Source organism: Haemorhous mexicanus, chromosome 3 (assembly GCF_027477595.1).
Source record: "Haemorhous mexicanus isolate bHaeMex1 chromosome 3, bHaeMex1.pri, whole genome shotgun sequence".
Taxonomy (NCBI): domain Eukaryota; kingdom Metazoa; phylum Chordata; class Aves; order Passeriformes; family Fringillidae; genus Haemorhous; species Haemorhous mexicanus.
In genome coordinates this window covers 20059283-20181178 of record NC_082343.1, presented here as the reverse complement: position 1 = coordinate 20181178, position 121896 = coordinate 20059283, and the positions used below count along the sequence as shown (strand labels likewise).

Sequence of the window (121896 nt, the reverse complement as noted above, 5' to 3'; positions counted from 1 at the left end):
AACAATAACATCTCCATTTTATTCACAATAGATTCTAAGACAGCTATCCACACACTGTTGGCCATTAGGAGCATGAGATTCTGAATATCCTTTCCTACATGTACAAGATCAGAGACAGCAACTTCCAACTAAACAACAGTCTTGTAGGTTTTTAGCAGCTGGATGTTTCTCTTTAGTCTTTCTCTGTATTTTATTAAAACCACTGTGGTAAAAGAGCTCAGTGAAACTTATATTCTGTACTATACAGCTTGACAAAATATTTTGCAAGCAGGAAAATACAAGTGAGATTTTAATGGAAGCAAAAAGCTGTATCCTGGATACAGTATGGTCCATTTACCTGTATCAAGGAGAAATGTCACACTGCAATGTGTGTGTGTGTTACCATGAGATAACACATGCCTTCTGGGAATTAGGAAACATTTTGCCTTGCTTGAGCCTTCAGCAGAATGGCAGGAATTATTTCATGGTAATAAGTAACCCAAAATGTCTAATTCTTGCTAGAAAATGGTAAGGAGAAAACAAACAATTACTTCATTGTTATGAAAGATCATGTTCCTTCCCTCTGACAAAAAAGTTAGTGATTGAAGATGCCTTGGGAATGTCTCTGAACCATCTATATGCATCTACCTAATGAATCTATGGGTCTGAAGTTTATTATGCATACAGGTATAATATATGTAGGGATAGACACCATTTTCAGATGTACATAGACATTTGAAAAAGACCTTTATGCCTATACTTAATAAATTGTTCACATACGTTTAACTTCATACCTGTTTAACATGATGATACTCTTTAATTGGAATTTGGACTTGCTTTGAACATGTGGAACTATTACACCTTTCTAAATGCTCTAAATGCTAATGCTACGGGATGAAAATGGAGCTTTTAATACAAGGATTTATGTAAAGGTTCATAAGTCAGTTTTAGAAACACCTAACATTCAATTTTGAAAATAACTAAGTGTGCATATCTAAAAGTATTATTTTTATAGCAATTAGTTTTCAATAGACTTTTAGAAAGAAGCAGCTGCAATCCAGAGAATACCTTTTGTCCCCAAAATTTATTGTTTTATAGGTATTGAAGCTTCACTTAATTAGAGTTAACTGCAAGATTATGACACATTATAAAGCACTTCTCCGCATACTTAACTTTTGAGATTACTGCAGATTTACATGCCTGAAATCTGCCAAAGACAATCAGGCACACAGCTCTTTCTTTATTTTCATCATCTCAGGGCAAAATTATACCACTCTCAGACTTGGGTTCTTTAGGAATTTGCCAGAAGCCCCCAAAAAAGAAAAAAAAGAAAAAGAAAAAGAAAATAATAAGAAGAAAAGAAAAAGGTAAGGGAGGATGTTAATATTTGACTTTAGGTTTAGAAGGGGTTTATGTTAATTATTGATATGTCTCCTTTAATGTATATGACATGTCCCTTGAGACAGATGAGATAGCTACAGAATATTAGCAAACTTTCCCTAGACTAACGTTAAGCAAAATATTAACAACAAAGATTGCATTTCTTTAGCCTTATTATTGGGAAGAGATCAAAGAACAAAATTTGTAGCTCCATAAACACGGGCCTCAAGACACATTCCTCATACCAAGGTGAGGTAGTCAGCCCCATTCATTCATTAGCAGAATCTACTGTTCAGTGCTCATTATTATTTGATACATGACCAACACCAACATATTGCAGCCAATGCCTCATTCATGAACTATGCATTAGGACAACTGCTTAGACCAGCTGCCTGCAGCTCGGCCTGGTTTGCTAGATGGCACCGCTTCTGACCCCTGTCTGTGCAGCTCTCCAACCCATAGGAGGATTTCAGCATGGTTCATTCATGTAGTTTATGAACTAGGTGAACAATTCCACAAACATTTGCAAAACTTTCTTGCTACCTGGATATGATTGCAAGGGAAATTCTGTTTCTCAGCATTGTCAGAAGAAGCAAAAGTGCATTTTTATTTAACTTGGAGGACCCAAAAATGTGAGAAAAAGGAAAGAAGCCTGAGTTAACTCGTAAAAAATATGGCTCCACATAAAGAAATTAGCCAGGGTAACAGACTTCATGTGAGATTAATTTTTGGGGATCTCTCCCTACTGCAGACTTTCTGGATAGACTAATTTATTCTTTCCATGCTTCTGTTGCCATTAGTATGAAGGGCATAAGATTACCCAAGAATCCCAAGATAGATGGGTAAAAATGAATTTTGTAGTTACACTGAACAAGACTGAAGGGAGGAAGACTGGTAAGATCCGTGAAATACAAATGAAGATAGGAAGAGTAATAATTTACTTTTTTCCCCTCTCCCAAAAGCAACGGCTCTCTCCTTTCCTCTGAGAAGCAGCAGTCCCAACCTTCTCTCCCATGTCTCACAGGCTGCTGGGAATAGAGGGGAAGAAGATTGACATAGTGGTACAATCATGCTGCATGAAAACTAAGAGCAAGGGTGAAGAGAAGGATGGGATGGGATGGGATGGGATGGGATGGGATGGGATGGGATGGGATGGGATGGGATGGGATGGGATGGGATGGGATGGGATGGGATGGGATGGGATGGGATGGGATGGGATGGGATGGGATAGGGAAGGCTTGGAGAGCTACTGCTAGGTGGTGGTGCCAGCAGCTGTGCCATCAGGGCTCAGGTACTCAGGCAGGACAGCCCATGCTGGCTGTGCCATCCCCAAAGACTGCCACCCTCCCAGGGATGCCAGCTGCTGAGCACCTGCTCCAAAGCTTCCAAATTGCAGGGAATATGAGGACTGTAATGAGAAAGATGCTCAGGTGCCATGATAAAACAAGTTTTATAAGTAACAGAGATAGAAAAATCACAGAATCATAGAATTCTGCGGTTGGGTTGGAAGGGACCGCAAAGATCGTGTCATTCCAACCCCCCTATGGTGGGCAGGGACATTTTCCACTAGACCAGGTTGCTCAGAGCCCCATCCAACCTGACCTTGCCAGTACCCCATGACCCTCAGAGTCAAGAATTTCTTCCTAATATCTCATCTAAACCTACTCTCTGTCAGTTTGAAGCCATTCCCCCTTTTCCTATCACTACACACCCTTGTGAAAAGTCCCTCTTCAACTTTCTTGTAGGTCCCCGTTAGGTACTGGAAGGTGCTCTAAGATGTCTTTCTCTTCTCCAGCCTCAATTCCCAGCCTTTTTTTCTTGTCAAGGAATTCCCATTTCCACTGGTGGCATTGATTTAGATCTGTCTTAAGTGTCCCAATCTGTATATTTCTGTAGCCATTCATTAGTGGTTTTCTTATTGCTGCCACAATAAATTACTCTACAGTGAGTATGTGATTGTTAAATATTAGTTAATTTTGTTGGATCATCTTCCCTAAATGGAACAATATTTTATTGGCTCTGTCCCTTGATTGGATTGATTCCATTCTCATCCTGCTATTTACTATGCTCGTTTATTGCTAAATTTGAATTTTAGTCTGCTCTGTCATTTGTCCTCCACATCTCAGCATGCTATGTACTGGTAATAATAATAACCAAGATGCATATTTTGAACTTATTAATGGAAGAATAAATTTGAAACTTCTGTGTAGGCTTTAGCAGAGGTCTAGAGAACTTACAAGCATCATGATCTTTACACTGAAATTGCACATACATTCATTGTTTTTGGAGCAGATCAAGTTGTAACATCAAGGCTTTTGTATGAAGCCTTAAATTCATTAACCTGGTGACTTCTCTCAGAGTACTAAAACAAATGAGTCTTACAAAAAGTGAGTAGCACTTGTAATTAGTAACACAATTACAACGAGAGTGGAATCTATCACCATGCACTATTTTAATATAATTACTAAGCATTAGCATTTGCTTTGGCCCACAAGATGAGTCACTGTCTGCATGAATGATGATGGGGACCAGCTAGTCTGCTGGTATATACTGGGATAGTCCCACCAAGGTCACCAGAGAGGAGCTGTCTTACAGCCCTGGGGATTATGGCCCTGGCAGCTCTGCCACGAGCCTCACTGGGAGTCAGATTCAGTCTCTAGCGCATTTTCTCTAGGAGGTAAATAAAATTAATAACTAACTAGGAATGAAAATGAGGGGAAGAAAAAATACTTGCGCAAATGTATGGTTCCCTTTCAGTGATTCAAGTTTACTGCACATGCTACATCGAAACAAATCTTTGTAATTACATTTTTCTTGGGGGAAGGGAGGTGGTTTTTTTTTCTGAACTCCTACACCCTGGTTAAAAGCTTAAAGCAGGCTGAGTTGTGCAAGGCTGTGTTGAGACTGATTAGACAGGAAAGCGCACTGTGACACTCCCATCCGTGTGAAAGAAGAACGATGCAGCTTCTGAAGTCCGTCCTTGCCTTCCTTGATCTTCGTCCCACTTGTTCATGTCAGCAGTCCTGACGCAGGAGCAAGAGGTGCATCCAGTTCTTACCCAGCAACAACTGCTATGGAAATCAGAGGGAAGGGTGTGGGCCAAGCTGATTTTTATCCATCAGGATTTGAACTACTGTGAGCTCTTTTCTAATAAAAGCTCAGTAAAAAGCTGACCAGAAGAGCTTAAGATTTGTTCCAGTGGGTTTTTATACACTTCTTCAGGGTAAATATTGGGAATACAGGAACAGTGCCAAAAGTAAGGCTTGAGACACAAATCTAAACTTATATACATACATATATATATTTTTTTTAGCTTTGCAATAGAAATAAACTTTGTCATTGTCAAAGACAGACTTGCAAACCATTTTGGAATGTGTTCTTTGATCCCATTGAGATCTTCTGTCTAATGCTTCATTGCAAACACATCAGACCTGCATAAAAAATGAAACTGTTCTAAGCAAACCATTAGCTTACTGAACATGTTGCCAGATATTTTACTTAGATTTTTAGTACTCCTAAAAGATGCTGGACTTCAATGTTTCATCTAAATGTCCTTAATTCATTTTACATCACTATCAATAACACTGAGTTATGAATATCCCAGAATAAAGTCTGGCATTTTCTTCCATCCCTGTAAGCACTGGCACCATCACTGAGCATTTTTGCTAACTTTAAACTAAGCTGATGAGTTACAGAGGGGAACAACTTTCCCTGTAGCAGCAGAGGGCCAGATAGGAACGACTGGCCGTGGTTAACCCCTGACAGATTTGAACAGTGACCTAGATACCAGAAGCACCTAACAACATGGAATAGAAACAAAATCCATAACCTTTATTAAATATAGTGTTGCATTTCATCCCACTGCAGAGACGTCATTATCATGCTGTGGGCAAAGATGAAAATAGCACGCCTGATACCATGCATTTATATAAAGCATAATAATTCTTAGCAGACATAGAGCACTGTTCATTCTCAAAACACAATCACTTAAACCTCAATAAAACTGTGAGGTAGAGCAGTGTGTTGCTTCTTTTTACTTTTATCATCATTATTTTCCCCCTAAAACTTATTGAATAAGTGCATCATATCAAGGAACATCATATCTATGGCTAAATTCTGATCAAATTACTTTGGTGAAACTACTAATTATCTTTGAAGCCAATGGAAAACTTCCAGCAATATAACCAAAATCAGAATCTGGATCCTATTTGTACATGCCATAAAGCTGAATTGTTATTGGATAGCTTGGTACATCTAAGAATAACTCCGGTTTATTTTTATCTCATTTTGGAAATCAGGTTCATATTGTTTCTTACTTCTCTGACTAACCTAATAAGTAGAATGTGACAATATGCTTATTTTCTTGTTTGCTGTGTTCTCCTATCTGTTTCCAGACACCCTCCTTTCCCAGCTGGGAAAGCAAGATGATGTGGTTTTGCAAGGGAATGCTTCTGGTGGCAGACTAAGGCCCTGTATAGCCAGTTATCCCACCTCAAGAGTGGCCAGGTAATTCAGAGTAAGGTTCCCTTCTCTTTCCCTGCACCTGACTTTGGGGTGCTGCTTTTGTGCAGAGATTGAGTCAATTAAAAGTGAACCCTGCTGCCTATCATTTTCATCTATTTGTCTTACACCCTTCATGTGATCTTTAAGAAGAATTCTAGAATCCATCCTCATTTAAATCCATGGCTGAAGCTATTGCAGTCAAGGTTACTGCCAGCTCTGTCTCAGCAGCTGTTACAGGAGGCCCAGATGCCCTTCCTTTGCTCCTGATAACCTTGGAGAAGGTGGGATGGATCTCAGCTTAGCCTTCAGTCCAATGTAAGATGAGGTCAGGACGACTCATGGCAGTCAGCAGCTGTTGGCCATTTTGTTCCATATGCAGATTCTGGGAGGGATAAAATTTACTTTCTCTTGTGGAAGTAAAGAATTCATTTGAACAGGCCATTGTGGTTGAACTGTTAAAAAGTTCAGGAATGCCTGTGTCAGTTCTTTCCTTCCAACATTTTATTCTATCCTGTTATTTTGTCAATTAAGGCTATTCTGTCAGTTCAGTGCAGTCAGCAGAAAACAAAAGAAGGCGACTGCTTTTTTTTGGGGGGGGTGGAGGAGGGGCTAGGGGAAAAAAGTACCACATGACCAAGTCATTTTAAGCCTATAAAGTGGTAGAGTGACTCAATAAAAAATGAAACCTAGTACACTCAACAAGGTATTTTAACCAAATAAGGTATTACAAAAATAAGTAAAAAAAAATACTCACACAGAGAAACATACGCAGACAAGCTAAATGCTGTAGTCAGGGGTTTAGCTCAAATATTTCTCTTCTTGGTCACCTTAAAATGGGCAGAGGAAAAACTTCAGACTGACCCCATGCTCCCTGAGAATTACATAGAGTCTTTGCCACAGAGACCTTCCTTTTTACAGAATCATTGGATCAACTCAAAACAAATCCTGCAGTTGTCCCTGGATCAAAAGCTGTTCTTCCTTGGATCATAATATGCAATACTGCTGCAGGATAGCTCTGCACCTTTCTGCATCAAGGAGTTCTTGCTGTGCTACTGTAGAATACATCTTTAGAAAAATTAGATGCTGACAGGGATAGCAGCTCCATTTAGCACAGAGTTTCTGTTTCCACAGAAACCACACCACAGAAGTCTGCAGAGGGCAGATGTGGAGTGACAACATCTGTGACCACTTAGGTTAATTGCCTTTCCCAACTCTTCCCCCACTTCTGGTCTCTGGTGGCCCTCTGAAGATCAATGGCAGATTACCAGGCATCTTGTTGCAGGCTTTCTGCCATCCTGCCCCATCTCCTGGGCTTATCTAAAGCTGGTTTTAAAACTGTATCCAGAGGCTCCCCAAGGACTGCTTCTAGAGAGTCTGCTGTCTCCTTTTTCCCTGTTTTTCTCTCTGCTCCTGCACAGACCATTTAGACCTTCTTCTCCTCAGATCTACAGCTTACCAACAGTTCAGGAAGCTTCCCAGCTCAAATGTAGAGGTGCATTGTTTTATTCGATAGCTCAGATACAACTATGAAAGGAATAATAAAGATTTAAATTGTTATTTTACTCTTTAACATGCTTTCATAACAAATAAATATTTTCAGATAAAAGGAATGCCAAGATATTGCATATTCATTACAGATACTTCCAACACACTACATGGTTTTCATTATTACTCTCTGATAGTCTTTTCTAAGGATGTTAATGTTTCCCAAAAATGAATAGCAAAAAAGATGTTGTCAGTGCTGATGCATGAAAATTATTCAAGCCTTACCTCCTCTGCCAAGACACTAACCTAAATTCAAGCTATAAAAAAAAAAAAAAGGAAAGAAAAAAAAAAGAAACTTTTTTAAAAAGTAAGTTTGAACTACTAAAAGTCAAAAAATGCTGCAGCAAAAGAAAACAAGGGGTGAAATTCACAGAGATGCCATTGCCCCAGGTTTCATTGTGGTTCTACCTCAGTGCTATGGTGGCTTGCTGGTTTCCTTCTGAAACTCTTCAGATGTGGGAAGAAGTTGGCTGTATGACTGAAGAGGCTGGGGGCATCAAAAGAAAGATGAGATATCAATGCTGAAGGAAACAATCAGAACTAGCTATTTTTAGCTGTGGTTATCAAGAGACAGTACAGAGATCTTTAACATAGTGGGACCAGTTTACAAGACCCTTCTGGTTTTTAAGCCATCAGAGACATACCCAGGGACAGAGCCACTGCCCTTACAAGCCTCTTCAGACCATCAGCAGCCCACATGTCTAAGAGGCAATTCTCTCTTCTCTGGAGTAGATTTTCTGATACCATTTTAGAGGCCTTGGGTATGTGCAAGAAATTTCTGCAACAACAAAGCTGTACTGTGATTTTATTATGCTTCTCCGAGACGTCCAGGCTAATCAGTGACAAATGCTGCTTTTATTTAGCGCTTTCATATAGAAAAGTTCTTACATGGATATTCTTAGGGCAGTTCTTTGTAATGGCATTGAAACAATAAAAAACTTCAGTCACCAAGAAAAAGTGAAGATACGAACTTAACTACAAAATTTCAGTACAACTGACCTTGAGACAAATTCTGGCCTGTTAAATGTATTTAAACATTTTGGGGAGGTTTTTTTGCACATACATGATAAGAGTATTCCCAAAAGGTATGGCTTACTATTAACAAAAACCCACCTCATTCGTGTTCAGGTTTAAAGTATTAGGACAAATTATAAGTTACTTAACTTTCCACTAAGATTGTACTTCCTAATGATTCTTATAGCAAAATCTGAATCTTCAATGTAACTATTAACATATTTACAAAGTCTACATATATTCAGCGTACATGTCATTTTTTTCCAGTGTCCCTCATGAAAGTACACAATCTATGGAGCCCTGTACCTGTAGTTTGTAATAACCTCAGGATTCCTTAATGCTATTGCATCCTTACTGCATGCAGCTGGAGATACTTTACTCTTTCACATTTACCAGGTCTTTAATTTAGTTTTTCACACTACAGTAGATGTCCTGGTGTAATGAAAAGCAATAAAGAACATGATTTTGCTCTGTTTTATTCACATCTCAGTGGTCACCTGTTACCATGTTATTTCTGAACCTCCCACCCTTTTGCTGTTGAGAACTGAATTTGAAAATTGTAGGAAAAGGTTTCATTCAAGCCAATGTCTGAAATCACTACTACAGTAGTGGATGGGATTTGGGTCCTAGTAAGATGGTGGAATATCCATGTTTTCAGTGCTGAAATTGAAGTCACTCACTAAATATACATCATTCCTGCTGGGCACTAAGCAGGACTTCATGCCACTTGAAGCAGCAATAAGTTTTGGCATATTTTAGTTGCAGGTCTCAGACAGTTTGAAGTTTTCTCCTTTCAGGCTATTTTTGTGCTCAGCCCAGTGCCTTTCTTCTGCTTTGTCTCTTTAGAGAGTGACTGAGTTATGACAGGACTATCTCTGTCGTCACCTTCTCTTCCATGCAGCTCTTCAGTCATTGTCCCATCTGGGGGAAACATGAAGCCTGCAGTAGTAACACAACAAAATTAAATAGGGCTATTAAATGAATGACTGACCTTGGTAACATGAAAGAAGATGACAACAGTAACAACCATGGCCAAAACAACTGCAAAGCAGATCTTCAGATAACAAGAATTACTACATTATTACACTTTTAATTTCTGATTAAATTTTCCTATGAAATACTGACCAAAGCTTATTCAAATTGTAAGGCAGGAGGTCTCTCTAAGCTTTGCCTTAGTTAGTGGTGCCATTAAACACATTTAGAAGACATTGGAGCTTACACTTCTTTCTTCCCTGACCACAGGGGCATACACAAATCCATACCAGGATGGGTTTGCATCCGTGGGAGTTTTGACCAAGTAAGGATTGCAGAGTCAGGCCCCACACAGAGCCCTAGACATAGTCTTGTTCTTACTTGGAATAAAAGTGAGTGCATTTTGATGAACTAAGCAACTAAACTGGGTTAATATCCAGTTTGTCAACAAACTTGTTTTGGCATGCCAGCTAGACCATGGCTGCTTACCTTGAATAAACCCAATTGTGGATTATTTCGTTCCCAGTAAAATGAAGGACCCTAAAATTTCCTTTGCAGTTGGTAGCTCCAGCTATGTGAGGAGACAGCTAGGAATTCACAGAAGCCCTTGCCAGGGTTTGGGAGGCTTTGGTCGGAGGATGAGTTGGAAACCTCTATCATTTCCAGACTGACAAATCATGCATGCTCAGAGCAACACAATGCTGAACGTGCAAAAGGCAAGTCCAGTTACACTGCTCCTACAACATGGGGATGTTCTCTGCCTGTGCCTGCATCAGCTGTTTTCCCAAATACGTGGAAAACTCCACTGTGGACTGACCAGTGCTGAGGAGCTGGGGGTACCTCTTGAATGACACCATAATTAATATAGCCAGAATTAAACATACACAACTAGTGTGTTGACCTATACACACAGATGCATATATATGTGTTATTTTTAAGTAATGTATAACAGTCAGTGCTCTTTCATGAGCACATAAGAGCTTCCTGAAGAACACAACTCATGAAGTGCCTTCCCAAATGTTTTCCTAAGAAAGGTTTTCCAGAACAAGGATTGTGTTTACAGAATTTACAAAATGTTTACAGCCTCAGCTACACAAATTTGTCAAAATATTGCAAGGGAACTTCAGACCCACTATTTTGCTTCTGGTGTAGGGGAAGTTGGAGGGTTTCTTGCAATTTTTTTGCAGATTGTTTTTAGAATTTGATGAAGGGTTTGGCTGGTTTTCCAGCAAAAGCTGCTGTTGTGTAAACATTAGTAACTTCTCAAAGACAAAAATGAGTGCATGGTTCTAGTTTTAAGCACATGAGGTCACTGGTTAAGCATTCGAGGACTGTTAGCTGGTCGGGTATGAGTGGAGGGATGTGCTGCATGGTCTTGTTGATCTCATTTCAGCTTCAAGTGGATAAAGGAGGCTGGTGGGCTGGCTGAGGCGCACAAATAAAAGGCTTGATTTACACAGATGCTCTGACGCTGACACAGGGTTTTACAAGCCTCCAGAGAATGCATGAATTGCAGACTTGAAGCTGTGCTAGAGGCAGAAGGGCTGCCCCACTGCCCTTCCTCATACTCCTGGTTACCAGAGACAAAGGAGAATCAAGGAGGGACAGCTGCTGGCAATCCACTAGCGGCCCCAGCACCCCAAGGTCTCCGTCCCACAGTCCACACAAAGGGGGCTGGGGCTCCCCACGCCAGGGACTCGGCGAGCCGCACTGGCTCGCTCTCTCTTGGAGGCCTCTCCATCCTGCCAGGCTGACGGACACGCCCGGTCCCCTGGCAGGCCCTGACTCCTGAGCACTGCCGACACGCCCTCCCCCCGGCGGAGCATCACACCTGTCCCACAGAAGCACAGGCCTTACCGAGTTGGAAGGGACCGACAAGGACCACCGAGTCCCATTCCTGGCTCTGCACACGACAGTCCTAAGAACCACACAATGTGCCTGAAAGTGCTGTCCTAAAGCTTTTTAACTCTCTCAGGCTGGTGCTGTGACCACTTCCCTGGGGAGCCCGTTCCAGCGCCCAACCACCTCCGGGCGATGAACCGTTTCCTGATATCCAACATAAACCTCCCCTGACTGAGCTCCAGGCCATTCTCTCGGATCCTGTCACTGGTCACCACAAAGAGATCGGTCCTGCCTCTTCTTAACTATGAGATCCCACTTCACTTCAGCCCCGAGCCCAGGGCGCGCTCCCGCCCGGCCCCCACCCAGGCTGGGCCGGTGACGGAGCCGCGGCCACCCCGGCGCTGCCGCCACAGCAGCGCCCGCCCTCGCTTTCCGCGCCCGCCCGTACCGCCCGGCGCTTCCTGCGGCGGGGCCGGCAGGGCGGGGGCGGGCAGGGGGAGGAGGCGGAGAGGGAGGAGGGGGAGGAGGGGAGAAGCGGAGAAGTGGGGAGGGTAGCGAGGCGGAGTTGCTACCGCCGCCGGATGCTGCGAGGAGGCGCCGCGGCTCCCCTGCGCTGCCGGTCGCTCACCTGAGCGGGCAGGAGGGCGGGGGAGGAGGAGGAGGAGCTGGCGGCCGAGCTGTGCGGAGCCCAGCGGCGGCGAGGCGGGCGGAGGGGCAGCCAAGCGGTCGGGCGAGGCGATGGCACGGGGTGCGTAGCGGGCAGAAGGCCCCGCGTCCCGCCGTTTGCGCCCGGCTGCCGGCGAGGGTGGCCGGCGGGCTCTGCCGAGGCCTAGGAGCGGCCTTTCCCCTCGGAGCGCCGGGCGCGGTTCCACCGCGGCCCGCACGATGTCCACCCGCACGCCGCTGCCCACCGTCAATGAGCGGGACACGGAGAACGTGAGTGTCGCTCCGGGATCCACCTCCCTCCCTGTCGCCCTCCGCCTCTCTCCGGTACCCGGTGGTGGCCCGGGCCTTCGTGCCGCCCAGGCCGAGTGCCCCAGGGGCGGGCGGGCCGCGGCCGTGCCGAGCGCCGGGCCGGCACCGCCGCCTGCCCGCGCCCCAGGTTTCTCCATGCGGCGCTGCCGGGGCGGGTCCGGCCCGCTGCGCTCCACATCGAACTAGCCCGCCCGCGGCGCCGGGCCTCCCGCGGGGAGCCCTCCAACAACCCCTTCCAGCACTGTTGGGCCGGGCCGGGCCGGGCCGGGCCGGGCTGGGCTGCGCTGCCCTTATATGTCCTCGGCTGTCGGCGCACACGGGTTGCTGGCTGCGGGCCCTCGCCGGCGAGAGGCCTGTAGCCCCTGCGGGCGGCAGCCGTGGTGCCCCGCCTTAGGGCGGCCCCCACACACGGCACCTCCGCGTCTGCCTTGGGATATCCACTTGTGGGCTGTCTGACAGCCTGGTATTTGGCCTTGTCCTTACCTTTTGGGGTTCAGCGGCACTTGCTCTTTGTTCGATTTGCATCTCCAAGACGGTCTCTGGTGTTGTTGTATCCCTTCCTCTGCTTTGCTTTGTGTTGCCTCTAAGAGAGGCTGTAGTCCTCTCCTTGGTTCTTCTCGAGTTCGTTGTAGCTTCCTTTGTGCTCAGTTTAAGTATTTTTGCGGTCCTCTCTGCTCTGCCCGGACTCGATGGAGTGGTGTTCTCTTATGTAGCGGTCTTTCATAGAAAATAATCAGTCTTGGCTATGATGGACGGTGTACCTGAGGAATGCTGGACCATGTCTGGTCCTGTCCATTGGTGGTGATTATTTACATAGGTGGTAGTGTGGGAGTTGGGAAATTTTCCTCTTGGGTGAGGGGACCAATGTTAAAAGCACTGTTGTTTGCAATATGTGTACTTAGTTGCCTTTGGGGGGGTGGCAGAAAGGAGGGGGAAAAGGAGTCATAAGAAATATAACACATGCAGTCATACCCACCTTCTATTTGTGTGGAAAGTGATTTGTAAGAAACGAAGGAGATGGCCTAGTGGGCTGAAATGGGTTGAAGAAGATGCTTGTTTTTAGTGCATCAGTCTATTCTGTAGATATTCTGGCTAGTAGCAGGAGCTCCTGAGGTTTGTTTCTGTACAAGCCTAAGCAGTAGTGCCTCCTGAATAGGTTACTGACTGATATGAAATGAAAAGTGAATGTAAGAAGATGATTTGGAAGACAAAGGTAATAGAAAGAGATAATATAGCTAGAGAAGTGAAACCCCAGTGTGGTGAATTATTATAATGAGATTTTAGTATCAGTCACTCTGTGGAAGTTTAATTGATACAGCAATATCAGACTTATTACTAGTTAAAGCAAATAGATGTGTTTGGTCTGTCCTTACTCTTCATGGACTCGTGAGTTCTGCATTACTGTAAGAACAAAAGCAAGTGCTTGGGATGAAAATTTTGATTTAATTACATTAATAAGTCCAGGTTTGTGTGATTCATGTTATTCACGAGTCTCTATTTCAAATGTATATAGGAATATAGATGGGAGACAGATGACAGGAAAGGATAAGAAGTATTTATGTATATATCTGGTAATACAGTCCATAAGATTTACACAAGGCAAATGGAAATATTTTCAAATATCATCATCTTTTATGGAATGAAAACTTCAAAGTGTCGGTCGTTAATTTAGAAAATATTATGCTACTCATGAACACTCAGTTTTGAAACCTAAGAAATATTAAGTGTTAGGTTTTTATTTTTGTAATTTCAGAGAGTGCATTGGGTATCTGAAACACCTAGGTTTGTACAGGGTATCAGAATACTTAAAATTGCACATTTGCTTCGAAAACCTTGGTATAAGTCTGAAACTTTATACTAATGAGTACAATCTTCTAGCCAGATAAGTGCCAAAGATCTGTGCAGTTGTAAGTTCCCAAATCTGCACAGTTACTCCAATGCTGTCATTAGTGAGCGTCCACAGGATTTTGGAGCAGAGACCTTGAGCTCTGCCTGTTGGGCAGCCCTGGGAGCTGTCCTGGCCACCCGTGGTGTCTGTTACGTCAGACCTTTGGCTAAAGTGACAAATGTAGGATGGCGGAGGAGTAGGTGGTCCATTGCTGACTTCCTGATCAGCAGCATTCCTTGATTTAAAATGGATTCTGTGAATGTGAGGCTCTTAAATTACTTTTAATGTGCTTCCTTCTGCTAATAAACTCTAGTGGACTGGGGAACTGTTTATGCTGGGGGCTCGTCATGGACAAAGTCGAAGTAGTAAGCTCTCCGTAACTGAGGTGGTGAGAAGTTGTAAGTAAAAGGAGAAGTAATTGCGAAGAGTGAGGAATTAAGGAGCTGGTAAAGAAGTCCATCTTTGTAGTGCATATTTCCAGTTCTCTGGTATGTATATTAGCAAAGTTCTCCTGAGCAGCTCATGGTGATTTTCAGGTGAGGCTCTTTTCTTTCGCCTGATGCTCATGGCCATCTCGCAGTTTTGCTCCATTGTATGACTCCCAAGGGGCAGACTGGAGCTCTGTGTTGGGAGAGAGCTGATTGATGCTTCTGAGTACAACCCTGTATATGTGTACAGCTGTGATCTGCGCATGGGGTGAGGTTGTTGCATGAAATCATGGGGAGCTACCCTGCCACCACCACCCCCTGTCTCTTGGCAGCTGCTTTCAGTACTTTGAAAGAGAAAATAAATAAAATTTTAATGTGTGCTTTTCTCAGTGAGTGTGCAAGCATTTGTGTTATCATTTGAAAAAAGAAATTATAATATTTGGAATAGCACCTATCATAAGAATATAAATTCTTTGAGGAATTACAGGAGTTCCTGGAAGGATGGGTGAAAAACTTGCTTGTTTCCATAATGCCTTTTGGCTCTTGTCCCACAATGCCCTTTGAAAATATTTCAGAAGAGATAAGATCAGGCAGCATATTACTTTATCAAGTCTTAATCAGAAAGCTGGAGTGAAAGGACAGACAACAGGTAGAGGGAGCCAGGGCCTGGGAAGCATCAGTGTGTATGTAACTGATAGGTCTGCCCTGTGGAGCTTTTCTTTGCCTTTTTTGCTATTCCTGACATCTCCTAGTGCTATGCTTAGTTTCCCTAGCATATGTCTGAAAATATTTTTCACTGGACATGTTATTTCTTGTTCATGAAAGCTGTGTTTAAGGAAGCAAATTAGATTATGATTATCAAACACTTATTCTTACTAAATTTATTTGGAATCTTGGGGAAATTAATGGGTGAAGGGCAGTACTGTATTTTCATGTCTATTACTGGATTAATTTTTTCAAGTGAGGGGTAAGAGCAGTATTCAAAATAATAATTTTCCCTGTGTTTTGATTTTGTACACATAACTATTTACAGCCTCTTCTTGATACACTACCTGTCACAGTCTACAAAAAAATGTATCACTGCGTTCAAACAATTGCACTTGGAGTTAGTTTGGGTGAACTGAGATTCCCGTCTCTGCTGTTGATGGATAAAGAGGACAGGAATCAAAAGTTTTGAGCTAGAGTATTTCTTCTGTTTTCAATTAGTTGGTATTGAGGAAAGAGGGGCTTTTATGTTTTTACCTTCATAATATGTTGCCTTATATTGTGTCATGTAATTGAGGAACAGTTTTCCTGAATCAAGGCAATAGAGAAGAAAGACATAGGTAATGTATTCTCTTAGATGTTTTTGGGGAGCTCTGTGTAAGAAAAGACTCAGAGATTCAACAGTTGGCTCTATACTACTTGCTGTACAGTACTTTCAGTTAATAAGAATGAGCATGCTGAAAGTAGTTTGCTTTTTCTGACATAAGGACCTCTCAGTCTGGCATAAGAATACTTTTTTTTTCTCCTATAGTAGATGTAATTCAATCTTTTGAAGGCATTACTATTATGTGTGAAGGTATTGCTGTTTACTTGTGCAGTGGTTTCACCTATCTAGCTAAGTTTTAAGGTATTTTTTTGTTTTGTACTTTTCAATTTCCTCGAAGTTGTTTAATTCTTCTGGCGCAATCTGGCATGTTTACAGTGGAAGAAGAAATGAACAAGGCAGGAGTGCTGGATGATAACTCTGGCCAGAGTCAGGAGGAATGTGGGAATTGTGGTTTGTCTTACCTAGCCAGTGCTGTGTGAGAACGATTGACATGTCATGGCAGGGGAAGTTTTAAGAAGGATAAACCAGTGACATATGACCATGTGATTTTCTTCATTATCATACAAATAATTATAACTTTGACACATTCACACCCATTTGTGGGTTAGCTACCGGACTGCGACAACTCAGATGCCAGCTCAGGTGGGTGTGGTTAAGATGCCCTTCTGACCGGGGAGCCTACGAGACAGCTGCAATTTAAAGAGGGAAGAAGTTGAATAGAGCAGGAGATAAAAGGATAGAACGAAATGGTCACGTTGGGATGATAATGATTATACCATGTTTAATTTCTTTCTGGGTTTTTTTTTTCCTTTCTGGATTTGCTTTTGCACAATAAGAACACATGGTTTTGATTTGGACAGAGGGGGTGTGGGAGAAAGTATCTGACAAGAATTCTTTCCTTCAGTGCCTTAAGCAGAAGAATGGCCTAATTTCCAAGCCTTGTGGGTTCAAGAGTACAGCTGTATCTTTCTTATCCACTGGAGATGGACTTGAGCAAAGTGAAGAATGCCTGAGTTTTTTCCATGCTCGTTTGTTTTCCTTGATCATAAATACACCATTAGGTTCTATGTTTGTTGAAACAGTAAGAAGAGAGTATGTGCTTCTAATCTTGTTTTGAAGGTTCGTATTTTCTCTATGCAGATTTTCTCTTGTTGTTGTTACTTTGCTTCACATATGGATTGAGCTCCTATATTGTGGGGGGAAAACATATGCTGAGCTAGAGCGCTATGCATGGAGAGAGCAAGGTTCATTTTGAAGTTAACCTTCTGTGTGGATCAGAGAGTATAATGGGACAGGCAATACACATGGTTCTTTCATTTTCTTTATGTAAAGAGGAATATTTTGGTACAAAGCACTGGAAATGTTCATGATTCAGTGTTCTTTTTAAGCATGGTGAATGAGTGTACAGTGTTAAGGTTCAGAAAGAGTTAATGCAGTTTGCTTGTAGTACTTGTTTCATTTCATACTTCATGGGGTTTTGAGGTTCATAGGTAAACATAAAGTTTGATTGTTTGTGGTTGATGTTCTGAAAACTGTACTTACATGGTCAGTGGACTTAAAACACTGAACTAGAACAAGGAGAATATGTTCTAGGAAAACTGACCAGTGGGGTCTTTTCCATTGTATATTTCTGATCCTATAGACTTACTGTTCATATTAGGAGAGATTTAAATGGTTTTTTTATCTCAGCATTTTAAATATTTCAATCATCAGTAAAGGCAGAATTTTTTTCCCCATGATACCTAATTACATTTGCAAACTAATGTTTTTGCTATAAATGTCTTAAGTTTCTACCATGACAATTGCTGTTGCTCACCAGAGGAATCTCCTGCCAGCTTTCAATTGTTATCAGTAGTTTAAACACAGAAAAAAATAGTCACTAAATTTTTAAGTGCAGATACTGTGATTTCTCTAAAATTATATTCTCAATCAGTGATTTGTAGTTGTACTCATGGAGTTTTTCTTGTTCTCAGAATTTAGATAGTACAGTCAGGTCTGTCTTATTGATGCTTGAGAGAACTTTAAACAGTGTTCCAGTAGAGCAGATTCATTAACAAACTATCCTGTAAGGACATGATTTTACAATTAATGTGGAGCTAGAAAACTATAGTTCAACTGAAGCCCTAAGACAGGTTTCTTACAGATTGGCTTACTCACAGTTTGAGAGTTTGAGCAAACATTTCATATGTTGCAATATCGGAGAGAAAGCGTTTTATTATTTCTTTTCAGATTTTATCTTTTAGTAACTTCAGCCTGTTCTTTATTTTAAAATACATGTTTACAATCTGTGCTGCCCTCCAGGTTAAACATACTACTTATAAGCCACTGCAGACAGTGACAAGTTTCAAGTTCAGCTTATTTATGTTGTGGTCATGACGCCATCTATTTTTTTTGTTGTTGTTGTTGGAAACACAATGCTTGCTTTTTGTGGTTGGGTTTGTTGTTGTGTTTTTTTAATCTTTCTGGAATTTCAGAATAGGCAAAAAATTTTTGTTAGTATTTCACAATTTTTTCTGGGTCTTGGTTCTTGAATGTTTACTCTTCTCTAGACAGTGCTAATTTAGGAAGAAATGTTTTCCACATTTGACTGTTTGTGAAAACAGCCATGAAAACAGGAAAGTTTCATCAAAACATTCACATTGTTCAGTGTAATGAATATAATGCAACTCCATCTGAGTTTTAATAAGAAGCTCCTTCTCCACATCCGCTACCAGGCCTGGTTAATTATTAACATTTCTCTATTTCTTTCACCTTGTCAATTAGCTTTTCTTCAGTGTGTTCTCCATGCTCAGTGCTAAACCGAGCTTTAAATTGGGCCAGTTTTATTTCACATAAGAATGAATCATCTTTGTTTTTCTGTGAATAACTTAGTAAAGTAGCAAAATCAAAGGCTTGTTGAGGTCTCAAGGTCAGTTTGAGACTTCATAGCTGTATGTGATGATTCAGCTTAGATTGTTTTGGTGAGCATCCTAGTGAATGTAAGGTTAAAAATTCCAAGATGATAAGATGGTCCTTGTTTTTTAAAGTACATTTCCCTGTGTCTGTTTCAACTTTTATTTCCTAAGTACTGACCAGTCATGCTGTAGCTATTGTAGGAAAACACTTGAAGGCAAGAACATTGGAAACCACACTCTGTGCTTGTCATAATCCTGCTTCTTTTTGATCTAAGATGACAGTTGAAAAAAAAAGTTTATTTGGTTGGTTTTGGTGGTGGGGTTTGGTTTGTTGGGGGGGTTTTGTTTTGGGTTTTTTTTAACATAAGCATATTTTTCAGGGATTTCTTTTTGTATGCTTTCAAAGAAACAGCAACTTCTGCTGGGAGACATATATTCACAGCTGTAGGAGGGTGCTTGCACAGTTAAATTCAGCCGGGCTGCAGTTAACCTTAAAAGCAGTGAACCAGACATGCTCATGGAACGCTTCCACAGCTTAGTGTCTAATGATTGGTCAATAGTTGTATTTATGTGAAACCCAAAAGCATGCGTTTATTTGGCATCTTTGTAGAGTGAAAGATCATTATGTTATTCTACAATTCTCCATCATATCAGGACAGCTGATGAACAGTCACTTCACATTGCTTAAATCCTTGTGGAAAGTAGGCTGTCTTGCTGGAGTGAATGTGTTTGTGGGTTTTCAAGTCTCCTGTTTCGCTGTTGCATATGGTTTCAGGAAAAAGTAAATTTCCTTTTTTTGTCATACTGTTCCTATGCTTGTGGGACACCTTAGGTATAGGCTGTGATGTCAAAATGAAAAGTGGTCTGTGCTCCTCTTGTTTGGTTGGCATGAATGTACCTTACAATTAAGATGACTTTTGTAGAGAACTCTTCATGGCTGTTAAAGATTTAAGTGCTCGGTACCAATGGCTTCTGTCCATTTGTGTGTTAACTATTTCAGTTAGCAATGTTTTATGAAAGTCTATGATTGTTACAGAGACCTAAATATAAAATACAGCAACACAATCTGTTGTGAAGATAAGGGTTCTTTTTCTTCACATTTGCCTTCTTCAGAAAGAGGACTCTTACAGTAAGCTTTAGCCAGAGTAATTGTTTATATTTCCAAGTTGTATACCCAACCTAAAAGAGCATTGAATGGCCACACACTGATATGTGTATCACAGCCATAATGATTTCTGAGGTAAGGGTTGTTGCACATAATGGAGTTTTACTGAGGTCACAATGAATCAGGTTTGTGACTTTGGGGCAGCCTCTGCCTTGTTCACTGTGACACTACTGATGTGCTGGGAAGAGGCAGAATAATTATCCCGGTTTTTGTTTAAACACCTCTAGAATTCACAAAAGTAGCAGAATTTTAATGAAAGCAGAGAATGATGTCCAAACTTAATATGTATTTCAAGTGATCAAACATAAGCAATTTTGTCCAGCTGAGTTGCAGAATGGTATTTTAAACATACACGGTTGTGATATATTGAATAATAAGACAGAACTTTACTTCACCTCTGATGAAAGCACTTGTGTAGAACATCAGTGTTCATGTAGCTGAACATACAGAGTTATTGGATAGCCCATGGCAGTCTTGCAAAAGCAGATAATGATAATATTACTGGTGACAAAGTCTAATTGCTTTTGTATTATAAAGTAAAGTAGTGCATGATAACTTTTAAAATTTTAAGCAGACACAGAATTAGGCAAGGTTGTTAGAGAGAAGTGATATCTTTATTTCGACAGATGTGGTTGAAGAAAGTAGATAAGATTTGGATAGTAGCAGGGCTTGCTGGAAAGGCTCTTGCCTAAGGTGAGACTTGTGGTAAAACCTGTAGTGCCTCTACTGTGCTTCTGTAGGAGGCCCACACCTTACTCATGGTGCAGTAAAACACACATGTCCTTGTAAGCAGAAACTCAGCCTCAGTCACTGGGGTAGAGTACTATTTTAGACTCTCCTGGAAAGTTTCCTCCTGGAATCCTCCCTTCCCCACTGTTGGTTCTTATCTTTTTCATCCTAACTCAATGCTTAAGAAGAAAGTAATAAAAAAATAAAGTAAAACATCTTTTGCTTGTCTTCAAGCAGTCCTTTTTTTTTTAGAAAGGAAAAGGCTGTTTATTTTTAATCTTAAGGTTGTCACATAGATAATTTCTCTTATTTAGTCTCTAAAAAATGTAACCAATTTAATTTTAAACCTGGTGCTAGTCTGTAACTTGCCATCACATCAGCTTTATCCTTACATATCTGAAATCTGTCTCTCCAAGATTCTGACTGACTCGGTTGATTAATATGCTGGCCAATAAATCCCTGCAATTTGCTATAATCTCACATTCTGGCTCCCCCTCACCCCCCTTGTTTTCTCCCCAATTTTGTTTACTAACGTGCTTTTGTGCTGGAGCTTGGCATACTCATTGCCAGCTTCCTTATGCTTTTCACTCTTTCTGGGACCTTTTCCAGTTTTGCTCATTTAATGACATAAGCAAACCCAATACAAAGCTTTATAAAAGCCATATAGTTGTAGTGCCAGTTTATCCTTCAAGTAATACCCTTCTGTAGGAATCCCAAGGAGCATAAGGAGCATTTTAATGTGGGAATAATCTGAATTGTAAAGCTAAAGGGAGAGAGAAAATTTTTTGCTGTTGGTGGACTGGGAAGACCTGTTTCTGTGTTGGGGCCTCTTTCAAATATTAGCAAAAATGATTATTACAACATGAAATATTCATCAGTTAGGCTATATTTTCCTCATTCCACCTTTCCTTCCCTCCACCCTGGTCAGGTAACTGGGCTGGGCTTGCTTCTCTCAGGTAACAGCAGAGAGTAACCAAAGCTTCATAGTGATTACTTAGACAGGACATAGAATTTTATCATGTTCTCCTAGAGATTATCTCCCTGCACTCAGATATGTGAGGAATTTTTAATGGGTGAGAGTTGCAGAGCTGGAGAAGGGGAGGGTAGGGTATACTGCAGGCCTGTAGCAGCAGTGTAAATTACTCGTGCTTAAACGGTAAATATCTGAAATTCCTTTTGAGAGTGCATGCTTGGCTTCAGTCATATGTAAGTATCTTTCTACTTCTTAGATGTTTGTCTTCACTTAAGTAGAGGCATAGCTCAGAAATTCAGAGAATCTTTTGTGTTAAGAGGAGTCTTGTTTTTGCCATGGAAATTACCTTAGTCTGTGAAATGCTACATTGAGCTCTTAGAGAGGATATGGTTGTTTTCCACATATGGATTACATGTGTAATGTATTTACTCATATCTTGTTCCAGATAAAATTATTGATTCAAGGTAATATAATTCTTTAAAGCATTTGAGGGTTTATTTTATAATTTTTTCCAACAGTAATCTGATTTTCTTCCCTCTGCCATTATAGTAGGGATAGTCTACAGGTGGGTAAAAAAAAATAAATCAAAGAATGCCTTTACTTGTTGGAGGACTAAAATAGTATTTTTTCCTCAAGATCAGACTCCCGAAGGAATAGCATTTTTAATAATTCAATGCAATGAAATGAATAAAGAAAATATTAATAATACTGTTCTGAGTAGTCTTTAGCAGACATACCTATGTGTAATAGCTTTTCAAACTTGTTTTTCTTAATTTGACAAAGACTGGCTGCTTTTTAGACTTCTTTCTTCCACTGATAGTCGTAAGATGCACATGAGCAAAGAAAATTTATGAAAGCCTTTCATGGTGTAACTCTTGCTCCATCTGCTGCAAAGTCCAGTGAAATCTTATCCTCAAACCTGGTGTGAGCAATGAGGGTTGAGCTAATATAGATGCTGGAATTAGTCAGTGGAAGACATTATTATTATCAGAGAATGTGTGCCTCCAGCAGTGTTTGTAGTTAGGCTAAGGGAAATCTAATCCCACAGCCTATGCAAAGTAGACTGATAAAATTGCATTTAAAGGTCCTTTTTAGGAAAGATATTCTTGTTCATCCAGTGATTGAAGTATGCCCAAGTATAGTGTTCATATAAAAGTCAAGTTTGATATTTCTGAAATACTACAAGATAACATTATTATTGCTGCTGCTATTACCACTGTCGTTATTGTTAGTTTTTTATGTGACCTTTTGTAAAACTTTGTATTTTGGTATTGTGTACAAGCCTTTTCTCTGTTACTCATTCAATTAATTTCCTAGTGGTGTGTAGCATTAAGTTTCAATAGAATTGTTTTCAAGTGAGAGGCGTCAAGCCTTCTGGAGTGGTGTAGAACAGACAAAGTGGACTCCTCTAGCCATCTGTTTGTTTTCATCATATTCAGGAAATAATTTCTAACCTGAAGAAGCTGAATTAAATACAGCACTTGAGTATTCGATTGGAGTTAGGATCAAGTGAAGTGTTAATGGTGTATCAGCCATTTTCCTAATATTGACTTGATTTAATAGAAGATTAAACTCAGCAAGTGACAGACAGAGGAAAAGAAGAAAGCAGACTGAGGACTGTCAAGTTTATTGCCTGTGGTTATACACAGACATATATCTATATATTGGAGTTAGGGTAGGAAGACATCTGGAGGTATACTTTTCTCCAAAACTATGCCTGATTTCAGGTCATTGTTGGGTCGTAGGATGGCAGTAGAAAATGAGTAGATTCTTTAACTCTTTGTTAAAGAAATATTTAAAATAAATATTTAAAATAAAAAAAATTTAACACAATAGTTGTCATCCCCAGAGGTTGGGAGTATTCTAGTTAGTTTGGTAAATAGAGTTCCCAGCGAGCCTGTGATAATTCAGGGATTGCAATGCTGCATAAAGGGATATGTGATCATCTCTTCTACCGTGCTGTGGCTTTTCTCATCTTTTAAGAGGCAAGGATTCTAGCACAGTGGGTGGGAAAAGGACCTTTGGCGCATTGGTGGTGGAAGAGAGAGCAAAACGTTGCTGGTGGCTCATCCTAAGACCTTAAAAAATTCAGTTGTGTCCATTTGAAATCTGCTTAGAGATTATTTTCCTTTAAGGTTTGGGGACAAATTCCCGGTTCCAGTAGGGAGGTTGATATAATCCCTGTCACCTGTGACATTGCCCTCAGGTCCCCATGATTTCTCTGCTTTTATGACTTTGGTACTGAATCAAATTAGTTCCTCTTTTAATATGAGACAGCATCTGATTTGGTAAGGCACTTAAGCTGGGGATTTCTAGGCATGCTCCTCTAATATTATTCAAACTGTTTTGATGTCCAGCTAGGGACAGAATTGAGAGCTGGCCCTGCTAATGGTGGGCTTGGTGGCTGCTGTTGCTGCTACTGGTAATTTGATGTCTCACCATTTAGATGAAGGAGTCTGAAAGGCCCTGCAGGCTGGGCTTCTGTGTAAAGCCCATAGCTGGGGGTCTGGGGTTCCTCACCCACAGATTGTCAAGGACTCTAGAGGAGGTCATACATCTTTTTTCTTACTGTTGGATTGGCTGCTTATTTTAATGACTGTATTCATTATGAATACATACTAGATTTGTTCAAACCTCTAATCACAGATTATTTGGCTTGTTTTATTAAGATTTACCTATGTATATGTGTGTACATTATTTCTTCATCATTTTCCCAACTTGTTATTTTATTGGTCTGGGTAAATGCAGCATCTACTGGTTTTAATATTTTCTTTGCATCCTGTGTTGTTTTTTTTTTTTTTCTTTTACTTCCTTAGCCAAATTATGTTACATGGTCTGTTAAATTTGTTTTGATCATTTTTTTCCTTGTGCTTGGTTTTTACATCTCAGTTACACTCATGTGTGATTTCTGTCCATGGTTTGAATTCAGCACATCTATGTGCTGTATGTGTGTGGTTATCAGTATTCATTATCTACTGTATCACCGCGTCTTTCAGTGTAAAACAGCTAAAGAAATGTGTTCTTTTTTTCCTAGCTCTATTACATACTTTGCAAAATCTTAGAGAAATGTTGCTGCTGTTTCCTCTTTTCCGTATATCAATTTAGCTTCTTAGTTGCATGTATTTCTGGGATGCTACATTGCAGTAGTTTGTGATCATGAATAATTGAAGCCCAAAGGTTAAAACAGGGTGGTTGCATGAGTTTAGGAGCAAGGGGCTCTGTGGATATGTAGTCTGAGCTCTGTGAGAAACACACTCTTTGATCATAAGATAGGTCCAAGGGCCAGATGCTGTTTGGACAGCTTAAAGTTAAGCATAAATCTGTGCAAGGCTGGAAATATATTTGCTAAATTGAAATGTGGTATAGCATTATCCATATGAAGGTAAATAATTACTACTGCTCAACTGAGGACATTTTATTTGATCTGTTAATTAACACTTAAGTGAAAAACAAGGTAGAGAGCACTCAGCGAAAGAGACTTCATTTTGCTGTTTGTTTTGAGTTCACCATGTCCCAGCCAGTTGACTTGGATACATTGTCATAATCTTGCTCTGCTGTAAAACACAGTTGGTCTTCTGAACTTAGCATAAACTAAGTTTAGTGGCGTCCTTATAACTTTATCTGCATCTCCCGCCATCAGGTCATGCTCTGCTAGCCTCTTCTCAGGAGACAAAACCCTTTTAACTGAATGCTGCTTGAGTGCACACTTGCTGTCTATGCCGGTTAAGGTGCTTCCTCCTCTTAGGAAGGTGTTCTGATTTTCCTGTGTGAAAGTAACTGTTACTCCTCAGAGTCAACCTTGTGTTTATGAAAAAAAAAAAAGTCTGCAGAATGCTGGGTCTGATGAGATTCTGGCTTAAATATGAAAACTGTATGTCCTTGACAGATGAGGTCCATTAGACCCTCTGCAGGTCAGTCTTCTGAGCCAAGACTTCTTACTGACACCAGAAGTCCTTGGCTGCAGGGTGGTGGACCAGCACATATTATCAAGCCTTGGAGACGGAGAAACTAAACTGGTCTGCTCTAGTGCAAGAAGCCATTAAAGTGCGCTTCAGGTCAGGAAGGATTCCCTGCCCTCCTTTGAAGGGTCTGTGGAAGGGCTTGAGATAGGCCTTGTTAATCTGCTGTAGATCCATGTTTTCTATTCCCCTCTTCTGTCTAGGCAACAAGTTAATTTTGAGAATTACTTCTAGTTACATTTATTTTGCGCATACTGTATTGTATGATGGGAATTGTTAAGATGAGTCTCTGTACTCTTTAGATTAGGCTTCCAAGATCCCTAAAAGAACAACGTCAAGAGAAAATGGGAAAATCATGCTAAGCATTGGGTAACAGCATTTGAAACAAGGCTTGATGTGGTCCTCAGACATTACAGAGTCCTGCATTGCCTGAGACAGTTTCTTTTCTAGGACATGTGTTCATCAATTAGTATGTACTGTTATCAGGTTAGATATTTTAATTGGTCATCTCTTCACTTTTATGAAGCTGGCTTTACTTCAGAAAGTTAATAAGGCCTTGAGGTAAGATAGTCTTCAAAATGAGATGATGATCTGTCTTGATGAATTAGTCATTGGATCTACTGGATGAATCCAGTAATAGGTATATGAAGACTTCAGAAATACTGTCCAGCTTGCTGGAGGAGGAACTTTCTCTTTTGTGTAGCAAAATGTTGGGGTGCTGCTTTGCCACTCATGTCATCCCTAAAGGGGAGCTTCTTGAGCTCACTTTGTGTGTTCTTCTGAGGGTAAACAACAGGAGTAAGCAAGCCTTGTTTATAGGATTGTTTTTGTTGGTTTGGGGCTCTTTGTGTTTTGGGGGATTTTTGTTGTTGTGTTGGTTTTGGTTCTTTTCTGAGTCCTTGTGTGTTTTACTTTGTTGTAGAATTAGAATAAGTATCTCCTAGCTTAAGTTTCACTACTGGTGTCAATTTGCCTTTGGATTATCAAGAAAAGTAGTGTGATCAATTTTCTTTTCCATGTTCCTGTCCTGATAGTGCAGTTCCATGAGAGTTTAACATAGAGCAGATGTGATGCTGTCCTCCCAGTGCTGGGTGTTGCCCTTTGTCCTTGTGCCTGTGCTGCTGCTGGGAAGGTGTCAGGGGGTGCCTGTGGTCTGGGAGCCGGAGGTGACCCTGGCAATAGAGTTGCAACGGTTTCTCTGGCACGGCTGCCTGTTCTGTCCATGTGTCCTGCTGCCCCAGCAGTAGTGAGGTTGTGGGTGTGTGTGTGGGCATGGGAGCGGTGTTGGATCAGCTTCAGTAGCCATCGTGACACATGGGGACTCATCCAGAATTGTTGTAGGTATACTGTGGATAAGGAAAAAATGTCCATTTCATAAACTTTGAGAGGAAGAATGAGTTGCAATTCAGAGCCTGGTCACAATCAGCTGCTGTATCTTTTCCTTCTGTAGGAAAACCTCAGCTGACCCAGAAGGGCACTTGTTTGATCCTGAGTGTCAGACATGCTTCACACTCTAATCTGGTGGCTCTTTTGTGAGTAAACCTTGCCTCCTGCTGCTGTTTCCCTCGCCTGGAGGCAAGCCTCAGGTTTCAGGATTGCAGTCTCTAGATTGTAGAAACAGCCCTTTCCTCTCAGTTTTGAAATTGGATATTAAAGCATTTTCTACTTCTTGAGTCCTGCAAATGCTTGAGGAGCTCCATGTGTTTGACATGATCCTGAATTGTAGGTTGTTTCATATCTTCCTTCTTTTGCCTTTCATCTGGCTGATTGAAAAATGACCTGGCTGCATCATTTATAAGTGCAATAAAAACTCCTGCCAGTTTCCTTTGCCGGAAGTTTTGCTTTCTGGGTATGTTCCTGTTCTTGTTTGGTTGGTTCAGTTAACAACCAACATTTGCATTTAGTTTTCTTTTTGTTTCACAGGGGATTTTTGAGCAAACTGTGAGTGCTGTGGCATTCAGAATCAGTAGTGCCCTGTAGCTGCCTGTGCCTCCAAGTGCTGGCAGGATGTCCTGGGAGAGATGTGAATGCTCACTGGGAGCTCTGTGCTGACAGGTTTGAAGATCTCATGAAATAAGTCAAAAAAGACTGGCATGTTAAACTGTTCACCTCCTGAGGAAAGAGCAGTGGCTGGCAAGAAAGTTGAGAGAACTCTTGTCTGTGAAGGGCTGTGTTTAGATGTGTCCAGGAGGCTGCAGGAATAGTTTTGCTCTTCCTTCCTGTAAGTGCTTTCCTTCAAAAAACAGTTTTGTTTTAGGTTTCATGGATGAGGGACATTTGGCATTTTATTTTGACAAGATAGGAAGTGTTTTACTCTTTTGCTTGATAGGGCAGGTGGTAGTTTTTAGTACTGAACTAAATAACAAAAATGAGTAAACAAGAGGATTTTATAAAAACTTTTATCTTTTTTTTTTCCCCCTCATGATGGTTCCACTTGTGGTTTACTGCAGCAGCTTTTAGCTGGCTTGTCTCAGTTTTCATGGGGCTACAGGGAGGGTTTCATTTTATCCTAGCAATTAATGGAGATGATATGGCCTGGCTGTCCTGAATTAGCCCTGGAAAATCTTGTTTGTGTGTTTGGGATGAGTCAGGAAGGAAAGTGCCAGGTTGAAATAACTGTGCCAATTCTGAGTGAAATGGAACAAAGACAGGAAGGTCCTGTTCTGCTGCACCTGCACGCCTGGCCAGGCTGAGGGCTTCAGGCCCAGGGAGAGGAGGAAACATGTAAGCTGAGTTCAGGTTACAAGACCTGATTTCATGCTGTGGAGTTGTTTGTTTTTCTGAAATGCTTTGACTGTCATCTTGGGGATGGACCAGCACATTTCTAAGGTTTTTTATCTATCAAATAAAAAGGATCTGTAAATCCATGTGATAATGATCTCCACCCTTCCATATGATGTTACTACAGTGTTTAAAAAAAATGGGAATCAGCATACTGTATCATGCACTGGATTAATACAGGTTGGTGTAACCACATGAAAATGAGAATTAGTATGAACTTCTGAAACTCCTATTAGCTGTGTCTGTTTCTGCACTGGTAGATCATGGGATGTTTTCTTTCCTGGATTGCTTCAGGTATGGAGCTGTAAACATTGCATCCTGTGTAGCTTGAGATGAGGAAAACAATTCTGTCTCAAAGTTGTCAAACTTATTTCTGTGTGTTTCACATATGTTGAGCACTTAAAAGACAAACAGACAAACAAAAAAAAACCCAAACAAACAAAAAAAAAAAAACTTCCATGGCACTTAGATACTATAGTAACAAGCACAGATTAAGATTTACTCAATGCTCAGCATAAATTTACCTGTCACTCGTGTACATGTCTGCTTTTGGGAAGGGAACAGTATTTGTCTATTGGCATTGGGGTATTTTATTTCACCTTGTAGTAGAAATGTTTTCCTGTTACCATTGAAATTGTTTTTGTGAGGTACACAATAGTACAACTGGGAAGAAAAAGAAAGTATAGTTTGGAGTTATTAAAGTTTTATAAAATGCTTTTCAGAGTTGCAGCATCAATTAATGAAATGTTTGTGTATGCTTGACTCAGGCCAGCTTCAAATTTTTTTATCTTATAGCTGATAGACTCAAGCTATTCTAGAAAATCATGTCTGGCATTTTTACATATTATGTAAGTGATCAAAAGAGAAGGATGCACATGCTGGATTGTTTTCTCGCACTTTTGGAAAGCGTGCATAAGCAGGCACAGGAGATGGGTACATTCTACATTTTATCACAGTTTTGTCTGATTCTCTTCTTTGTCTGCCGTGCACTGATCTTGGTATCTGATATGAAAACTCTAAGTACTTCTTTCCTCACTGCCATTGTTGCTTTGGTTTTTCTGAGCTTAGTCCTGCATGTTCCCCTCTTTCAGTGGGGAACGTTGGTTGCTTTGCATTTTGGTGGGTTTTTTTTAATAGGAAAGTTTTTATCATTTGTTCACAATCTAGTATGCATTTAATTGCACTTAAGAAATTAAAAAAATCATGTGTACGTACATTCAGTCTTTTAAACTGGCCCTTCCAAAGCACTTCTTCACATGTCTGAGAAGAAATATTAGATAGTGCTCTATTAGAGCAGAGGTGCTTTAGGAATTGTAGTATGATGTGATAGATATATGTGGCAGGAGTAAGGTGTGGTTTTGTGCAGATGTGAGGCTTACCTGGAAGAGGGGGAATCCCCTTTTTCTTCTGCCCCTAACTGGGGGATCAGGTACTATAATCGTGTGCAGTTTGCATCATACCTGTACCACCTGCATGCTCTTGACACATGATGCAGAACAAGCTCATCTGAGCATCTCTGATGGTTTCTACTTTGAGGTTCACCAAGAGCTTCCAAGAAATTGGACTCTTTCAGTTCAGTTTGATGCTTCAGCAAAAATCTTTGTTGAGGTGGCTTGCTATAAGCTTCTAGGTCCTAAGGACTAGTGACAGAGGGCAACATGACAGCAGCTGGACATCCAGGACAGTATTTCACACCTCTGTCCTCTTTCCATTCCTGGCTTTGTATTTTAAGAAACATTTAATTTTAATGTGTTTATTTCTGGAGACTTTATTTTATACTGACATAAACTGAATATATCAGGATTCATGTTTATATTGTACTAGAAAAGGAATGTTTCCCCCTACAATATACATATATTAAGAGCAAAACTGTTGCAGATCAGAGCTTATTTAGAAGACTCTTCTCAACCCTTCAGATACCCTCTGTCTGGGCTAGCTATTTTGAAAAATATTTGCATATTTGAAAAATATGACAGCTGTTATAAATGCTCATGTGTATGGCACATGCTTGGAAATGGTAGGAGTTATGAATATAAAAATTGGCTGCAAGATACTCATGTCCAGGACAGGATAGAAAATACTGAGTGAGAAAAGTGTGATAATTTGCATTTTGTAGAACTGCATGTGCTGACTTTACTTGCATGGGCTGGCTCTACCAAGGAATTTACCTTGTGATAAATCAAGATGGGGAAAATTCAGGACTAAGAGGCTTGTTTAATCAAGTGAGGTGTGTTTGTAGGCAGATTGATGTGTGGAAATTATCCTCTTACTATGAAGGACGATAGAGGCCTTCAGTGTTGTTAGATTGAGAAAGATTTTGTGGATTGGTGACTGGAATGGTTTGGGGGAATTTATAAGACCAAGCTGTAGCCGCACTTAATAGGTGATGTTGTAAGTTTGATTACCGTGTACAATCCCTGAGAGTACTATTTCAGTGGCTGGTAAGTGGCTAAAGGATACTGAATATGTAAAGTAGTGAATCCCCTACATTGTACCTACTTGGTGGGGTTAGTTCTTCTGCACTTTCTTAAAGATGATGTGGCCATCAGGTCATCTTGCTTTGGTAAAGTTACCTTGGGTAAAGAAAGAAAATTACAGCTTTGAGAAACAATGGGTCAGATTAACTCTCTTGTGGTCTTACTGCCCTTGGCTTTCTGTAACAACCCTGGTGGAATATGTCAGAAGCAGACCTAGTATGAAGCAGTAAGTGTTAATCGAGCTCTCTTCTGTTGCAGTTTAAAATTGAATGTTAGGAATACTTTTTTGAGATTCCTGAAAAGGTGGATTTTGTTTTGCACACATTCTCTTCTTTTAAAGTACCTAATGTGCAAAATACCTAAATATTCTAATAAACTGTTTCAGCTCTAAGCTTGTTACTGCTTCACCCTATTTTTGTTTAAAATTGCATTGTATTTTAAGAAACACCTAATTTTGTGTCTATTTCTAGGGATTTGATTTTACCCTGCCATAAATTGAATATATTGAGTCATGTTTATGGTGTACTAGTAAGGTAGTGTTTCCCACTACATTTTATATATATGTGTGTATATATTTATAAAAAAAATAAAATCAGGGTATCTAGTGAAATAACAGAACCTCTAATTAAAATCTTGTGTGGGAAATGCAGCTGGTTGACTGGAACTGGTTTTTGATGACAGTGAACTTCAAGGCGAGTGTTGGTTTCTACAGCCCCCTTGTTTCCAGCACCCTGAAAAGCTTCTCAGAATTTAGAGATTATTCTACTGAAATGACATTTTAAATAGCCACATAGTACTGATGCATAATGAATGAATGTATTGTAATGGACCAGAAGGATCTGAAAACTATGTAGCCTGCCCTTCTGGACAATGTGGATGTTGCATACTTCTGTGAAATTCAGCTGTAGTATTCTTTAGAAATAATCTCTGAGATAAATGTTACTTGACCTTGATTATAATTTTTCAACTTCTTAATCTTTTGTTTCAGTTTCACTGAATGTTGATTTCTAGAAGTTGATAAGTTTCTACTTTAAATTCCTCTTTACCTTCCAACAATAGCAAGCTGTTTCTGTGCAGAAAAGAGGCCTGTTACAAGAAGAATTTGAATTTCATTCAGTGCTGTTCAAATTCAGAAATTGTATATATTTAGTTATGTGTGGCTCACAAAACCAGGAAATTTGACCTTCTTTATGCATCATTTCTGTCATCCTTGGGCATAGCTGGAGAGAATGGTTGGTTGACTCTGAAGAGAATGTGTTTGAGAAGGAATAATTAGGAACCATCCAGAGAGGCTTCGTTTTTCTCTCACAAAAAGACCAAAATCCAGAGTCATCATTACCATGAACCTTATTACTCTTTTTCCCTCTTCAAGTCTGGTACTCTTATACTGTCATTTTGACTATATAATGCTTTCCCTGTTCAGTCTGCATTGAAATGATCTATTCTGTGGAGGCATCTTCCTCTTTGCCCATGGCATTGGTTAAGTCTATCCAACTGTTTCTCGAAGAGATCCCTTCAGATATCTGCTGGGCGTAGTCTAATCCTTTGAAGCATATGAATGGCAATTGATATTAGGATTGTCAATGCTTCTGGTAGGCATTGTATTTCCTGTAGTAGAGATCTAATTCAGTGAGTTAAGAGGCTCAAAGACTTCTAAAACTTGTTTGCTTAGCACAGTGCTGTAGCCCTGGGTGGGGTTCTAAGTACAGCTGAAGTATTCATTGTTAGCACCACACAGGTACTGATTTTGCTGGGTGTATTTTTAGGGGAGACTTTTCTTTGGGCTGTAGTTCATCATATGTGGGCCTGGTGTCCAGTGCTGAAGGAATGTTTCAGAGCCTTTTTTGCCTGGAGCTGCCTTTCTGATCTTCTTTTTCAAAGTCCACAAAAAGTATTTTAATGATGTGCTTCTAAACAATAAATACTATTACTAGCATGTTCTTTCACAGCTGAATAAATTTGTCTGATATACAGAATCTAAACATGCCTGGCTAGCTTGGTTCTCCAGCAATTTGGAAAACAGTTTAGTGGGAGTACAGTAGTATTTTGCAGAAGGACTCATGCGAAGAAAAGACAAACAAAATTATATTTAGGGCTGTTCTCTTGGCTATAGTGAATAATTAATAATGCTGGAGGTGATGTAAGCCGGGTTGTGCTACATTTGGGAAGAACATTCTGGTTGTGGTATACTCCTTGTTTTTTCCGGTTGTGTTGCAGCTGTTTGCTACTTTTTCCATATCCACTGCTGCTTATGTCCTGAAATAATCTTGCCTGGTTCAGTGGGACTGCCTGTAAACCTGAGTATTTACAGGCGGGGATTGACTTCAGTCTCCAGCAAATGCAGGCTGAAGCTGGAAGTACTTCTTTAAATTCTGGTTGTATATGAAAATAATTCCTTAAGGAATGATGGATGAGATCAGCACAGCCCAGCATTAGGTTGGGTATTGGGAAAAGCAGTAAAACTCCAGTTACCCTCAGACTGCTTTCAGCTTAAGGTCAAGGATCCTAGGAACAGGCTTGTTAGTGCTGTGTAAAAAGATACCCACTTTTTAATTGAGGCAATCAGTAATGGGAAAATATTCAGGTAATATTCAAGTGTCTGTTGATGCTTTATGCTTAGCTGGGAGTAAGCATGCCTTTCTGCTACAAATCTAAAAACTGCTCTGGGAAGACATTCTTTCTACCTCCAGTATCTGCCAGTTTTCAAAGTCTGTAATTTAAAAGATTAGAAGCTAAATTTTACCTGTTAAACACTTGCACCCATCTGCCACTCTTAGAAAGTATTTGAAATACTGAAACACTTAGCACTCCTTTGGCATTTTTCATTACTTTGGTTTCTCCTTGGAACAATTCCAAGCCCCATCTGTAACTTGTCCCTTATATACTTGGAAGTTAGAGTACAGAAGCAGATTTCAGTGACTAACATTTAATGTGGGATGATGTGTTGGCATACATTAAAAATAACTTCCTTTTACTTCTTCAGACTTTTGAGATTTGAAATACTTTATGCAGTCTCACAGAGTTTTTAAAAATAGTTATTTTTAAATAAAGATGTAGATAGTTTGCTACTTGAACAAAAACTTAAAAAGATGCAAACATGTTTGGGGAAAAAAGTTTACTTGAAAAAAAAAGTAATTTCATTTGACTGAAGAAAGTTAACAAAAAAAGAGTGAAACCTTGTTTCCAAATATGCCCAAGTACAAATATATTTTGCATAATGTATTTTTAAAAGACTAAATTTGATTAAAATTAGACAAATTTATTTGCAACATAGAGCTATACTGTGTGGTTTGGCATGTTTAAAAGAGTCTGTAATGGATTGTAGATTACTACCTAGGTATCTAGTTTTGCTTTTGGAGCTGGTAAAATCTTTCTGCAGACTTTTTCATGAGACATGTATCGAACTCTGCCCAAAGGCAGAGCCCATTGGGCTACCATCCAGAGTTATCAGTTATATTGTAAAAGTTAAATTACTCCCCTTTACATCTTTTTATACTTGTGGTCTATTCTATTTCAATTGTCTAAAATCCAAGTAGCTAAATTCCCAACTATTTTGTCTGCCTTGCAGCACACCTCTGTGGATGGATATACGGAACCCCACATTCAGCCTATCAAGTCAAGTAGCAGACAAAACATCCCCCGATGTAGGAACTCCATAACATCCACAAATGAAGAGCATCCTCACATTGGAAATTATCGCTTACTGAAAACAATAGGAAAAGGAAATTTTGCCAAAGTGAAGCTGGCAAGGCATGTGCTTACTGGAAGAGAGGTAAGCCTTGAAAAGAAGACTGACAGTCTGATTTGTTTTCTTTGGCTATCTTTATAATAAGTATTTCTTCTAGAGGATGTTTCAGCATATAGAAGAAGTTACCTGACATGCCTGAGTTTCCGCCTAACCACCTACCCACCCTAGCCCCTCTTTAAAATGTAGCTTCTTGGTGAAAGGATCAAAATGTTTGTTCTGCATCAAATGGTATTTTGGGCCTGGGAAGGTGTCCGTTCATCCCCAAGCATTTCTAAAACTGAAGAGAAACATATTGATAGGCAGATTTCATTGATATTGGTGATCTGTTAATAGATAAATCTCATGTTTAGAGGGCCTGGACAGGATAATGTTCAGTCCAAATGCAGACAGATGTATAAAACTGATTCTTTGGTGGCAAAGTTCCAAGCTCCTGCTGTTAAATCTTAATAGGTTTGAGAATTTTTCTTGATGAAATGTGTAGAAGTAGACACGCATGTTTTACAGGTGCATCTATGCTCTTGTTCACAGAGGTGCAGTATGGTTTTGTTCAAAACTTCTTCTGTTTAGTAATTCATAGCTGTTTGTTTTTTTTTCCCAAGGTTGCTGTGAAAATAATAGATAAAACCCAGCTAAATCCTACTAGCCTGCAAAAGGTAAGAGTAGACCGTAACATCTGAGATTCTGTAAACAGTTGAACCATGATCCTTTATTTACTTGACAGAAATATTTGATCCCCTTATCTTGCTAAACAACATTTTTGTGTGTGACCTTGGGAGAGCGTAGTCTCCCTGCTATAATGTGAGCATTCATTTGTCTGAGGGCAGTGGCTCCATGTGGTTCCTCTCTGAGCTTTGTTGTTTTGCTCTTCCTTCCTCCTCTAGCTTTCCTCTTTTCCAACAGTAACATTTCTTTCCAGTTAGGTATGCAAACAGCTTGTCTACATGCTAAACCAAGATTTAATGCTGTAAAGGATGGTATTCTTGGATATTTTTCTTTAATGTACTAATTGGTTTTTTTGTGGACTTAGAGTACCAACATCTGTTGTTTTAATGGGCTTTTCTACATTTGTTTTCATAGTCTTTCAGCTTTAATAAAATATTTCCTGAACTCGGGGGACCTGTGGCAATTACTTTTTGTGCACAGAATTGACAAAATGAGTGAATATAATCAAAACAGCATTGCTTATGACTGTAGATAGAAATTCAGAAGTCTTTCAAAGTCATTGTGATCAAGGTTTTATCAAAACCTTGGGGATTTTTGTTTGCTTTGGATTTTTACTATTTAATTCTGGGTATGTTTTGTTGTGGCTAAAGCACAGAAATGTGTTGTCCTACTGGAGGATGCCCATTATAAAAATTTGGGGTATTTTTTGTTTACAAATACTAGACTGCTGTTGTCTGTAGCTGTAGAAATGAGAGAGGCCAGGGCTTATTGCTGTTCTTTTATCTCTGGCTGCTACTACAATTTATTTTATTTTGTAATTTTGGTTATGGGGAGTTATAAACAGCTTTGCTTTAATTTCTTTTTTTCTTTTATACATTATTTGCTTTAATGTTCTCTTTTGTAGTACTTGAGTGTGAGTTCTTCTGGATATATTTTTTTAATTCAGCCTGCTGTGCAGTCCATGCAGAGGCTTTGCTGTTAAGTACTGTATCCTGTATTAAGCAAATCTCTTTGCTAATATTTGAGCTAGAGAAGAGAGACCCGCAGAGGCAGTGTGTGACAGAGCATATTGTGGAAATCCTGTGCTGCTCACGTAGCTTATTTCCTAGCTAGCTTGGTGTTCACACTTGAAGAGCTGGGTTTGTCTCATTGTTGAGCAATGAGAAGCTAAAATATGTTAAAACTTTCCAGAAAACAAAGCGAGAAAAACTCAGCTTTGGGACAATAGTTTTAATGTTAAGTTGTATTTCATACAAAAATACTCAATAATAATTCAATAAACCATTCCAAGTATAAATAAGACTTCCATAGCATACAAAAGATGTTGTCACACTGCACAAATAGTACATAAAATACTCATTCAATAGGACATTGGTGCTGTTATTTGGTTTTTTTGAGTGGGAGCTGGCAACAAGACAAACAGTGTTAGGTACTGTTAGAAGCCACTTGTAGTAGAACTAAGGATAGACATTTAAATTTATGATATAACTGGAATTTCATTCTTCAGTAACTTCTTAATATATTGATCCCATGCATCTTCTGCTCACACTGAAAAATTGGGTAATTTGTTGGTCTCATGTTTTAATTTGTAAAATACTGATTATGGTTTTCAGAAAAAATAATCTTTATTTTGAAGCTTTGTAGGTCTTTAGCCGTGACTGAGTGAATGAATACTGGTTGCCCGAAAAAGCAAACTTAAACACAATTTTTCAGTCACTGAAACAATTGTAAATACAAGGCAAATAAGAGTGAGAGGGTGGTTCATTAGCATGCTTAAGATAATTTCTGTTAGTGTTTTAGTGGGTCATTTGTGGATTGTTAGTCAAATAATTCTTGTTCTTTGCTATGAAATCAGTCACTTTATTTTCTTTCTGCACTGAACTATTACATTTTGTTTGTGATTCTCTTTGTACTATTTAGTATCACTGCATTGTGAAGTTTTATGATTTTGTCATCAGGCTTATACTGTAAAAAGGGCTGTTAAGTGGTTGGGTTTTTTCTTCAAGAGGCAGTGTTGGGAATGGGAAGCAGTGATAGAAGTATTGTGTTGATAGGAACAGACACCTGTCTAATGAAGGTTTATAGAGGACGCTGGAATATGTTACTGGCACAAAAATACCACTCCTGAGTTGGAACCCATCTAAATTCTCCTGGTTGAGAGGATGGCGTCTAGAACTTCAAAGCTGATAAGTTTTGCAGTTCAGCAAAACTTTTAGATCTTCAATCACTACTGATTATTATTAATCAAACAAGACAAATTTTTGGTTATCTTGAGTGTAGGGTCATTTACAAAACCATCCCCTTTCCATTCACCAGAGTATGAAGGATACTGAGTGCAAGTCAGTTTTGCTACAGTACTTGCTATTGACCCAAGTGAAATGAGTCATGTCTTCACATGCACCATTCTATTTTGTAAACAGAAATATTTGAGCACATACTTCCAGCAAGTGAAGTGTTATACAAGCTGGGTCTGTAGTTAGTCACAGGTATAAAAGCAAAGAGTGTTTCGTTTCTTCCTAGCTGCCCACCAGTGATTTTCATGCTCTGTGGAATGCACAGGATACTTCAGACAGAGTTACTTTAGTTTGTCATGGCCTAACATTTGATGGCTTAAGTTAGCTGACCTTGTGAATTTTTAATTTTGCTTTCTTGTCTATGCAATGTGATAGCTTATGTTAATGTCTTAACTTACATTGTAGTTCTCACTCCAGGACCTCTACCTCTTTAAATAGAAAACCTATGTTGAATTAAGGGTCCTGCCCTTTCTACTTTTTTTCAGTTTGTTCACTATACAGTTACCATTGTACTCAGTGAGCATCTGCTTAGAGCAGAGCTGGCTTTATTGTTGATTTGCAATCTTGATAGTAACTTACTGTACTGACTTAGATTTTTCCACTGTCACTATTGTAATTTGTTTCCAAATGTAAGTATTTGGGTTTTATCGTAAGACAAATTTGTATCAAAATAGCTGGTCTATTTTTCATGTCTGCTACATTGAAAATTTTGTCTTCTACTGGCTTCACCAGGGATGTTTCTGAAACAGCATTCTATTGCTCTTCTGCAAACTGCTAGCAGAGCAGAAGATGCCTTTTTTTTTTTTTTAATTTATTAATAGGTTTAATTAGGAGATGGTTATTTCAGATATGCCCCTTCTAGGGGTCAGCAAGAGCAAGCTTTTTATTCTTTGAACGTGTTTGGAGCCTGTAACTTAAGTTCCTTCTGTCACTGAGAAAAGCAGAACAGAAGTAAAGCAGTGTGGAAGATTTGGAACAATCTCAATGTGTTACCTATTGAGAGCTGTGCTCCTTTTGCCACATCCCTTCTCAGTAACAGTTTAGAAAGTAGAGCAGCTTTCAAGCACGTTTTTCAAAGAAGACAAAGCCTTGGTTAACTGAATATTTTCAGTTTGTAGTAACTTAAAGTAAATCTTAAACCTAGGTATCAATCTGGCAGCAAGTAGAAATGTTATTAATGGTGTGGCAGATCTTTGCTTTGTGCAGTTTGTGCCTTGAAAAATTAAGCTGGAAGCACAGGAAACAATTTTTCAAGTCTTGTTACTTTTTCCTACTACAAATTTTAGAAAATGAGTACAGCGCTGCCTGTCTCTTTCTATAAGTGACGCTTTTGAGGCTGCAGCACCTTTCCAAAAAGGTGATGCTTGTTCAAAAGTTTTTTTTTTGAATGGTAGCCTTTTATAAGAATGAAGAGATAAGTCAGGGAGATAAGTCACACCTTCTGAGAGAGGACGCTGCTGCACAGGAAAATACAGATGTGTCTGAATTCTGAAAATGTTATTTTTTTGTCAGTAAAATAGATCATAATCCTACAGCAGGTTGTCCTCAGAAAACAAACATCGCTGTTCTGTCCAGATTTTGTAAGTTTAACCAACTCGGCTTTCTAGGAAATAAATGTGGTCTTTTTGCTTACATCTCTTTGCATATAGAGGTATTTATCCTGAGTGTTATTGAGGGATGTAGTTGCTATTGTTTAAAGCTGCATTTATTTGTAAATACATGGTTATTGGCATTGCAGATGTGTATGACCAGTGTGCTTCTACATGGGCAAATTGTGGGGGAGGAGATTAATGTCAAAGTAGCGCTTCATGGAAATGCGGAGTTGCAATATAAAGTCATGTCCTCAAATACTGTTAAGGCTTTTATTCAGAACCACTTGTGCAACAAAATTTCTTTTCGCTGTAAAATCAATTTGAATCTTGAACCAATTCGAGTCTTAAACCAATTAGTAAACTTCTAAATCTTGTGACAATATTGAATAGAATAATGCGCATCTTTTTTTTCCAATTTCCATGTACTTTACATTCAATATAAAAATGTGAGTGTTGAAATTATTTTCTGTAGAAGTCTCATTTTAATCCAGTTTATGAAGGCTCACTGCTGTGCCTCTTATACCAGCATTAAATTATGATATATACCTCATAGACTAGTCTTAAGTTATGAAATATCTTTCCAGTCTTTAGGGGAGGAACTGATTTTCTACCTACCCGCTTAGGAGCTTTTCTGATGCTGTACCATCCACTGGATTAGATTTGTTAGCTTCTGATTATTTATATTGATTTAGCTGAGAAATTTATTCTTGTGCAACAAATTCCAGTACTTAAAAAAACAGCAAATTCACAATGAACATCCTGGTGTGTGGTGTTTTTCCTTAACAATGGCTGATTTAATGAGGAAGAGAAATTTGCTGAAGTTAACTCTGGTGCATAATATTACATACCCTTGTTTTGTGTTCTGGACGTAAGCAAACTGCATCTGTTCATAATTGCTCAGAGAAATGCTTTTGTAGTCTTTGCTTCCCTCTGAAATTGTTTTAGTGGCATCTATAAGCCAAATGCATAGTAACTGGCATGAAATACTTAAATAATGCAAGTATTCATCTGTAATATTATTACTTGAGCTGTAATAATCTTACTTTATCAAAAACTGAGTGTCAATAAGATGTTGTTCTGTAGTCTTAACTTGTGGAATAAATGCAGAATTTTAGAAATATAAAATACCCTAAAGTGCTACTCTTTGGGGAGCTGTTCAGTCTCTGCCTTGCATCACTGTGCCCTTTTGCAATGCTTGCATCTGATCAAATGGGACTAATCTTGAATATGGAGGGTGAGATGTCTCTGCAACATGAGAGAAACAAAACAGCAACAACACACTTGATATGTTGAGCCCTGTTTCTTTATAAGGAGGACTGTAAGATGTTTTTAAAGATGTTTCCAAAATGTCTAAGCATTACGCTGAAGAGTGAGAGTTTCTTCATTTATTTCAGCATCCTACGTTAGCCCAGTAAGGGACCAAAGAGTGTGCAGCACATCAAATAGGGGCTATGGTGTTCAGTTAAACAGTGCAAGCCTATCAGTATTGCCAACCTCAAGTACACAGCACGAAACTACATAGGCATTTTTGATTTCTTTCCTTTGAGCCCCTAGGTTAATCTTGATGCACCTCTAATTAATAAAGCCATGAATGGTAGAAATTTAAGACCAGTAACCTCTTGTTTCTGTTAAAATAAAAAATTTGTGTGAAGTGTATATACTAAGGGCTTAAGTTTGTCCAGTTATTTATAATTATGTGATTCAGTGTCATACAGCAGACTTTCAGCAATGATAAATCTTCAGGACTTGCAGGGGGAAAGAGGGGGCATCACTGCTGCTTGTGATCAGTGTAAAATTTGGTGGTTGTGGGGAAAGCAAACTTGCCTGCTTCTCTGTGGAGCAGCAGGACTTGGAGGATGTCAGAATTCCTGGTAGCTTATTCCATTTGAACATCTGTGCGTGACTTCTATCTAGAGCTGCGCCTTGTACTTTCACCTACAGTTTTGATGTGTTTGGGGTAGTTGGCTGGGCTTGCCAATCACCAAAGAAATCAGAGAAAGAGAGTGAATACTTGTGTGAATAATCTGTGGGGTTTGGTCAATGTGGAACTCCAGGTTAATGCTACTTTCTGTTGCCATTTCTGTCTTCTTGCCATTTAAAATTGCGTATCTTGTGTAATTTTTCCCTAATAAACCCCTTCTAAGGAAATTGTCCTGCTTCCTTGACAGTTGTTTCGAGAAGTACGAATAATGAAGATTCTGAATCATCCCAATATTGGTAGGAGCCCTGCATTTCTGCTGACTTTTTTTCTATTATACTGTTTACATTATACTCTATTTGGCTGTATTTGAATGTACTGCTGTTAAACTTTTTTTGGAGGTAATAGGGACAGTAAGCATCCAGTAAATGCTTCATTCTCTCCCCTCTTTTATTGACTCTACTTGCCTCAAAAATTTTGCTCAGAGGAAGTAAACTGCTCAGTCCAGAAAAGCCTTACAGAGTAGATGTGAGCTCTCCAGTCTATCAAGTACCCCAATTCCCCTCTTCTATTGAAATTATTCTTGAGACCCAAAAGCATGAGTTTCTTAGGTGAGAGTAGCAGAACTCCATTAGTTCAGTCTAGGAAAGACTCCTGCTGACTGATATTTCCAGAAAATTAGAATTACCAAGTATGTAATTTTCCCTTTCTGCTTTAGTTCTTTCACCTACCCCACAGCTTCAGGGCCCTACTTTGTGATGACAATTCTTCTGGCTGAGGAGGGCTGGACAGTCTTGTTCCAGAGACAGTTAATGGTCCTGAATTGGCCAGAGGGCTTGTTGAATACAAGGTATGGACGAGGTGTACAAGTTATTACATGCTAGGCGCTCCCTTCTCATCCCTTAAATTGTTTGTTGTTTTTTCAGCATTCATAGCTTCTGCTGTTTTTTGTTTTCTTGGGGATGGTGGTGGGGTGTGTTTGTTTTAAATGAGTGGTTATATTGCAATCTGAGGAAAGTCAGACTTAACACTTCTGGTATCCACTTGGTTTTTAGTTGGTCAGAAATTTGGATTTCTGACTGTGAGCAGCTTGCTAGCAAAGCAGGGGAGGTTTGTATGATCTTAATTTGTCTGTGTCAAATTAAACACTAATTTCAGCATGAAGTCGTTTGTACAGTGCGCATAAACTTCTGAGAAAATTGTGAATTAATATGCTTCATTATCAGATGTGATTTAGAAATTAATTTTTGGTCTTTTTCCCTCTCAAAAGAATGCTAACCTGAAGGATATAAAGTTTCTGTATGATTTAGTGTTAATCACTGGCCATAAATTATACTCATTCCATGAGTATAATTGTTTGTTTGTGCTGTGCTTTTTTTCCTGGCTGCAATCTCTCTCATTCATTTTTCTTGCAGTAAAATTATTTGAAGTTATTGAGACTGAAAAGACGTTGTATTTGGTAATGGAATATGCCAGTGGGGGTAAGTGGATTCTGAAATGTGCGTTAGGGATAAACTGAAATGCCAGTTACATGCCTAGAAACGCTTTAAGGATTTAAGGGGTAATTTCAATCTGGCCTTCAGAGCAGTCTCAGCAGACCTCTTAGGGTAGGATTTCTTGATTCTGTTAAGCAACCTCTAAGGTTTTTGCTCAAGGGTAGTTCCCATTCTGAGGTTCCTGCTGCAGTATCAAGAGATAATCTGGCACAGATTCTGGCAAAAACTCTCCACTCATACTTATCAGCTATATTTAGGCAAGCACTGGGGCCTCATTTTATCTTGCAAATGTGTGCCAAAGCACTTGAAGAGGCAGATCCGGGGATGGGAATCAGTAACACAGGAAGGGGAACCAACAGGCTCATAGTGAGAGGGATAGTGAGTGCCTGCTTGAGAAGCTGCTTAGCATCTGAATGGGAAATGTTTGAATGTGGGAAGAGAATCCAGCACGGCGCCAGTGACCAGCTAGGAAAGGCTGCTGTGAGACGGTGCAAAGATGACGATCTGAAAGGCATTTGAGCAGCTTTATTAGGAAAATAATAAGAGGGAATAAACAGAAAGCATATAAATAGCATTAAGTGAAGCCACTAGAGATGTGCAAAACAAATCTGGTGTATAAGTTGCCCGATTCCCAGTGTGTCTTATGATATGACTATTTTTCATGATTGATTGTGTTTGTTTCACAGTGGCTAAGTAAATTTATTTTAAAAATTGAAGTCCTAGTATGAAGGGTTCCATTTTTACTTCTTAGTTTTTATTTGTCCAAATGAAATCCAGTGTGAAAAGTCAAAAGGAATTTTTCTTGGTTGCTTCTATCTTTTTTCCCTTCAAGAAGGGGAGCACTATGGGGTGTGTGTTATTTTCAAGCATAAATGTTTTGATTGTGTGTGATAGTAAAAAAAATAATACTGATGTTTTGTCCCTGTCATGCTCAGGAGAAGTGTTTGACTACCTAGTTGCACATGGAAGAATGAAAGAGAAAGAGGCTCGTTCAAAATTCAGACAGGTATGAAATTAGTGTGTCCATTCTTTTTTTTTTGTTTTTATTTATGTTGCTTTCAGATAGACGTGAGTGTGAGCAAACTTCTTTTACTTAACAAAAAATTGTTTTGATAATGTTTATTAAAGCTGCAGTGGAAAAAAATCCCAGAAGAGAAAAATATCTGCTTCCTATATACTTTCTAAAAATAGTAAAATTGTTTTACATTTTCTTTTAGTCACTGTTCCTAAGAGTCACTTTTTTATTGTGACTCACTTGAGATTTAAATCCTTATCTGAATATTTTGGAATTTTACAGCTGTTCTATCTAGAGATGTTGATATGAAAAACAGGTACTGCTGTGTCATGTCACTGTTTTGTATGAAGGCTATTCTGTAATAGGCTTTTATATTCTTATTACAGACTTTCTCATCTTAATCCTTTTCTTACTCTGGTTTTAGTGATTGTTTTGGAAAAGCTTTAATCAGATAAATATATCAAGTTAGGTGTTTTTCAGAATTAAGTTATATAATTAACATTTAAAGAAACTGCTCTTAACTTGCTGTTCCAGACTTGTTTTTTGTTGTATATGTGAAAGATGTGAAAATATTGAATGAGTTGTTCTACTAGGGATGAATTGCAAAGATAGGCAGTTGAAATTTTAGAAGATAAAATCTGAGCTGATGTATCTGGCTACTGTCTTGAAGGGTGGATTAATTTCCTTTCAATAGTTATTGCTGTTGGGTGATTTGCATTTTAAAAATATGGTTCTCCAGTTATCTTGGATGGTATGTATAAAACTTCTTTTTAGCAGGAAAATGAGCTGCTTATAGGGACTTTCTAGTTTTACTATTTAAGCTTTAATGAAAAACTTAGATGAATATTTTTTAAGATAAATATTCATTTCTTGCGTTCTAGTGAATAATATCAGGAAACAAAATTACTAAATTATATGCAAAAACTTATAGTGAAGTTGAAATAAAATATTTCACTGATCATCTTTTGTTTCAGATTGTATCTGCTGTACAGTATTGTCATCAAAAATGCATAGTTCATCGTGATCTTAAGGTAGGTTGTTACTTCTTTTCTTTTTGCTGCCTATTGTACAGACTTAATTGCATTCTATATATCAGTCCTTACCACTGCCTGTGAATGCCTCAAACATGTGAATGAAGGAACTATCACTTGTATTTCATTCTCAATTTCCTGAAGTGCAAAAATAATGTAGCTTGCCTCATGGAACAGGGAAGAGACAAGAATAGAGCATGTGTTACTTTCATTCCAGTTTTGGCTTTAAGAAAAAGACATGCTCTCCAAAGAATTATACCTGCTGTCATGCTGGTATCTACACAGTGAAGCTGCAGAAGATCGATACCAGCCATCACTACTTATTTAAAATATTTCCAGTTAAGGTGTATTGCAAGGATTTATAAAACAGTCTTTCCTTAGTGATTTATAAGAAAAACATTAAGTTTTTAATCTCTTTGAGCTTTTGGTGTATATTCTAGTGTTTAATTTGGCCAGGAAAATCATTTAAAGGTAAACAGAAATTAGTTGATTTTTTTTAAAATCATTTTTAGTAATGTATCTGTGTAAACCACCAGACTATATTAAGAGTTCAGCCAATACAGGTACAACCTAAGCCTTGCCTGAAGTTGTCTTCATGCCAAGTTTAAGTATCATGGGACTTGGACATCATCCTCACCCACTTAAAAGCTGTCTTGTGCCGTTGCTTTGATGTCTTAGAACCGACACCAGTGTTTTCTTTGTAAATGTTCATTCTTACTAATGTATCTGGATACTTAGGAATTATTCAACCTCAGCTTTTCACAAGGGTTTTTCTTCACCAGTATCTTTTGTCTTATCTTATAATGCACTGCAGCACTCTTTCAACCTCATTCTTACAAATCTGTTCCCTGGTACCTGCAAATCTCCCAGGTCCTGCATGTGCACATGAGGATGGATAACAAATAAATACATCCTTTTCTGCTGAGTTGTCCCTGCCCCAGGAATGTTGTTATCTGATGGTGGAGGTGCCTGCCTAGCACTCTGAAGTCAGAATGCAAGGAAGGAAAAAAGGATTGGATCTCATTGAAATCTTGATTAAAAAAAAATTCCTCTATATCTTGCCTGATGGTTTGGAGCCTGTGAATGTTTTGTCAAACTCCCTGGAGATTACTGTAGCCACTTCCATTGAGCTTTGCAGAAGGCTGCACCCAGGGACCTCTTGGCCAGCCAGGACAAGCCCTTCACTAGTTTTCTAGGTTGGCTGGGAGTACAGCCATCTCTTCATGCTTATCTAGCTGTGGCTCCTTCAGCCCAGCTATGTGACTGAATCTTGCTTCATCAGCCCCTGCAAATACTCAGCATCCTGCGTCTTGCTTTTTCTCCCAGAGCCCCTTAGAGCCTCCACCTCTCTTCCATTTCTTAGTTCCATAGCGCACACAGGTCACAGGCCATCCTCTCAAGCCTATGTAAAACAGCTTTGCAGCATTCACACAGGAACTACCTGCAATGAGGAGTCTTGCTGCTGATCTCCTTCCTATTTGCAAGGCAGTCAGGCAGGCTCCAAAATAACTTTTATTTTTAATGTGTCTTTTCTTGGCTGGAGTAATGCTAGACTCATTTGAAAAGTTAGAGTAAAGTGTGATTGAGAGCGAGTCAGCCTAGCTGATGAAAAATATTTTTTTCCAAAGGAGAAAAGGCTAAATGTGTGGTTTTGAGGAAGTGTTCTTGCTTCATCTCTTCTTTCCAAGTGATACGACATCTCTGTCTCATTTGAAACTCTTCTCATGGAGCTGCTGAGAAGGAAAAGCAACTTTTAAGTGGTGTCTGCCTTCTCATCTGCTTCTGTTGACTCTCTACGGTATCAGCACGTTGAGCAATTGATATTGCAGCACGAGACAGAGATCCTGCACCACTTTGGATATTTTTGATAAGACTTGTTGGTTTTAATAAGAGGGTAAACTCTATTATTTATAAGTTTTTTTCAGACTAAACTGGAGAGATATGTAAGAAAATATGCAAGTTTGTCCAGGCTATTCTGGTTGAAAAATCATCTCCTTTTTACTTTGTAATTATAAACAACTTGTTTGGAAAGGGCTGTAACCAATTCCAGTTTTGCTCATCCTGTGATGCACAGAACTTATCTTTTCAGGTCATAGTTTTTGCTCTGAACATGTAATCAACAAGAGCATCATCTTTCGATTTGGCGTATTAAAAAGGTCTCTTGGTGTTTTTGTTTGAAGTAAGGAACCTGTAAGCGTGGGGCACTTGGGTAGCAGAGTACTGTTGAACTAGGAGGACTATTGTAATCACAGAGCAGCTGCACTGACAGTACTGCTTTCACCACAAGGAAAATGAAGTCTTTGTGAAGTAGAAGGCTGTCAGATCTGGAAAACAGCTCTGTGAGTCTGTCTGCAGTCACATCAGCTGGAACCAGCTGGAATTACATGTCATGAATTGGAAAAATAAAATATTTTCCAGGACAGAGTTTGTAAAAATGGGCTGTATTTTACTCCTGATAAAGGCTAAATTCTGTTGTGCAACTCTTGGCTTGATAGACATTGATATATATATATATAGTAGTTAATTGTTTGCTGTTCTGTTCATGGAGTGTAAGCGAAATTATTAAAAATAAGCTCAAACAAACCCATACAAAATCATGTTTATCTTTTTAATCAAATCCGCTGACAATTAGATTGCTGCTTCTCTGATTGTGAGCCAAAACATTTTTAAATTTTCAGGGCTCAATTCTGAGCACAGCATCTGATGAGAGATGTCTCTTTGCTGTAAAGCTTTTGTTTGGCAATAAGATGAATCCTCTAGTCTGGTTAACATCTGGCCTCCTGTTGTAAAAGTATGATTCGTTCTCTGCTTGGTGCTGTCTTGTGTTGCTGGCATGCAGATCAGGAGCTGAGACCTAGTTAGATAAATAAACATTGCCCAGTTCTGCTGCACTCCTTGCACAGCATCCTTGCATTTTGAGAAATCAATTTATTCCCCCAATAATATATCAGTATTTCTGTAACTTCACCCTTTTAATCTTCTTATCTACATGTGGTGCTAAATATAAGATACTGTTTACTGACTCTCCAGGTACCTGTACACTTGCATCTATGTATATGTGATGCATTGCATTCACATGATTGCTACACAGGCTCTAATCTTAGATGTATAGAATACATTCTGTGTGAAAAGAATGAAATACTTGAGTGCTGGCACCCTGGTGTTGCTGAAGCAAGCACTAATAATAAAAGGGAGAAGATTTTTTGGTACTGAATGCTAAAGTACAGCATGTAGCTTGAAGTGTTTCATCTTATAAGCAGAAAGTATCTTCTTAAATCTTAAATTCCTTCTGACATTTACTCTGCCATAATGGTAGATGATATCTAGAATTAGATTTACTCTCCTTGGCATCAGAAATTGGCATGAACCTGTCAATAGCTTCAACTGCTATTCTGAGATGTCTAGATACTTCACTGCAAAGCTGAACTAAGTTATTTCTTCCAGAATATAAAATGTTCATAGTTGATTCACTAGCTGACTTTTAAATTTGTTTAGCTGCTTTTAATAGTTATATTTTCTTGAGTAAACATTCCTGATTTTCAGTCCTTGTAACACGTATGGGGGATTAGTTTATTTTATTCTGCAAGAAAGAAGCAAATGGTTAACTGTTTTAGAAAAAACATACTTGCATTTATTGATAAATTATTATATTGCATTATATATATATTTATACTTAATCTGATATAAAAGTTGTCCTCCTCCTCTCTTATTTTCCTCTTAGGCAGAAAACCTTCTACTTGATTCAGATATGAACATTAAAATTGCAGACTTTGGGTTTAGTAACGAGTTCACGGTTGGTAATAAACTGGACACGTTTTGTGGCAGCCCACCTTATGCCGCACCTGAACTTTTCCAAGGAAAGAAATACGATGGCCCCGAAGTGGATGTGTGGAGCCTTGGGGTGATTTTGTACACACTAGTGAGTGGATCACTGCCATTTGATGGTCAGAATCTAAAGGTACAGTTACAGTATGAAAGCTTGGCTTCTGCTGGCTTTAAATTTTCTGTGTCATCAGGAGCTCATCTTTTAAAACTCTGATTTTACAGGAACTGAGGGAGCGAGTACTGAGGGGGAAGTACCGCATTCCATTCTATATGTCCACAGACTGTGAAAATTTACTGAAGAAACTACTAGTACTGAATCCAATAAAACGAGGCAGCTTGGAAGTAAGTAATTTTGTCTTGGAAAAAAGGGGGATCAAATTAAGAAAGAATAACCTACATATAACAGTTGCTTGAGAATTCTTAATTTTTCAGGATAATAGATACTTTATTCTTGTTTTAAGGGCCCAAAAATCTTGTTTAAAAAAAAGAGGAAATGTCCAAGAAACAGTGCGGCTTGAAAATAGAAAGTGTTAATCAATGAGAATCTAACCTTAATTGCAGCTGATTAACAGCTAAAATAAGAGCATTTCAAAGTGCAAACTGTTCCCACTTGTTTCAGTCAGATAATGGAGCTAATTCAAAATCTGTGGAAAGCAGGACAAGATTGTAAATATCTTCCATAAAAATAAATAAATATTTATTTATTTATAAAAAACAAGACCAGCAACCAGCAGCAGGCAGTACCATAAGCTTTTTCATAACTTCCTAAAAAGTATAGGTGGAAGAAGAATAACTAGCTGATGGAAAAGAGTGTGGAGTTTTTTTTAGTGCTGTAATACATGTAAACACTCAGAACTCTGTGAATGGTAAGCTAATGATGGCTAGTTATTTCTGTTCGAGCCTTTCTTCTCCCTCTTCTGGTAGTTTTGTTTCTGAATAGCTGGAAAATCTATATATATAATAATTCCTGCTATGTCCCTCAGGTAAAATCTGTTTTGGGGATTTCTAATGAGTTATGATTGTTGTTGTTAGTAAAGTAGGTTTTCTTTTCATGTGATGTAGAAAATACCTGGGCACAACTTGTAAGATGTCTAAAAGCTTCAGTGTTTTTTAAGGGGCTCTTTTGTTCAAGATTGATGTCTTGGATAATACTTGATGCATAGCTGATATTTCACAAATAATTGGTGTAGAGTTCACTCTAAAAGCTGCCTGGTTCTATTGTATGAATTCTTTAACAGGAAGGGATTTTTTTAAATAACATCTACTTACCATAGAGATGAAAGTAGAGCAGAAGATAAATAGAATACTTTTAAAATAGTATTGACATGAGTTAATCAGTAGTGACTTTTGTTTCATCTTTCTACACTTGTGCAGCAGTGGATGTGTTCCAGAGAATAAATCCCATTTAAGCAGCTTTTTGTTTTTAGTGGCATGACTTATGCTTCCTGGCATGGAGGCTACCTGTGTAAGGAAGCATGCACTCCCTGAGTTCTGTCTGTGTGCAACTCATTCTTAGCTGATGCTGGTTTATGGCTTTTTATAAATAGTTTTAAGTTGAATAAAATCTGTGCTCAAGTGAGTAGTGAATGATGGCTTCTGCTTTACTAATATGTGCTCATTATGTTCTGTGATTACTTTTTAAAGAACATAATGATAAGAGTGTAGTCACTTCAAAGATCACAGTTTGCCTGTGTCATGTTTAGGTTTTAAGGAAATAATTTTTTCTTTTATTGGATTTTCTTCTGGATTTTCTGCAGTTTCTCTTCAAATCTAATTTCACTTTCATTCTAGGCACTGTAGTGTTACCTAGGTTTTGTAAAATTCCTTCCCAGCCCTGGAGAGAGGTGTTGGATAGCAGTCTTGTGAAAGGACAAGGCAGTCAGATTGTGTGGAATAGAGAAAGTAAATGTTATGTGTGACCAACGGTCTTGAGCCAGTTCCAAAATACTGATATCAGACATTGATCAGTATGCTAACCTGAGGGGGAGAGAAGCATCACAACCTTTTTTTATCGATGGAATATTCCTGAAATCCCATTTGCTGAATTAAAAAGTGTGGTATGTGGTTTGAAAAGAAATTTCTGTCTGAACACTTCTAAAAATACATGTTTAGAATGAAAGTATAAATTTGTTGAAAGCTTCTAAAAGTGGAGAAACAATGTCATCTTAGGTGTGTGGGGGGATTTTTTTTGTGCTTTGCCTTCTGATTATTTGCTCAGTCCCAGCTGTACAGCTTCTCAATTCCCATGCATGTTTTTGGCAGACCATCCAAAAGGATGTTTGTCAGTGACATCAAAGCTGAGATCCACAGAGGACCAGCACCATATGGGTTAGGTTTAGCCCTTGTCCTCTGGTAAGGACCAGGCAAATCTTTATTAAAATGCTTCCTCTAGACTTTTTCATGGTTGCAGCTGAGAAGAAACATTTTTGAAACAAGAGAATGTTGTTATAAACCAGTAAATCTTCCCAGGAAGAGACGGTAAAAATGTACTGTCAGAAAATATTTCTTAACTGTCAGGTTTTCAACAAATTCCTCTTTCTCTCTGCCCCAGTCTTTAATTATTTTGCATAGTGCTGCTCTGAAATTTCTTCAGAGCAGATTTATGCTTACAGAGTGTAACAAAATAATTTTGACACAGACAGGACTTGAGCCAGACCAGATTTTTATTAAGTAGTTTTCTTGAAAATTGAGGGAAAACTCATCAATAATACCTAGTTGGTTGAAATCTAGTTTGGATTGATATTTAAGAAGTACAGTTTGAGTCAGATTTCTAAATACTTTCACCAAGGCTGCCGCTCTTTAATCAGCTGACTGAAAGCCCAGCAGAACTTACACAAATGTTGTATTGATCCTGGAATTGGATTGTTTGCATCACTTCAAAATGCTTAATTGTAAGAGCCTGTTTAAGAGTTGTACAATAACTGTGTGCCTCTGAGATGATGTATTTAAAAGACAGAAGCCAGCAGAAATGTAGATGGAAACAGAGCAGATTACGTTGAACTATAGATCCACCTACTGAAGAGACATGAGAAACTGTTAGTAGGAATTTCCAGGCTTGCTGGTTAATTCAAGAAGGATAAAGAAAGGGGGGCAGAATTTGAGCAGTGGTTTCTGTCATCCACTTAATCGTGCTTAAACTTCAGATTTATTTAACAGTATCTTTACAAAATTATGATTGCAGAGAGTGCATAGTATGCTTTGGGGAGTCTCTCCTGTTCCTGCAAGGCTACAAATACATAACCCAAGTCTGTTGTCATGTTAGACTCATGCTCTGTGTGTCAGAAATATAGTATAGGAGTATGTGTTCACCATCCGTCCCTCTTTATTCCCTCAAAAGCCAAAAAATCAGTTCCATGATAGAACAAATCTTTAAGTGTTATTGTCAGCAAAATGTTAATTGGCACAAAGTTCTGTATTGTTCTTGTAAGGGTACAGCTGTTGGGGTCTGTAATTTGTCAGCAGCACTACATACAAAGAATTTCGTTATATCAATGGAAAATTGAGTCTTTGGCTCTTTGTGAGAAATAACTTTAATTCAGTGTTTGCAAGGCAGATTTGGAGCCTGTGGGAAACTTGAATTGCTCCCACTTCTTTAGTTCTCGGGTCCGTGTAGTGAGCAGTATTAGCATCTGTCCCTGAAGAGACATGTGTGCCTGTTGCTGTAGGAAGAAAAATTATTTTAGCTGTTTAAAGATAAATATGCTCTTAAGGAAAAATTGTGCTGGTTACGGATTCTGGACAGTCAATCTTGGAGGCCTAAAAAAAGATCCAGGCCACAAGAGAAGGAAGTTTTCCAAAGGTGGCAGGAGAAATTTTTGAAGTAAAGAACTACGTATTATAGAGAGAATTAAGAGGCATTTGTCCCTCCAGCCAAACTTGGAAACATATTTAGGTTAAGTGCAGTGAGAAGATCCATAGGAAAAAATGACCAGTTGGCATCATGATCTTGAAACTAACAACTGTAAGAAGCATCAGCACTTTCCTGAATTATACCTTAGTTTCTAAACGCTTTCTTTGCTATTATTCAAAGGAGCTCTTTATCATGATAGATCTGGTATTGCATTAGCATCTTAGAATGTTAACCAAGAGGAGCACATGGAAATGAAGGAACAAAATGAAAGATTTTGGTTTTCAGTGGTTTTTTTCTGGTATTTTAGGCAGGATGGTTGTATAGAGAATGGTATATAGGAGGAATGAACTTATGGGAACATAAGGATGTGAAAGATAAAAGAAAAATAAGACATGAGGAGAAAAGGTATGAAGGAAAGAGCATCATTCAGATTATTATGAACTTTAAATTGCTTTTCGTCAGACAAGCTAGCACAAGTGTAATGGGGTATGGTAAAGAGCATATTGGCCTAAAGCTCTTTTATTTTCTTAGCAAATCATGAAGGATCGGTGGATGAATGTTGGCCATGAAGAAGAAGAACTAAAGCCATATACTGAGCCTGAACCAGATTTCAATGACACCAAAAGAATAGGTAAGACTTTCAGAAGGGTGTTGCATCTGGTGCACACAGGCAGTTTTATCTTGGAAGGCAAACTAAAGTCTTACGAATTTGACCTACAATCTCATCATAAAAGTAAAATGCATTCTTTTTATTTAAATGAGAAATTCCATTACCATGGCCTCCTTATAACTACTTTTGTGTCTTCACTGAGCTGACATCAATCTTGAAATTTAGTTTGAATAAGCAAACACAGCAAAAGATAAATAAGACTACAGAATTTAACAGACTGAAGGACACAGATTTTCTTATGAGGGCAACACTTCTTGCCCGCTGTGGTTAGAGAAAGTTACTGGTTTGGCCCAGTGGCTATTCATGGTTTCTTTTTGCCAGTGCTTTATTTGTTTTGGAATAACATTGAATGTTTTATAAATTAGTTAAGAGTTGTATAATATAGTTGGGAGTTTTCAAGGTAAAAATAACAAGAGAGGAGTTAGTAGCATTTTCTATTTTTGCACAGCAAAAAAACCTCATTGGGTTGATTTGAATCTTAGTTACTTGTAAACTATGAGGCTGGATTTTTGTTTTCACTGTTCTTAAGTTGTCAGTAAACCCAAACACATTCTGCTGATATATCTTGCTCTTTTACTTTTAGACATTATGGTCACAATGGGCTTTTCAAGAGAAGAAATCCATGAATCTTTAGTAAACCAAAAGTACGATGAAGTCATGGCCACTTACCTGCTCCTAGGTAGAAAACCACCTGAAGTAAGTGCTGTTTACATTTTCTGGTTTGGCCTTTATATGTTGCTGGGTTGAATGATGTTTTTATTAATTATTTTGTAACTTTTTTGGTTTAAATTGTGATTGATAACTTATGATTGTCTTTCCTTTTTCATGTCCTTTTGGATACCTTGCTAGTTCCAGTATGTTCATGTTTGATTGTAAATGTGTTGAATTGCTTTTTTAAAAAGTTGACTGTTAGTATGAAGTGTCATGACTTATAAGTGCTGAGTTTTCTTCTTGTCATATGTGTTTTCAATTAAAATCTGAAATAGTTAATAGCAATTAGTTTTCTGGCTACTCAGATGTGACATCCTTTATTTCTCAGAAATGTGCTCATCCTTTCTCACTCATATACTGTTTTATAGTATATTGAATTATTCAGTAAGTTATTGCATTGTAGTAATTAATGAATTTGTGGCAGAAAATCGTGTGATTGTTTTGGAACTAGAAGGATCTGTACATCTTTTGGACCACATGGATTTTTCAAGAAATCAGAGACCAAGGATTTCTTTTTGAAGGAATTTTTTTCCCTGCTTCTTCGTTGGCCTTCCTTCAATTCCAAGAAAGTGTAGATCTGATATGTGCATCCTTGAGTGCTTTTTCTCACATTTCTGAGCCAGAATTCCCTTCTGATGGCAGAGCATGGAAGGAATCAGTCTAAAATAATTTCGGCTCAAATTGCTTGGAAGAGGATATTTGTCTTTTCCTCTGTATTTACATAGAACTTCTGCTTCTTAAAGACAAATAAATCAGTGGCTGTGATACACACCTTATAAAGATGTTTTGAAAGACATAAAGGATCCTTTAGTCAGTACTTGGTTTTTTAGTCCTTCTGATTCAGTCCAGTCCATTTTAAAATTGTTCTGGAGCTATGAATACTCGTAGGATTAAAAATAAAATGTAAAAAGGCAGGGAAAGCCGTGCTATGGCTTCGGTTTTAAAATAGCACCATTTTTGTTTCTGTCAAGATTCTTGTAATTTTGTTTTGAGTATTCATTAACTATGTAGCTTTAGCTATGTATTTTTGAAGCACATTAAACAGAGATGAAGTGATAAAACTAATCTCGAAAAATATTCAGCTCTGGATACAGTGTTAAATTTTAAAAAAGCACATTTGATTGCAGCTTTTTGCTTTATAATGCTATAGAAGTATCAGTGGTGTTGAATGTTGTTTATGCTTTAAAAACCTGTTTTCCTTGTAGTTTGAAGCAGGTGATTCCTTGTCCAGCAGCAACTTGGGTCAAAGGTCTCGCCCCAGCAGTGACCTCAACAACAGCTCGGTACAGTCCCCTGCTCACCTGAAGGTCCAGCGGAGCATCTCCACCAACCAGAAACAGCGGCGGTTCAGTGACCACGGTGGGAATGGCACTCCAACAAGTGAAGTTACAGACACAGCTTAGTGGGAATGGGCAGGGTTTTGTGAGCCTGGCAGGACCCCCACTCTGTGCATTTGTTGTGTAGCTAATCATGACGTGTGTCTGTATGAAGGTGCATGGATCTGGATCCATGCACCTCACAGATTTAAGTCTTTGGACTTGTTACTTGGTTGACTCACTAAATGAGACACTGAGGGTGTTTTGTGTTTAGGAACTAATGGCAGCTATTGCTCTGGATAACCCCAAGGGCAGCAAACCAATTATTTTATTGTTATATTTGGCTATGGGGCCAAATTGTTTGTTTCCAAGAGACAATAAATTTATCAAGTATTGAGGAAACATTTTCAGGTGAAGATGCTTCTATCAAAAAAGAATACATATTTAAAACATTAAATGAAAGATGATTTTTTTCCTCAGCTGTCAATTTGTTATATTTATTTCTAAAATGTTTTGCCCTTTTTTCTGCCTAATTTACATTACTGTTTTCTGCATTTTGTTAGCTGATATGATTTTATTTCAAAGGAATGTAAAAGTCTGATGATGGAGGAGTTTTCCCAAAACATTTTAAAGAATGATGAGAGGAAAAGAATTGTGATATTTTTCAAGTATAAACATGCTTGTAAATCAAGTAGGCCTAGGGTTTTCAGGGGAAAATAATATTTTATAGTATTTAGAGGAAAAGATATACAGCAAAAAGTACTAAAAAAAATTGAAAAATATAATTTAATTCCTTTTTTCATAATACTGTACAAATTGCATGGATTTAAAATGAGAATTAAAATGCTCTTCTAGGTTTTACATATTGATGTGAAATGGGAAGTAATTCTGAACTGGAAATTGGAAGTGAAGAGAGAGTGGGTAAAAAGAACACAGGCTGTCACAGCTCGATTTAGTAGGTTGGTCTGTGTGCTGAGTTTGTCATCAGAGTTGTTCAAATGCTTTTTTTGGACTCAGGGAATTATATTTAGACTACTTTGGCCAAGAAAAATGCAGTGATTATTTTTAGGTATTTATTAATTCTATTTTTATTTGTCAGTTGGCCCCTCAATTCCTCCTGCTGTGTCATACACAAAAAGGTCTCAGGCAAACAGTGTGGAAAGTGAGCAGAAAGAGGACTGGGACAAGGATGTCTCACGCAAACTTGGCAGCACTACAGTGGGATCCAAAGGAGAAATGGCTGCAAGTCCACTTGTGGGTCCAGAAAGAAAGAAGTCAAGTGCAGTTACCAGTGTGAGTTGGGTGTGCTTTTGGCTTGCTATATTTATTTTTCCCTATTTAAACAAAATGTGAAGCACAAGATTACTGTACACATCATGGGTACTGAATAAGCCTCTAAGTCTATTTCTGGTAACTTTCACTGGCAGACAGAAATAGGCTACAGTAGATGCCTTTTAAAATAAACCTTTTCCTTCCCCCCCCAACTTTACTTTTCTAACACTAACGTAATAGTAAACATGAAAATGTCTGCACTTGGGCAAACTTCAGTTTCTGTCAAGAAAAATGCTGGATATTTAAGGAAAGAACATAAGAATGGGGCCAATATGGTGTGCTCTTTTTCTGGTTTCTAATGCTTGTCTATCTACAAGGAAGTCAAGGGACTTCTGATTCAGGAGTTTCATCTGATTAATCCTACATAATATCTCTCTTGAACTTTCTCTGTAAAGTTGGCTTTTGGGTTCTCTGAAACCACTTAATTGTGGAATTCAGAAATGGAGTGAAATGAGGGGGAACAACCCACTTGTTCCCTGGTGTGTGTGCCTGCTAATATGATTTACAACCTGGCTGTTGTATTAAGAAACTGAACTAGCAAATTAATAATTTTTTAATGCTTCTGTTACAATTTTCACAGTTCTGTAAACTGCTATCATATTATTGCCTCAGACACCTTTGTTCTAAATTGCAGAGTCTGTCTCTTCTACTGTGAAAGCATCTAGTTTGCCTTTTGGTAATTCACGTGCAGTAGGATTAATGTTTAGGATTCACAGTGAAGAAATTTAAACACTGCATGGTGTTTAAAACAGCTACTTAGGAGCAGGAGTTCATGTGAGGAGCAAAAAAATATGCATGAATCATGATTTAAGATTCAAGTATACTTTGTGCTATTTAGGAGACATGGTCTATTAAATACAAAAACTATTGCCATCTTTTAGTACACTAGACTGGCAGCAGGAATTCTCATTGTCCTTTGGGATTCTGCGTGCTCCCATCTTGGATATTCTGGAAAGATGATGTGCATTTCGATTAGGATTTTCTGAAAGCAAAATAAATGCTGAAATTCATTTAACTCCTAATGTTCTGCAGGCTGTGTCTGCAATACATCTGTGCACATGCTTTAATTTTTTTTTTTTTAATAATGTTGTTGTCTCCCCACCCCCTCAAAAGTCTTTGAAATTATGGTTTTGTGGATTGCATGCAGGAACTTTGAGTCTTCTAAGATTAGATTTCATATCTGAGCTTTTCCAAAATGTCTTGTCCCAAAGCTGATTAGAGTCATGTGTGGTACAAGTTGATATGTCACAAGCATTTCTCTGCTTTGTGAGAACTAATTAAATGGAGTATCTCTGCTGTGAAGAATGAGAAATTAATTCACTTGCTAAATGGCAACTTCAATATTTGTGCATTTTTAGCTGTGTTACTATATTGGGGACTTTGAAAGGCTTTGTGATGGGCATGATTAGGGAATATTGGTGTCTGATATTACAACAGTAGTTCAAGGTTGAGCAGCTTGCACAGATAGTGAATATTTTTGTTTAAAACTCACACATTTAAAGTGAAAAAAGCTAATTTAATGTGGATAATTTAATAATTTTGTGACTTTGGGAGTAACGTGATGTTACCTTCAGAAAGGCAGAAGTTCTTGAGAACATATTTACGACCTTCAGTCATATTTGTGTAACTCAGGAGAGTTTAATTTCAGAAATAATTATTGCAGGTCATCTTCCTTACAGGCCTTAAAACAGTTTATTAAGTGGTCTTTGTGGGGTCATATTCATGCTGAAAAACTGTAGGTGAGAGAGACCTAAACATAGGAAATTTTGCAGAGTTCATGGATGTCCTAAAGTACCTAAGTCTAGGGTATTTGAAATCTTTTGCCAGCAGGCATCAGAATGTAATGTTAGCACAGTGCAACCTCTCCCACCCCAAATTCAGTATGTAGTGTATTGAAAAGTGAGAATTGTATGTCATGTACTAAAGCTAAGCCTTCAGTAGCTAACCTGTGCTTGGTAGGGATGGAGAGTATGTTTGTGCTTATTTTAGGAAGTCTATCCAAATTGAAATTAGTAACAGAAAGAAATACCATCGTATTTTTGCAACAAGAAGTCTTTGCCATGTTATTTGCATCATAATTTCAGGGTTGACTGACATAGATTGATAGTATTCCTATTTTCCTCTTGAAAGCTCTTTTGACAGGGGCAACAAACCAGAGCCCTTGTTGGAAAATTATGCTGTGCAGGAAAGCCTTTCAGCCAGCCATAGGTGTATTCTCTCTCTGGGATCCCGGTTTGTTTGATCTCAGCAACAAATAATACAGGAACACAATATGTGGGAATTGCATAATAATACTTAGTAAAGCGTGTGTCAGCAAAATTAATCTTCCTTGCGTTCTCTCAGTGTATTCTCAGTGGTGCAGTAATGAGATGGTGAATGAGCTATTGGAAAAAACAGCTGATGATATAAGTGATTTGTGTTGACAGATTGACTCAGTACATTTGAATGCATTTACAATATACATAAGTGGCTGAAACACTGTTTTGATTTGCTTCTTCTAATGCTTAGGTTTTTGCCCAATATATATACTGTAGAAAGTATTTAATTTAAATTTAATCTTAATTCTCTTCTAGAATAATGTGTTTTCTGGTAGTGGAATGACAAGGAGGAATACTTATGTTTGTGAACGTTCTTCAGATCGCTATTCTGCAATACAGAATGGGAAGGACAACAGGTATTGTTCAACTTTCCTTGTTTATTAATTTGGGTACAAGAACAGAGGCATAGAAGAAGCAGGTTATGCAAAGTACCATTATGAATCATAGTGGGAAATACATAAAATCCAAGTGTATGTTTTTATCTTCCACTGCTGCTTCTTTGTTTGCAATGAATTTTTAAGTTAAATGTGTCAGTTGGCCTTTGCTTCTTTTTATGGACATGTTGATTACTGAGGGTTGTCTTCCAACACAGGAGGAAGTAACTGTGCTAACAACTAATTGCTAAGTGCGCAATTGTGCTGTGGAGAGGTTCGGATGGACTACTCTGACAGTGTAGCCTGATCCTTTTTTCATTTCCCTCTAACCACTCAAAAAGCTGAAATGGTTAAAATTTGTTGATTGCTTTCAGTGTAAGTTTTTGGCCTAAATAGTGTTTTCATGGTGATGGTAACCAGTTTGAGTCTTATTTATGGGATGACAATGAAGCTCAGTTTAGTATGTTTTGTTAAGTAGTATTGTATTTAACACTGCCAGTTAGTCTTCTTAAAAATCTTTTGTTCATCCTTGGTGTTATTTAACCCCTGTTCTTGACTGAAAAATAAAATACTGGCTTTAATGGAGAGTAATAAAAACTGGATTTTTAAAATTTAGACTCAAATAACAGCTCTTACTCTGATGCTTTCAAGCTATTCAAATACAACAGTTACTGTAAAATGAATAAAAACTCATAGCACGAAGTAGCATAATCTAGTAAACTAGTTTTCTTTTGTTTTCTGTCATAATGTTTGAATTTTTTAATCATGAATAAAATTTTGGAAATAAGAACTACTAGATTGTTCATTTACAATAAAATTACGAGCTGTGGACAACTATTTAATTAAACACTTAAAATGAGTTTTCTGCTTTTTAATGTACTTCCTTAAAGCATTTTAATTTTAACTTATTGGATGGGTCCTTTCAAAAGCGTTTTCCCAAACACTTTTGGTTTTTTGTGTATAGTTTCAAGTGTTTAAACAAAGGTAGTAAAAATCCTTTTCTGAAAAAAAAAAAACCCAACCAGATAACAGATTTTTTTTAGATAGATCATTATAATATGTATTACAATACTTTTCCTGATCTGACAAAGATATTTTTCTTTCAAGAGATTTAATACATAAAATACTGTAAAGAGAAGGGACTTCTCCCAAAGTTTTTCATTTTACAGTTTATTTTTTCCTATAGTATTGAAAGAGTCTTAATCATTGATCCTTCATGAGTGCAGTGAATATTGTGCTCAGTTCTTTGAGCATATTCTGAAAAATTAGGAAGAATTTTCTTATGAGTTATATTATTTGCCCTTCCTACAAGATGTTACGTTGCAGTTGAATTTGGATTTGGTGCAGCTGAATGTCTTGTGCCATTGAATTACTCATCTGAAGTCTTTACCTCTTTGCTACAGATATTTAGCTGTGGAACTCCAGTTGCTAATACATTATTAATGCAATTTCACTTATGCTTGTAGAGGCAAATCTGTATTTTGCCTTAATTCATTTGACTTTTGTTTTAAAAATTAATGGCACAATAGTTTTGCCACTACTTTCATCTTTCTTGCCACTTAAGGAAGGAGAAATAAAAGTACTGATAGAAGGAACTGTACTTTGAAAGGGTTGACTCAGCCCAGCAGTGTCTGGAGGACACTGTCCAGAGGACGACAAATTGGTCCTTTAAAAACCAGTACTTCCAAGTGATAATGTGACAGCAGTTCCGATTGTTTCATGTTTCAGATGTTTGTTTTAACTGCAAATAAGGGTATTCACAGAAGGAGAGTCTGTTTAATCAATCTATTTAAGTCTTTGTGAATTTCTTTTTCAATGTTTTTTTATTATGTCCTGCTATTCATTGTAGTCTTTCTTCATTACTTTGAATAATGTGTGTGTAAGCTTTAATCGTGGGAGGAAAGAAAAGGCCTAACTTAACATATATGGAGTATTTGTTTATGGATTAACATAATTTTCTTAGAATTTTGTATTCTTTACTTTAGCTGACTCAGGCAGCCTGGTCACTCAGTCTTCTGTTTAGTAGTGCTGAGTTCTAAAAGAATAAATTAGTCCTTTTCTCTCTTTTTTGTAAAGGTTTTTACACTAACCTTTCTTTTCCCATTTGTCCATCCCTGCTTCCTTGCTACCATGGAAAAGCCTGACAGAAATGTCTGCAAGCAGCACATCCTCTGCAGGCTCTGCAGTGGCCTCTGTCTCTACACGCCCTCGGCATCAAAAGTCTATGTCTGCCTCTGGTCACCCTATCAAAGTCACACTGCCGACCATCAAGGATGGTACTGAAGCTTACCGACCAAGGTAGCAGATTAGTGGGCATTTATTTTTTGCTGTGCTCTTGTTCAGTTTGTGACAGACATCAGAGTGTTTGTAATCCAGTCAAAACTGCCACATTGCATTCTGGTTTTAAACAGGAGCTTGCTCAAGTATTGTGGGTATTGAATGATGGTTTAAACCTCATTTTGTTCATGGCACATGTTTGTATACTGTTAAAGAAATTCCTTGACTGCCTCCATCCAGAGACTTCTCGGAAACTTAAGTAGTTAAAAATTTGATTACTTTAGATGGGACTGTACAACACAGGCCACCATAAATTGAAATGAAATACTGGAATGTAAACCTCTCTGATCTGTAGGTTGCTAAGCTCGTTGTTGTCTAAAAGCACCATGGTATAGTTGATCTTTCTATTAACTGCTTGAATAGCTTTATAGACTTACTTCCATCAGGTTGTGACTTAAGAAATATCAGTGAAGGTTTTTGGGAGTATATTAAGGGTGTTAATGAACACATTTTTCCAGAAGAGAGGTGGGGACACTTTCAGATCTCGCTACAGACTTTTTTAACCTTTTTCCTTTTGTCCTATTATCTGTGTATACTTTTTTAACAGTTCTAATACTTGAGATAGAAATAATCAAGAGATATTTTCATTGTAAAATCAAACCAAGTATGAATCCTAAAAGCAAATCAGTACCACATTCAGTTGTTTAAAAGAATCAAGAGTGGGGTTTCTTTCCTGTCTTTGAGAAACAGTTGTCATGTAGGAGGGCTTTTAGCCTGGTCTTCCTCATTATTTATGCTTCTGTTTGCCCAGCAGTGCAAGTCAGAGAGTGCCTGCTGCCTCCCCATCTGCTCATAGCATTAGCACCACCACTCCAGACCGGACCCGCTTTCCCCGGGGCAGCTCCAGCCGCAGCACTTTCCATGGGGAGCAGCTGCGGGAGCGGCGCAACGCTACCTACAACGGCCCGCCCGCCTCGCCCTCCCACGAGACCGGGGCGTTCGCACACGCCAGGAGAGGGACGTCCACAGGCATCATCAGCAAGATCACCTCTAAGTTTGTTCGCAGGTTGGTACCTCGAGTTTCAAGAGAAAAAAGAATTACAAAAGCCCAGCCTGGAAGCAGCACTTTAAATGCTAAGTCTTTGACAATTTCCAGTTTAACTCTGAAGGAAATATAAATTTAGTTAGACTCCTGCTTGATTTGTCTGTTCCTTCCAGAATCTGCCTTGTTTCAATTCTGTGTATATATTGTAACCATTGTTTGACCAGCTATTCTTCTTTATCTTAAAGGAACAAGAGAATGCTGGTCAAAAGGGGCTTTTACCCTTGTTTCACGGCTGTGATACAATTAAAGTAAAATCAAATTCATTTAAATACTGAAAAGAGTGACTTCAAAATAAGTAATTATTTAATGTTAACAATATTTTACTTTTTTAATTGGATGCGGTTTGTTGCAAGGATGATATTTACAGTCTTTTTATTGCTGTGCTTAAAAGGAGTAGGTGTAGTTATTTCAGGCAATTGTAAAATCTGTGAATAAATGAGAAGTTAGAAGCAGGCAGAAATCTGGAAGTGGAAAAATAATAGTATTTCAGTATCATACAGCCTGTTTTATTATGTCAGCAGCTTCTTCAAATGTGAGTTCAGGTTTCTGAAAGAAGAAAACCCACACATCCTGCATCTGCATTCATTCCTGTCATGATGCTATCACTAATAATCTGGTGAGGAGAGGTGCTGAGAAAGGTTTTCAAATACACTGTTCAAGATCAAGTGACTATTGACTTAGCAGTCACAAGAGCTTTTTCAAAAGGGGACTTAATTTTCATTTTGCCTCTTTCTACCAGTGATTTATCTATTAATTTCACCTGATGAGCTGATAGTGCATCAGTGTATGTCTAGTAATACCTCCTATGAAGACCTAAAAAGAAAAAAGTGTGTGAATTATTTTCTTTTTCCAGAAACCTGAACATACAGGACTGTAATCCTCCATTATTGGTATCTCCAGCACTTATATAGTTGTAAGGAGAGAATTGTTCTCTGATTTTATAGAGCAAAAAAGTATTACAGCAAAGCTAGTCAACTGTTGTCAGTGTAGATTTCTAAATAGGAAGAAAGGTATTTTCTGTTGACTAACTAATCAACTTCAAGAGTACAGGCTACTTTTTTTGTGTTATAGCTCCTTGTTTTTTGCAAGGAATGGTATCTTGACTTTGTTTTTAAGAGTTAGATCAAAGAAATAATGTTTTCATCTTAAAATATTTAAATAATATTTTAAACTATGTGTTTAGAATTAAGATATCCTAAATTTATGTATTTTAAATTTATCTTAGTATAGAAGATTTTATACAAATTTCTAGTATGTTTTATAATGTTAAAATATATATTTTGTCACGGCATTGCAGGGTGTCTGTTTGCTTTGTTAGTGGGGTTTTTTTGTTGGTTTGGTTTTTTTTTTTGTTGTTGTTGTTTTTTGGGGGTTTTTTTTTTGGGTTGTTTAAGACTTAGTGGCTGATTTTTACCTGGGTGGAGGTGCAGGGGGTTATTTTTTTGCTGTTCTTTGACTTGGATCACATAACTTTTAACTTCTGTACTGTTCAGGAAATAATGATTTAAAGCATACTTTTACTAGAAGGTGTCATGAAAGACTTTTTTTACTAACTTTTGACAAGGGTAAATGCCTTTTCTGGTAAGTATACAAAATAAATGCCTAATGAGAATGCTTAGTGAATAGGGTATTGAAGTATTTTGAGTCAATGATACTTCCCTGGTGTTAGTTACTAAAGTATTAGTGTTTTGAAGGTATTTCATTAATCATGTAATTGAAATTGGGTGCTAAATATTGGTACAGCAGCTCTAGGAACATACCTATGTGGCTTACACAATCTGGGAATTTATTTCAAGTTGTTTCATACTAAAAAGACATCATATAAAACAGTTTCTTGCAAAGCACAGCTCTAATGCAGCAAGTTAAAGATACATTTAATCTCATTCTCTGATCATCTCATTGAAGTCTGTGTAACAGCTGATGTGCTTAAAGTTAAGCAGATGTTGAAGTAACCTTCCTGAACTGGGCTGCAAACATTTGGTCTCACAAACTCTTAGGCACATCTTATTGTTAATTGCTTGAGTGTGCTTAAGCATGGGCTTGTCTCAAAGTGCTTTCAGGGATACAAAAGGCCTGACTCACAAGGGTGCAGAGTGGAGCCCTCCTGGACCACCTTGACCAACTGCTCCTCTGTGCTTGCTGGAGTTACATGTGGTCATTGCTCTGTCTGCAGTAGGTTCAGAACAGCATGTTAATTTTGCCATCATTTGGGGGAAAAAAATTTAAACAGTTACATGTCAGAGCCAGAAAAAAACTAAGGTGTCATAAAGGGAAACTAAAATTACAGCTGTGAAAAAATTCTTTTAAATAGTATTAGGCTTAACATTATTATACTGATTCTTTTTTTTTTTTTTTTTTTTTTGTCAGTAGCTATTTAACATTGTTCTAGGTGTAGGTTTTCTTAACTTTTATTTTTCACTTTATCATTGAATCTCAACCTTAACTTTGTTTTGAGGGATCCAAGTGAAGGCGAAGCCAGTGGCAGAACTGACACCTCAAGGTGAGGAGTCACTATTAATACTTCGCTCCTAGGTCTTTCAAATCAAGTGATTTCTTAAAGCCTTTTAAATCAGGGTGTGAAAGAGAATAGTGCTTAAATATTCTGTATTTCAAAAATGTTTTCTGTTTGGGGGGAGGGGGTCTTGTCAAGGTCCTTTTTATCCCTCATTTCTGCTTTCTTGCGAAGTATTTAATACAAAACTTTGTGTAAGCATATTCCTTTGAATAATAAAACCCCCTGTAGGCACTTAAAATCATGATTTGACTTACAAATATTTAATGGTGTTTACTTTTGGTTTCAGTGGACAGTGTAAATACTTTGTGTGTTTGTGTGTATATATGTATCTATTAAATTTTTATTATACTTACATACTGTGCTCATTACTGAAGCTGCTGCTTGCCATAAGTAAACACCTTATAGTCCCTGAGAAATGAATGTCACTTGCTCTGAGAAATAAACCAAGTGACATTCAGAAAGAAGGGTTGATGACTGCCAGATTCTGAATTTCTGTGGCAACCACTATACACAAATCTATAGATGCTTTGTTAGCAATAAAACATTCTTCATATGCTCATTTTCCAGTATATCTGCTCTTTTGCCATGTTTCAGCTTTTGGTGTGCTTAAGCACAGTGCATACCTCTTTATTTTTCTGCTTTCTAATGAACAGGCATTGTAGTTTGCATTCATTCTAAACTGGTCACATACAGAAAGTATTGATTTAGTTTTTAAAACAGAAAGCCTCTATTAAAAAAAAACCAGCACATTCTTACTCAGATACACTGTGTATAATACACAATGCATTTATCTAAGTTAGCCCTTTTCAATTCAGAGTATCTTAGCTGTCAAATTATTGGTTATGGAAAGGGAAAAGAGACTGAGTGTTCAAATTAAGTGTAAAGTTGCTTTCAGCTCTTGCTTTCATTCTTTAGCTATCTCTGCTTTTTGTCATCCTACAGTGTCTGTTTTGGGCTAAAAAAGTCATTTGAGATCTTATCCCTGCTCTATCCCTTAATATCAATGTGGTTCTCTGGGGGTCACACAAAGTTGAATTAAAAGTGCTTATTTTGACTCCTCTCTGAATAATGATTACAGTTTATAGACTTGAAATGAGAGCAGCACCTTTCCCCAGTGATGGATGGGGAGGCCTCAGCATCAGGAGTACCTGGGGCAAGAGCCGTAACAGCTGACTGTGAAATTACTTTAAAATAATTAGTGCTGGTTCTCAAAATGTTTTCTGCAATGGAACAAGTAATCTATTTGATAAGGAAGCATGAGACTAAGAACATTAATTAGAAATTGCTCCCTTGCAATTTTGTCCTTTATTAAATAAAATAGTTTTTCTGTATTTGTAAAATACAGATCGCTGTTTCTTACTTGTAAAAGCTGCTGGCCATGTACTCAAATGGTGACCAAATGGTTCACAGCCAAATTACCGTCCAAAATCTGCCTCATCAGTTAAAATAAAACATGTTTATTATAAGGTCTTTTGACACAGAGAGAGGTCAAAAATCTAAACAAACACAAAAGGAGGTGGGGGGGAAGGCAGAAACAAGGGAGGGAATTAACTAAAGACTTGTGAATTGCAGGGTGGGATTTCTTCCTCTGCTGCTTTTACTGTATGATTTCTGCTTCAGGATTGTGTCCCTCAACTTCAGTTTTTTTGGTGTATGGCATGCTCCAGATCATGAAATCAGCAGAACTTCAGTCATGCTTTTACATAGATTCCACTTTCTTTGGAGCAGTATAGAGTAATGTGTGTCTGCTGCAGTTCCCATTGCATATGTTGTCATCAGAACATTGTAGAGCAGGGGTTTCCAAACTTGCTTTGCTGTGTGCCACTACAGTGGCACGGTGCTTTGCTGAGCACACGCATGCAGCATGTGGGGCAGGGCTGTTCCAGCAGTGTCCATCCCACTCCCTGAATTAACTTGCCCATGACTTGTGGCATCTCAATGGCAGTTTAGAAACCCCTGTTCAAGAACTGTATTTCTCTCCTCTCTCTCTCACCTGTACTGCTCTGGTTTTGATTTTGCCGTGTGTCACTTGTTCCAGGAGCGTTTCTGGGGAGCCTAAAGACAGAGAGAAGGAGGATAGCAAAGATTCGAAGCCACGCTCCTTGCGCTTCACGTGGAGCATGAAGACCACGAGTTCTATGGACCCGAACGATATGATGAGAGAGATTCGGAAAGTGTTAGATGCCAATAACTGTGATTACGAACAAAAAGAGAGGTTTTTGCTCTTCTGTGTCCACGGTGATGCACGACAAGACAGCCTTGTTCAGTGGGAGATGGAAGTCTGCAAACTGCCACGATTGTCACTCAATGGAGTTCGCTTCAAGAGAATATCTGGGACTTCTATTGCATTTAAGAACATTGCATCCAAGATAGCAAACGAGCTTAAGCTGTAAAGAGAACCTAAATTCTTTTGGATCAGGGAAGATTCGTACATGATCTACACTTTGAATGTACTGGTTTCGCCTAATGTGATTGGCCTGTGAAACTCCCCATGTAGAAATTGCCCTTATTGCAATAAGGTTATACATAGTTATTCAGAATTGTAAAATTAAATCCAGTATGACCTATATTAAATAACTGTAGCTAAAGAAGTTATGTTCACATGTACAGGTAAGTATATAGAGCATTCTGTTCATTTTATGTTCATAGAGTTGTATAATAAAAAGATGACTGCTTAAATTCAGATCTTGTATAGTTGTCTAGATTTCTGCACAGAAATGTATGTTTGATGCTTTGAGTTGGAAAAGTTCTTCCCTATCATTTACATTTTTGGTGGGTTTTATAAGTCTTACCTCTACCATGCATTTTTTAAAAAACTTGTGTCCTGAGTCAAATGCACAAACTAGTTTTCACAACTGTAGCATGACCATTTTTAATTATTTAAAAATAGTTCATGAGTTGAACCAAAAGTCGCTAAGTAGTTGGCTTTTGTTCTACAGGAGACTGTTCCTGCTTATCTTTGGCTCTTATCTTTGTTATTGGACAGTGTTTAGTTGAAAAAAAGAGACAAATATGTTTACAGTGTTGGCACTTACAGTTTAGAAACTTTGTTCTGCCTTTGGCCAGCTCAGAGCTGTGGGGGAACAGAAACCAGGCATGAGTGATTTCTGTCTGCAAATTCCAGTGCTTATTCCAATGGCCCATTAACAAATGTAGCACCAAAATGGAGAACCAGAATAATTTCATTTTAATATCTTGGTGTAAAATATCATTTATTTGCTGCCTTCAGAATACTACAAATTCCATTTTATGGAAATCTATTAACATTGGGACTGTTTAATAGCACAAAATAATCTGAAGTGTTGACCAATTGTGTAAGTTAATAATACCACCTCAGGAATTAGCTTGGCTTTTGGAACATGTGCCCCCAAAGAGTACATGCAATTCCACATGATATTTTACAGCTAAACATACATTGTTTATAATGATAAATTGTTGATTTATGCTTTTGTGGTTGTACAGTTTGTTCCCATGTAACCTGTTTGTGTTTAATATTTTACCAGATTTTATGTATTTATTCCACATCATTATGCCTATAATGTGCAGGTTTGTAATTAGGCACTTGCCTACAGAAAAGGAAAAAAAAAAAACAGCTCCACATTTTTTTTCCTTCATAATTAATGATTATAAACTATGTAAAACCACTAGTACTGGTACATTTTAATACTTGTTCTTTTGTACTGAATTAACCATAGAGGTTGGTTGTGCAATGTTATTTAATGTCGTAATTACTGTAATATCAACATATGGGCCCCATCTGCACACTCTTGTGAAGAATAGAAAGTTCATTAAAAAATTGTCACTTTAAAAAATAAAAATGAAAAAAAAAGCTGTGGTAAACTCTGTAACCCTAAGTTAGAAAGCTGTAAGTGTAGTAAATGTGCCATTCTCTAATGGCTTCTTGACCAAGATGGACTTTACATACTGTACTGTGATGTAGCTTTCCTATGTAAAAGTTATGTTCGGAATTGGACGTGTATTGTTGCCTTAGAAAAAGGGTGGTGTTTGGAAAGAAAGAACTGTAGCCCCTTTTTTTTTATCTGATGTTCATTGAACCAAATCTGATGCAAGTCATCTTGATTCACTGGTGCACTCTATTAAAACTTACTTGAACAGTTCTCATACTAAAATACTTGTTGTTTGCCCTTTATAAAAGCACAGTCATTACTGCAGGTAGCAAAACAGTTTAAAGGTGCATAGGCTCCATCTTCAGCATGGTGTGAATTCCGAATTAGCATTGCATGGATTTAGTGGTACTGCACTGTTCAGAAACTATTGGTGCTTTAGCATTGCTGAGAAATAGATGTCCAGGAGCTTTTACATGTATTCACCAAAAATCAATCTGGGGAGGAGAGGGTTATGTGTCTGCTCAGTTTACCCATAAATGTCTGTAAGTATTCGATTATTCTTAAAAATACATAACTGCAATGTAATCGTGATGCTAACCTAAGGTCATGTGTGAACTTGGTCATGAAACAAAACCCTTTGCTTTTCAGAAGGTTCTGTGGAAAAAATATAGGTCATGCTGTGAGACAGTAGATTAAGTACTTAGGAGAGCTTCCTGCTTTACAGGCACCATTTATTCATGGCTAACTTTGCCCTAGATTGCAGCTGGTTTTCACTGCTCCGTGTAACCAGAGGTGTTCCATAAAACACACATAGCTTTTCCAGAGGACAGAGCTGACAAATTTTAGTTCAGCTTTCCCATGAAATTGGCACTGCCAATTTAATGTTTATATATCAGGGCAGCTTGCAAATGGTGTTCTGTCCAGTGATTGCCAGCAGTGTGAAATTGCCCTGATTCATAAACGCTGTGCCCTCTTTTTGCCTTGCTGGAAGATTAGCTGTGACCCACCTCAAGCTCTCAATAGCAAATACACCTGGAGCTTCCTGAAGGACACAGTCTAAGTGTAGAAGGTGTAGGTGCACACAAGTGCAGCATTTGGCTTTCCAAATCTGCTGCCCCAGCAGGAGTAAGACAAGAAGATCAAAGAAAGCAGTTCTGAAATAGGTCTCTGGTTTTATTGGCAAGCAGTCTTCTTAGACTGGGATCAGTGAGACAGTGCTTACCCAACCTCAGTGCTTGGTTCTGGGCTCCCTCACCAGCTGCCTTGTGCTGGACCTGTTCTGTATCAGTTACTCCTTAGGTAAGAGTGGGATAAGCTGCATTTCAGATCCAAATGTTCCCAACTTCCATGTGGGAAGGGACTGGTGTGGCATTTTATCAGCACAGCTTTAACTTCAGAAATACGGAAGAGTTTTTAAATGCCACATCAGACTTCCCAGCTTGAGGCAAGGATAGGGATGCCTCAGATCTTCAGAGACTTTATGAATTCAGTTGTAATTTGTTGGTAGCATTTCTGGGGGGTGTTTAAGATGGGTGGAGGGTGAGCAGTGGGGTTACTGCCTGGTTCAGCTAGTCAGGGTTTGGGGGCTTTTTGCATTTCTTGCTTCGAGGTATATCAACATTTCCAAAACTTGTGCATCCCTTTTCACACAGTCCAGTTTAAAAACATTAAAATTTATATAAATCAGTGAAAATACAATAAGCAGTCATTCCTGGTCCACTGAATGAATGACACTGCTGGGAACCAGGTGGCATCATTATGCCACATGGATGATGCTAAAACTCCATGAACTGTTTAGACATAAGTTTTGGTATCTGATACCTGAGGCTACCTTGGACCTATTCATTGCAGAACATGTTATGATTCCCCTGCCACCATGCAAATGGAGACACTAAATCTCAGCTGAGAGATGTATTCTGTGAGGGTTTTTTTGGTTTTTTTTTTTTGATAGTTGAGTTCTGGAAAGGGAAGCAGACTTGCAAGGTACAAACCAAGTCTGTGGGGAAAGGCCTGCCTCTCTCAGGAAGATAGGGAAAAATTATCTACCTCAGAGTTTCTCATTTACTGGCATAGAGCTCTTCTCCTGTAGTGAGAGTGACTTAGCTCACACCTTCCACCCTTCAGGGACATGGCCCCACTGTTCTTTACACAGCTTTCTGGAGCTGTGAAGGTGGTGAATCACCATCCTTGGGGCAGATAAGACTATGAAGTGCAGGATTTACTTTCTGAATGTTATGCACACATCTTGGGGGGATGCAAGGTTCAAGGCTTTTTTTCTTTGTAAGAAAAATACAGGGGAAAGTTTAGTCTGCCCCGTGTTGCATCTGCTTGTCCAAAGCCTTCACATGCATATCAAATGCTGATAAATACACCAACCAGTAAATAAATTGTATCTATCGTCCCTCTACTATTTTGTGTTTCTTGAAGTGCCCTAGCTGAGGAACACCGCTAGAAGAGGCAGCTGTTACACTACAGCACCCCAGCCGCGGAGGTGGGTCTATCACAGCTTCCCCAGCATCTGAGCAAAGCCACTGAGAAACTTCGTCGCTTTCCGCTTGCCCAGGGGTATTCGAACGCAGCCCAGGACGCAGAAGAGGCTGTTCATCCGTGGCTTTAGTAGGAACACCTATAACAGGGGGATGTTCAAGGAGCTTGGCCTTTTTCTCTGACGGGGAGAGAGCGTTACCTTCGGGAGAAGTGCTGCCGTGGGCCGGGGAAGTGCGTGCGGAGCCACGGAAGGATCTTCCAGGGGTCTCGCCGGCCCTCGCGGCGCCGAGGCCGAAGCAGCCCGGGCGCAGTGCAGGGCTGTGCCGCCTAGTCAGCGCTCACCTGTCCCCTCTGAGCTGACGGGCTTCAATCCCGGGCTCCCGCAGCAGCTCCCGGCTTCCCGCACCAGAGCGGCGGCAGGGCTAGAGTCCGCAACCAGGGGCACCGCCAGCCCTCGCCCGCCTGCCCCGGGCCGGGGCGCCTCTTCCCGCGGCCGTCCCGCCCCGGGGAGGGGGCAGCGGCCGCCTCCGGCCACACCTGTGGCGCAGCGGCGGAGGAAGCGCCCGAGGTCGGTGCAGACGGGTCGGCGCCCGAAGGCAGCATGACGGTGGGTGCGCGGCTGGGCGCCAAGGTGAGGGATAGGTTCTCCCGCCGCGGGGCCGTCGACGACCAGGTCTCCATCCTGCCCGGCGAGGAGGAGGAGGCGACAGCGGCGGGGGCCGGGGACAACGCGGGGGCCCCGCGGCCGGCGGCCCCGCAGGAGGAGGAGGAGGGCTCCGGGTGCAGGAAGGTGCGCTTCGCCGTCCTGCCCGGCTCCTACGAGCCGCTGCGCCCGCCGCGGACTCCCGGCAAGCGGCCCTACGGGAAGCGCCTGAAGAAGTACGGAAAGGTGAGGACACAGCGCGCCCTGGACGGCCGGAGCGGGAACTCTTGACACGGGGATTCTCGGTATGGGGACCCCCGGCACGGGGTCTGCGGTGCCGAGAGGGCAGCGGGGCCTCGGCTCCGACAGTTCCGCGGGGCTCTCGGAATGCCCCTTATCCCGTAGGCATTTCAGAGCCAGCGCCCTGCTCCGAGGTGGGGTCAGGGCTTGCTCTGAACCTGCTCGGGAAGGAGCCGGTGCTGCTGGGGAGGGGGCGGACACCGACCGTCGCCTGGATCAAAGAGCACAAAATCTGTCTGTTCGAAGTGAAAATGACCCTAAGCTGATCCATGTGACGAGTGCTTTGGTTCTGCGTTCCTCGGCGTCATATTTTTAAAACTATTCCTTAAAACTTCCAGTTAATTGCCTGCATTTTCTTCCCTTCCACTGAAGTGCCCGAAAGAAACTGTAAACAGCCCTGCAGGACATTCCTTGGCCAAGGTGACCCTTAGAAATCACTGCTGTGATTTACAGGGAAAAAAAAACAAAAAAACCAACAAAAAAAAGGCATCTTGTTCTTCATCTGTAACAACAATTTTGAATCAAAATTGTTCTTTTGCTTTCCTGTTTGGAAAGTCACCAGTCCTATAGTCTGGTAGTTTGGTTTTCCTCCCACCGGAAGATGGGTGCCTTTGGTTACAAAACTGCCATGTGGAAGAATTCTATTGTTTTTCTCTTGTTCATATCACTTAAGTACCTCTCAGGTATGTCTTGGATGTTCGTGGCAAAAAATAGTTTCTGTGTTACCAGGAGAAGCCTGTCTGTTGTCATGAATCCTTTCCTGCTGCTGAGATTACAGATGTCAGCATGAGATATGACTTTCTACTACATTCTATTAAAAAAAACATGATTTTGGTAAAGATATGCTTGCTATGTCTGACATGCAGAAAATGCCATTAAGCCTGGCACAGTTACTTTTGAAATTCAGTTTACAGATGCCAACATTTTCAGGAGCTGCCTCTCAAATCCTACTGTTTCATAAAGAAATTAACAGAATATTTAATTCTTTTGGAATTTGATTTTTTGAGTTTCCAGCACTGTGTTTTCCAGGTCCCATGCTGTAGGAAGTTGTCTCAAGGCTGCAGGCCTGATCTGTATGGTGCAGTTTTGTGAGAATGGTTGCAGCAGGTCATCACTTTGCTGGTGGTGCTGTTGCTGTTGGCTTTTAATGGTGTTTAGAGCACAGTCCAGTTCTTGGGCACTGTGTATTCCATTTTGTGTTGGTTAGATGACATTCCCTCACGGGAGGGTTGCCAGTTTGGCTCTGGCATAAAGAACAACTCATCAAAGAACAGGTGAGGTCTGGGTAAGTGAAGGGCAGGAAGGGGGAAAGAAGACTCCAGCGTGACATAGTGAGGCAGGGGCGGATGTGGGAAGGGAAGGCCCTGCATCTCCTCCTCCAGCCTCAGGATCTGCCCCCAGGCTCCAGGCACCTTTTTATTTTGGCGTCTTAACTCCTTTTGAGTAAGTTTCCATGGGAGTAAAGCCAGCAAAGTTTAACTGTGTAGCAGCATCATGACAGCTGAAGGTTTCTATGTGCCAGACCCTCTGTAATCCAAATTTAAAAAAATCATAAGAATATAGAAGATATTGACTAGATTTCACTGATTTAAAAATACTTACTCGGATTCAGTTTTTTCCATGTTATAAGAGGTCAGTTTAATCTAGTCCTACATATCCATAAGGAGTTACTAACAATTAATTCTGATATTCCTCCAAATCTGAGTACATTGTATTAATTCCCCAGTTGAGAGCAGCCACATGAGCAAAAACTATCAAAAATTAAATTAAAATTAGATTAAGGTTTTCAGTTAAATAATCCATGGCAAATTTATCTCTAGTGCAGTACATAGATGAGTTCCTGAATGTGTAATGATGTGGACCAAAACTTTCTTATTTTGACAAAAAAAAAATCATATTTTGACAAAAAAGTTGTTGGGGTCTCTAGCTGGTCAGAGTGACCCCGAGAAAAGTTCAAAAGTCTCTTTTCCCCACCCGGCGCTTGAAGAAGGAGTCAGGGCTCTTCATTTCTTGGTGTCAAGGTTGTTTATTGTATCTTATCTATAAAATTTTCTTCCTGCCCAGCCGAGGTCCGCTCAGCAGGACAGTCAGAGGCACTCTGCCTGCCCCCAGGGCGGTGTTATCTTTTTATACTAAAAACTACTTGTACAATATTTACAATTATTTTCCAATACCTATCACTTATGTTAGACAGTGAGCTGCTACTTTAAACCAATCTAAAAGTGCCAACATCACCAGTGAAGATAGAGGTAGAGAAGAAGAAGAAGAAGAAAGGCTAGACACACCCAAATCCCTCCATCTTGTCCCCAAAAACCCCTCTACTAAAAATCCCAAAACCTACATTTGCACCCTGTGATAACTTTATTATTACACTATTTAAACTGCTGTGGCTTTCATCTCTTCATGTAAAGGTGGCAGTTTGCTCCATGGTTCATAATCAAACCCACTGGTGTTCTGGGCTCTGTGCCAGGGTCTCTGAGCCCCCTGGCAGGGGTCCCGGCAACTCCAGACTCCCAAAGGGATGTCCTGAGTTCTGACAAAAAGTAGTGACATTTTCATAAATGTATTCTCAGTGATTCCTGCCTTCTTGTTCAGCTCCAGTTTTAGCATGCTATGAACTTCTAGGAATTGCCAACATAGTTAGAACATGTAATGTGGGAATCGTGTACTTCTACAAAATAGGGTGATTTTAAACTAATTTAATTCTTGAATAGAATCACATGTAAAAGCCTGGCTTCCTGTGGAGGCTGCATCCGTTCAGTTTAACTATACCCTGTGGGTGTGTAGGCCTATATAAAAATAGATGGTAAAATATTTTTCCACTCTCCAGCCCTCGTTAGCTGTGGAGGAATTTCATTTTCTGGGGCCGTGACATTGGCTGTCAGAATGATTTTATGTGAAGGTATTTTTTTTCACCTTGTCTTTTTTTATCCCTTTTTTCTCATCTCTCTCCCCAGAATGTCGGGAAGGTTCTGAGGAAGGGTTGTCACTACTTGGTGGTCGGCCTGCAAGGATTAGCAGCAGCCTATTCTGCTCCCTTTGGAGTGTCAACACATGTGGCATCCTTCGTCCGCTAGCACAGCTCCCTGTGCCCCACAGGAGAGGACACAAGGCCATTGCTGCTTTCTCAGGATTAAATTTGAGACCTGGATCTGAAAAAACCTCTTGGACCAACAGCCCTGAGCCCCTGCACCAGACCCTTTCCAAGACTGAGTGCTCTTCTCTGAAAAAAATCTGGTGCTTTCTAAAATCAGATCAGGTCAAAGAAGTGTAAACATGAGAAAATAATCTTTGAATAATTGAACTGAAGTCTGTTTCCAGGCTTGAGTTGGTTTTCCAGAGCTTCCTGCTGTGTGGAAGGGAACCAAGGATGGATGGAAAAGCAAGTAGATGAGGGAGAGAGAAATTAAGGAAAACAGAGGATTGCAGAGCAGCTGGAGATGAGTTTGGGTAGTGAGAGGAATTGTCAGAGCAGTGGAGGAAACAGATAACAGAGGATTAGGAAAAGATAGTCTTTGGTTTTTCTGAGAATCTGAGTTTTTTTACCTGAGAGGGTTAAGATTATGAATGTACTTAAAAATATACTTGGACATAAATGGAATGTGGCCTGAGACATGGAGAGCTTTGCTGCATCATGGTGTTTCATTTCAAACCCTGGACATAACGAGCCTTTAAATAATCATGAAAAAGATGTAAAAATACAGCAAGAAAATTAGGTGTATATTTGTGATTTTGGGGTATTAAAGGCTCACTGTGATTAACATTTTAAACTTTTCCTCTGCTACTATGAAATCTGCATATATTTTTTTTACTGGGAATGGAGTTTATATGTGATATTCCTGATTCTGGAAGCTGGGGCATTTTACACCTAATTCTACAGTGTTCTCAAGGGCAAAAAACAAATGATTGCCAGCTGCATCTGAGAAAAAAAATATACATACAGCATTTGGTATAAGAATGTACAGGTGTGATGTATGAGAATGGGGCCAAATAACCTGCCAGCTCCAGCATCATTTCTGCACCTGGAAGCTGTAAGCAGAGGATGTCAATGTCAGATGGCTCAGCTCAGTGCTGCAGATGCAGCAGCTTCCATGTCACACCTCCAGGGACATAAATTGTGTATTGATGACACAGGAACAAGGTGGTTCATGGGCCTTAAAATTTTTGTGGGGTTTTTTTGTTTGTTTGTTTCTGTCAGTCTTTTGTGTAGTCATAAATTACTTCCCTGCTAGCACTTTCTCTGTATTATATATCTTTATCGTTTTGAGGGTGTTTTTGTAATCAAGGAGTTGACTTAACTGGAAAAAAATGCTGTTCACTTGCTTTCTTTGCCTTTTCAGAACAAAGGAGTTTGTATGTCTTGGCAAACCACACTGTATTTCTTTTAAATGTAGCAAATTAATCAGATGGGGGGGGTGGGTGAGGCAGGGTGTTATGCTCTTTTCTAACTGGACTGTAAATAAAAGCCATGAGATCTATGTCTGTTTTTACCTACACATGTTAGTAAGCGTACAAAGGAGGAGTTTCTCAGCAGCAACCCAGCCAGCAAGGGGAAGATGCAGAGTAAACTTCCCCATGTTGTTTTGCCCGTGGCCTCAGGGCCCTGGTAGGACATGATTGTAGCCCAGACCGTGTAGAAATGCTCAGGAACATCAAGGTGTGGAGATGAGGCTGCAGAGGATCTAAGGCTGCAGAAGCTGGGGTAGGAGTAGCCACAAAGGGATTTTGCTCATTGATTTCATACGTTCAGTTGTTTCTCTAGAGGTTTTTTGTTGGGAGAGACTGTAGTAATCACATATCCTCTGAACAGAGAGAGACATAGCTGTCCCAGGATTTTCCTGGGAAGCTGTGAGAAGCCGTGGGAAACGTAAAGAATTAAAACAATCGTAATCTCTCTTTCTGTAACCTTTTTTTTTTTTTTGTTTATAGATATGGTTCTCCAGAGTGTGCTATTCATAGTTCACCAATAGTGTGAGAGGTTTTTACTTTGAGACCAATCAAGTCTCACCTTAGCAAGTCACATTACAAAAGGACATGCTACTTTCATTTAGCTGGCCTTCAGCCTTCTGATTCACTTTCTGAAGAATGAAGTCTTTCATTCTGTCCCTGACTTGACAGTGTTAGACAGACCTGTCCCTCTTATCTGCCCCACCAGCATGCCACAGGGCTGTTGATAATGCAGTAAGAACAGGGCTGTCCTAACACCCACATGCCACACCAGCCTGCAGAGTTTGGGATTAACTTTAGATTTTGTTACACCACTCCATGTTTTACAGTGCTCTTACAGCATAAATCATTAGACCTTTTTTTCAAATAACTTAAGCCATGCAGGAAGAGATTTGTGTCTCCGTTTTTCTCTGTGGAGTGAGTGTCCCATCTATTTGTCTGTATGTCCCCTGACTAGTAAGGCTGCTCCCTCATTGCAACACACAGAGTCCAGCCCATTCACACTTTCCACAAAGGTAAACATGAACCTTAGCTCCTGAAATGCTCAACACAGTGGACTTTTGCCTGCTGACATCCTGCCTCTGCTCACCTGGTGCCACTTTAGGGGAATAACCTGGTTGCTATCCATACAGAACTTGAATGCCATGTCAGTGGTGCCTCTGGGAGCCTGAGAAAAGCCTCAGGCATATTGGTGAGTCAGCTTTGGCTGGCCAATGTTTCTAAATTAGACCAAAAACAGAGGACAAAAAAAGAAAAAGTAACTGACTAACCTGTGTTGCTGCAATAAACCAGCTAATGATCCATTTGCCCCCCTCAAAATGAACTGATGGTTCTCATTGAGGTTACCAATTAGTGCTGTTTATCAGTTCTCCTTGAGCAGTAATTCACTCCTCAGCTCCTGAAGGGAATTTGTGAGGCCAAGCCTTGGCCTCAGGATTTGCTACTCTCTTCATTAGCCCAGGTCATGAAGCAGTGTCTAGAAAATCTGAATCCAGAGGGTGAGGTTCATTTTTCAGCTTGGTGGATGGCAGAGGGCTGTACTTCCTGTCAGTCATGGCAGCATCTCTATTGGGCCAGGTCTGGCTTGGCTATGGTGCAAACAGATGGAACAGGGCAGATCCTGCAGCTCTGTTGCTGAATGTTGTCTCAGTGACATGAGAGATGAGGAAATATTCCCCGGCCCCCTCAGCATCGGCTGGCAGGTCATCTGGTCCGCCAGCAAAATGTGCAGCCTCCATCTGAAGCAGAACTGCCATGCTGGAAGTCTGCATGTGAAATGAAGGAGAGCAAGACGTTGGTGATGGGGAGGAGGATGGCATTGGTGAGGAACCTGGGTTCCCAGCCCTGGCAGGTGCCAAGCCATGGGGGCAGTCTGGGACTGAATCTTGGCTTTGACACAGGTGTTATGTATTCTTGGCAAGGTGGTCCTTGGAGGAGTCACCCCAGCAGGGACAGCTTTCAACCCACAGGTGCACACAGGCTCTCTTATTAAAGCAGGCTTGTCTGCAGCTGAACTCCTGGTGCCTCTGAGGAACAAAATAGATGTTTGACTTGCTCATAAACAATGTGGGATGTGGTGGATACCATGCTGAGTACATGGGGAATATTTGATTTGATGTTTGAGCTGGACAAAATATGTTCCTCCTTTCAGCACCTTGCATGAAACTTCTACAAATGGCTTCATTTGCTAGGTTTGTCTTCAGTAGTGGGCTGCTGTCCTATCTTGTTCCCTTCAGATTCCCATACACCTTTCACTGTGCTTTACAAAAAATGCCAGGATAAATAGGTTCAGAAAGGTGAATACATGCAAGAGTGGCAAGAAATACGTAGTGAATTTGTCCATGCTTTTCTCATCAAACTCCACTAACCAGACAGACTGGCAAGTCACTTTTACTTTAAATTCCTGGCTATTCCTGGTGACTGCCCAATGAGTCACAGAACAGAAAAAACCATATTTCTGCCTGTTTTGCCAGAGTATTTAATTACTCCTCTGGCTTACTGTAGGCTCTGAGGAAATGACAGAGGACTTAGAGCTATTGTCCTTTGTCCTGTAACATTAGCAACAAGGAAGCATTCTTGCACAGCTTGCTTTGGAAATGCAGTGACTGAGGAAAGCTGTACACCACAGCACCTCAGCACTTCCAGATCTTTGCCCCTCCCAGGTCATGGGTCACTTCAGTGAATAATGATCTCTGATCTTTCTGATCTCTGCCTGTCTGTAAGACTGGGAAACGGGAAGCTTTTGTTTTAGGGTGCAGTAAAACCAGTTGTCTCTCTTTCTCTATCCCAAGTCCCTTGTTAGCTGAACACCGGCCTCTTCTGAGACAAAACTGATCCTAAAATATGCACAAAGTTGCTGCAGTTACCTGTACAGTGTGTGCTTTGGAAATCCTTTTTTCTTCAAGGAAGAGTAGGGAGCCTGAAGAACTTGTAGATAAATGGAGATAATTAAATTAAGAGAAGGTAAAGGAATAAAATCCTTCCTTTTTTTCTCCTTTTAAGAAGTAGTATTAGGCTGCCAGGCCTGTTTTGGGGTGAAGTCTAGACCAGGCTCAGAGAGGGCAGTGCACGTTTCTGAATCCTGCAATGTGCATGAAGAGTGATGCAGGGCTCTGGACTTGTTCAGCTGGAGGAGGGAAGACTTAGGAGAAACTTGACAACAACTTTTCAATACATAAGAAAGGGTTTCCAACAAGATGGAGCCAGGCTCCTTACTGAAGTCTGCAGCCAGACAGCAAGAGGTCATGGTCATAAATCCAAACTGCAGAGTTTTCAGCCAGAAACAAGTCAGGGAAAGCAGTAATATGATCATTAAGCAGGAGAAGAGGTTACTTTAGAAGGCTGAAGTTTGTCTGTGGAGTGTCTCAAGGCACAACCGTACAAAGTGGGAAGCAACCCAGTGCAAATGCAGTGTTCACCCTACTGTGAGCAGGATACTGGAGGAGAGACCTCCTGGGCTTCTTCCAGTCTGGATGAGGTTGTGAGTAGGATCCTTCCATGATAAGCAAAAAGCTATTAATTTACCTGCTGTATGGAAATGTGGACTGAGCTCCTCGCCCTTGCTAGAAGCACTGATGTGAAGAATGTAGCTTTGCGTCTGGTAACAAGGAGCGACTGGAGAGGGTGGCAGCACTGCCTGAGGAGCAGCTCATCTTCCACCACTGCTTCCCCTTACCTGTGTTCTGCTGGCAGAAAGCCTGTTGTCCTTTACTGCCATCTCCTGGGAAAAAACCCACAGATTTCCAGCCTCGTCAGCCTGCCACGTTGTTCTGCGTCAGGGATATCCTGCCTTTCCCTAGGCTGGCCTCTCTGTTTGTCCAGAGCCATCCTCAGGATGTGGGTTCTCAGCAGTGTAACGTCCACTGGGTAGGAAACACACCGGTGTTTCCTACCCATTGGAATCCTGAGCCTCCTCTGCCCAAGTGTTTCAAATATAAAGCCATAGGAAGATTGTTCTTATGTCAGGTTTTTTTTTTCCTTAAACACTTAAAAATGCATTGTACTTTGCCCCGAAGTTCTTGCTGCTTCTCAAAAACATTCCTCAAGGAAGATTCACTGAAGGGAAGGGAATGAGCCATGGCCACTTCTAGTTTCTAAATCTCATCTTTTTCTGGAGAGATGACAGCTGCCCACGAGAGGATGTGTAATTTTGAACTGGAGGTTGGCAGACTGGAATGAGACCGCACCCCCCCGCCCCACCCCAGGAGTGCCTTGGAAACCAGCTCCAGCAAATCACAAGTAGTTGGCTCCTCACGCTTTCTGTATTCCCCTGTTTCTGCTTCCCGTAAGGGACTCCTTGCCCCTTCCTTTCCTGGGACACTGAACTAACATCAGATTGTTTTTTCAGCTGTCCCTGAATTAGGGTGGGGACTTTCCTGTCCTTGGTGAATCCCATCCTGCCCCTTGATGGCTGATAAACCAGAGCTACAGAAATGTTAATGTTTGTGCTGCAGAACAAATGCCCTGCTCCCCCTCAAAGCCTCTCCTTTGGTCCTTACCTGCTCTCCCAGGTGACACACAGTTCTACCCTGACTCTTCAGACACCTGTAGCTGTTGATGGATGTTATATTCAGATGGAAAATAGCATTTACAGAACACTGGGAGAACTCATAACGTCAACAGCCTCTGTTAGTTAATACTGGGCCAAACGTTTGCCAGGAAAAACAATTTCTGTGCTGTTCTGGTGCACTTAGAGAGACTGAAGTTTAACTTTTGATTGGCTGAAAAAGAGAATTTTCAGTTCATCTTCCTATATGTCTGGAATGACAGCTGATAATTACCAAAGTAGCTGATCAACCCGCCTGGGTTTTGGGTATAAATAATTCTCTGTAGAGGAAAAACCTCATCAAAAAGAGAGATCCTTTTATTTCTATTGGAATAATTACCAATATAGACGGATGGGATGTGTCTGAGCTTGTCTGGCCCTTGGTGCTGAACCAAATAGTGGCAGCTGTGGTGTTTTCACCCCAGAGACACTTTTGGCTAGCTGTGTGCTGCAGCTGAGTACGTGGAGGCAAGTCCAGGCATGCAGGAGCTCTGGTGGCGGCGAGATGGAGCCTCTTCCGTGGAGGGTATGCTCCTCGGGTTTCCCTCTGGCAGAGAAGCTTTAAGGCAATGGTGAAGGAATGGAGTCGATTCTGATGGAGGGTTTTAATCCAGAGCTTTATTCTGGCCCACAGGCCTCTGAATACAGCAACAGCTCCAACAGAACTCCCAGACCGCGTCGTTGCTGTTCCTTTTAACCCGGGGGGAGGGAGCGGGGAATGGGTAGGAATCCCACCAACCAGGTACATAGAAGGAGGTCTTAAGGGACAAAGGACACCTGGATGGTCCAACGCCCCCCCAGGGGTAGAGGGCATTCTTTGAATCTGCTAATCACTCAACGCCCTTCTGGAATTCCAGGATTGACAGACACTACTTGGCAGGGTTCAGGGAGGGGAAAGGAGATGTTATTGATACACCTGGGAGGGAATTATCAGGGGAGGGACTCAAGGTTCTAGGGTAAACCCTGAAATCGCAATGCAATATATTTCTTTGCTCTGGCTTCATTAAAAGGCATCTATCATAAATGACTCTACTTAATGACTCTGTCATCGCCAATTACTCACCTGAGATTTTTCCACACATGAATTTCAATGATCTCATTTCTAGTGCATGAATCACTGAACTCTGATATCCTTCAAGATTTTAAGAGGAAACAGCAATGCTTTTATCCTCCCCTCATCTCTGTGAAAGTATTTTTTGAAATTGTTGTCTGTTCTAACTTTGGAAAAAGGATATAATTTGTGTGTGTGTGAGTATAATGTGATTTTTATTATATCGTGTTGAAATCAGCGTACTTTGCCACATTATCCCCTCATCCCTGCCTTTTGCTGAATTATCAGAGAGTCACTGAAAAAATAATTGCCATATCCCTGATGTGTGCATTTAATTCCTTTACTGAGACAAGCCCAGGCTACATTTAGCTCTATTCTAACACAATGACACCTAACTGAGGCCGGCATTTTGCTGTCTTTGTCACTGTTTTTTCCCATAATGTCCATCCAAACCTCTCCCCTCAATATATACCTTTCCAAAGGTATATATTGAAGGTGGTAATATATACCTTTCCAAAGTACAGCACTGTGTACATATTGAAGACCTAGAAGATCCACAGCTGCTGTCTTTTTTTAGTGGAAAAAAGTAAAATTGTTCAACTCTCTTCATCATTTATCTTAGGCCTCTGATTGAGCTGCTGCTACGAGAGTGTATAGGTTTGTCTCTAGAATTATCTCGAATTGCCTACTACATCTGAAGGCAGATAAGTCTTTTAAAATTTTTTCCTAGTCCATAAAATTTTTTCCTACCTGAAAATTTGTCCTGTGCTACTGAGTTAACACCATGCTTTTTAAAGATATGTCAGCATCATTCATTTTCATGACTGAGGGACCCAGCCCCAGTTTGCTGCAAGATTGATGCTGTGAATTTTTCATATGATCAGACACATTTTAAGGAAACCTGAAACAAGATCCTGGTGCAGAGAATTTCAGCATAACTGTCCTGAACTTTGATGATGTTATCAGCAATTGAAAACATGATCATTTGCTTCTAAGGACAGGAATACTGTGCCTGCTCTAGCTACCACAAACACAGCTCTGTCACACAAGAGGCTGTGTTTGGATTGCAGACCAGTACCTATTTTGTCTGAGTGACTCTATTCACATTGCTTAACGTGGAGCTTAAGGAGCTGATGGCTCCTAGGTAAGCACCAGTGTGCCGGGAATGGAGAATGGAACAAACCTGCTGGTCAGACTGTTTACTGGAGGCTGTTTGGGAGATACCAGGTGCATGGGGGAAGAGGACTTTCCTCAAAGCTGCAGACTCAGACCTGAAACAATTAGCCACAACTGTGCTGTCTGCAGCTATTTCTGATTTTATGTTCCGTGTTTCAAAGCAGGAGAAGAGAGATTATACAGATGCTGCTGCCTTCTGTTATTTCCTTAAGCTCCTTCTCCCCATACTCTTCAAGAAGAGTTAGGGCTGAATGTAACAGAAGGGCTGGTCTAAATAAAATCTCCTTAGGCTCCTTAGGTCAGTAGATCTAGGGAATGAAAGCTTAAGGTCCTTCTTGGATTTTGAAATATTTTTTTCTCTAAATTAACACCCAAATGTTAGCCAAAGTGAGTTATTTCTGAATTCAGTTAACAAGTCCTTTGAACTAAAAGAACTGCTTCTTTACATCGCTGTACTGGCCATAATGTGCAGCTAGGAAGGTGCTGTATCTTCTCACAACCATCAAGGTCTCTACTTCTCCAAATTCTCATGCTGGTAGAGTATATACGTGCTCCAGACCTATTTTCTCTGGCATCCAGAAGAAGCAAGCAAGCAGTAAATCACCCAACTTTTTTCAGAAAAAATTCTCTCAAAATTCTGTTAAATTCTGTTATTTTGATACCTCACAGAAGTTCAGAGAGCAAAATCGTTCTGCACTTTGCAGTTTGCACAGTGGAGAATACTGTGCTCAAGAAACCACAGGAGTTAGTTCTTCATTTTTGCCTTAAGCTAATGAAAATAACTATTAATGTTTGTCAGGAGTGGCCAGCATAAATGGTAGTTTGTTCATTTTTTTCATTTATTTCATGTGATGCATTGCTTTCCTAGTTAAAGTCTAAAACCAGTTCTTGTTTTTCTCTCTTTAGTACTTTTGTTAGTATGTTTTGTTTCCTGCTTGCAAACACTACTTATCAGACATTAGACAGTTGCTGAAGTTTTGTTGAACATTTGCTAACACATAAGATGCCTGGTTCCCCTTATAGCATTTTTCTGCTCATATGGGTGCAGGCGCAGATTAAAGACCTCTGTGTGAATTCAATTAAATTCAACAAAATATAGACTCCATGTTAAATCAGAAGATTAATGGTTACCAAAGAGTGCAAGGGCTCTCAGTCCGCTCAGTGGGGTTGGCTCCCCTCTTGTGTCTGTGGAGGAATCATAAAGACAATAACAAGTAATTCTTTTTGACTCAGTGGGTCAATGATTTGAAGGTGGTGGGGCAGGTCTGGTTTTACCAGACCAAGCAGTTTAACACCTATGATTTATCTGGAGCAATGTGGGGATCCCAGGGATATGGAGGACAGGGTGTCCCAGCAAAGTAGCATAAGAAGGTCAGTTTGGATGGGGCTCTGAACACCTTGGTCTAGTGGAAAGTGCCTCAGCTTATGCTAGGGGAGTTGTCCTAGGTGGTCTTTAGGGTTGCTTCTAATCCAGACTGTTCTGTAATTCTGTGAAATTCTCTGTCATGTGTTACACAAGTGACATGAAAGGTGAGAGGGCAGCAGGCTGTCTCTGCACGTCCCCCACACAATCCAACAGCACGACAAGGCTCTTGTCTCTGCACGTCCCCCACACAATCCAACAGCATGACAAGGCTCTGCTGATCAATACTTAATCTCCAGAACTGAGCTTGTTCAGGGGGCAAATTCAAAATAAACACAAGTTCTGTTTATCTTAATGTTGTGGTGTACTTGTAGAAGCAGAAAGGTCCCAAACCCCATGACTGGAATCAGGGCATGGTTTGAGCAGCAAAGTGGTAAACAAGAGGGCGAAGGCTCCCTTGTCTTTTTGTCTTTGTCTCTCCTTCTTGTCTTTTCACAAAGCTAATGTTACCAGGGACCTTTACCCCAACATCAATTAGTAAAATGTGAATAACAAGGAGCAACTACCCAAAATGGCTGGGAGACCACAAAAGTAATTCAGAGCATCCTGATGAGGAATGTACACATTACTCCCTTCTGTACTAAACCTACTCAGGTGGACTGTTGGTGTCCCAGCACTGCTGCCTGTCCAGCACCCCTCATCTGAAAGATGCAGGCAAAGTCATCTGCAACAAAACCAGGTTTAATTCCCTTCCCTGAGCTCAGGCAGCTGTCTGTCTCTTTGGCACTATTTGTGTCATGATTTCCTGCTCATAGTCATATCCCGGTCCTTTTTATTAAGGACTCCTCTGTGGACTCCCTTCTTGCCGATAAGGAAGATCAGGTTTTGAGGTCATGCCAATAGGGAGAGATCTGCTGTCACTGCCTTTGCTTCTGACATCCATCACATTGTCCTCATCCACCAGCAGGTTTTCACAAATCCCAATATACTTTTTACAATCTGTGGTGATTCCCACTCACAGGAATATTTTCCCATCCTGGTCTGTGATCAAGATATTCTTGAGGTCAATGTGAGGAACTGTCCTGGCTTGATTGCTCACACATACCCATTATCAAAAAGGTTCACAATAGCCTCATCTTCAATGTCCCTCTCCACCAGGATGCTGCTGATGGAGTACTTCCATTGTGGCTGGGCTGTCTCCCCAGAAATGCTCAACACTGAGCTTCCCCATCTTCTGTATTCTGGGACTTTGCTCTCAGCAGACTTATCATAAAAATTTCAGTTTGGCCATCAGATCCCAAAGCTCTTGCTTTGCCTGTGAGAACAGACCTGTGGCAACAGTGACATTTGCCACTCCAGCCTGTATTTGATGTCATATTTGCCTTGCAGCTGAGTATCCCGCAAAGCAACTCCCTGAGACCCTGCCAACAAACAGGAAGCTCTCGGAAGGGGTCTCGGGAGTTTGGTACCAGGCAGCTGGGGTGTGCAGATGTCCCAGGGCGGCCGAACAGCACTGGACACCCCATTTGCTGCCCTCCACGCCTCCATCCACCTGTTCCTTTCTTCCCCGAGACAAACCCAACGCGAATTTGACGCACTTGTGTATTCCCACACAGACCACACTTCCTGTAGCGCTGCTTTCACTAAAAGCCCGCGTATCAGACGGAACACATCATTCACCGGTACTTTGCCAAGCCGGACGCTCAGCCGTGTATTTTTCCCGCTGCCCGCCCCCTTTCTCGCATCGAAGGTCCCGGCTCCGCGCTGCGCCCGGCCGGGGCAGGGGGCCGGCCCCGAAGGCCGGGCGGGGCCGGAGCCGGGGCCGTGTGAGGGGCGGTGGGAAGGGGCCGGGCTGTGCTGCCCCCGCCCACGGTCGCTCCTCGGGCGCAGCGGGGTTCAGTCGCCATGAGCAGCCTGTGGGGCGCGGCAGGCCCGGCGCGGCAGGGCTGGCTCTGGGGGGCGGCGGCGCTGCTGGCGCTGGGCGCCCTGCTCGGGGCCTGGCGCTGGGCCGGCCCGCGCCGCCGTCGCCGCCTGCAGCGGGTCGGGACGGTGCTCAGGCTCTTCGTGTATCCGGTGAAGTCGTGCCGGGGGGTGTCGGTGCGGCGGGCGCAGGTGACGCCGATGGGGCTGCGCAGCGGGGAGCTCCGGGACAGGTAGGCCGGCCGGGCCCTGAGGCCTCCGCGGGGCTCCGCGGGGCTCCGCCGACGTCGGGTGTTTTGTTTCCCTGAGGGCCTGGGAAGGAGCACCTGCCGTGCAGGTGCTGCCGAGCGCGGCATTAACGCTGTTGGGTGCCTTTGTGCCCCGTACCCCCGCAGGTTCTGGCTCGTGATCAGGGAGGACGGGCACATGGTGACAGCTCGCCAGGAGCCGCGGCTCGTCCTTATTTCTGCCATCTGTGAAAACGGGCACTTGATCTTGGAGGCCGGGGACATGGAGAAGATAAGCGTGCCTGTAAAGCTCTCCAAGAAAAATCCCGTCCGCAACTGCAGGTACTGAAGAAGGTTTTTTTCTTTCCCCTTTCCCTCTCTCTCAAAGCTGTCTTTCTCATGTGCTTTTCTTTTCAGGATTGTGTATGTAATACGAAATGGTTTGCATTTTCTTATGCAGAAATTGGAGGTAGAAGTTCAGTACCTCTGTGTCTTCTGTGTGGGTATTTCTCACTGTCTGCTTGAGAGAGATAGACTTCAAAGCAGAGCCTGTACTGACAAGACAAGGCACAGTGGTGTTAGTAGGTTTAGATTAGCTATTAGGAAGAAATTCTTCACTGTGTGGTTGGTGAGGCACTGGCACAGGTTGCCCAGAGGAGATGTGGATGCCCCATCCCTAGAAGTGATCAAGGTCAGTTTGGATGGGGCTCTGAGCACTTTGGTCTCGTGGAAAGTGCCTCAGTTTATGCTAGGGGAGTTGTCCTAGGTGGTCTTTAAGGTTGCTTCTAATCCAGACTGTTCTGTAATTCTGTGAAATTCTCTGCCATGTGTTACACAGGAGGCCAGGAATGGTTGTCATAACAAAAGCTCTTCTTTTAATCTGCTAAACACTGGTGAAAACAAATCTCAGGAAAAGATGACACAGTATCAAGGACCACGGGTTACACATCTGCCAAATGACCTGTGATTTTCTGTCTTCATAGAACATTGTGTTTGCTTATTTGTTTTTACTTCTAGTGTTTTTGCTCCTGCTTGGGTGAGCAGCTGCATCTCAGAGCCTCAGTCATGCACTTTGGTATTTCTTGATCACAGCTACCATGTACATCAGCATTTTTGCATGCACACTGGCTATTCAGAGCTGGTGAGATGTTGGGGTTTAGACTCCTTGGCCTCTGTCTTTCGCCATTTAACTGAGGTGCTTCACTTAAAAACTTGGTAGTCCAAGGCTCACCCTGAGGTCACAAGGGAAAGACTGGCATCCCAGGGACTTAGGGTATTCCCTGTTAGCTGCTACCCCAAAGGAGGTTCAAGTGGATGGGTTACAAACAGTAATTTAGCTTTATGCTTAGAGTTTTGTTGTGTGACTGCAGGCCTAATAATTTTATGTATGTATAGAAATCCTTGCTGAAAAACTGCCAGCAGGACAAGGAAAACCTTTTCTCTGCTAAAATGTCAATTAATATGTAAGTTTTTAGAAACTGTAAGTGGTGTAAGGTCCTACAAAGACACTGTGAGTGTTTGGGTAGCAGAGATGGTTAATGCACCAGCTGCTGTAATAGTAACTAAAAGATTGCTGGCAAAGAACTTCATTTGCTTGCTTTTAGCATAAGTCTGTTGCTGTTCAAAGCCTTGATCAGCATAGCTCAGTATCTCTGTTTATACAAGGCAGGTGCAAGTTCCAAGTGGTAGCATTTCTCTTGGAGAAATGGAACAGGCTTTTACAAACCTGTGCATGATGCCTGTGTGTTAGCCAATGGCACATGCACTGTAAAACCATGCAGTTTGTGAGATCTCATCTTTCTAAAATTTGTTGTGTCACTAGAAGAACATTTAAATAGCCTAATACATTGCAGTAATGAAAAGTTAGCTTGGATTTCTTGGATTTTCCAGTTTTAGAGCTCAGTGATATGTTCTTCTTGTTTGTTTGTTTGTTTTTTTCTTTCTTTGCCTTAATAAATTTGTCTTCAGATGGGTGCTCATGGGAGCTCATGCCCCGTAAGCTGGAGCTAAAGTGGTGCCTTAGAGCCTCTGGCTGCATACAGCTGTGCATGTGCTGATCTTGAAAACTGCTAAGTCTACTTGCAAATTTTATTTTGCTTGGGAGAGTCAAATATAGGACCAAAACCATTGTATAGGTATGTTTTCTGCTTATGCAAATGCTAGCGTGCTTCCCTCTGGCTAAGAAACCTCATGCTCTTCATCTGTGCCCTTTGTCAGTGCGTGTTGTAATGCTTAAATTGTGTGATCTATTCCCATGGATCCCTACAGCACTGAGAGCTTAAAACAGATCCACTTCCTGAGTGGAAAGCAGTAGTGTTGGAAGCTGTAAGAGCCTGGCCTCTGTTGTCCTGCCAGTCAGAAAGCATGCAGGAACTGTGGGATGGAGGGAGGAGAAAGGCAGTTGAATGCTGTCTGGAGCAATGACCTTTAATTCTAGCCTGTGTCACAGGGTAGACACAGGAATCCCAGCATATTGCTGCCAGCACCCTAATGATCACTCCCCCACAGGAGTAAAGAAGGGCGCCTAGGAGCTGGGCTGGATGAACTGCATGGGCATCTCAATGCTTCAAGCTGCCCGTGATTTGATTGCAGATAGGAAACTGCAGTACCTTTGGGTCAAAATGGCTACTTTGAAAAGTCTAACAAAACTACTCATGACTGGTGTTAAAGTTTATTGAAAGGTTGAGTCAAGGTTTTGCTGTTCTTGCCAGGAACATGTTCCTTGCATAAGCTTGTTTGTATTCTACTGGCAGTGGCTTTTTGTGCCCCATGGACTTTGTTTCCAGTACAAATCTTTAACCTCCTTTAAGATACTGAGCTATTTTGTATGTGAAATCTGAGCTGAAGAGTCTCACTCATCTCTGGCTAAAGTTTGACAGCACTAAAATCTGAAGGAAAGTTTCCTTAACAGTTAGAGATGCTTAATTAATAACATTTGTACATATCAGTTGTGGTAACTAATCACATAATTTCAAACTATCATTCATTTTCTGAAATTAGTTACCTCTCAGTTGATTTCTCAGTAGAAATCATTTGGTGCAGCAGTCATGTGCAAATGCAAGAGCAGGCCCCTTTTCCCTCAAAGTAGGGCGAGCAGGTAGGTTACTGTCACTGATGGGGCAGTCAACTCTGGGCACATTAACACTATTTCAGAGCTCATTCTTTCACCAGCTGGTATTGTTTGGTCATGTCTGTGTTCCTTAGCTTTCAAAACACAGTGGCCACAAGGAGGTTGCCCCTTGGGAATGATTCATTTTCTGTATATTGCTACCAATATTAAAACATGGTTTTTACCTTTGAATCAGAAGCTTCATTGAACCTTCATGTTTCCAGCTAACTTGCTGATATGTTGTGACTCTCCAGGGTGTTTGGACAGGATATCCAAGGCAGAGACTGTGGTGATGAAGTGGCTCAGTGGATCACCACCTTCCTGAACTCAGAGCCCTGTCGACTGGTGCACTTTGAGCCCTCCATGGTGCCAAGAAAGTCAAAGGACACAATAGCCCTTTTCCGAAACACAGATGAGGTAAATGAGCACTTTTTCTCAGATGTATGTCCTTTTAACCATTTCCACCCACCCACCAGAAACTGCCCCTTCCATTTTTGGTGATTGAGCCCAGTTTAGCAAGATGTGTAGTTGTGTAATAAAACCATGTGAATGTTCTTTTCTGTAAAGAGGTGACTTGCTTAATTTTTTACTTCAAATTGGTTTTAAACTATTGACCATTCACAGCTAAAGAGTCTGAAACTGATACCTGAAGAGAAACCATTACATTGCAGAATACAATACCCTTTTGTGTCTCAGAATAGAAAAAAGTTACATCTTTAATGACGTTTTGATGGTGTAATCTGTTTTACATAGAAAGATTCCACTCCGTATCCCTTGTTAGGTCTGGGAGTATACTGATGCAAGTCGTGTTACTTTGTATTTTGTTCAAAGGAATGATGTTTAAACAGGCTGGTTACAGTTGTGGGCCTGGGAATTAAAATTAAAAGGAAGTTTCAGAGGTTTTATCTCTTTCTGTGGAAGAGGCTTGAAGGTATGATATTAAAGAAATGTCATGGAAGGGTATGGAAAGGAGATGCTGTGCTCAGACATCCTTATATCATGCTGCCCTTCTTTTTTTCTGAACAGTTCTCTCAGGTGAAGATACTTTGAATTGTATCAAATGTAAGGTTTTTAAACAAATTGAAATTGTGAGTACCTTGCTTTAGTGATGTTATTATTTGTAGGTCATCAGTGTTTTGCTTGTTGTTGCACAAAGAGAAGAAGGTATATTCAATTACAGATTTCTATAGATATGCATTTGTTATGTAAAGGCAGTGAGACCAATACAGATACAATGTTTCAGCAATAGGGACATCAGATTGGGGGGGGTGATATTCTGGAATCATAGCAAGAAAGAAAAGGCAGAATTTTTGGATAGTTATTTCAATGCTCATTATCTTGTGGTTGAAAGGTATGTACAAGACTGGAGTAAGACTAATGTAAGAGAAAGGCAGGAGGGTTATATACTAAAATTCTTACCAAAATGTCTCTTTTTTTTTTTTTTTTTTTCTGCCCCCACCTCTGTGCAACTCCACGTCTTGTAGGTTTAGAGGTTTTTAAATACTGTTCATTGGCCTTATTTGCTAATATGGCCCTCCTACTGCCCAGGCATCCCAGACTGATGAATGGGTAGCTGTAATTGAGTATGGGCTGTTCTGGATGTAGAACTCCCTCTGGTGTTGTGATAAGGCAATTTGAGCACACAAAAATTGCCATGGTGACTGAAATAGGGAAAAGCATTTTGTTTTCCTTATTAACCTACTTTCAGGAAAATCAAAACTTGAACAGAGCAGCTGAAAAGGCCGCTGGTTCCAACATCTGCAGTAACTTTTCTCCCATGCTCTTACAGCAACCTTAGGATTTGGTGGTGTTTGTTTCTGTAGGTTGCGTATCCTGACTGCAGCCCAGTCTTGATCATCTCCGAAGCTTCAATGGATGATCTAAATACCAGGCTGGAAAAGAAAGCTAAGATACAGAACTTCAGGCCAAATATTTTTGTAACAGACTGCAGTGCTTTTGAGGAGGTAAAATAACTGTCTTAAATGTCTTTTTGAAGGCTTGCTTTTGTTTCTTTGTAACTTAGTTGCTTTGTGTGATGGTGCCAGCAAGTGTGAGAAAAGCTGCTATTCTGTGATTTTTGCAACTGAGTTCCAGAGAGATAAAGCTTTAGCTCACATCAGTGCATGTGAAACATTGATGGAAGTCACAGGTCTATGAATGATTATTTCTCAAACTGAAAAAGCTCCTAAAGCTGGAATAGATTTTTATCTCCCAGAAGGATTTGCAATAGAAAGCTTGTGTAGATGAGAAGCAAAAACTTACTTCCCCTAAAAATTTCCTTTCTGCAAAACTGTAGATTTACCAGAGGCCGCAGATCAGATTAGCACCCATACAGCAAGTACAAATTACTTTAGGTTCAGTGTTTCAGACAAGTGTATGTTGCAGGATTCAGGATTCATTACTTGTGTGTCTCTCTTTTTGGATAGAATTATTAGTGTGTCCTGAATTGGATAAATGCAATGACAGTAGGGTTTTCTTTATAGTACTGTAGTGTAACTATGCATATTTTAAAGATGCTAGTAAAGGTGATAATCTGGAATGGTACACCTTTTTGTGAATGACTGTGCCACTTCTGGAAAAGTAATTGCATGTGCTTGTGTCTAATATGTGCCTAATGTTTACTTCCCTCAGGACACCTGGGAGGATATTCTTATTGGTGATGTGGAGATGAAAGGGACCGTGTGTTGTGGCAGGTAAACACTGGAGACCTTTATTTTGCATAGGAACAAAGAGGTTTATGATAAGAAGCCCTGACTGATTTGGCACTGTCTGTCATTGCAGGTGTATTTTAACAACTGTTAATCCAGACACTGGGGTCATCGATAGGAAGGAGCCCTTGGAAACATTGAAAAGGTTATAAAAATACCACTGTTTCTTAGACTGTGGGAGAGGATTTGTGCTAGACCCTGACAGATGTGAGACTAGTGTTTTAACAGTGGTTTGAAGTGTGTGTGGGGCATAATAATGCAGTGTGAAGGTCTGTGTATATTGGCTTCCAGTCTACTTCTTGCAGTTCTGTGTGGTAAGAAAATTCAGGATGTTCTCTTCTTTCTTGCAAACTCCACGTTCCCTGTCTCTGTCATATCTGCTAGAGTGAAAGCTTGGGGTAGCAGGTATTTAAGGTATCTAAAGGTCTAACTGTGCTTCTTTGACTTTTCTTTATAAAAAGACTTTTGTATCTATTAAACATGAAGCTGTGTATACGGTCAGGCTTTTTTCCCTCCATTTGAACTGCCTGGGTGTCTTAACTAAAATATTTACTTAGTTTTTAGCCTAGTATGATGACCAAGGCAAGGCATCATTATTTGCATGTTCTCTCTTTCATCACGTATATTATGATGTGTAGTTTTTGCTACCACTTATTCTAAAGAAGGGCTTTCTCTTTGCAGTTACCGCTTATGTGACCCATCTGAGAAACACATTTATAAAACCAGCCCTCTCTTTGGGAAATACTTTGCTGTTGACAAAACTGGAACAATTCAAGTTGGAGACCCTGTGTACAAGATGGTCTGGGAATGAAGGAGGCTTTGATCAGAAGATGCTTTTTCACTTTGATATGCAGGTTTTTTTTCCACGTACACAGTCACCAGCATAACTTTTGCTTCTTCCTTGCAATATTTTTTTTTTGCTTTTTAATGTGCAGGAGGTTCTTTGACGCTGTGAAGTGCCATCATCTCAAATCACGTAATCTTCTGGCATACCTGTAGTAACCACATCTTTAGTTTTCCTGGAGGCTGTGGTAGAAGAAACTGATCCTTAACAGACTTCACGGCACTACTGTGAATATTACACCTCCTAAAATTTTGTGTCAGCCATAATATTGGAATCCAAATTTGTGTACAAGAGTTTGCATCACGTGTTAGATACATTTAGTGCCTATAAAGAACCACAAAAACAGTCATGCCAAGCACAAAGTGTATTTGTCACAGAGCTGCCTTTAAAAGTGATCATGGAGTGCAGATGGCAGGGCTCTGCTTCCCTCCTTTGGTCCTAATCATCTTGCCCTGTCTATGTCCAGAGGTAGTTTTTAGCAGTGTTTCTTTCCTTGCAGTTGTTTGCCAAAGATTGCTACTGTCTCTTGAGATTGGAGCAATATCAGAAGGAACATTGTGAGCTGACTAAATAGGTCTAGAGTTGGGGATGCCAGGTAATGATGTGTAAGGCTGTGGGCTTGTTTAGTTTGTGACGTCAGCTTGACCATTTGAACTGTCAATTTTTTATCCTGTGAACAATACCGTAACACTGAGGCTGTAGAGTAGTGATGCATTTGCTAGCATAGCAGTAGAATTTCCAGTTTGACTGAAAGAACTGGATGTTCACTGTATCAGAGACTTCATGGGTGTTGGAGGGAAAGAAAAGCCTTAGGGAGTGATCTGATGTTGAGCCTGCCCTGTTCAAGCTGCTGCCCAGGCCAATACTGTAGGGCTCATGCACAGCTCTTCTCTGGCTCAGCGAATCCCTTTATGCAGACAGTTAGGCTGCTAAGCAGATGTTTGGGAATCTGCAATTGAGCATGTTAACATTCTTACTGGTTCTACATTTAAATCTCTGGTTGTCCTGCTGTCCAGCTCCATCTAACCAAAATGTCATCTGTTTGTAGGAAGCTGATAAATGTATTTTCTGCTGCATAAAACAAATAAGGGAGAAAACTAGTTGAATTACAGCAAAGTCATCTTTGTTTAAATGTTACATGATTTTTTTTTTTTTAAAGTAGCCTCCAGGACAAAAGCCAGCCATCTTTCAAATGCTTGTCTGCTTGTTTCTTTTTTATGGATTACTAAATTTAAAAAGAATGTTGCCCTAGCCTAAAAGAGGAATCAAATTAAGTGTGAAGAAGGACAAATATGATCCTATCTGATGTTTAGATTCTTCATTTTCTGTTGTAATATGAAAAGGGAATTTTGGTGCATGTTCACAACTCAGACCTGTAAAATGAAGAGCCATTGAGCTTTGAGAAAGTGCAGGTGGGTGTATGTGGCAAGCCTGAAGCAGTTGTGTTGGGGGGGTAGTTTTCTATTATTTGTGAACTTAGAGTTGCTCTGAATGCAATTTTGTCAGCAGGGGTGCTCTGTAAGTATTAAGCTTTCCTGGGACAGACAAGTGCCCAGTTGAAAGTGCACGTTGCATATTTGTTTATTGTTACGCCTGATGCAGCAGCTAGTGGGAAGAAGTGGGAGAAAAATCTTTTAAAAAGAAAAAGAATTCTGAGGTTCACTCTTGAAAAGCACATGTTGGAAGTTCTTAGTGTTAGAAGCTGAAAGCTTGTGGAATTCCTAATGGTATCATTAAGCACAGGCAGCCTGCTGGACTGCCAAAGCAATTAGTTGAGTGTGTCTCTTCATTAAGTCACAGAAGCTGAAGGAAAAAGAGCAGATTTTTCTGCTTCTGGCCAAACATATTTTTTCTACTGTTGTTCTAGCAGCACCTCATAATTTAGATAACACAAATTATGTGGTATAGATCCCATTGCCGCTCATTAGGCTGCTGTTGATTGGGCTGATTTGGAAATGGGACTGTCTTTGCAAAAAGAAATTGTCATCTGCATCCCTGTTTGGGAGAAGCCGTAGATCTAACCTGATTTACTCCTGTTAAGCCTCTGAGCAGAATATGGCTAGAATCCTAAAATTGGTCTGCATGGGGGTGCAACATGCTTCACAGATGACACTCAAATCAATTATATGGCCATTTTGTAAAGCTGAGAGCATGAGTTAGAACATTGCACTGTAAATATCTTCTGTTGATTTGCTGTAACTGTAGGAATTGTGTTTGATTTTGTTTAAGTAATTTAGAAAATTGACTGGAAATGTGTCAATCATAAGCCACTGTTTTTTAAATTGTGTACTTAACTGTTAATTTTTTAACTCTAGAAGAAGAAAACAAAAGTATCTAATGAATCCTGCTTTCTTAAGGAGTAACATTTGTTTGTGATTTTTTTTGTTTGTTTTCTGTTTCAGCATTTAATTTTGACTATTGTTAGCAGGATCTCATAGTTAATATTGATGATTGTCTTTTTTAATCCTCCCTCTGAATTCAGAAATATATGCAGTTAACCAGAGGATATGTGTAAGAGAGCAGAACCATTAGATATAAATAGTCATCAGACTCAGTTTTGCAACCCTTCTGATCTAGATAAATGTGCTGATTTTGCATTAATTGATATTTGGTAAGGAGGGAAGAAAAAAAGAAAACATTTACAGACTTAACTTTTTTTTTTCCAGGGATGTATGAAAATATGTGAAAATGTTAAGTGTGAGAGTTTACTCAAGTCAATCCATGTAATATCTCAGAGTATAATACCAAAACCTTTTTTTTACAGCATTCATTGTACCAACAGTTCTTGCAGAGGATTATGTACGAGAATGACAATTGTTAAAAGCAGAAATTTCTGTGTTGCTTAAGATCTGTGTTGCGTACATTTTCATCCAAGAAGACCTGAGAAAGATCGGCTTCTGCATCCTGAGGAGAAAAACAGCCTTCCAAAGACATCACTCTGCTGCTCTGTAAGAAGACAAGAGATTTACAAATCTTGCCTCTACAAATGGCAGAAGTTTCAAAAAGGGCTGTTGCAGTGTGATCTGGTCTATCCTAGCACCTTAAATTGCCTTTTTGTCTTTTAAGATCCGGAAGAAAGTCCCTGTGCTAGGTAGCTGCAGGGCTGAGGACTACACATGCAAAGTCTGTTTCTTTTGGGGCAGAAGATTCTAAAAAGTGATGCAGGCATAAAGACTACGTGTGTATCAGCCTTCAGCTGGAAGAGAATATATTTTATTATGTAAAATATATTTTACATAATCTTCATTGTGTTAGTGTTGACAATCTCAACTTAGAATGTCACTGTTACTAGTAATTCTTTGCATTTTATCTGAAGAAATTGGTAAACTCAGTAAGGGTTTCACACACTGGGCCTTTTGTGTAACAAATCTGCTTACTCATCATGACCAGAGAACAGGAATGGTCGGATGGGGAAAGGAAATGAGCAAAGCTTAGGTGTGTAGAGGGTGTATGTTAGGGCTGGAGCTGCAAGAGATGGGACTGTCAATGTAGTCCAGGTGCTGGGTGTTTCCATGTTCTCCAGGCATTTCTGTGCAGATGGACTGAGAATGAGCCCTGGTTGTGAAATAGCATCAATTCCCAGTATTCAGCAATAACCTGGCCTGAGGAATGCCACTCTCCCCAGTGGGCCACAGCTCATCACATCGACTTCTGGAAATCACATGTGGGTCAGGCTGGGAGGGGCCACAGTGGGTCATCTGGTCCAACCTCCCTGCTCAAGCAGGGTCACCCCAGAGCACAGGGCACAGGATTGTGTCCAGATGGTTCGTGAATATCCTCAGTGAAGGAGACTCCACAGCCTCTCTGGGCAGTCTGTTCCAGTGTATGGTCACCTGCACACTAAAGAAGTTCTTCATATTCAGGGGGAACTTCTGTGCATTAGTTGCCTATTGCCTCTTGTCCTGTTGCTTGGCACCACCAAGAAGAGCCTGGATCCTTCTTCTTGATATCTACTTTTGGGTACTTATGGACACTGATAAAATCAATCCACAGGTTATTGTAGCCTGAGCTAAACATAGAGGTAGAGGCTATCTTCCACCTGTGCAGAGCAAGAACATGGAGCAGCCTGTGGTACATCACAGTGAAGAGTTTGGGTGGGAACCTCTCATTTTTGCCCTTTGTCCTTGGATTGTTATACGTGAGATGCTTAGGCTGGTTGAAATTCCTCTGTCCTCCAGGAGCAGTATTGTAGAGAATTGTATCTTCTCTAGTGCACAAAATTGCTCTGACAGCTTATCACTGCTTGTTTAACAGCTGAGTGTTCTCACTTTCTTTAGTCACTAGATAATAAGCACAGTGAAACAATTATTGTGCTTACTGATGTGCTAACCCTCATAGCCTCTTTACTGTTGAGTTCCAAAAACCAGCTTCATTCACTGTTAATTGAGGCTTGTCTTCGAGAGATTATGTAGGATGACAATTCCTCAGTCATAGCAGCCACAATTACTTTTAGGAAGTCATGACAGTTATTTTTAGCAGACCTACGTAAATCCCTTTGGCATAAGTTAAAAGTGGCAGCTAAATCTCTCAATTTTTTCAAGATTTCACACGTAGACATGTAGGACTAAAAAAAATTAAAACAGATGGGTAAGAATGCAGTCTTCTCTGTTTGCAGAAAGCAAGGAAATAGACATGAAGTTTAGACTTGGAAAATACTTGCTTCATCTCTTCACATAGCATAGGCCACTGGGTCAACTTCCTGCTTCCTTTGAAAACTTGATATTTTTGGTAAAAGATCAAAAGCCACAGTGATAGTTGGACTGCGGGAATATCATGGCAGAGATCAAGAGTACCAGCAATGTCCTAGATTCTTTCAAATGTAAAGATTTCATTCCCTGAAAAACTATGTTGCATTGTGTTTACAGTTGTGCAGTTTGGTGGTCCGCATACTCCAATTCTTGGATTTATTTAAGGTAAAGCAGAATGTTGTCTTTGCAGTTACCTCAAGGAACAGGTAGCATGAAGTTTAATTTGCCTCAGTTTTCCTTTATTTCTGTTTAATACAGCTGTCCAGTGATAGTTATCCACATCCTGGGCTGTGTGACTTTTAGCAGAACTAAATCTCTTCCAATTCATGTTCCTGTGCTCAGAAATGTGAGTCACAAACATCCTAATTAGGGAGTGCAGGTTACTGTGTAATTAATCCTTGAAGGAAACCAGCAAGACAGTTGGATCCATCACTCTAAACTTAGTTGCAAAAAGTCTGGAAAAATAAATCAATGTTTTTCATGGAATTCTGAAAGTATCTTCTCAGCCCTGGAAGTGGTTTTAAGAAAATGTTGAGTTTACTTGACATGGAAAGGCACACACTGGAGTCCTTCAAAAGCCAATTCAAGTAAGAGCAGCTCTTGGGCACTGGGTCTGAAGGAGCAGAAGGTCTGAGTTGCACCTTACTTGCAGACAACCCAGTGTATTACTGCTCTCTAGTTGAAGAAACTGTACTGAGCTGTGCTACCGTAACACCTGTCCAACTGGTCAGCTGGGGTCTCCATTAGAGTAAGACTTGTCTTTTTTAAGCAGAGTGGCAGTGTTGGCTGTGCTCTCTCAGAGGACCTATTCTAGGAGCAGCTGTGCTCCAGGAAGCTGCCGGGCCTTATCAGCACCTGGGAGGATGCTGAGAGCAGATAAAGTTTAAATAGCTTGCTGGGAATTCTGTGGCACTGCTGATAACCTGGCTCAGTTTATCACCTAGGCTCAGGTTGGTCTTGTGGAATCTCTCTTGGTAAGCAGTGACAGCAGTGCTGGCATCAGTGGTGTGCAACCATGAAGGGGTAAGTGACATACATACTTATTTTAAGATTGCCAAGAGCAAAATCTATCTGATTTCTTTAGTTTGAACATGCAGCTGGAGCTGAGGGAAGTCGGGCAGTGCAGCAGACAATGGAAAGCTGCTAAAAAAAAAAAAATGCTTTTCCCCTTTTTAATTCTGTATGAAACACAGAACGATTTGGGTTATAAGACACTTAAAAGATGATCTAGTTCCAATCCCCTTCCATGGGGATTGGAACTAGATCATCTAGTTCCACTAGACCATCTAGATGAACTAGATGAACTAGATCATCTAGTCCACTAGACCAGGTTACTCAAAGCACATCCAACCTGGTCTTGAACACTTTCAGGAATGGGACATCCACAGCTCTGAGCATCCTGTGCCAGTGCCTTACCACCTCCACAGTAAGTATTGTACTTCCCAACTGTAGAGAAACTGGAGCTATGGATGGCATGGCTAGTTAGTTTCCTTGCATGGGGAGCAGAAGAGATTAGCTCCTGCACCTATGGAGTTTAGAGTGTGTCTGAAGCCTTAGTTAACTTTGCTTGACCACAAAAGTCACTGCATTTAAAGCTTTTTTTTTTTTTTTTAAATCTTCTTTTCAAAAGAAAATTATCACATTATTTTCACAAATATGTTAAAATATTATTTCATTTAATTTAAAACAAACAAATGCAAAAATACTCTCTCCCCCATAAAGAACCTCCAAACCCTAACAGTAAAAATTCTGTCTTTTTTCTGCTGTTTATTATGAAAAAGATTTCTGATAACACAGCTCCAACAGGTAGAGAGGTCACATTGCTGATCCAAAAGGGAGTCCTTCATTTAATGCATTTAATAATTATGAAGTCCTCTGCCTGCATCTCTTTAGTAAAAATGCATTTTCCTAAAAAGCCCTGTCAAGTTTAGCCTCCTTATAAGAGTCTTGGAACACCAATGCTTGTCTTGTGTTCTGCTGACCTTCCATCAACCCTAAAATAGCTATTCCTAGCCCGCTGAACTTTCTACGTACAGAAAGACATTTGGTAACAGCTACATTTGAAGAAAATAAACTATATTTAAGGCTATTAGTCAGTATCACAGATAGTTCCTGCCCTCCCCTGTCCCCCTGGGATTGTTTGCCCTTTTTAAGTGGAGTATGTTTGGGTAGAGTACGTGTGTCTTGCGTGCCTGTTCTGAACGGGCCTCCCACAGATGCTATTTAACATATCCTCTGTTAATTAAAGGAGAGGTCAGTGTATTTTATCTGTTCATCGGGGTGGAGCTGTCAAAGTATATTTGGATTTAAAGACCATTTAAAATTTGTAAATTTGGTGGATGCATGTCTGCAGGTGAGTCTGAAAGCAACCACACTTAACACCAACTTCATTTTTCCATTTTAAAAAATAAAATTTGATTGTCCATTATTTAAGATAGCATCATATAATGCTTTTGGTTTTATTTAGGGTTTACATTTATTTGTGGAGAATCAATGTTCAGTCTGCATGTTCTCCCAAAAATTGCAAAATCTTGAAATTTGCCACAAAAAAAATCATACAACACAAATGTGGTTTTGAAAAAAGCAATCCAGTTCCTTCTATCCTCTCCTACTTTTTTTATTGGGTAATTCAATATGGATGTTTTTCTTAAACCCATAAAGTAGTCAGCTGTTTGTGGTGTATATATGTCTCTATATGCATGCATATATATTTATTGTTGAATTTTGAATGTCTAAGAAATCAAGCTTGGTTTCAAAATGGTTGGTTTTCATTTATACTCAAATACTTTGTTTTATCACATTCCCCAAGGTTGCCCCAAACGAATGTCTGAAGTCATCTCAGAGTTAGCAACATAATCAATTCTAACCAGTTTGTTTCCATTCCTGATTGCTTACTTTTTCTCATGAGAAAGTCTTTTCAGGATAGCATGTTTAACTTGTGGAAGGGAATGGAAGTTCCATTCCTGCAAAATATGAAGGTTCCCTGCCTTGCTATTCTTGTTTCATACTCACTGCAACCTATTATAGATGCATGCATGGATATTTCTGTTTTCTTTCCTGGCAGGTTTCCACTAAAAAAATGAAGGCATTACTTTTGGTGCATCCTCTGGACTAAAAGTCCCCTGACATCAGTGAAATAAAGCAGAAAGGTATATGGTGTTCCAGCCCTAGATGAAGTTGTGATAATTAGTTTCTGAAGCTTTAAAAGTTGATTGATTTGTTGTTGGGGTTTTGGGGTTTGTTTTTGCTTTTTTTTTTTTTTCTTTTTTCTTTCCATTATTTTTCTTGGCTTAGTTTTCTTTCTCCTTTCTTCATCTGTGTTTAATGACTGGTGAATGACCTGGTGTAAGGCACCTTAAAGGAAGTTTCTCCTAAGTGTTCAGCCTCACTGCTTCCTGCTCCACTTTAAGTCCCTCAGTGTCATACATCTCTTAGTGCCTTTGTGCATCTCTTAGTGCCTTTGAGTGCTCAGTCTCCTTTTCTGCAAGTTGAACATCTTTCCTAGACCTACAGTGGCTTTTAGTCCATTTGCCCATGTAGCCATTTAGGGTGTAGTGCAGCCAGATGGGAGGGAGGTGTTGGGGTTTCATTGGGACTCTGCTCACCTTAATGTGTGGTGAGATCAGGGAAAGGAAAGGGAGAACAACTGTCATAATTCATTAAAATGGAAAATAGCTTGGGTTTTTTGTTTGCCAAAGCCCAGTGAAAAATGGGTTTCTACTGGATAAGGGCAAGTTCTACTGGGAGCATAGAAAACTCACTGTTTCGCCTGGGGTTCTGTTTTACCCCAGTATGTCAGGCAGGTTTCTGGAGAGTGTATGGTCATAAATGGGGTCCCCTCTTGAAAATGCCAACCCCTGGTGCGTGGTGGGCTGTACTGTATCAAAGGGCTATGCACCTTTGAGGTGTCCCAGTGGCATTTGGGGGGATACTGTGCACAGAGGTGACAAGCTGACCCAGCAGCCTCCCACTGCTCCAATGTGTGCACATCTCTACAGCCTGGTAAAAGAGGTCTCCACATGCTGGATGGTGTCAGGTGGCATACCCAGTGGAACTGGAGAGCAGCCTTGTGTGTGCCAGTGACCAGCTGCAGCCTGCTTTAGCTTTTGCTGTGACCCTTCTGTTGAGGGCTGCTGCTGGCCTTCTCTGGAAAATAATGTTACTTATTTTGGTTTTGAATCTCCAATAAATCTGTTGCTGTCTTTTGCACTGTACTGGGACATGTGGGGTTTTCCAGTTGGTTGTGCCTGTACTGTCACAGAAGCTTTTGATTAATGCATCACCTGCATGCCAAATATCTACCTCTTGAAGATGATATACTGAGAAATACAGAAAGATGAAAAATCACTTTGGGATTGTCCTGGTTTAGGGCAAATTTGCGAGAGAATCCCCAAAAAGGGCTTCTCCAAAAAACAAACCCACACGGCTCTTCCCACAACCAGTTTGGGAAGAATTCCTCGGAGAGAAGTGGAAAGAACCTGTTTATTTGACAAGCACAGCACCCCCCAGCACACACAATGAACAATACCGGATGACACCACTCTTCCACTGCTCTGAAAAAGATGACAAATTCAGAAAAGTCTCTCCTGGGGGTTTGCTCTGTTATCAGTCCCTCCGGCGCTGAGGCAGCTGCTGCAGTCACAAGGTGTAAACTCTCTCTCTCCGTGTTCCAGTCCGGAGCAGTCAGCAGGTCCAACGGGGTGGGGGTAACAGTCCAGGAAGGAATTTGGACTGTTTAGCTAAATTACCTAATGGGGGGGGGGGGGGGGGGGGGAAGCAAGAGCAAGCAAACCAGAAGCGAAGCAGAAGCAAGAGCAGAAGCAAAAAGCAGGGGCAAAAAGCAAAAAAACAGCAACATGCACTGGTGCTATCTGGATGTCCCGCCGAGTGGCTGATAAGAGGCCAAAACAAAACCTTCACTCCACCAGTCTTAAAGGCACAGAACATAATATCCAGTGTAAATTACACACACACGAATGGGGATAACAGTCACCCTAGGACAGCGATGCAGGATGGCCCAGGGTGATTTGGTTGGAGTGAATTTATTTATGTCTAATCCCATTGGTGTCAGTTCTGTGTTCAGTCTTCACCCCATAAGGAAATTAAAAGTCTTGGCACTCATCACTGCCGAGAAATAAATAACTGACCAAGATTCTCTCTTCAGACCTGTCCCAAGTGAAATTTTGTGCATGATTTTTTTTTGTTTGTTTCATTTGCATTTATGACTAGAACCAGTCCCTGTTAGTGGTATGGCTGAACAGCAGGGAGCCTTACACAAATTGCATGGAATAGGCTCATAAGGGACACAAGGGTGACATGAAGGTTTGACATAGATCTGCTTCTTGAAAATGCTGTGTATGCTGTCAGTCACTGAGAAGGAATAACTATGCTAAACAAAACCTTTCAAGCTTGAGTTGCTCTGGCAAATTCTGCAACAGGGTCTAAACAACTTGGGAACAATCACCTGGAAAAGAAATCTCTGGGAAGCTTTTGAGGTGGTATTGTGGTTTAGGAATGGTACTCCTCAATTCAGTGCTCTCATCCCCAAACCACTGCTGTCTCTCACTCCCCCATTTTTCCTTTTGTTTTGACCAAAATTAGGTATTTTTAACAACATTCTTTTAATGTCTTTTTGATGGATCAGATCAAATGGAAGAAAGCACTCTTCATGTATTACAAAAAAACCCAGGTGCGTTTCCACTACATTTTGGAAGAGCACCAGGGAAATCCCTCCTCTGAGCACTGGACTGCTATGATTTAGCCCAAGGAACCTGCTTCACATTGCTGCTCAACGCTACTGCACCAGCTCTGTGCAAAGGAGGTGGCACCCATGGGTGGTGGAGGGCACCAAGAATCTCCAAACCCTCTTTCACAAGCTTGTGAAAACATGATTGCTTCTGCAGCCAACAGGAGAAGCAGGAAACCATTTCTGAATTAGAGCCAGGAATCACTTGTAAAATACTTCTTTGGTCACCTCATGAAGGGCTTGCAGCACCTCAGGTATGTTAATTCACCTGGTTCCTTACAAACCCCGAGGGGGATGGATAATCATCTCTCTTTCTTGGAGAAAGCAGAGTGAAACATGAGAGATAAAATGCTTTGATAATGACAGTCAGACCCTGCCAGCATTTTGCAGTTAGAAAGTGGTGGCTTCTGGAGGGCTGCCACGCATTTCTCAGAGACAGGAAGGAGCCTGTGTGTGCTGTGCAGGGCATGTGCAGTGAGCTGGCAGCATCCAGGAGCCTTTGGTGTGCCAGCAGGCAGACTGCACATTACCTGGGTCTGGAAGCCCATGATGGTGCAGGCCAAGGAACTTTGAGCCGGCTAGCGGCTTTGCCAGGTTCAATCCATAATGGAGGTAACATGTGAATTCTGCTTGAGGGCTATCTCTACTTGCTGCTCCATTGTGCTGTGAGTAGCTTGGGTTGGTGTTTACAGGGGTGATTGTTTGTCTTGTCCTTTGCTTCTTGGATACAGAGCCTTTAGTTCCTCTTCCCTTACAGTACAGGTGGTAGTTGTTTCCCTTTCTGAAGCAAAGCCTGATGTTAACCATGTGTTACCTCTGCAGATAGTCAGTGTTGATCCACAGCTGCAGTGGTGGCAAAACTGCATTTCATTCCTATGAGGGGAAGGGCAAAAGACTCATTGAGAGTTTAATGTTGCCTGCTGGAACAGAAATCAGAATGGCTTCTCTGCAGGGCATCCTGTCTCCCTAACTTTACTGCAGCCCAAACAGGTAGGATTTAAGAGACATGAATGTGTGGTAGCCCTCAGTTTGTGTATAGCTGAGCAGCCAGCTCGTCCCGGTTAGGCATTAGGAAAACCTTTCTGGGTGATAAAGAGGGAATGATAAAATCATTTATGTTAGAAAAAAAATCTCTGAGATTGAGTCCAACCTGTGACCAAACACCACCTTGTCAAGTAGACCATAGTATCAAGTGCCACATCCAGTTATTTCTTGAACATCTCCAGGGACAGTGACTCCACCACTTCCCTGGATAATTCATTTAAGTGTTCAACAACCCTTTCTGTGCCTTTCTGTGAAGAAATCTTTCCTAATATCCAACCTAAACTTCCTCTGGCACAGCTTGAGGTCATTTCCTCATGTCTTGTCACTTGTTACCTGGGAGAAGAGACCAACCCCCACTTGGCTACAACTTCCTTTTAGGGACTTGTAGAGAGCAATGAGGTCACCCCTGAGCCTCCTTTTCAATAGAAAGAGAAGGTGGACAAGGCTGTGCAGACATCAGGAGAGGCTTTGCTGGTGGAGATTTTTAAGGACTAGTTGGACAAACCTTGTGTAGAGTAGTGGATCCTGCCTTACAGCAGGGATTAAAATTGAATGGTCAATCACAGTCTTTTCCACCCACTTGTTGTATTGTTTTTGTTGGTAGGTTGGGTTTTTTTGCCTTTTTTTTTTTTTTTATTGCTACTTTACTCTGTAAATTCTTTCTAGAAGTGTAAGTGCAGAGAAGTGTTCAGAACATTTTAGCCCATGGGTTCAGGCACTTGCATAATACATCTGGCATTTTAAATCATTAACAACAAATGCTAATTCATGCCTGTTTTGCAATAGATAACTTTGGATAGAAAAAATAGGCAGGCTAAAGAAATTTAGATTGTTCTTGAACTCTCCCTGCACCTTCTGGGAAAAACAAAACAAACAAAGTAAACAAAATCTAGATTGTATGCAATCTGTGGGCACATTGACAAGCTGAATTGGCCTCACATATCCAGTGAGGACAGCAAACCTGTGTGGCTTCTCTTCAGTTATTACCTATACTTGTCAAAGCTCACAGTGCAATATGGTGTGTTTTTACCCTCAATTTTCACTGGAAATTGCTTTTAGGGTGACTTATTTGGTCCTTTTTTTGATTACTGACTGGTCCTTTTTTTGATTACTGACATGTTCCACATTTCAGTAGCTCTTGTTTGAATACACATAGCCTTAATCACTGACCTTTTTTTACTTATCTCCTTTAAACTGTGAAAGCTAAGGGTTTGTAAGCCCTAAAAATCCATATATCCAGCATCTCCAAGACCTAGAGCTGAAACTGAAAAATCATTTCTCCTGAGTAAGGTGAGTAGGATTTAACTTGAGATCTCAGTGTGCTACAGATGATCTTTATCTTTTCTTTTCTTCAAGATGTTTTTGTGGAACTGCAGAGCTCTGCTTCTAATTTTTTTTTTTTTTTTTTTTTTTTTTTTTAGTGTCTGAGCTGACAAGCCTGATAAATTCACCACCCAGTAGCACCCCTATTTGTGTTACCGTGTTATTTATATACAAAAATGCAGCACTGGAAACAGCATTTCTGCTTTGAGACCTGTTCCAGCTGAAGTCTGCATCCAAGAAGTCCTGATGTGGTCTGCTGCCATGTACCTACTCGCTAAGATGTCTGTAAGACTAAGTGAGAACTCTGTCTATAAAAGGCCTCAGTGCAACTAAACCGAACTCTCTATTTTTGATCATCTTACAAAACTCATGAGCTTCTTCCAGATAAAAGAATTCAGAACGACCTCTAGTCTGTCTTAGGACTGTGCATGAACTTTAGGCTCCTATAGTTACAATAAACTGTAGGTTTGTAGGAAAGGGAGTCATTAATTTGAGAGACTGACATCAGTTTCATCCCGAAGGACAGATCCAGCTGAGGATCCTTCACTCATGCCTGAAGGAGCTTTCATTTGATCACACAATGTCCTAAATCTGTGCTAGCTCTACAGTTGTCAGCAAACTGTTCTCCAACTCCTACCCTTTTCCAGATATTTAGGAAGTAAAGCTATATTTTACTCTTACTGTCAGCTGTTTGAGAATGCTGCTGCTTTTTAAATAAACACAAAAGTTAGGATCTTAAATCATAGATAAAGTATAAATACTCTTTAAACCCACATTTGTATAGAGTTTCTGTTGCTCACCTGTCAGTGCTCTATTGCTATTACTGGAGCTCAGATGACCCCTGGCTGAATGTTTCAGGGAACTTTGCTCCTCTTGCTGTTTAGGTGATTTGGTAATAGTGGAAAATGCAACTCTTTTGGCTGGGATCTTAAGAAAGCTTCTTTCTCTCTCTCTCGCTCCCATATCCCTTCTGAGTTGTGTTTTGCATCATGTTGACCTCTGGAAAAATATTGCTCATACAGCGATCCTGCGACTGGCCAAACTTTATTTATTCTTTCCTCTCATGCTACCAAGTGATATATTGATGTTTGATCTTCAGGTTTTCTTACAATGTATGCTTACTCTGTCTAATAGAACAACAGTCCTGAAATTATTGTGAATTATATTTTAGACCATATGTTTTATCTGGTTGGCAGAGTAAGGAAATGGAAGGAGTGTGACAGGGACGGCAGTTTTTGTTTACTTACTTTCTCTAATAGACCAATGTAACTAGAACGAACTTAGATTAGATGAGATGGATGGCATGGTTTTGCTTTCTTCTCTGTGCAATTATAGCTTGGACAATGACCTTAAAAAATTTTATCAAGCAGAAGGAATGCTGTGAAATAGCTGTTGCAAGTCACTTAGCCATGAGCACCTGTCCTGGTTTAGGGCAAATTTGGGAGAGAATCCTCAAAAAGGGCTTCTCCAGAAAACAAACCCGCATGGCCCCTCCCGCCAACCGGTTCGGGAAGAATTCCTCGGAGAGAAGTGGAAAGAACCTGTTTATTTGACAAACACAGCACCCCCCAGCACGCACAATGAACAATACCGGATGACACCACTCTTTCACCTCTCTGGAAAAAGATGACAAATTCAGAAAGTCTCTCCTGGTGGTGGTCTCTGTTATCAGTCCCTCTGGCGCTGAGGCAGCTGCTGCAGCCACAAGGTGTAAACTCTCTCTTGGTGTTTCCCAAGTCCCAGTCCGGAGCAGGTCAGTAGGTCCAAACAGGAGAGGTGAAATAGTCCAGGAAGGAATTTGGACTGTTTAGCTAAATTAACTAATGAGAAGAGGGAAAAGAGCAAGAGCAAGCAAAAGCAAAGCAGAAGCAAGAGCAAAGGCAAAAAGCAGGGCAAAAAGCAAAAAAAGCAGCACTATGTACTGTACTATCTGTATGTCCCGCTGAGTGGCTGATAAGAGGCCCAAAACAAAACTTTCACTCTGCCTGTCTTAAAGGCACAGAACATAATATCCAGCATAAATTACACACACACAAATGGGGATAACAGCATTCCTAACGTCACCCTAGGACAGCACGATTATCTGTATTGCGATAGTCTTCATTCATTTGCTTTCCTTGCCACCTGTCTGGTCTCCTTTTGCTACTCTATCCTTGTGAGTTTACTTTGTCTTTACTCAGCAGTGTTCATGAGGTGGTTCCTTACCCTGGCTCTCTTTCCTAATAACACTCATTATTTGCTTTCTTAACCTATTAGAATTGTATAGAAATAATATTGTCCTGTCATTTTTACCATTGAAAATTAATCAATATATGTGATCAGTTTTCCAAATAACTTCATAAAATGGTATATTATTTGAAAATAGGACTGTAACTCAGATATTCAAATTCTCATTTTTAATAGTCTCATTTTTTATACTTCTTAGACTTTGTAATGACAGTTTCATTCTTTGATCTGAATAAGCAGCTCAGACCTTGTCTGCAAATGAATAGTGTTTCCACTAAGTGTTTGTATTTACAATATATTTCATGTATGAGACCCTTCTTTCTTCTGCAAGTGGATCTCACAGCAGTGTCACACCACCTCTTAAATTCTGATGGACTCTCTTCTTGCCAAAATCTGAATTATTTCTACAAACTCCAGAAATATTACAGGCTTTTTAAAGAATCATAGGATCATTTAACTTGGAAAAGTTATTTAAGATCATTGAGTCCAGCCATAAGTTACACTTTTAAAACTGTCATTTTTACTGCCCTTGATTCTAGAAGTAGATGCAGGCCAATGTAAAGGTTGATATGTCTCCTAAAATATGCACACATTTTTGGCGTTTACTCTGGAAAAGAACACTGATTAAACTGAGGCTGACCAATCAAAAAGTCAAAGGAGGAATTTTTTATTTACTGGCAATTTAGGAAAAAACAAAATCTCCAATTCCATAGTTGCTTTTTTTTCAGTATCCCAGATAGCAACCATCTTGAGAATTCAGCCTGAACACAATGGGAATGTCAGCATGAAGGATATTACTATTTCAGGTGTTTATCAGAGTGGCTTAATCTAAAATATTCACAGAGTTAAGATGTAATTTGGTGGAGTCCCATGTATAAACATTTTTCTGCTGTCTGCAGAAATGCAGTCTGCATTTATCCTCAGCTTTAGTGTTCCTCATCGGTTTTAGTGTGTAGGGGAAACTGCAAAAAAAACCCAAATTAACAAACCCAAGCAACTTTTTAGTTCCTGTCAGATTAGCTCTTTTTATGAGCTTGCTTTGAATTTCATTGCACTGTGTTTATGTCCAAATTTTCTCAGTTCCCTTTGTGTGGCAGTTTTCCCTGGTTTGGATGGGTCTTTCATACCAAAAAAGGCAAAAAGAACATAGATTAAAGAGAGCTGAAGGTGTGATATTTAAACTTCTTTAAATCATATTCATTTGTTGTTGAAATTTTTTTCAGTCTAACAGCTTTGTTAGGGTCTAGAGTAAACAATCACTAAGAAATGAGAAAAATATAATTCAATCAGGGCAGATTAATTGCATGCATTATTACTACAAAGATGTGTATATGTATCCTCAATATGCCATGCACAGGAAAGCTTACTTGGAATTTCATGTATTGCATTTGGAGCAAGAGTTCAGTTTTGATTGCTTGAATGTCCTCTTTCCTGCCTTGGTCTTCCATCTTATCATCCACCCAGCTCTGGGTCTCTGATATTTTGGCACCTGCTGGGTCTCAGGTTGAACCCAGTTAATTAACCCATATCTTGTTGTTTATTTCAATAAAAATACCAGATTACTTACAAAGAAATTAAGCAATTTTCAACCTCTGAGCACAGCCTCGTGGGACAGGCAAGGACAGCTGTAACGTTCTTCTTTTTAAGAAGTTCTGGTTAATGTCAGCTGAGAAAGCTCTCAGTAAACAAATGAATAATTGATTGCTCAGCTTTCACACAGCTACTGCATTTCTGTGCTCACATGACTCATTTGTGAACCATTCCTGTCATCCTAATGCCATAACATTGGAGAAATGATGATTGTTTCTTGGAGGATTCTTCTGTGGACATAGTTGCCAAGACCAAAGCTGTAATGGTTTGTTATTATGACCTTTGTTACTCCATTAGGCTCAATAGCTTTAAAAAAATTATGTGTGCATACTTTAGGAAAGTTTTTACCCTTTACATTGACCTGACATCATAGTTTATGCTACAAAATATATTAATGACCAAGTAGTGTTTTCATGTCAGGAGGACAAATTTTAACAACTATAATCTGCCCTTAGTCATCATAAATACAAATGTATTGGTAAAACAGACCTTGTTAATGCAGCCAAGACAAATGCTAGGCCATATTTCAAATGAATTTGAAGCACTAGTCTATACACTCCACCATTATTTTTTTTTTGTGTCTAGCTTCAAATACATTATTGTCAACGCACTGTTAACATGGTTTTCCAGGGGGTATTGTAGAGCAGTAATGGCCCATCAGATGCAAACAACCTAGGCTGTTTTTTTATTGATTGCTTGAAGATGTGTAAATGTCTTTGAGGATATGGAAGGGCATAGGGATCATTCAATTAATATTGTTTTGATGTTTTTTTCGATACTTGAAAAATCAGCTGTAAAAAAACCTCGTGATCTGACAGTACTTGCAAATTGCCTTTGAGCAATTTATAAGAGTTTCATTTATAATAAATTCTGTACATTGTAGTTAACTGAAGTAGACCCTATCCAGTACCCCCTGCAGTGATAGGTTTGCTGTTGCTCTAGAACTTCGAGGCTAATACAGTGACCACAAGTGCTCTGTTCTGGTTTTGCTTCCATAAATTAATTAACTGTATGTAAAATGGTTGGCTTTGTTCCTTGGCTTACACCCTTTCTTGGACTCTCAGGGCAGAATGGAACTCGTGGGTCTCTCGGGGCAGAATGGAACTCTAGAAGTTGCAAAGCAGAAAGGCTCCCTGTTTTCTTCCTGCTCCCTTTCATATTTCCTAGCTGGAGTTTGAATAGCTGCATAGCCATGCCCTGAGAGGTCCCAAGGAAATGTATAAGAAACTCTTGGCCTTTGTTTTTCCAATGCCTTTGTGGAGGAGAACCGCCTGTTACTGTACTCTGACACCAGCATGCTACCAACATCATGGAATCTTCCCTCATGGAGACTTTGCTGTCAGGCTTTCATGCAGAGAAAGGAAATAGTGAACTTTCAAAACTCTTCCATAGATTTGTGAGGAAGCAGAATTGAGTCAAGTTTGGTTATGTGTGGGTTCAGATAAAGGGTAGTTTCTCCACACTGCTTGAGTTTACTGGAGAAATGTTTCTTTCACTCACAATGACACTGCACTCAGGCAAGTTTGCAAATAGCTGTCCAGTTCACATAGTAAGCTGAGGTATTTACTGCTCCAAAAAGTGATGAATAATTTTTGGTGTGAAGGAGCAAGAAGAGACTTAGTATAGCATCTCTCTGCAAGATGGAAACATCCATTGCACATATTATCCCATGCATATGGATAAGTACATATTTAAAATTCAGCTCTCTGGTTTTTGACCTAAATCCTTATGGAAAACAGTATGTGTCTTAGGAATCTTGGATGCAAAATTATCCTGCTTCTGCTCAGTGCTTTTTAACTGCTGAATTAATCAAGTACAATTGCTTAAGGCCCTGGAGGGAAGGATGTAATAAATCCTGGGAATATTTGTTCTGGTTTATGGCTGGGAGAAACTGTGTAACATTAAATCAGATGTTATAAACATTTGCAATGGCACATTTTCCTTACTCGGGGCATTGTGGCATGAGTCTTGAGAAACTAAAGAGGGTATGTCCTGAGGACTGGATGCATTTATTCTAATTTTTTATGGCTGACAGCGTGGCTTTGCACGGGGTGGGAAGGGGCCGGCTGCTGAGGAGCTGCACGTTGTGCATCCCATGCTTTCGGGTAGAGGGCAGTCAGGTACCACACATGGATCTGGGAGCCCAGCTCCAGGCTGAGCCTGCTGTCCCAGCCTTTCGATGGAGAGCATCCCCCATCCCCAGATAAACTTTCCTGAGATGGAGAAAAAGAGGTATGGATTCATCTACCCAGACTCTATTATTGCTCTGAAGTAGGACAATTTGCTGGCAGGACATGGAGCTTCTCTGCACTGGGAGCAGGAGCTGCAGAGACATGCAGCAACAGTTGAAAAAACTATCCTGGCTGAAATAAGAATTTTCTTAAGTTTAAAATGGCGCTGCCTTGAGTTATTTTCCTCCCTGCAGGGGAGGACAGTCCCAGCGCACTGAGCAGAGTGTGCTGTTCTCATGCCCAGCATGTCCTGCCCATGGGACATCGATCACTGGAAGCAAAGCAAGGAGGCAGAGCCTCTTTCCCTGGAAAAGATAAGTGCCTGCCATTCCAGCAAAAGAAGCTTTGTCTCACTTTAGGGGACAATGTCCTGAGGCATTTGTGGGTTTTATTCCATCTAAATTACAACTACCTGAACAGGGTGGTTGTGCTGTGCTTGTTCACTGAGTGCTTTGCTCTGAACCCTTCAGAGCTGCTTAGAACCTTTGGAAGGTCTAAATGGTGTCAGCCTGGATAAGGAGCCAAAGCTGGACTCCACTTGTGACAGAGAGTGAAGGGTGAGCTGAAGTTTCTGGGTTTGAGCCCTGAGAAAGAGCCAGGGCTCTTTTTTTCTAGCCAGGGATGGGTGAGAAGCTGCTGCTTCTGTATCTTGTGCACCAGCCTTCCTCTGCAGGAGCTGCTTGGTGATTTGCTGGGTGAAGCAGTTGGAGGGGTTGTGATTGCTGCATCATCCCAGTACTTTGTGGCCTTAGACTGGGCACAAGAGCTGGGCTATTCCACAGGGAATAATAAGCCGCTGTTTTATCAGGTCTTCTTCTTGCTCAGGCATTTGAGAGCCTCTGGGTGATGGGAGGATGCAGGTGCTTGAATTTTTGCTTGAAAGGGTCTCTTGGGAAATGACTCCAGAAGCTGCATGGCAGAATTGGAGCTTTTGTTGTTTACTGGTTCAAAGGAAAGCAGAAGACAAAAGGCAACCCAGGAGCAAATGTCTGCTGCCAAGGCTTAGCACCTAGTGTTCACTCATCCCCTTGGACTGTAAAAGCCCAGCAGGGGACCAGTGGGGCCACCTTGCTTGCACCAGTATTAAATCTGATCCCATGTCACTCAGCTTATGTGGGCTTCTCAGACCTTCCCAGCAGAACCTGCACAGCCGCTGGGCAGTGCATCGCAAACAAATCAGAACCTGCTTTAAGAATGCAGCTGAAAGCATAAAGGATGCAGGATGGAACTGTGTCTGCAGAGGGGGCTAAGTGTCTTCTGCTTCACATTTTTCAGTGGCTGCACTGTAAGGCACATCCCCAGAGCTGCACAGGGCAGGAGCCACCTGCCACAGCAGCCTTGCAGACACCCCGAGCAGCTGGCTGCTTCCCAGTGGGTGTTGGAAGTCTCTTTAGGAAAGTGCTCCCTGCTGAGGGTCTTTTACTCATCCAAGGGATATTTTTGTCGTTTTCCATTGAGTTGATGAAAGCACAACTTGTGAGAATCAGAACATGCTTGGGCAGGGAGGGATCTTTCCCTCTCTGGGTGCAGTGTCTAGGTGGGAGCTGCGTTGGTGAAATGCCTCAAGGTTTGCCTATCATGGCCTTAAATCCAAACAGATTCCCAGCTGTGATGCTCGCAGTGCTGGGGATGTTGCTGGTTCTGGTGCCCATGAGCACAGTGCCTCCATTTCTCTGCTTCCTGGCTTCTGCCCTTCCCATGCCAGTGCACCACACCTGTGCCTCTGTCGTAGCCGATCAACGTCATACCAGCTTTGTTTGCAACAGCTGTAGAGAGCAGCAAGGCCACACCATAAAATATGACCAATTTTTATCAGAACAATTCTGATAAAAAAGCTTCCTGGGAAGCTTTTTTCTTTCTTTTCTGTTCTTTTTATTTTTCTCCTTCCGTAACATAACTTTAGGTTTTAAGAGGGGAAGGAAAATAATAGTCTGGAGAAAATAGATTAGTGGGGCCTGGAACAAAGGGGCATTCAATGAAATTAGAAGGTGGTAAATTCAGATCAGAGGAAGTTTTTTTTATATGATGTGGTTCCAGGCTAAGGATCTCATTGCCTCCGGAGACAGCAAAAGGCCAGCAGTGTGATGGGTTTTGAAAGGGCTGAAATTTGGATGGGTAGCAGGAATGCTGAGAGTTACCAAAGTCAAGAGAGGATGCATGGTGTTAATTGGGTAGAAATACTAAGCTTTCAGGCAAAAGATAACCTCTTTTTATCACAAGCTAGGATCTGCAGTGGAACAGGTTGTTTCAGTGCTTGGTGGGACTCCAGAAGCAGACCTGAACATCCCCCTCACAAAACAGTGATGCAGAGAAGCTCATTCAGGGAGCCTGCGGCAGCACCAGAGTATGACCTCAGAATATGCCACAGGGCCACCCTTCCTCTCACAGGCTCAGGCTTTCAGAGCTTCTCATGTGAACAGGGCTTGGACACAGACACTCTGGACTTGTTTCTAGTGAGAAATTGTGAGTGTCAAGAAACTTGGGTTTTATTCCTCTGCTTCAATGCTGTTGTAAAAATAAATGTCTTTAGAGATATTCATAAAAGTTAATGGAAGTCTTGAATACAGCTTTTTTCCCCTCCTACTGACCTAATAAAATGTATTGCTTTTTTTCCCAAGTATTTTTATATTAGCAGGCAGCGGCTGCTGCTGGAGGAGAGCTGTTCTAGGGCTGTGAAATGACTCCAGATGGAGACCCTCTTGCTGTTCACTGACTTCAGGCTCAAGCAAAGCTGAAATGTAATGCTTGTCCTGATGGTCACCATCCTCAGCCAGGAAATACGGGAATCTGGCTCAGGGAACAGTGGTGATCTCCCCTTACAATGTCTGATTTATCGGATGTCTGCTAAAACAATAGTTTTGGAATAACTTTGAGATTTTCTTTAAGAAAGGGAAGAAAATGAATGAAATGGAACTGATGCTCTAGGCTTGACAGGCATAACACAGAAATCAGTCCCCACAGATCTGGCATTAACAGTCATTCTGAAAATCTGGATCCAGTGCTCATGGCAGATAATTTTTCCATCTGCTTGGGAAAGTCACAGCCGCTCTCTCCCAACAGCTCACACGGAGATGCAGCCAAAGCTTCTTACTGGCAGGCTAAGCCAGCAAGAGTGTGGGTGCCCACCACCATCAGGACCAAATGCTATAAAAAAGAATTAAGAATAGAAGACTTGTGTGGTGCTCACTGTGCAGAGAAGGGAAAAAACCTGTTTTTCCAGTGTGCAGAGGTACATCACTGCTGTGGTGGCAGTGAGGTGACAGGCTGAGCAAATCCTGGGTGAGCTCAGTCCTGCTCAGGACATCTCTGCGGAGCACCTGGTATCCAGACATGCTGCTGCAGCAGCAGGAGGGCATGCAGTCTGGAAAGATTATATCACTGCTAGAATATGCCGCAGCAGTAGTGGAATAAGGATTTTCTGTACCTTAGTGCTGAAATGCTTCAGGATTTATCTATCAAGCTCTGAAACCCAAGCAAAGAAAATCCTGGCTCTGGTGAAACACTAAACGGATGCTCCCTCTTGTATCTTCTGGTATGGAAGAGGCAAAGGAAGTTATCTATTAGCTTATCTAAGCTAAGCTGTATAGTAAGAGTCTTTGCATCATGCCCCCCTTTCGTTCTTGCAGAGAACCCATCCTTTCTCACCTATGAGAGAATTTGTGCACATTTCGAGTTTTCTTTGGAAATAGCTTGCACTAAGCTAAACTTTTATTCCCTTTCCCGTAGTCTGCCAGGTTTTCTGCTCTTTTCTAAGTGACCCACACTCTAACAACTTGTCCTGCCTGCTGTGCTATTGTTCCAGTGTGTTATCACTGCTATTGCTGCTGGGCTGTTTGTCTTTTGATTGCTAGTGGCTGGAAGATTAAGCTTCAATGAGCCCCGTTATTTTCTCATGGGTTTTCCTCTCCTCCAGCAGCTCAGCCTCGCAGGTGACTTTGCCATTGTTGTACCGTCTGGGGCTATGTACGCACATGGGAAGTTCACAGGGGAGATTTTCTGTGTTTTCCTTTCCTGCCGATGGATCTGTAAACACTCTGTCAAAGCCAAGCGCTTGACTTTTCTGTTGTCCTCACAGCAGCCTGCTGAGGGTCAGCTGTACACCATGGTTTTCCCCAAGAAAACTTGGAGATTTCAAGGAGGGGAATTGTAATCCATTGTTGGATACTGGTTCAGTCAGGTTTCCTACTCCACTGAAAACAGCTGACAGGAAAGCAATTACAGGAGCAGATGTGACTTGTGACGTAAATGTTACTTCTGGCCCTTTTGTGCCTTTTTTTTTTTTTGATTAATCCAATAGGGCAATTCCAAAACAAGTCAGCTGGTACATGAGGCACATGGGCCTAGGGTGGTCGTTTCAAGCTTTTCCTTGGTTCAGTCAGATCAAGGGACAATTTTCAATACCTTAGCAATAATTTTTTAAAATATCAAGGGGAATTTTTGGAGCAACTTCAATATGTGCATCCTGTGTAATTGCCTTCATGAATCCCACTGCTCTGTCCACTGACTGATGTCTCTGTTGTGAGCAAGGTATTGAAGTGTTGCTTGTAATCCCTTTGTAGTAATAAATCTGTTTTATCCTGCTCATATTTCTTCTCAAGACAAGTTAAATCCATAGCCTGAAGTCTGGAAAGGAAGCTGGCTTTAACTATTTAGGTCTTTTAAATCACCTTATTTTTAAGGACATCACGTAATTTCTGCTGTATCAGATGGAGCAGTTACAGATTGCTTGTAATCTTTCTAGATGCTCACTTGTCTGGGTGTTTTGTGAGGATAAGCCCTGTGGGCCATTGAGTTTGATCTCCCTCTGGATCCATGGTGAGGGCAGCAATCTGGCCATTGGCACACTAGTCCCTCGGCACAAGTCCCTTCCCTGAGCAGCCTGGTGTCCAAATCATCTTAGGGATGTGAATTGTTCCCCCAGACAGCTGCAGCCCAAGAGCTTGTGTCTCCCTGCACCAAAAGGTGGATGTGTCCTTGAGCTTCCTTGATGCCAGTGCAGCAGTGCCTTGGTGCTGTCCTTGGAGTCCCAAAGGAAGTGGTAACTACTGGAGTCTCGGCAGTCAGACACTGAGATTGCTCATCTCTATATGCACAGGACCTTAATTCTTCCCAAACTCACCTGGCATTGTCCCCCCTAAGCTCATGTGTCAGCTGGAAACTGAACACACAGGCTGTTACTGACTGGTGGCAGAGCCTGGTACACATCTGGTTCAGTGGGTGCACATCTGGGGGCAGAGGACATGTCTGCTGCTCTCCTTGCTGCTGCCCAGCACTACAGGGGCCCCTCTCCCTACCCACAGCACTGAGCACTGCAGTCGTGCAGAGACAGCATGAGTAGTGGTGAACATTATGCCTGCTCATGAAGCTCACTCTAAAGCTGAATTTGCTCCATACCCTTCACTGGCAAAGGTTTTGCTTTCATGTTCTGTAGGGATAGACAAGGAAGGGAAGTTGGCAGCCACAGCTGGCAGGAGTGGCCACCAGCAGGCAGCAGCTCCAAGTGGCACCTGTTAATGCAAGGGCTTACTCTGTCTCTCATTAAGTTATTCACATGCTCATATTTCTGGCCAGAGAAAACTCTTCCAAAATGTGCCCTGCCTCATTAGCAGTCCCCACCCAGGGACCTCCTTTCAACTTCTCCAAGCTTCCCAGCACCTCACCACAGGGACCAGTCAGGGACACAATAGCTCCAGCCTGTTTATTTAATTTCACTTTTCCTCTTCTCTTGGCCGGCAGCCAGCAGAGATGTTCTTTGCAAAGATAATAGTTTCAACTTAATCATTCACCTCTTATGTGTCTAAAAGGAGTTAAGGAGACTGGAAGTTTCCAAGAAAAATAAATGAACTGAACTCTTTTGAGGGGGCCTCTAAAAGGCTGTTTTATTGATTAAAAAAAAAAAAGCAAAGAAGCAAGCTGTTCCTGCACATCACCCTTGCCCTATTATTTTTTTAATGCATGTTTAAATTTAAATTTGGAGGGACAGTCATGAATAGGAGAATTACAAAGTGTTTCTCTTAGTGAGGATATTTCTGTTTAGAGAGATGGTTTCAGCATGATATTCTAGTTGTGTTCATTCTCAGAGTTGTAAAGCTGGATCTGGATCTCAGAGGACTCCTTTCTCAGCTTGCATGTGGATGACAGGCAAAAACCTACCCGTTTATTTGATTTTGGTTGGTTAGTTTTTTTAAGGGGATTGTGATTCTGTGTGGTTCATTTTGGGGTAGTTATTTTTGTCATGCCCTGAAGCTCTAATGTTTCAGAAAGCTGGAGGACTCAGTCCCTTGATGATAGATCCCTTTGGGTTACCTCTAGCTGAGCAGCCACTATCACCAGCTCCTTTTGGAAATAAGACCTTTGTTTAAGCCACAGAAAACACATCTTCCTTCCACCTGGCATGGGTGAGGGACAGTGATTAAAACCCATATCTTTCCTACTGGAATATTGTGTCCATGAAGCTGTTGAGAAAACACATGTCCTTGGGAACTGTTGATAAAAATAAAAGGTTTTCCTTTAACAACATTTAACAAAGGCTTTTTTTCTTTTTAACTGAAAACCTGAAAAATTGAATGGTTTTGATAAAGAAGCTCACTTGTCGTGGGGCGTGGATTAAGACACCAGCAGTAAGTCTGAACCTGAGGAATGAGCTCCTAAATCATACAACTTTGGAGGAATCCATATTTTTGTGTAACCCTCAAACCAAAAGTTATGCTATGGTGGACCCTAAACTATAGGACGAACCAAATGCCATCTGGTAAGTCTGGAAGGACCAACAGGCTGCCCTCTGCTCAGGCTGCTTGCCCTTCTGGGATGGGGCTGTAAGTTGTGATTCTGTGATTCTATGATTCTTTCTGTGGTTTTCCTACCTTCAAAGCAGCCTCCTTCCATAAAAGAGTGAAGTATCTGAATCCATTTCTCCTCTCCCATGGTTCTGGCTCCATCCTCTGAGCAAAGTGACTGTGTGGTGCTCTAGCTCTCTGTTGTAGTGCTGCCTTTTGCTCATGCTTGAGTATGTGGATGTGTATTTACTTAACACCCTCTCCCTGCAGCTGTGAAGGGTCTCTGCCTGATCCCACCTTTGGAAAACAGGTTTCCTTGTGGGTACAGATTGTAGGACTCTTGTAAGTGTCAATAAAATAGTGGGGAAGGGAATAAAGTTTTAACTGTCATTCACTATTCGTAAAAATTCCTGCAGTGCAGACACCCATTTTCCAGACTTTGACGACAAGGGGGAAATTGTCCTGCCAGGCAGAGTGGGATTTCCAGTTCTTCTTTTCAGCAAATTAAGGGCTGAATTTAGCAAGCTTGTAGTTAGATGGAAATGAAACATCCATTCTTCTCCTCTCCCTCTTTTTTGCTTTTCCCCTGGGCATGCAGCACCCTCCTCCTTAGAGAACACAGACATGTTAATTGTCATGAGGCTGTGATGAGGCTCTGGGCCGGCCATGTGTTTCCCTCCCCCCTCACTGAGCACTCCAGTAACCACACATTACCCAAGCCCAGTGCTTTCTGCATGACTCAGATTTTTTTTTAAGAACTAGAATCCAATGGACATTTTCTTCACTGATACCGCTGGGACTAGAGGTCTTTTTTTTCCCACCAACCTTAAAAACATGCTGATATACTGCAATTTTTTTTCCTTTGCAATTTTTTGTTGTTATTAAAACAACACCAAGTCCCACAGCACCAAAGGATGGGATCTCTCTTTCTCTTTTCTCCCTTCCTCAACAGCTAATTACAAAAAAAAAAAAAAAAAAGCTTTATTAGACATAAAAGAAACACTGAGGGATACTTGGGCTGTCCTTGATGGTTGGACTGAGCTGGGGGCACTGGCAGTGCAGGATGGAGACATGGCACAGGTTGCAGCACCCTGGGGTGCAAACAAGAGAAGGGGAAAGAGCTGCCATCCTGACAATGAATCAGGCTGCAAAAAACGGCACTTTTCTTAGACCTGAGGCATCCAGCTGAGCCTGGACATGAATCAACCAATGCCAGGTGAAAAGCAGAAAATGCCTTTGTGAAGGCAAAGATAATGACCTGCAGTCTCTCTGTCACCCTGGGTCTAGGTCCCAAGAGTTCCTACTCAAAGCTCTCTGAAGGCGAGAAAAGAGGTTTTGGAAGGGCTGGCACCAGCTTTGGTTGGAACATAATGTGGCACAGATAATCGGCATGCTTTCTTGTGCTTTAATTGTAGATTTGTGGTGGGTGTCTGGGTGGATCCGTGCTCCTGCCGGCTTGGCACAGGGAAGGCCCAGTGAGCTTCCCCAGGAAGCACAAGCAACGTGTGGAGCCAATGTGTGATTCCTCATGTGAATCCCAAGGAGTTTAAATGGACATGTTTGGGGCTACAGCCCCCATCTGACGTTGCCGGTCTGATGTGATTATTCAAGCCTGAATTCCTTCAATTGACAGCCATGCTATTTCCAGTCTCTTAGTCAGCATATACCACTCTGCTTCCCAGTCTGATGAGACCTGGATTTTCCCACACTCCTCCTTAAATGGAAACACATTGTTCATCTTCATTTTATTTATTTATTTAGTACAGAAAAACAAGATACTGCTGTAACTTTGAAGTGCTGGCTTCTACAATGGTTGGTTCCTTTTTGGAGCAATGGGTTTTCCTAAAAGCTGCTGTCAGCAAGATCCTTATCAAACTTTCCTTAGCGGGAGACAACGAACATTTCACAGCATGAAGAGGAAAAAAATAAAAAGGCTGGTGAGAGGACAAATGCACTAAGTGAAGAGATAGCCAAGGTGAAGATGAGATCCTCCAGCCTTGTAAACACAGATTATTTTCTGTCTGACTACAGTTTCCGAACATTTCACTCATTGAGTCAGTTCCAGAGTTAATTGAGGAGTGAAAATGGGGACCTGGGCAATGTCTGGACACTTTCATTTGGAATCCATGAACTTCACACTCATGTGACCAAATATCAAGAACCTCACTGCCAGTAGTTGCCAGGGGTAACAATTATGAAGGTATCTGGCAGGGAGGGGTGTCTCTGCAAGCCACCAGGGGTGGCTTTCCTCAACAGGTCACACTGGGACCAGTTTGTTCCCTACTGGGCTGCAAAACCAGTGGCTGACCTGTGTGGTAGCACTTGTAGCTGTAGGGAGAGAAACCTCCTGCAGGAACCCAGCTGCCAAGCCTTGTGGGGAAGGGGCAGCATGTCCCAGAGCCTGCCCAAAACCTCTCCTGTGTCAGACTGATGCCAAAGGATGCTCTGGGCAAGGACAACCTGGGGTCAGCTTCAGACGTCTCCTAAAAATGCCAGTGCCACTGGACAGCTGATGTGGGAGATGAGCAAGCACAGAAGTAGATCATCCTAGCCCAGCATCTGCCAAATCTGAGCAGCACCTGCCAGCTCAGCTCCACAAGAGACTCCATCCGGGCAAGCCCTGGGGGTGGCCAATGCTCCGGGTCAAGGCAGGGGCCTGGGAATTGGTTCTGCTGGGG

At 40.6% G+C, this 121896-nt stretch overlaps 3 protein-coding genes and 1 long non-coding RNA gene across 10 annotated transcripts; 3 read left to right on the top strand and 1 right to left on the bottom strand.

The window, feature by feature from the left end:
• Positions 1 to 8196: 8196 nt before the first annotated feature.
• On the bottom strand, positions 8197 to 11649 carry LOC132324655 (uncharacterized). The gene is made up of 2 exons (XR_009485696.1): positions 11251 to 11649; positions 8197 to 9360 (listed from the first exon to the last, which is right to left on the bottom strand). It is a non-coding gene; the product is annotated as an uncharacterized LOC132324655 (long non-coding RNA).
• A 189-nt stretch (positions 11650 to 11838) lies between these two features.
• MARK1 (microtubule affinity regulating kinase 1) lies at positions 11839 to 67549 on the top strand. Of its 6 annotated transcripts, none has more exons than XM_059841002.1 (18): positions 11865 to 12171; positions 34385 to 34588; positions 35164 to 35217; positions 41282 to 41330; positions 42447 to 42512; positions 43463 to 43533; positions 44517 to 44573; positions 48295 to 48531; positions 48621 to 48740; positions 52780 to 52879; positions 53502 to 53614; positions 54835 to 54988; positions 56045 to 56238; positions 58851 to 58951; positions 61109 to 61267; positions 62058 to 62312; positions 64807 to 64851; positions 66905 to 67549. In XM_059841002.1, exons 1-18 carry the CDS (start codon positions 12121 to 12123, stop codon positions 67257 to 67259), a joined length of 2385 nt encoding a protein of 794 aa, XP_059696985.1. In that variant the 5' UTR covers positions 11865 to 12120; the 3' UTR covers positions 67260 to 67549. The 6 variants fall into 6 exon arrangements, 4 of the variants coding, with proteins under 4 accessions (XP_059696985.1, XP_059696986.1, XP_059696988.1 ...); XM_059841003.1 differs by having other exon boundaries at positions 11868 to 12171; positions 62061 to 62312; XM_059841005.1 differs by lacking the exons at positions 11865 to 12171; positions 41282 to 41330 and having other exon boundaries at positions 34525 to 34588.
• A 4167-nt stretch (positions 67550 to 71716) lies between these two features.
• C3H1orf115 (chromosome 3 C1orf115 homolog) lies at positions 71717 to 76622 on the top strand. Its single transcript, XM_059841000.1, has 2 exons — positions 71717 to 72090; positions 75102 to 76622. Exons 1-2 carry the CDS (start codon positions 71803 to 71805, stop codon positions 75219 to 75221), a joined length of 408 nt encoding a protein of 135 aa, XP_059696983.1. The 5' UTR covers positions 71717 to 71802; the 3' UTR covers positions 75222 to 76622.
• Positions 76623 to 86565: 9943 nt separating this feature from the next.
• Positions 86566 to 96780, top strand: MTARC2 (mitochondrial amidoxime reducing component 2). 2 transcript variants are annotated; one of them, XR_009485693.1, is made up of 8 exons: positions 86566 to 86879; positions 87042 to 87215; positions 90237 to 90399; positions 91806 to 91946; positions 92614 to 92675; positions 92764 to 92835; positions 93372 to 94946; positions 96299 to 96780. XR_009485693.1 is itself a non-coding variant. In XM_059840999.1 (7 exons), exons 1-7 carry the CDS (start codon positions 86632 to 86634, stop codon positions 93499 to 93501), a joined length of 990 nt encoding a protein of 329 aa, XP_059696982.1. In that variant the 5' UTR covers positions 86566 to 86631; the 3' UTR covers positions 93502 to 96780. The 2 variants fall into 2 exon arrangements, 1 of the variants encoding a protein (XP_059696982.1); XM_059840999.1 differs by having other exon boundaries at positions 93372 to 96780.
• The last annotated feature ends 25116 nt before the right edge of the window (positions 96781 to 121896 follow it).

Bases quoted from the DNA above. Each gene is read 5' to 3' on its own strand.
- MTARC2 (XM_059840999.1), top strand. From the start codon at position 86,632: ATGAGCAGCCTGTGGGGCGCGGCAGGCCCGGCGCGGCAGGGCTGGCTC. The intron at 86,880-87,041 runs GTAGGCCGGCCG...GTACCCCCGCAG, and splicing joins AGCGGGGAGCTCCGGGACAG to GTTCTGGCTCGTGATCAGGG. The intron at 90,400-91,805 runs GTAAATGAGCAC...TTGTTTCTGTAG, and splicing joins TTTTCCGAAACACAGATGAG to GTTGCGTATCCTGACTGCAG.
- C3H1orf115 (XM_059841000.1), top strand. From the start codon at position 71,803: ATGACGGTGGGTGCGCGGCTGGGCGCCAAGGTGAGGGATAGGTTCTCC. The intron at 72,091-75,101 runs GTGAGGACACAG...CTCTCTCCCCAG, and splicing joins GCCTGAAGAAGTACGGAAAG to AATGTCGGGAAGGTTCTGAG.
- MARK1 (XM_059841002.1), top strand. From the start codon at position 12,121: ATGTCCACCCGCACGCCGCTGCCCACCGTCAATGAGCGGGACACGGAG. The intron at 44,574-48,294 runs GTAGGTTGTTAC...TTTTCCTCTTAG, and splicing joins TAGTTCATCGTGATCTTAAG to GCAGAAAACCTTCTACTTGA. The intron at 58,952-61,108 runs GTATTGTTCAAC...ACCATGGAAAAG, and splicing joins CAGAATGGGAAGGACAACAG to CCTGACAGAAATGTCTGCAA.